Source organism: Grampus griseus, assembly GCF_964374135.1.
Source record: "Grampus griseus genome assembly, chromosome: 2".
NCBI classification, from domain to species: Eukaryota; Metazoa; Chordata; class Mammalia; order Artiodactyla; family Delphinidae; genus Grampus; species Grampus griseus.
In genome coordinates this window covers 162,544,263-162,688,441 of record NC_139018.1, presented here as the reverse complement: position 1 = coordinate 162,688,441, position 144,179 = coordinate 162,544,263, and the positions used below count along the sequence as shown (strand labels likewise).

General features: G+C 38.2%; 1 protein-coding gene across 1 annotated transcript; it reads left to right on the top strand.

Moving 5' to 3' along the window:
- Nucleotides 1-26,984: 26,984 nt before the first annotated feature.
- On the top strand, nucleotides 26,985-131,577 carry NEBL (nebulette; the record flags this gene model as incomplete). The annotated part of the gene is made up of 28 exons (XM_082647565.1): nucleotides 26,985-27,065; nucleotides 27,163-27,234; nucleotides 35,086-35,190; nucleotides 37,117-37,227; nucleotides 47,293-47,403; nucleotides 58,334-58,435; nucleotides 59,593-59,694; nucleotides 68,338-68,451; nucleotides 70,080-70,181; nucleotides 74,585-74,689; nucleotides 76,479-76,586; nucleotides 79,016-79,126; nucleotides 82,041-82,151; nucleotides 84,578-84,688; nucleotides 89,150-89,260; nucleotides 89,428-89,538; nucleotides 91,925-92,029; nucleotides 93,658-93,750; nucleotides 97,510-97,602; nucleotides 100,474-100,566; nucleotides 101,847-101,939; nucleotides 103,244-103,336; nucleotides 104,584-104,688; nucleotides 105,661-105,832; nucleotides 107,025-107,117; nucleotides 108,352-108,501; nucleotides 129,050-129,156; nucleotides 130,641-131,577. 28 exons carry the CDS (start codon nucleotides 26,985-26,987, stop codon nucleotides 130,815-130,817), a joined length of 3,042 nt encoding a protein of 1,013 aa, XP_082503691.1. The 3' UTR covers nucleotides 130,818-131,577.
- Nucleotides 131,578-144,179: the final 12,602 nt, after the last annotated feature.

Sequence of the window (144,179 nt, the reverse complement as noted above, 5' to 3'; positions counted from 1 at the left end):
CCTAGTTCAGACCTTCAAACATCCCTAACTTTTCTTTCTGCTCCCATTCACTTGTGATTGTTTACTTATTTATTTTCCCCACTCATCAGTTTCCTGAGAGGGGCCTTTGTCTCTATCATCTTTGGGTTTTTAGGTCTTAGCTGAGAGCTTGTGCTGTTGACAGGAATGTTCGTAGGTTATGTTTCTCTCTACATGTGCATTCTTCTCTCCCTCCCTCCTGAATACTGTTAGCATAGCTTACTCAGCAGAGCTCCCCAGCTGGATGCACAGTCAGCAGCAGTGCTGCAAGCCCTTGGTGAATGCAAGATCGCATGCTGTACCCATGTTCCCACTTGGTTCACGTGGATCCAGCGAAAATCTCTCCCTGGCTACTCCAGCTAATGGGGGACAGATTTCTTTCTTGGAGCCTAACTGATACGTCTCTGGGGAATAGAACTGGATAGAAATCCCTAGAATGTGATATCTAATACTCAATAACCTTGGGACAAACTGAGGATGATTTCCATATAGGTGTATAGGCAGAGCATTTGGTTCACTGTTTATGAGCCAAAGCTTGCAATAGAAAACTAAGGAAAAAAAAAAAAAAAAGAAAGAAAAAGTAAAAAAGGGACTGTAAAAGAAGCAGAATTCCATATAATCAAATCACAAGTGCGTTTTAAGTTCTCCGAAAAATTAGTCAGATTTCATAAGGATCGCAAAAGAATGCCATTAATATAAGTCATGTCTGGAGTTCCATGTTACCATATTACTTCAGCATCTACTTTGGGTCTCTCTCCAAAACGGATATAATTTCAGAAATGAGTCTGCATCCCTCCTGCCCCTGGTGAAAAGGGAACAGTTATTTCTGTCTATAATGTAGCAACAAGATGCCAGTAGCTACTCAAGCAGTTTTCCGTGCATCTGATGAAGAGATACTGGTACTTTTATATGGCCTGTGGGATTTCATAAGAAGTATAATGGAGAGTTTAGTTAAACAAAATGTTCTTCTCTGCTCTCTCTCAGTTTACTAGTGGTAGGTCTCAGAATGGTGGGTCCCTATGTTACAAATACTTGTTTATGAATGATCATACCTGCAGACAGCCTACTGAATAAGAGTATTGTAAAAAATCTTAGAACTTTGGAAGAATGATTGGATGTTTAGCCAGAGAACAAAGAAACTGTCCAAAATATCATCATTTAGAGGAAACTCTCTCTGCCTAGATTCTCTGACACGAGTCAGCAGTCATTATGGTAACCCCCAACTCAAAATTGTGTATTCTTGACAGCTTCTATTCTAGCTTTATTTTTTTTTAATTTTGTTTAATTTTGTTGTTCTCCGTGGAATTATAGTAATTGGGTTGGCCTTGTATAAATGTGAGGGTTAAGGACTTGTCAGTAATTCATATAATAATTAGTATGAATCAGATTGCTTTCTTCAGAATAAGGTTGGTGAGTGAGGTCAGCCACTCTGAAAGGAGATAAGTGTGTTGGATGGAGAGAAGCACGTGCTTTGGGAGTGTGGAGGCTTTGGGAAAGGGGATAGAGCGGAAGCAGTCAGCAGAGAGAAAGTGAAGGGTTGGGCAGCTCTTCACTAAGAACAGGGAAACCTTGGGGTTTGGGGTCCTGGGCCGTAAGAGGGGAAGGATAAACTTTTGCTTTTTCAAAATGTTCCCAGGAGCCAACCTAATGTTGATACAAACGACACATCTACATGATGGAATATTCTGCAGCCATTAAAGAAACAAGGTAGATTTGCAGTTAAAAAGAAAGTGCAAAACAGACTGTATGGTATGCTCCCATTTCTGTATATAGCTTTGCAAGGTTATATATGCTTGTATTTGTTTGTATGAGTATATGCAGAGAGTATTTCCGGAGGAAATATAGGAAACAGTAACTTGGCTGCCTCTGGGAAAGGAGCCTGGGGACCTGGGTCTGAGAGAGGATTTTTTGTTTTTTTTGCAAGTTTTTGGGTACAGTTTGAATTTTTATGCTCTTTACTTTTAAATTAAGAAAAGAGAACTAGTTAAATTTCTAGGATTACTCTCTTACCGTTAGGAGATTTGGTGGGGGTGGGAGTGGGGGAAGGGAGGAGGGAGAAAGAGGGAAGTGGGGAGGGGACAGATAATCTCTTTGTCCTTCTTTCTTCTGAGTCACAAAGCTCAGGGCTCTTATACCCCAGGACTCTTCTGGTTTTATTACCTCAGCTGGATTATGGTTAAATAAGCTTTTCTGGGCTGACCTGGAACTGAACTACTATTTATAATCACTTTCTATGGGGAAAACTCTACAGTGTTCCAGAGAACATGCTAAACTAAATTGTCTCTCCCACTTTCTCTCAATTTCATGTCTATTACCTTCCTTAAAAAAAAAAAAAAAAAAGAGGACTTTAGACTTATTCCAGGAAGCTCTATCTGACCACATTCTTGCTTATCTCATCAGAAATGACAAAAACACTGTATGCGGTTAAGTACTTGAATACCTGCTGGGTTTTTTGTTTGTTAGTTTGTTTCCAACAAAGTGCCGTATGTTTTGCACTTTCTTTTCCAGCTAGCTTGAAGAAGGGTAATGCCTTTTATTTGTTTGCATGCCTGGTAGAGAGCCATAGGCATTCAGCAAATATTTGTTGGGTCAGTAAGTTAAGCGGTGGATGCCTAAGCAGACTGGTCACTGTAAACTGTCATAGATAAAACTTTCATGGCCTCGGAGGCACTGTGGAAAGGACTCTAATCTAGCACGGGGCTTCTTGACATTGGCACTGTTGACATTCTGAGCCACATAATTCCTTTTTCCACCATCCTGTGCATCATAGGAGGTTTAGCAGCATCCCTGACCCCTACCCATTAAATGCCAATAGGAATCCCCCAATCAGAACAGTAAAAAATATAGACATTGCCAAATGTCCCCTGCGGGCAAAATTGCCCTCGCTGACAGTCACTGATTTGGAGTGATTTTGGATTTGCTCTTCAGTCTCCAAGGATTGTTCTTTACTGAAAGAGCAGTCTTCAAATCTTGGAGACCTACAGGTGGGGCAAAGCAAGGCTTTCTGAAAGTGTACAAAGTGCTTCTGTGCAGAATTAGGAGAGGTGCCCCTCTGGGCAGATGAATGAGAAGAGGACCAGGGAAGGAAGCGCAGTCGGGATTTGATCCTCCATCTGTCCCCCCTGTTATTCCTGTTGGGTTCTTGGCTACGAGGGCTTCTTGTGGCCTGGAGCTAAGTCTGGAAGTCTAGCTGAGTTGGTAAACAACAGATTCTGAGAGCCGGTGACCCTGCAGAAGGATGGACCAACAGAGTTAACTGACTCTTCGACGTTCAGTCAGCTGTGTTGTGGTCACTTCCAAACAGCATATCAAGAAGACACTTCCTCATTAATATGGATAAGAGGCAGATTATACTTCTCAGATGTATTCACCTAACAGATGTTTACTGAGCATCTACCATGTGCCAGGAGAGAAAACGCTGTCCTCCACTCCACCCTTATTTCTGTATGAAGTATTCTATTTCTGCGTGTTTGGTATGATCATTTTATTTTATGTTATTCAGAACCTTTCTTATTAACACAGTCTTCTCTTTTTTTCCCCTGCACTTGATTTACTTGCTTTCCGAAGGACCAATTATAATTAAAAGGAAGAGGAAGAGCAATCAAAGGGATGGCTACAATTTTCAGAAACCTCCTTAGCTGTGTGTGTGCTCAGTGAGTGCACACACGCTCTGGGCTGCATTCTGGAGACCCTTCTCGACTGTCCTTATATTTATAAGTTATCCTACAACGCGTTGGCACATCAGCCGTCAAGGCAGTTTGTAGAATCTCCTTCCCTGGAGGTCTTTAAAAATCAAACTAAATATCCATCTGTCCAGAATGGTTTTGACGCAGTCCTACTGATGAGAAGGAATAGGCTAGCTTTTCCCGTCAAGGTTCGTTTCTGTCTCGAGCGCTCTTAAATGAATCGCTTTGCCTTTTGGTGGGGGCAGGGAGGGAGGTAAAGTGACACTCTGAATTATTGATGTGTATCACTGTACATATACTGGTTAAATAGAATAAATTATATCCCTCTCATGTTTTTAATGTTTCTGAAGCACTCGGTGCAGTTGGAGCCTCAAAACAACCCTGTGAGGTGGGTGGGCCCTTCTTTGGGTCCCCGTGTCACAGAGGAGTCAGCAAGGCATGCAGATGTGGGGTTGTTGGTCCAGAGTCACAGCCTGGCTGATGCAGAGCGGAGATGCCGTTCCTGGCTGTCGGCTCTCCAGGTTCACTCTCTTTGCTCTTGACCCTCGTGCTTCTCTGTGTTTGTGGGGTTTGCTCTGTCATACAGTGTCCAGACATTTGATTTGGAGCCAAGAATTTAAAAAAAAAATGGGGGGAACCTACTTAGGACCAATACTTACTCTATTTTTCCTTCCAAAAAAGTGCATTTTCACATAAAATTGTGGTAAGGGTTATTGCCAACTTTACACACAGACACATATGTTCATATATATGTATGTATACATGTGGTTGTGTGTGTATATAGGAATATAGGAGAGTATGTGTATGTATGTTTAGATGTGGATATATAGGTATAGCTGTGTGTGTGTGTGAGAGAGAGAGAGAGAAAGAATTTGTTCTTATTTTTCTAATGTGAAATAAGAAAACCTGAAAAATTTGCCATGTACCAGCACTACTCTGGATTCTCTTAACAGTTTAGGTAAAATCTCAACGTTTGTTTCCTAATTAGAAAAAGGCATAAATTCACTCTCTTGGTGGCTATCTCAGACTGTTCGTGACACAGATTGAAAATAGTCTTTCTAATATTTTGACTACCCATTTTTACTGGGTTGTCATTACTTCTAAACAGTTTCAGTGGACAGGGCTAATAAACACGTATTTTTAAGAAAGGAAAATATAGTATTGACAAAATAACAACCTTAGTGGTACCAAATACACTGAATGCAGCATGTCAAAATACTAGGAAGAATTGTTTTCTGTGTGGTTATGCTAGTTAATTTGATATATACTTAGGTCCACTTATTTCAGTTTGATTTTAAATTTTGGAGGTTGCTTTATTTTTGTCTTTTTTTTGTTTATATTTTTCAGTTATATAGCATGTTTACATGATTTTCCAAAATCAAAACTATGAAATGAAGTATGTGGGGAGAGATCTCACTTTTATCTCCATTTCTTCCTTTTTGGCCTGTCCCTTTCTTGATAATAATTGTTTTGGTTTTTCTTCTGATTAATTTTGGTTCATCTTTCCCTTATTTCTTCTCAGATATGTAAGTAGCTGTGTTTATTATATAGCATATGTTCTTCCCTTTCTCACCCAAACTGTAACATTCAGTACACAGTCTTCTATACTTTGCGTTTTTCTTTATTCATGTATCCTGGAGAGCAGTCCATAGCAGTATATGGGGATCTGCCTTATGTATCTGACACTCCCTTGTGTGCTGTACTGTAGTTTATTTAACCAGTCCCTTGTTGATGGACATTTGGGTTATTTCCAGTCCTTTGCTATTATTGGTCTTGTAATGAATAGTCTTGTACTTACATTATCTCATATTTTTTACTAGTACTTCTGGGGGTTGATTTTTATAAGAGGAATTGATGGGTCAAAGAGTCATATGTATTTTTGTAGAAATTGCCAAATCCATCTCCATTGGGTTTGAAAGGTTTTGTGTTCCCAACAGTAATATACAAGAGAGCAAATTTTTCCCAGTCTCACCAACAGAGTATGTTGTAAGCTTTTGGAGTTTTGGCTAATTTGAAAGGTGAAAAATGGGATCTCATGTTGTTTTAATTTGTTATTTCTCATATCATTAGTGAAGTTAAGCATCTTTTCTTATGCTGAGGACTTTTGTAAATTTTTGGAGTTTTGGCTAATCGGAAAGGTGAAAAATGGGATCTCATGTTGTTCTAATTTGTATTTCTCATATCATTAGTGAAGTTAAGCATCTTTTCTTATGCTGAGGACCATTTGCATTTCTTTTTCTATGAACTATATATACATCTTTTGCCTACATTGGGCTGTTGATCTTTCCCTTCTCAGTTTTCAGAAGTTCCTTATAAACTAGGGCTATTATTCCTTCATGATATATTGCAGTTCTTTTCCTTAGTATCTTTATTTTGCTTACAGTGTTTTATTTTTACATGTAAATTTGAATTATTACTTATTTTTTTGTAGTTATATTTATCTTTATGTGGTCATTCATTTCCCCATTGGATATGGATTTTGAGATGGGCGTGGTTTCCCACTTCCAGGTTCTAAAGTAAGCCCCAGCGATTTTCTTCCATGGTTTCATTTTGTACAATTAGATTTCATTTGGAATTTTTCTTGGTGTGAGGTATGAGGAGTGGATCCAATTAAATATTTTCCCATGTTGTTCTAACATTATTTACTAAGGCATCTTCCTTTTTCCCGTTGGTTGGAATGCCCTTTATCATATGTACTTGGGTCTGTCTCTGCCTGATTTATCTCATTCTATGTATTAATGCTCCAGGAGCATACAGTTTTAATAACAGGAGCTTTATAATATGTGTGAAAAATAGTTTTTAAACAAAAGTAATGGTGACATGATTCCTGTGTTTATAAAAACGTGAAGTTTGAAACAGAAGCGTTTTTAGAGATACCACGCAAATGAGCTACTTTTACTATTCCATTTTGCAAAGACGGGAAGTAGGGCTTCCAGAGTTTGTACAAACTCATCCAGAATCACCAAGATGATTACCAGATAGTCAGCAGTGGGACTGGAACCCATGTTTTCAACTACTGCATTGCATGATTTTCTCATAAAGATATGATTTTCTCAGTAAATATGGGTGACTAGTCTCCTAGCAAGGACGTAGAACCAGTTCGGATGCCTTCTCTTATCACAAACTATTTTCTTAGCTTGGAATATTTAAAATAATACATGATTTAGTTTATTTTAATTATAGTATATTCATTTTAGAACATTTGGAAAAGAACCTTGCTACTGATTCCCAGAAATATATTAATATTTTGGTCAATTTCTGGAATTTTTTAAATGCCAAAATCTTTTGTTTATTATGATCATGTTAAGTGGAAATAATTTTGAGAGGATGACAGTAACATTAACCATTTATTAAGCACGTACCTAAGTGCACTGATTAAAGTACTCTAAGTACATTCTCTTACTTAATTATCACAAAACCTATCTAGGGATGCAGTCTTTATTATTTCAGTATTTCTTATGAGTAATGCTTGGCTCTGAGAGGTTAAATAACTTGCCCAATCTAATGGAGCTGGTAAATAATGGAGCTTGTATCCTAACTCATGTGTTTCCTCCAGCTCCTATGTTTTAACCGCTATGCCCACTGAATCCCATGTATACCATTTTGGACCCTGTTATTTTAGTAATTTTTTTTTTTTTAAAGCTGAACATTTGTGAGCTCCTGGAATAGGTCTGGTTTTCTTTCCTTTATAAATTTATTTATTTTTGGCTGTGTTGGGTCTTCGTTTCTGCGCGAGGGCTTTCTCTAGTTGTGGCAAGCCGGGGCCACTCTTCATCGTGGTGCACGGGCCTCTCACTGTTGCTGCCTTCTCTCGTTGCGGAGCACAGGCTCCAGATGCGCAGGCTCAGTAGTTGTGGCTCACGGGCTCAGTTGCTCCGCGGCATGTGGGATCTTCCCAGACCAGGGCTCGAACCCGTATCCCCTGCATTGGCAGGCAGACTCTCAACCACTACGCCACCAGGGAAGCCTTGTTTCCTCAATGGTCATATTAAATTTTGATTATAATATCACCTTTCTTCTAACACAATTAAATTGCTTATATCAGATTGTAAGAAGAGGGAGTTAAAAATATTTTTTCTTATTTTTTTTCCTTCGGATGTTATTCATAAGATCTTGGCAGGTACACAAAAATGTATCTTGAAAATTAAGTAGAATGATTTTGGTGAAGGCCAGTGTGAGACAGAAAAGCACATTGATTTTATAGACATGGTTGCTGCTCAACGACTTACATGATGTTCAGAGGGAGTTTACTTTCCTATGTTGACTGAACAGCCTCCCTGCAAGTTTGTTTATTTAAAATTTGCATAACTACCTTTATTTTTTTCCAGATCCAAATTGTCCCAAATTTCGAGTTAAAGATGAGGTACAGGGCTTCCCTGGTGGTGCAGTGGTTGAGAGTCCGCCTGCCGATGCAGGGGACAAGGGTTCGTGCCCCGGTCCGGGAAGATCCCAAGTGCCGCGGAGCAGCTGGGCCCGTGAGCCATGGCCGCTGGGCCTGCGCGTCCGGATCCTATTCTCCGCAACGGGAGAGGACAAAACAGTGAGAGGCCCGCGTACTGCAAAAAAAAAAAAAAAAAAAAAAAAAAAGATGAGGTACATAGTGATGCGTGGCTGAAGAGTAAATAGTGTGCAGTCAAAAGTAAATAAAATAGACATTTTCTAAACCTGCCTCAAATTGCATCCTAGCTCAGCAGTGTACATTCAGCTGTGACATCAATAGACACATCAGTAAGAAAGATGAAAAATGGCAAAGACATTTTGAAGAGAGAAATGAATTCAGTGTATCAGGCCAGTGTGAAAATACAGTATTAGTGACTATTACAGAAGACAGTGATTTGCTGGCAGCATTTTAAGTGCAGTTTTGTATGTCTGTGTGCTAGGAGAGAACAAAATGGTAGATTCTGGATTCACAGCCTGCTTTTTAACTTTGTAAAAAGTTAATACTCTCATAAACTCTGTTCTAGGTACACATGGACTATCAGGCTAACCCAGGGTAGTTTCTGTCATCAAGAGGTTTATGATTTAGTGCACTGAACTCTTCTTTTTTACCATGTAGTCCCTATCAGTAAATAAAAGTCTGAGCTCATTTCCTAGTATATTTTATATTTACTTAATAAATTACATACATATGCTACTATAGATCCATCAGTTATTAAAGTTTTCTATCTTAAATTTTCAGAGTAAAAAAAATTTGTGGATAGACATTCCAGTGATTTTCCCTGCATGTCAATGCAGTGCAGGATGTGTATATCCTGTTTCAAATATCACTGGTCTGTCACTCTAGTGGTAGAGTATAAAACAGTCTATTTGCCTTGAAGAGCTTCAGCTGGGGACACATTTTATCCCTAAATAAAGTTAGAGGCTTTTAATCAGGGGAGTATTTGAAAATTAAATTGTTTTCTTCAGAGTTGCCTAAGAAAGATTTCATAATAAGACCATAGATATTCCTACATTAAATATTTTTTGTATTTTAAATTTGATAATTTGCTACTATTTCCACCCTCCCTTCTTTTGTATTTGTTCCAAAAAAAGTTGGGAACTCCATAAAGAACAATTCTGGCCTGTAGTTCTCGAATTCTGACATTTAGCAATCTGTACTCATCAAACATCTAGTCAAACTAGATGACAGGTTAATCATCTTATGATTCATTGTGTTTCACTTCTTTCCTAGGAAGTAAAAAGCTAGTTATTTCTGAAATTAGGGATGACCTAGTTAATAAGGATTATAATTTAAAAATAATCTTTTATGTCTTATTATGCTGTATAACTAAGTGATAAGGTTACGATAACATTTGGAAATGAGTTTTAACAATTATGTTTTTAATAGAATGTTCATTTACTCTCTAGTTCTAAATATGTCCTGTTAGCTTGCAGGTCTAACTTAAAACATCAACCTTAAAATTTTCAAAGCCTAGTGTCTTATATAGCTAAATGTCTAAAAGGTGTTTGTTGGTGAAATATTATTATAATGATAGGTTTGTTTATTTTCATTCATATTTCGTTCATAGATCCCAGCTCTGTATTGTAAAGAACTTTTACTAATATGTAAAAAATAAATCTTGAGAGCTAGTATAGTATAGTCAATGTATATCTAATTGGTTATTAAAGTTGTCCTGATAATTTAAGATCATTTCCATTATTTTTACTCTCATACATTTCTTTTAAGTTTTGAACATCTGTTTAGATGTGTTGTTGCCTCTAGTTCAGAGTCTGATTAGCTTGTCAATAAATTAACTACTCATAATAGGCCATTATATTAATAAGTCTGGAAAATACAAATAAAATAGATTTTTAAAAGAATTATGTAGATTACTGAAATTGATGTTAGGGGAATTAGAATAGCTGAGCAAAGCAATAACTAAAGAAAACATTGAAAAATATTGTGAAATAATTATGAAAGGCTCCTGTCCCTGTTCTTGTCTTAGGGATGTTTAATTCTAAGAAATGGCTAAAGAAAAAAAGGATTTATAGGAAGAATCTAGTGTAATCTCATAGAAAGCAGTTCTAACAAGTAAGGCTGAATTTCATGGGAACTGTGAAGTTCTTAGAAAACAAACCTCTTTCATCATGTGTTTTAGCATACATACGGTTCTTTGTCTCTGTTTTTCTCTGAATACAGGATTTCTTAGCCTGCTTGGCATATGGTTGAAAAATAGCCACCCACCTGGCCTTATAGCTCTAGCACTCACCACTGTCTGATTATCTACAGCTAAATGTCTCTTGGTTCAAACACATAAACACTTTCTTATTGCTCAAGGAATGGCCAATGTACTTCTCCTCGAGTGAGGTGTTTGCTCTGGGTCTAATGAGCTATCGCTGAATAGTCAGGTCGTGTGAGTCATAGTCTCATAAGAGCCTGGGACCTGAGAATGGTTCACACAGGCAAATTTATTGATGTGTTTGCTACAGCTTATTGATGAGTCTGTCCTATTGTTTAGGAAACAACCATTTCAAAAGTACATAAATTGGCAGAGAGCACACAAAAAGGTGACAGCCTCAAAAGAAAACTCCAATTCATCAACATAAATGGCTCTAGTCATGAACATATTTGTGCATTTTCATCTACATACTATTATATAAACAAATGCTATAAAATTGTATTTATTCAAAGAATAATCTATAAAAAGTAGTATTTAATCTGAGAATGCAAGGATGGTTCAATATTAGGGCACCTATTAATATAATATAATAAAACCAATATGCTGTCCATACCGATCAAAATATCAAATAAGAAAAGTGATCTGATGCTGGAAAAGTATTTGATACAATTCAACAATTCCTGATACAATATTTCAAACACTTGGCTTTCATGCTTTTTGCTACTTCCGGTACACTATGAACATTTATCATTTTTATAATCAGACAAAAATATGTAAAAGGTTTTAAAAGCCCCTCAGGGCAGTTAATTTTTTTTTTTTTTTTTTGTATTCCAAGTTCCTTATTCATGTAATTGTGTCTCAATAAATATTTCAAACGAAGCATTCCATTAAAACAAAGTAGGTTTTGAGAACTGTTAAGAAAACAGAATAGAGAGAATTTTTCTTTTTCTCTTGGAACCCCTTGTTTCAGGAGTGTGCCTTTTCCTATGTACAACATGAACAATCATCAGTGTTCATGAGGGTGAATTGCTTTTCTTTTAGAAGATACCTTTGAAAATTGTTCTCTTTTTCTCCGCGATTTGCTTCTCTGAACTCTTACCTCTTTTCCTGAGCTGAATCAGTGCCCTAATCTGACAGCTATGCATATCTAACTGATAGCTGTTACTCCACCTGAGCAATTCCATCTTAGATTCAACATGCTTGTGCCTGAGCCTATTTCCCTCTCTATCCCGACAACTCAAAATACCCTAGAATGATCTCTCTCCTCTCATTTTTGCTTCTTGTCTGCTGCCCAGCCTACATTTTTAGTGTCTCCCAACACTTTACCTTTATCAGCTTTCATAATCCTGGGTATAGGTTTTTATTTCTTACCTGGACTATTTTGCAGAAGTCTTCTGATATCCTTCTTCCTTCTATTTCAGCATATTTCACCTGCACTGCAACTAGAGTAATCTTTCTATATTTGACTTATATGTCACTCCTCTGCTTAAAACTTTGTGAGGCAGCATTTCTGATTGAATTATATTTAAAATTGTTGGCTTGGCATTTGAAAGCTGTCTTCATTTTGCCCTTCATGTATTCCTTACTCCTAGACCTTCCCCATGCACACTGAACTCATTTCTCATGGGGGCCATAGTGTGGTCATTCTGTTATCTTTTCTCATGCTTTGTCTTCCAGCCTTCCTTTTCTCACTTATGAAAAACTGACTTACCTTCATAATGTGCAGATCCAAGGCAATGTTCGTGAAACTTTAGAGTCTCCCTGATATTTGTGATTTCCTTCATTCTCCGAGCTGTCACAGCACTCTGTAATTCCCTGATGACTTCAGTGTATTTTCTGATTGTTTCATCTCTACTCATGGATTAAAAGCTTCTTGAGTATAAAGGGCTAGATTTTATTGTTTTATATTTCTTATAATGCCTAACATAGTGATTTATACATAATAGTTCAAACATTGATATTTTGAATCAAATACTGAATTATTTGAAAGTAATGTATATATGAACAATATACATTTGTATTTCAAACATGTCAGTGCCATTGTCTCCAAAGTATTCCTTTGGGAGATGGTAATACAACTGAAAATATAAAACAGAACTAATATAAATGAAGTTGGTCCTCTATTTTGTGTTGGTCATCTAGTGTCATTTTTAAAAAGTTATTTTTATTTTTTTCACATTTACATTCATATTTGCAGGACAACTAAAATATTATTAGTGTGAAGAATAATAAAAGTTATTATTATAACCTTGAGAGAGTATGTTAATTAAATTGAGGGTTAAGGAAAGATAGTGCTTAAGATAACTTCTTTCCCCATTTGTGATGACATGAAAACTTTATTTTCTTATATTGAGTCAAACTGCCAAGAAATTCTTGCAACAGACTGAGTGCTATGATAAATATCTGCTTTTTAGAGCTTTGGACAGTGTCATTGCTTGAAAAGCAAGCTTGAACTCCTCAAGAGATCATTGGAGAGATAAATGCTTAAAAGCTTTTCAAAGCCGTACTCTTGGCTCAATCAGAATTTAATTTCCCACTGATTATGGTTATATCGATTTTGGAACACAGGGCCATGTATATACTCAGCGTAGCTACGTCACTGATGATTTCCCATGCCTTGGGACTACATCACTGTTTTATGTGCATATGGAATCCACTTATATTTTCTTATATGTAAGTACCTTGAATTAAATACTCTGTTTTTAGACTAGACTATGAAAATGTTCTTGTAGTTGTTTAAAGGCTAAGTCTTTTTAGTAGTTAAAAACATTTTGATGTGTATGGAAATGGGCTTTATAAACATCCTGTACTTTATCAACCACTCAGTCATACCTGGTTAGGTTCTGACCTGTAGTCAAAATACAAAGGGTATTTTTAAAAGTAGATTCCAGCTGTATGACATCACAGTGTTGAATGCACAGAGTGGTTATAAATGGTGAGGCAATACATAAAATATATAGAAGATCTTGGTTCTAGTCCTGTTGCTGTTAGTTTTAAGCAAGTGCTGTACCCTTTTGATCTTCAGTTTGGGGGTCCAGATAGTATTTACTTTCTAGAGAGTTGATGAGGATGCCAGGAGATAAGATATGTAAAGGACTTACCCCAGTGTCTACTATTGAACATAGTTGACTTCTATTACTCTTTGACCAAAAAAAAAAAAAGTGATTTGATCAAAGAATTTGTTGATGATAATGTTTTCATCTTTGAATGCTTTGTACCATGGTGATTAGTAGATAAGATAAATTTGGTAATCAGGTAATCATACAATCTAAGAACTGGAAAGGCTGGCCTAATTTTTTACATTCGAGAAAATAAAGGACCAAAGACCTCAGGTGACCCACCAGCCACCACACAGCAGGTCAGTAGCAGAGTGGGGTTTTGAACCCAGATCTTGGGACTCCTCCTCCTGAGGCACTTTCTCCTCTCTGCACACCAGAGTGGTGCTTCCAGAGCTCACCCTTTCCAAGTGATGGTTCTGTGACTACAGTTCATTCAGTGAGGAGCTAGTGGGCTTCGTATCTCTTCTGTCCGTAGTCACTCTTGCCTGGTCAGTCATAGTGTTTTTGCCAGGCTAAGAAGTAAAGTTCTGCTATCAGTTCGGTGTGGAATATGATCTCATGCATGTGTTCTGTTTTTTTAGTATAACATAAAGAACTTGAGCAGAAGCTCCATTATAACATATTTCATGAGTCAGTTATGATCTTCGTCAAATCATGGCCCAAATACAATGACTAGTCCTGTTTCTGAGATATAAACATTATAAAAGCCTGTAATATACTTTAAAAGATACATTCTTGATGATATTTTGAAAACTATTTAGTCCTTATAAACATTCGAACCTTTGAATATTTAAACAAAGATAGTGCTGTGTTTGGCAAAGTAAAAAAAAAAAATTAATAAAATACTGAACTTAAGATATAATAAAAAGAACAATAAAGAACTAGTTAAAGCACAGTCTTCTTTACAAGAAAGTCTTCTGTAACTCAATCCCAGAAGATTAGATTTTATAATAAAGATAATTTACCCCTTATAGAAATGTTTGTATTTTGAGTTGGCCACAGGTGGTCTCTAAAAGGAATCTTGTAAGGTTTATTTAGAAAATCTAAAGCTATTATGATAAGTTTTTAAAAACCCATACAGATGAATATTTTAAAATAGGATTATACAATTTAGGTATTTAATCTGATTAAATGCAAATCTGAGATTTCCTTACTCATGGCTGTTTGTACGAGAGAGTAATGTAAATACTACAAAGAACTGTCAAAGGAAATAACATATCTAATGATTTTAAATCCTAAAATAAGAAACCAAGTACAGCCTTGATCAAACGCACACATAGTGATATTTCTGTAAGAAAAAAATATTTCATAGGACTATGATGATAGTGGTGTAGTATCAAAGCTTAATTAAAAATCTTGAAAAAATCAGCAAACTTTATACCTAAGTAAAATTTTGACATAAAAAAGACCCTCAGAGTGGGGGAAAAAAGACCCCCAGAGTGGGAAACTTCACTTTTTTGGACAGTTTATAGAAAACCTTAAAAGTAGCTACTTGATGCTTTAAAAATGTAGATTTACAAGAAATGGCTAGAGAACATTCAGTTAAAAAATTATCCATTTTGTTAAATGAAATTCTCATTTTCATCTCAGGAACGCATATGAGGCCAGTATTTCTTTTATACAATTATAATTGCTTTTAAATTTGGCGGTGAATTTTTCCTAGTATTCTAGTCTAAATCTAGAGAATTCTTCAGGTTTTTTGGTAAGTTATCTTCATCAGTTTTGTGTCAATCAGAGAAACCTTACCATAAAAGTCATTGCTATCACACTGTTTTCAAAGAATGCTTAACAATATTCTGAACTGTTTCGTATTGAATCCCATTAAAAGAAAACACACCAGGGCTTCCCTGGTGGCGCAGTGGTTGAGAGTCCGCCTGCCGATGCAGGGAACACGGGTTCGTGCCCCGGTCCGGGAAGATCCCACATGCCGCGGAGCGGCTGGGCCTGTGAGCCATGGCCACTAAGCCTGAGGGTCCGGAGCCTGTGCTCCGCAACGGGAGAGGCCACAGCAGTGAGAGGTCGGCGTACCACACACACACAAAAAAAACAACAAAAGAAAACACACCAGATCTTTTTGGGTGTCAAGGCAGCTATGTAGAAAGAGCAGGCTCTATTTGGTTACAATGAAATCTGCCTCTTAAATTATTTTCCATTCCACTTCCTTCATTTGCGTGTGCAAAGTCTTATATGCATCTGAATTATCATTAAGAGGACCACAAACACAGACTTTATGACCTCAGTATATGATGATCAGAAGAGAAAAAGCACTGCTTAAATAAATTTGAAATCTTATTATTTAGAACGATTTCAACATGCAGGTAAGGAACAGAATAGCACTATGGCATAATGGTATATCTTGAAATGAGTATTTAAAATTTTGGGAGATTAGTTTCTTAGGTTGCCTGGTGACACTTGGTCCATTTACTAGGAGATATAGGCTTTTGTTGTTGTTACAGTGCTTCATGCGAGGTGCCGGCTCCTAACAGCTCATCCCAGCCAATTGTGCTCCACCCTCCCTCTCTCCCTCCCACCCTTCCTTCCTTTCTTTCCCTGGGAAAGATGATTGTTAAATATTTGCTGGCTCACTACTGCTTATAAATGTACCATCAATGAATGAACAGCAGGAAAGCTTCTCAGATTAGGTTGTGTCAGGTCAGGGATGCTCATCATGCTTTCACTGTCACCTGCTTTTGCCTTTGATTCTAACTCTGGGGGAGTCTTGCTTTTACCCATCCCAGGAACCAAATTGTGTCTATACCACAAGTACTCTTCCTTTCAAGAACCATCAGTAACGACAATTCCTTTGAAGTTGGAAATCAAAAAAGATAATAGAAAATAATAATATTGCTACCAGAAGTCAGTCAGTGAGTCAGCGTTCTGTTATTGCTCTATGGTCTAGTGGGTTTTACACGCACTGAAGTAACACGGACCTGGGTTTGAATCTCCTACTGTGAGAACTTGGGCGAGTTCACTCTGCGTCTCAGTGTCTCATCTGTGAAATGGGTGTTGGGAGGTTTAAGTAGGATTTTATATGTAAAGCCCAAGGCAAGTGCTTGGCATGTGGCAATTACCCTTTCATGCCCTCTCAGAGTACCTGGTAGGGGCCAGAAGAGGGGGCTTCTAAGAGTTCTTGACTGACGCCCTCCATTTTTTTGTGTGTGTGTGTGTTTGCGGTACGCGGGCCTCTCACTGTTGTGGCCTCTCCCATTGCGGAAAACAGGCTCCGGAGGTGCAGACTCAGCGGCCATGGCTCACGGGCCCAGCCGCTCCGCGGCATGTGGGATCTTCCCAGACCGGGGCACGAACCCGTGTCCCCTGCATCGGCAGGCAGACTCTCAACCACTGCGCCACCAGGGAAGCCCTGCCCTCCATTTTTATATGGAGTTATCTTTCTCCAAAATTTTCAGCAGAGTTTGTATGAGGGATAACACAAATGAAATTGAAGGCTTTGGATATCATTTTATGTAACAGTATTTTTGATTCAAACACTTCATGGCAATTGGATATTATTAAAGATCCAGGCAGTTTAAAAATAGCCATTTTGCTGGCTCCATCAAGGAAAGAAGCTGGGTCTTCTGTGGAACAGAAATAAGACGTGCTGCATTTCCCTTAATTCCTCAAGATCTTTTCTGTTGAGTATTTGAAGATTTCAAGTTTTTAATAGAAAAGTCTCATTTCAGTAAAACACTTAGGTTCTTTAAGTGGTCCATCAGTTTCTTTATTAAAATCTCATACTTCATTGTGACATTGCCTTTCAACATGGTTTAAAAAGGACTTAACCTGGCCATATTGGTGAAGAAATTGCTGGTGTGTTTTAAATTGCACAATGTGAGTCAAAAATGTGAGTTTCAGAAAAATGGGAGTATTGATGGAGGATATTTCACTATTTGGGCTTTTGTTATTTAGAGAGAAAAAGAGTGAATATTTATTATTCACTCATATAATTATCTATTTGTTAGATAGATAATTAATGAGTGAATATTTATCCTGAAAACTGCTGGGACTTTAAATATGTCATTCTCATTAATGAAACAAGATAGCATTTTGAAAATACACCTTTGGTGAAGTTAATTAAAACATAATTTAAAGAGTTAATTCATTATTTATAATAACAATTTAAACCCTTTAATAAAATACATTCCCATACAAAGGACTCTGATTTAGATAGTTTTGGAAACTAAAATAGATTTCAGTTTTTATTGCTTGATTATTAGGATTCTGAAATTCTCCTCTCAAGAAATTGAATTTTAAATGTATTTTTTCATATTTAAATTATATGTGATCAAAAATGAAAAAATAGCTAATGATTTCCAGTCTCACAGCATTACCATAGCGCTGCACTGTCCACTGTGGAGCCGCAATCCAATATGGCTCATCTGAATTGAGATGTGCTGTAAGTGTAAAATTAAAACACACGGGATTTCAAAGGCCTCGTATAAAAAAAAGATAAAATATCACATATGTTGAAAGATAATATTCTGGATATATTGAGTTATATAAAACATATCATTAAAATCAATTTAATCTGTTTCTTTTTTTAATGTGGCAACTAAAATATTTAAAATTACATATGTGGCTCACATTACAATTCTATTGGACAGAGCTGCTCCAGAGAATGATTTTGGAAATAGTTAAAACAACATAGATAGACTTTGCCTGGGAGATATCACTTTATGAGCAAATCAAAAATAGGCCAAGCATATTGGGGTTATGAAGAAAAATTTTGCACATACAACTTAAGAAAAAAAAGATGGATGGAGAAAACCACCTGTAGATATAACTAGTGTACAAAAGAACAGAAAATTGATATCTACAAAATTATTTGAACATTGATAAAAACTTTTAAAAACATGCTGCTACATTTTTGAAAATGCAGCTTTGGTTTTTTATTTATATTTAATTAAAAAAATTGAAGTATAGCTGATTTACAATGTTGTTAGAGAATGCAGGTTTTGTAAGTCCAACAAATTTATCATAGTATAAAAAATATGTATTTTTAACTATACTAGTGAACATTGACTATCACATGTATATTTAGTATCTGAAATATACCGGAGATGCAAAGCCTAGTACAATACATGATATAAAGTAGATGCTCAATAAATATTTAATGAATGAATATGTGATTGAAATAGGAGAGGGTAGAGATTTTTGTTGGTGTTGTTCATTGATTATCTGAAGAGATTAAAATTAAAATAGTGCCTAGCCCATAGAATGCACACAAGAAATATTTGTGAAATGAATGAAGTTAGACACACACACATTAAATCATGAAGAAGATAAAGTCCTCAGAGAGAAATTACCACCAATATATGTTAAACTAGTTCTCACTATTCAAAGGGTACCAGTTATTTTAAAACATCACTAAATTTATAGCTGTTTTAACGATACATTTACTTTAATAATGGTCTTATTTTGATAGTATCTTATATTTTGAGTTACACATGAAGAAACTCCATGGAAACAGTTGGAACAAAACTCAGGAATTAGTGCTTCAAAAGTTCCAAACTTGCGAAGGTCAGTTGTGTTGTTTTCCTTGGCTTAACTGATATTGAAATCATGACTTCAAGATAGAAATACTTAGCGAATTTAGTAATTGGATGCTTAAGGTTCAAGTAGAAATATCGATAATGCTTATTTAGTAAAAAGTATAAAAAAATAGGTGCGTTGTTTTTGTTTTTGTTTTGCGGTATGCGGGCCTCTCACTGTTGTGGCCTCTCCCGTTGCGGAGCACAGGCTCCGGACGCGCGGGCTCAGCGGCCATGGCTCACGGGCCCAGCTGCTCCGCGGCATGTGGGATCTTCCCGGCCTGGGGCACGAACCCGTGTCCCCTGCATCGGCAGGCGGACTCTCAACCACTGCACCACCAGGGAAGCCCAATAGGTGGCGTTTTAATAAGTAAACTGTAACTGTAACATCGTAGAAGTGTGAAGTTTATATCATAAACACATTTAACATAATTTCCATTTATTTGGGAGGATATATAATACAAATATATTTCCCTTGAATACTTTTCTTCATTAGACTGATAAAATTGGGAATAATTTCTTCACTGTGAGTTTTCGTAAAGTCCAGGTAAGAGGGGTATTTCAATTGGCTAATGATAAAATGAAGGGGTAAAAATTAAATTCAAGGCAAATGAAGGGAACAGAGTAGGTGTAAAGGAGATGTTTTTGCAGTTAATTGACCAGGAACTGTGTTATTCGTAAAGGTTCATGGCTCAAACCCGCTTAGGCTTATTGTGTTAGGAAAAGTGATTTCCATACATTTACTTCAGGGAGCTCTCCCTGCCGCCCTCATCTCTCCCCACTGTATGCTCCAGTGACACTGAACTCTTGGTTCCTCCAAATCTTGTCTCTGGGTCTTTGCAAATGTTCTTTGGATGTCTTCCCTACACCCTGTTTCTTTGCCTAATTCCAGCTTAAATATTCTCTCTAGAGGGAGATCTGCCCATTCCTTGGTTTCTGCTAAATCTTCTTGTTATGAGCTCATGTAACTCCCTACTTGCATTTTAGAGACATTGTTAAACTTTCTCCAAAAAGGGCTGAATTTGTTGAGTTTCACATATGTTTACATAAGTTATTGTTCTAATGGCTGTTTCCAATATGCTCTTCAACTCCAAAGCCTTTCCCTTTTTCCTTGACTATAAGAACTTCCTCATTATTTCCACATTTTAATATATGATTCTTCCCGTCTGGAAACATGAGAGAAACAGCTTTTCTCCATAAATGACTAGGAAATTATCTACTGCGTTTTCATAAAATTCATAAATCATGTAAGCAGGACATGTTATGAATTAATTGGTGGGACATCTATCTCGGAAGGGTTAAAGAATTGCCAACACTGATCAAGCCTGCTCTCTCTGGCTGTTGATATGGTGTTGACAGCCAAGCAAAGAGCTTCTTCAATAAATCCACTCTCATATTCAAGTTTTTCCAGATGTGAGAAGTAATTAAGTCTTTGCATTTATTGAAGCCTTGTACGCTTTTCAAGAGGGAACTGGCAGCTGTGATGAATTAACTCTGCCTGAGTGCATGTGTGTGTTGTGTGTGTGTTTTGCGTGTGAATGTACATATATACAAGCACACGTGGCATTTGCCAATAGTCAAATGAGATCAGACCTTTAAAAAAACAAAACAAAACAAAACAAAAAGCTAATTTTCATAAATACCAAAAATTTTTACAGCTATATCTCACAATTTAGAGACTAGGGCTTTATCCAGTAACACCTTCTCAATTTCTGCTTTTGCTGAATGTTAAAGAGAAGAAATGAAATCATTTGCATCTGTTAAAGGATTTTCTTAAGAAAAGGTGAAATCATGATACTAGTAAAGCATAAAAGGAGCACATTTCAAAGATTTTAACTCATGAATTAAAGAGGCCACCAATAAGATGTTACAGTTGGTTCAAAGGTGAATTTGAAGGACCAAACGTAAATGAGTAATAAGGAATTTGGAATTGAATTTACAGATAGATACAAAAGGGTCTATCAACAAGCCAATAATCAATTGCTTTTCCCCCAGAACACAATTAATTTGCATTTGTATGGCTAAAGCATCATTAGCATTGTTTTCAGTTTTCAACAATTTAAGGTGTGGTAAAGTAGTTCAAAGACAGTGAAAGGCCAAGTTAGCCAGAAGGTAACACTAGTTAAGACATGGTGTAATTTTCTGTGTTTGTCAGTTTCAAAGTCTTTCACAATTTTTCCTGACACATCTCACACAGAACTTCAGGAAAGGGATACTTTTTGGGATAGCCAAGCTGTTTTTTCATGCTTGACCCTTTGGTTCTGATTGCAAGCCATTCAGAGGCCATTCAAACCTTGGGCTTCTCTCAGTGGGAAGGATTGCGGAAGTGTTTATGGTTTTAGTTTTGTGGTTATTAAATTGGAACAAATATCTCAAGTAAGCAGCAAATTAAATCAAAGTCTTTCAGTTCACTTGGTGGTTATGTTAATGTAGACTCTGAATAAGAGGGCTTATTTTTTCCTGTCAATATGCTTAGAAGAATAGGTATTTTACATTTTGGAATCCCAACCTGAAAATTGTTGAGCCAATTTTTGGTTTCTTGTTCTTCTCCAACACCAGTCTAGATGTGTGGCTTTCATTTGTCAGTAGGATCTGTATTTGTGAAAATAGGAGTATGAATATAGAAAAACACTAATAAATCTTATTTTAATGGCAAAATTGATTATGGTGACAGTTATTCAGGTTGTTTTGTATTCTTTTGATTTCTAATTAACAAACAGTAATGGAATAGCCATTAGGAAGGAGAAGATAGGCTAAATGAATGTTAATTGTAAAAATAGATTGGGCTAATAATAAGCAGAACTCTTCTCTTTTATAAAGAAGACAAAATGCCCTAGAGAGCTTACATGTCTTGTTTTAAAAAAAATTTTCTCTCCCTCATCTATTAGTAAAGTTCTCTTTTGGATAGATGCCAAACGATGAAGAAATACATGAGGCAAAAGTAAAATAACCAGGGATTTAACTGAGAAGCAGGAACCTTTTGGGGATAGTCATAAAAGAAACCCAGGCAACTAAAAATGAGTACATGAAAAGACTGCCAAGGCAGGCGGACAAGTCAGATGAACTAATTTCTCTCTCATCTACCATTTAGGGGGAATATATATATATATATATTTTTATAAATGTATTTATTTATTTTTGGCTGTGTTGGGTCTTCCGTTTCTGTGCAAGGACTTTCTCCAGTTGAGGCCAGCGGGGGCCACTCTTCATCGAGGTGTGCGGGCCTCTCACTGTCACGGCCTCTCCCGTTGTGGGGCACAAGCTCCAGACGCGCAGGCTCAGTAGTTGTGGCTCACGGGCTTAGTTGCTCCGCGGCATGTGGGATCTTCCCAGACCAGGGCTCGAACTCGTGTCCCCTGCATTGGCAGGCAGATTCTTAACCACTGTGCCACCAGGGAAGCCCTAGGGGGAATATTTTTTAATAGGAAATGTTGAATTAATTTTCAAAGTGGAAATATTCAGTTTATCTCTGTAAATGTTCCTTCACACAGAGCTGTATCTCAATCTATTTCAGTTGTTTAATATGGATTTTCATTTGCAAGTCACTTCATCACCATGTTGGGGAAGAACACATTTTCTATCACTGTAGAGAAAAGAAAGGAGAAAGAAGTGAAATAAGTATGAAACATTTCTCAAAATCCAAGAGATTCTTGTTGTATGTGACCTTAAGAACGTGAAGACAGTCGAGCACTGCATGGCTTGTGATGGTGGTATAGACTTGTTTCTTTGGCCAGGGGCTGTGTCCCCAGAGACCTGAATGACCCCCCCCCCCCCGCCCCCCAGGACCTGGCAGTTGTTACAGAAATATATTTGGTTACACATAAACATCAAACTATAAAAAGGTGGAAGACTTCTCTATTACAAATACACAAGTTAGCTCTTATCTTTGGGCTTTTATGCTGCATGAGGCCCTCCTGGGCTTCATATATATATATATATATATATATATATATATATATATATATATATATATATATATATATATTTTTTTTTTTTTTTGCGGTACTCGGGCCTCTCACTGTTGTGGCCTCTCCCGTTGCGGAGCACAGGCTCCGGACGCGCAGGCTCAGCGGCCATGGCTCGGGGGCCCAGCCGCTCCACGGCATGTGGGATCTTCCCGGACCGGGGCATGAACCTGTAGTCCCCTGCATCAGCAGGCGGACTCTCAACCACTGCGCCACCAGGGAAGCCCTGATGTGGACCATTTTTAAAGCCTTTATTGAATTTGTTACAATATTGCTTTGTTTTATGTTTTGGTTTTTTGGCCCCGAGGCATGTGGGATCTTAGCTCCCCCACCAGGGATCAAACCCCCACCCCCTGCATTGGAAGGCGAAGTCTTAATCACTGGGCAGGCAGGGAAGTCCCCCTACTGGCCTTTAAAAACATATTGATGGTATAGAATTTACCCTTTCAAATGAGGAGATCCTTTCATACCAAGTACTTTCCCTGGAACTGTGTACCTTTATTTGATAGTTGAAAACTCTTTTGTTTGTAAGGGGCTTTCCTATTTTTTAGGTGCTTTCCTTGTATTAACTTCTGGCAATTCAGTTTTTCTGCTTAACGATGGAGAATTAGAGGCATAGAGGGATTAAATAATTTCCCCTAGAGAATGTGGGTGAGCCAGACCTGGAAGTAGGGAGTCTAGCTGTAGATAATGTGATTCCCACCTTGGTCTCATTCTCAACCAGGGCATGGGTAGAGTGCGAAAGTAAAAAATAGACAACATAAATGAAATGCTCAGTAAGTGAAAGGGATTAGCAACTACACAGATATTCCCTTTTGGGGTGCCCCAAGATGCAAATATGTATTAAAGTACAACATTTAACATGGTTTTAAAAAAAAAGAGGATAATGGGGGAATTTTGAAACATGATAGCTATCCATGAACACTTTCTTCATATTCCCCAAGTTACATTTTGGAGCTATTGACAAGAGAGCGTTGCTGTAATTAAGTTCAGGGCTTAAAATATTTTAGAGAAAACTTTACGTGAATTTTATATTATACCTACAGGTGAAAAGAAAAAAGATGTATTTAATCAAAAGTAATAATGTATCTAGCTTGCCAAACACTCCATTAAGGAGTTCCTCCAGCAAATCTTGAGTGATGGTTTTTTAAAACAATTCCTATCTCATTTTAGCACAAAGTATATTTTACTCACCATTGCATCTCTAATACCCAGCACAGTGCCTGGCATAACTACCCACGTTTCTTCGCATGAATGAACGTAGGGCTCTAGTTAAATTCTGGTCCTAGTGCTCCCCTGAGTAACTTTGTGAATAAGACAAATCATTAATTTCTCTTGACCTCAATTTTGTCCTCTGTGAAAGAGAGGGCTTTAGTAGGATTGATTCCTTAAGGACCCCTGTAGCTTTAAAATTCTGATTCTAAAATCTCAAATGGAAAATGCGTGTTCACATTGTATATGGTGTTTGTTTTTGCTTTCAAAACTTGTGTGCATAATCTCAACAGATCACTTTCTTCCAGCACAGTGGAGAGACAATAAGAATTTATTGTATGGTGGGAAATGAGAAAAGTAGCAGCCACTGAAGTCTGACGCAGGTAATTCACTGTGGGGAATAGATGTCACCATGGGCATCGCAGGTATTGTCACCTCAGACACTAGCCAGGCAGTGCATCTTAGGCAGCTCTGCCAAGATTTTCTCCCTGCGCTTTTAGAAGTTTGCGAGAAAAGCTTATAGAAAGTGCTCTTTTCCCCATTTCCCAATAAAGATAATGTAATAGAGCTTCTATGGAATATTAGAAGAGTCTTTTGGCAGAGAACTTGAGGGAAACAAGCAGAGTCTACACATTCTGCTCCTTTATGGAACGAATATCATGTACAGAGAATTTCCTTGTAGAATTCTCTACATAGGCATGACAGGACTATGATTTTAAAGTTAAGGTTTCCAATTTCAGCACCCTTGGGGCATTTCTTCTTGGCATTTTGCCGGTCAGCAGGATATGTGATGCCATTAAGTTAGCCTGTATTAAAAGTCATTTTGGGCTTCCCTGGTGGTGCAGTGGTTGAGAGTCCGCCTGCCGATGCAGGGGACGCGGGTTCATGCCCCGGTCCGGGAGGATCCCACATGCCGCGGAGCGGCTGGGCCCGTGAGCCATGGCCGCTGAGCCTGCGCGTCTGGAGCCTGTGCTCCGCAGCGGGAGAGGAGAGGCCGCAACAGTGAGAGGCCCGCGTACCGCAAAAAAAAAAAAAAAGTCATTTCATGAAACAGTCAACTACTCTTATAGAATACAACGTTGTTTCAGAATAAAACAATGTTTGCCCAAGTAATATTTCACAGAAGAATGTTAGTTTTCTAGAGTATCAGATGTCAATAAAAAAATAGGTAAGTAGGTAGGTAGGTAAGTAGGTAGGTAGATAGGTTAGATTAGATGAGATGAATAGGTTTCATATTTGGGAAATGCTGGGTTAAGCAAACTTAATAGTTTTCTTGGTTGTGGGTCTTCTTAGAGCTTCTAATGTGCCATTGTGCCATGTGGATCTCTAAGTGGCAGGGGGAGAGATTAGTATATGGGTTTCCCCAAACATATTCGTTGAAGAAACCCCCTTTTCCCCTCCAGGTATTCTGTGGAACTTTAGCTTCATAGAACACAATTTGAGAAATAATCTATACATGATGACTGTATAGAATTTTTTTCTTTTTGGAATTTTTAGGCAAGGCCAAGGTAATTTTAAAAATTTAAAACTAAATATGATATTAAGAGAAAACAGTATTACTTGTCTACCTAGAATGATGTTTTTTTTAAAAAAAAAACTTGCTTTTTAATTAATTAATTAATTACTTTTTGGCTGTGTTGGGTCTTCGTTTCTGTGCGAGGGCTTTCTCTAGTTGCGGCAAGCGGGGGCCACCCTTCATTGCGGTGCGTGGGCCTCTCACTATAGAATGATGTATTTTTTGATTAAAGTTATATTTTATATCATTAGTTTCATTATTTACCTTAGGGTATTTTTTTATTATGTCCCACATTGATATGCTATGGCTTTATAAATATTAATTTATCCTAGGATTTAAATAACCAAATTTGATAAATTGAGCTGTATAGTCTTAGAATTACCTCAATTGACATTAAAGGATTAGTTTTGAGAAATATATTTTAAATTATATAACATATACCACATTATAAATATTGTTATAGTTTATTTTTCCAAACATTTCCAAGCATGTATTACACATTGTGAAATATACAACTAGTGGATTTGTAAAAATTGACACAGTGGGCAGAATTGAAAAAGGGTAATTATTATTTTTTGAAACAATGTTTCTAGAATTCTTAAATGATATATCAGCTTATGTTAACTGCAGCTTCTCATGTTTAATGATGTTTACAATTAAAATAATACAATAGCAATATAAGATTAACAGTCATAATTAACTCAGAATAGATTCTTTGAAGTGGTTCAAAAGGTTTTTCATAATAAATTACTAGCCTTTAATCAGTTAATATAAAGTATTTTTTTTTAGACTGGAGAAGTACATGTATGTCTCATAAAAAATTTAATTTATGTTAATGAAATGAGTTTGAATGATCCAGATTCACCATACCAAATCTGGGATATGTCTGACATTCCAGTGAAAGCTTTATTTAGATGGAGTTGAGGAATCTTTGAGATAATAGGCTTTGCACTCTGCTATCTTGAATGTTACAGCTGAGTGGTTCACCCAGAATCTTTAAGTCTTTTTCAAACGATTTTATGAATGAATTGAATTCATGAAATATTAATAAGTTGTCTCTTTTGGATTTCTTAACCAGTTTAGAGAATGTTGACTTTAAACGTTCTCAAAATTGAATTTTGCCTGTTAAAATAGTATTTCCGCTTATGAGGCTCGCTCTGGCCGACCTCAGTGACGCTGCTCCATCCACTCACACCCGCTGTGATAAGGAGAATGAAGTGTGAGCTAAATAGGGAGGAGGCCTGGGCACGGTCATTTTTGCCAGAACACAGAAACGCCAAGACCTCAAGGTGCCGTAGTATAGAAAAAGGTGCTGCACTAGTGAATTAAAAAAAAAATATATATATATATATACACACACACACACACACACACACACACACACATATAGAAAGAGTAGAAATGAGGGTCCCTGTATTTGAGGATCTGAAAGATGAAACTGAAGAAGAAAAAACAGGGGAAGAAGAAAATGAAGAAGACAAGGTGGGTGAGAAGGCATTGCTGAAGAACGGTATTTGTTCCTCGAGGTCGATGATTAGAAAAATGTTCCCTTTTCTTTTCTTCTTTTTTTTCTGGACAGGTGTTCTTTAAGCCTGTTATTGAAGACCTGAGCATGGAATTGGCCAGAAAATGCACCGAACTCATTAGTGATGTAAGTGGCTTAAGTAATTTTTGCCTGATTTTGCATTGCACGTGTGGCACTATTATGTCATAGAATCAGAGAGCTGAGGGGAAAACCTTGAAATCATTTATTTAAAACATTGTGATTTTCCAGATCATGGATATTTTAGGTGATTTTCCCAAGGTCTCCCAGACAGAGAATTTCTGTGGGGACAGGTCTCCGTGTTGTTAAGCCAGAATCTTGTCCCTTCTTGAATTTCAGTGTCACTCTGTCATGAAATCATAAAGCATCGAATTTCAGAACATACTCCATTGAGAACCCAAAGCTTTTTTACAGTTTGTATAATGATGTAATTTGTTTTGAGAGGATCTCTATCTAAATGAATGATTTTTAGCATTTTGGGGAACTTTTTTGGAATCTGATGAATTCAGTAGTTTTCCAAACCAGAATCATGCATATACCTGCATGTAACACTTATTAACAATTTAGGATTCACGGATTACTGAACTGTGTGTTGAGAGCCTTGAACTATATGATGATGATGGATATTAGTGAAAGGAGCATTTTTGTTGTGACTTTTTTCGTTAACTGGGATCGGTTTATGTTATATTTCAAGGGAATCCTAGAATTATGGAATTAATTCATATGTATATATCTCTATATTTATCTGTCTACCTGTCTATCTATAGTAAATATGTAAACTAGAATTACAGAAGCACAGGGAAATGTGTTCTTCACTCGGGATGAGAGCTTAGATGATCCTCACTGGAACAGTTGTAGGAAAGTCGCTGGTACACAGGAAAGATGGCTCGTGAAGCGTGAACGGGTGCCTGTCTTATTTAGAGAGGGGAGCAGAGAACTGGTTGTTTCTGTTGTTGTTAAGCAAAGTGATCAGAATATTTTACAAACATTTGTTTGTGGAGGAAGTCAATCCTGGGCCTTACGGTCATGTGCCGGTCTGTTCTCCAAAGTCAACCTGCCTGAGTCAGTTTCACAGTAACTCTGGGCAGGCTGGCTGGGCTCAGTTCCTCAAGGGCAGCATTTCTAACAGTAAGATTAAGAAATCGTAACACATCTGACGTGTTTAGTAAATTGTCTGGAACGTTGTGAGTACTCAAGAGATGCTAGCTGTTATTAACTACTGCCTCTGTAAATTAATTTTGTATCTGTCCAATCACATTTTATATATGATTCTGTATTCCCTTCTGGTTAGTCAGAAAGAGCCAGAGGATGGTGGGAATCAGACCCCTTCCGGTATACTTGACATGCAATGTAACCAAATTTTAAATTGAGTATTGCTTTGTGCCATTGCTTAATAATAGTCACAAGCTAATGTATGTAAAAGTTCTTTGTAAACTCTAATAATAATGAAATGATGATGACAGCAACGATAATAATAGCAGCAACAGTTAAGATCTATTGAGTACTATGTGCCAGGCCTTGCAACTTGTGAGACAGATTCTCTTGTTTTCCCGTTTTAGAGGTGAAGAAGAGAAGGCTCAGAGAGGTTAAGTAACCTCCTTGGGTCACACAGTTAAGCAGTGGGGAGTAGGACCTGAACACAAAGTCCTCTCTTGTAGCCAGTTTGCCATGTTCTCTCTCACTGTAGCTTTCATGCAGTTTACCTTAGCTTTATCATTATGTATTACACAAATATTAGTGATAGTAATGTGACCATTTAAAACCTTAAGTTCCATAACTCTGGAGATAGTACCTCTTCTGGTGTTGTTATGTTTTGTTTGAAGTGTATTTGTGGCTGAGCTAAATTCTATAAACCATTAAACTAAAGTGGCAACTTTAGTTAGTAGGTGATTTTGTTGGAGTTGTTTTGGATGAGAGCATCTCTCAGTGACTTCAGTCTTGTGGGGAGGGGTGATGGCCTTTACCGTTTTGCCAAAGCGAAAGCCACGTTATTCCACTCTCATGCAGGTGACATCAAATGCGTGGGAGTAATTTCTGTTTAGTATAGGTTTATATTGCAAGGCAGAATGCCTGTACTACTTAAATATTTAGATCATATTGCTGTGGTCTCGTTTATATCTGTGTGCATGTTTACATTTTATTTCCAAAGAGAATTCCATACTTATGAAGATACTGGTTTAATTTTTGGAATTTTTATATCTCCCAACGAACAGTCTGAACAATGACTTTGTTTCTAAAAAAATGAAGAGTTTGTACAGTCATTTGAAAATTAGATTTTAATTTACCCTTTCTGGAAGGGCTTCAGGTATTGGACTAAATCAAATTTCTGGTTTTTTAGAAGTGTGGTTAAATAATATTATCAAGTAATAACTTGCTCATTCACTCTTGGTGTCATCAATGTTTTTATACGGAGCCGATGAACTTAGATTTGAAGTTCTTTTCTCTGTTGTGTTGTCTGCATGTCTAGATGGTTGTCTAAAATGTATATTTGAAATTGCATCAATACGGAGCTGAAAACGAATATAAAAAAGGACGAATTGAGTTAGATTGGAGTTCCAGTCAAGACTTTATTGCGTCTCTGATAGTGCCCATCTGTTCGTGCTCACATTTAATTTAGTCCACCCGTCTTTGCCCAGGTCTCAATCTTAAAGACAAAGCTTCGAGGACTTTAGTTTTGTTTTATAATCCTTTATATCCCAGGGGGGGAATCCATGTGTTTACCTGGGCCTGTTTGTTTGTTTGAAGGCAATCTGTTCCCAGCCTGTCACCGAGTGAATTTGGTGTTTTGTTGGCCTGCTTTGTAGAGTCCTACATCTTGAAGCTTTAAGAAGCAGACTCACATTTTCTTGATCAAATCACACAGCTAGTGAGCCACTGACCTGGAATTTGGAACAAGGTCTGTCTGATTCCCAAGCCTTGGCCACCACGATGTCCTTTCTCTGCTGCTGTGTGCCAGGCACTCCACGTGCAATATTGTATTTCAGGCCACAGCAAGCTAGTGCCCTAGGTCCTATGAGCCTCAGTTCAGAGGTGGTGAAACCCAACGTTGAGTAGCTTGTCTACGGCCACCTGGCTACTCAGGGGTGGGGACGAGATCCAGGTTTAGGTCTGGCCTGGCTGGTAGCCACCCGCTACTCTGCTCCATTTTTCAAACGAGGAGGGTAGTTTTACGGGTTTCTCTTCATGGAGCAGTCTCTCTACATCCCCTTCATTATCATTCTAATCATCCCTCTTTGGACCTCTTTTAGCTTTCGTGTGTCTTTATCGGGATATAATAACCAGAACTGTGCACAGAAGTCCAGATGTGGGTGGCTGTGATTATGAGTGGGGAAGGATGATGTTTCTGCGCCCTGTGTGATGATATTTAGTGTTTCTTGGACTTAGGGCTGCAGGAAGCTGTCAGATCAACCTCAGCCATTTTCAGTCCTAGTTTTTGACTTGCAGCTGATCACGTAGGGCCCATCCTCTTTTAATAGTCTGAATGATTTGTCCCTTGCTAGTGATGTAATCTGTAGTTTTCCGCCCTCTCGCAGGGCCCTTTGAGAGCTTCCGCAGTTCATCTCTTTCAGTTTACCATTTCCCTCTCCATGAGAGCGTGGGGTCATCCGCAGACCTGCAGACTCCGCTGTATCATGCCCCTGCCAGATAATTTATTAAAATGTTAAATAAGAATGGCCTGGCGGTAAGTCCTGGGAGGGCTGCACTGTTTAGAATTCTCCACAGAAAGAAATGTCTGTGTTTCAGATCAGGTGGCTTCATTTTGGGGATCAGTATGAGGAATTTTTCAAAACAAATTTTTTTGGGCCTCACCTAGTTTCCGCTTTGCACATGCTCTGCCCATGTTGTGGGGTTCCCTCTACATAACTCACTTCCCAGTCTTGAAAGACCCCTGGTCCTCCGAGGCAGCCTCTTTTATTTTTCTGTTAACCGTATAATGCTTTTTATTTCCCCAGATATCCTTTCTCTGTTATTTTGTCCTGTTACTCAGCTATCTAATCAGTTCTTTGAATACATCAAACCTACTGACTACATTAAACAGTCAGAATCACGGATCTGGGAGCCTTTTGTAGGGTGGTCATAAAAAACAGCGGGTTAAAAGGGACCCTTTATATGTTTCTTGTAAATTAGGATAAAGAGTCTCTGCAGAGAAAATCAGTCCACATCTGCATGAAGTCTCCGATTCAGTGTTTTGATTCAGACCTTTTTTAGGGTGTTCGTTTGCGTGGCAGCAGAAAGAACATTTTCCAGGCAAGTGAACATTGTTTGTTGTGGGTAAACCCTTCCAGTGCTGAAAACATGGAATGCCGTGATTACCCCTCCAGAGAAAGCTCCGACGGTGTTAGGAAACCTGAGAGAGCAGCCTTGCCTCCGAGCGCCCCAGTTAACACACAGGGCAGGAGCCACAGTTCTGTCTTCTGGGGTTCACTGCATTTAGCCAGCGTGGCTCCATTTGTGAAAAGCCTTCCTAGCTCCTTTTGGTTAAGAATGCTTCTAAAAGGAAATGTCCTCTAACATTTCTACATCTGTCATCTACTGTCAGCCATTGGCTGATCTCATAGTAAGTAAAAGAAACTAGGCTCGGAGGAGGAAGCTCACTCAACTAATTTAACTCTAACTGTAGTTGAGACATGGTGGGATTAATGGGTGAGGTTAAAGCAGAAAGTAAATATTTAGGGCATCTTATTGATCATTAAGTCATCAACTTTGGATTGTGTGTTGGTTGTGAGTGCAGATGGCTGCATGTAACAGGAAGATCCTAGCACAGAGGCTTAACAGATGTCTATTTTTTTCACATATGAATCCTGGAGGTAGGGGCTTCAGTCTTGGTGCAGTGGATGTTATCAGTCTCTCAGGTGCCTTTCCTTCTGCTCTGCCATCATTGGTATGATGGCTTATTGTCCTATGATGGCATCATTGCGGCTGTTTCCCTGTGGTTGGGGAAGACAAAAGGCGGAAGAGCCAGGGGTCAAAGGGCCATGTCAGCAAGTCTCTCCCTTTATACCAGCTACACCAGTAATGATGCTGGGAAGTCTTCCAAGAATGTCTCATGGCCAGAGCTAGGCACTTGTCCTCCCCGGCCAATCACTGGGCAAGGGGAATGAGAAAACCATACCTAGTTCAGAGCAGTTTGTCCTCTGGGGCTGGGGTAGGGGCATGTCTACTTTCATAAATACATTTGAGTTCTATTGTTAGCAAAGAAAGGGATTGGATATGCAATCTATCCAATAGGTGGGACCATGGTTGTATTAGGAATTGACTGTCTACTCAGTGATTTTTATTTTACCTAAGATTTAGTATCAGTCATCGATGCAGTACCCTTTCATCCATTTTTTCCTATTCTCCTGGTATAGGAAGGCTACTAATATGTAGTATTCTTTATATAAAAATTTAAGATCATTTGCTTGTTGTCACTCATATTGTAAATTTCATTAGAAATACGAGTGACAATAGGCATATAGTACGTGTGTGTGTGTGTGTGTATCTTTTAAATAAAAACCAGAGAAAGGAATGGAGAGCACACTTAAGACCGAACTATTTGCCTGCATAGTAAAGGAAGTAAATACTTCACCCTTATCCTGAGCGCCTGTCCTGAACATTCTGCTCAGGTCAGAGCTTATCAGGGGGCCTGTAGCCATAGCACATACCTCTGCGCTGCAGTGAAGCATGTGCATGGGAGAGGGAAGAGATGGTGGCGAAAGATAAAAATAATGAGCCAGACTTAAGCCTAATGATAGCTTATGTTCTCTCACACTTAATTATGTAACGGAGATACCTTTTTTTTTTCTCCTTATGATCAAAATAGCCTACTATTTATCATACTGCCATTAACGGTTTAATTACTAGTGACTGAGGAGGGTGATTTGCAGAGACCTAAAATTATGGCTAATCTCTGAGAAGAAAAAAAAAGCAATTTAGTGCTCAGATAAGATAAATATGTTCTAATGTTGATTTCATGAATAAAGCAAATGTTTAATGTGGTCAGCATCTAATATCTGAGTCATAGCCATGAGATACTGCATTTTAAAAGAATGTTACTTAGTATGTTCGTGTCTGGTTATACCTCAGGTCAAATAATGCCCCTCAAATCAGGTTTGAATATGGTAAAATCTCTATGTCATGTTAAAGTGTAACATCAGTATTAGTCATGATCTTTAAGAACCAGGTAGTGTATACAATTAAACTTCACTTTTAGGCTGTAATTAGGGAGACCATGTAATTTTTTTTTTAAATTTTTATATTTTTTAATTTAATTTTTATTTTATTTATTTTTATTTATTTATTTTTTTGGCTGCGCTGGGCCTTCACTGCAGCGCACGGACTCTTCGTTGCGGGCTCAGTAGTTGCAGCCTGTGGGCTTAGTTGTCCCGAGGCATGTGGGATCTTAGTTTCCCTACCAGTGATCGAACCCACGTCCCCTGCATTGGAAGGCAGGTTCTTAACCACTGGACCACCAGGGAGGTCCCGGGAGACCATGTAATTTGTCATCTGAACTAAGACATTTTTTTGGCCTAAGTATTTATAGTCTTGGGTAGATAAACATGACTTTATTACAGGGTGATACAACTTTTAGCAACTTACCTTCATCCTCTCAACTAGTCGTAAGTTTTGCCTGCTTGGTTTTTAGATTGGATGGCTGTTAGTGTGACAGGGGGATTATCTTAGGTCCCTCTTTTTGGTTCATGTGTCCGTGTGGGATCTTCCCCCAGATTAATTCTGGCCTCTCCCCGGGGGGAAAGGAGTGACTCCTTTCACTAGCGAGTTGGAGAGAAGAAATGAGCGTTGCCCAGCTCCTCTGCCTGCCACAGGGGGCATTCTGCAGTGATCTCCACCAGGTGGCAGGCTTTCTGGGTGGGTTCTATGCTTGGGGGTGGGGAGGAGGTTGGGGAGGCCTGTGGGTGCTCATAAATTGGGTAAGTTTGATTTGAGCATAAGTAATTAGTAACAGGAAGCCCATTGTGGCCACAATTTAGGCCTCTTCCTCTAAGCCAGCATGTCTAGCTAATGATGCTAGAAGTATTCTCCATTTGTTTAATTTCTGCCTCTTCTCAATTGGTTACATCTGTCCTGGTGACGCCTTGTTTTAAACCTAGAGGTAGGCAGCTATGTTTCTGTTTGACCGTAGGCTTACCTGTTAGGGTCTGTGGCTTAAAAGTAACAATAAACTAGGACAGTGTATGAGTGAAATGGAGAACGTTTAATAATCATGCTGAACAAGCTGGGCAAACAGGACCCACAGTTACTGTGGGTCCAATACACATGATCCTTGTTTTGGTTTGTTTGGTTGGTTGGTTGGTTTTTTTTGTTTGTTTTTTGCGGTACGCGCGGGCCTCTCACTGCTGTGGCCTCTCCCGTTGCAGAGCACAGGCTCTGGACGCGCAGGCTCAGCGGCCATGGCTCACGGGCCCAGCCGCTCCGTGGCATGTGGGATCTTCCCGGACCGGGGCACGAACCCGTGTGCCCTGCGTCGGCAGGCGGACTCCCAACCACTGCGCCACCGGGGAAGCCCCTGGTTGTTTTTTTTTAACTTTATTTTTTTATTAATTTTTATTGGAGTATAGCTGCTTTACAGTGTTTTGTTAGTTTCTGCTGTACAGCAAAGTGACTCAGTTGTACGTATACATATATCCCCTCTTTCTTGAATTTCCTTCCCATTTAGGTCACCACAGCATTGAGTAGAGTTCCCTGAGCTATACGGTAGGTTCTCATTAGCCATTGCACATGATCCTTGATGATAACTAGACCCTGGCTTATGTAAAGAGCAGCCTTTTCCCGCCTTTGCCTCATCACCTTTGCTGTTCTGGGCTGGATATCAGTTTATTTGATTTGGCCTGTTTTGAGCATCCTTCCACATTGGAGTATTTACTTCAGAAAACAGATTTTCTCAAGTTAATTCTTCTGTTCAAAAAAGGAGCATTAAAATTGTTTTTCTTTCTCTCCTTATATAAAATATTCTTTTAGATCCATTATAAAGAAGAGTATAAAAAGTCTAAAGACAAGTGTACATTTGTGACTGACACGCCTATGCTAAAACATGTAAAACGTATTGGCGCTTTTATTTCTGAGGTAAGGTATCAAAACGTGCAAAATGGCTTTCATTTTCTTTTTCTATTTATGTAAGTAAAAGTCTGTGCATGAAAGTTAGACAATAATATTTTCGATAACACCACTGAATGTTGGTAATATCTGTATATTACATAATTCTGTGCACTATGTCAATTAACTCATGTAAACTGATAAGTTTTATTATTTATGGTTGATGTATTTTATTATATGCCTATTTTGACTCTAACCCTTTCTTATTTATCTAAAATTACTCTTAAAAAAGGGATATTTTTATTCAATAGAAAGTATTGGCAAGTTCCATTATTTTATTTCTTAACAGACTTTATTAGATATAAATGATTCAATATAATTTTGAAAATAAGTGAAACCAACAGATTCCATAAAATGTGGTATCTTTGGTAAGTAACTTTAAATCAGTTTGAACTATTTTTGAGTAGGATCAGTTCAACAGAGATACCTGTTATGAAACCATAGAGTGAGAAATACACTACATTCATTTTCCAGCTGAAATATCATAGAGTCTTTTTCTGAGAGCATTTAGAACTGCAACTTATGTTGTCTTATAAAGCACAATGTTAACGGTAATTTCTGTGATGAGGCACTGCTGGTTTCTGTGAATATATCATTTCAAAGAGATAAACTTGAAAGGAAGATGATTAGATAGTGTTGTAAATGACTGACCTCTAGTGTTTCGTAAGTTATGTTGGAAAAAGATCAATATGATATTCTCGGGATTATTTCTGTCAACGTGAAAACATTTTGAAGAAAATTGGTAAATTTTAAGTACCCAAATCCAAAGAGTTATGGGAACGCAAGGCTTACGCAGGCTATATGCTCAATAAATCAGCACTCAAATCTAGCTCCAAGTGGGAGTAACAGCAGGGACCTGTGGACAGAGTGGGGAAAACCACGGTTTTGTTTATTAGTGTCAGCTATTAGTTCTCCTGCACAGAGAAAAGGAAAAGGGCAATCTGTTATGTTCCTTTGAACTTAATGTTCCCAAGAGTAAATAGTGAATGAGCGTCTCTCTTTATGAGTAACGATTGAGATCACTTAGAGACAGTGCAGATTGCACGTGGGAAGGTGCACAAACAGCAAAAAAGCACCCCCTGCACCCCGCCATTGTGGTGGAAGGAGTTAAGAGGACTTGAATAAAGGAATGTTGTCCTTTGCATTCAGGTTCTAGACTGTAAATTCTAATGACTTGTGTTTTCTGGAACAATTTAAATGTCTCATTGTTCTCATGTTTCTTTGCTGATCAAACATGAAATTGTCAATACACACAAATAGATTTACTTTGAGAAATGTGCATGGGTTTAAACAGAAAAATAGTCATTATTACTTTTTACCAAATTTATTTAAGGTTTTTAATTTGAGGTATAATTGACATTTAACATTTTATTAGTTTCAGGTGCACAGTGTACATGCTTCGATACTTGTATGCCTTGTGAAAGGATAACCACGATTGTCTGGTTACCACCTGTCACCACACAGCGTCACACATCTTATTTCTTTTTTTTCCCTTGTGATGAGAACTTTTAAGATCTACTCTCCTAGCAACTTTCAAATGTGCAGTACATTGTTATTAACTATAGTCACCATGCTGGACCTTATGTCCCCATGTATTTATTTTATGACTGGAACTTTGTACCTCTTAACTCCTTTCACCCATTTCCCCCATCGCTCAACCCCCCCTCTCCCAGTCGTTATTTTCTTGCATGTTTCATTTAAAGGTTTTACCATGATAAACTGGATTTCTTTTTCTTTCTTCAAATATGTTCATCAGGTTCAGTATCTACGATTAAAATGGACTTTATATTTTTTAACTGATTCTGTTTCTGAAGAAAGTACTTTTTTATTCTTTTTCAATATTCACAATAAAAAAAGCTAAGAAATATTTTTTCCCTTTTCTTTCTCCCCGCCCAGGCAAAATACAAAGGCACCATTAAGGCGGACCTTTCCAATTCTCTTTATAAGCAGATGCCAGCCACAATTGACAGTGTCTTTGCAAGAGAAGTTACACAGCTACAGAGTGAGGTGTGGTTCTCCTGAATTACTATATAATTGTGTAGACCAAACATATACCTAGTACAAATTGTTTAGCATTTTAAAAAGAGTTGTTTGTCTTAGATATTAAATACGGAGAGAAAAGTTGGAAGCGACTGATCCATGTGCTGTCAGCTGTCGCCGGTGGAATCAGAATGACAAGGACCTGCCAGTACGTCAGTTACATGACGCTGTTTTTCCTAGTTCCATTCACCACTACTAATAGAGCAAATTCGAATCTTATTTAGACAGTTTACTTAGATTACAATCTTATAGCAAATATTAAACTAGTCTTTAATTTAACTATGATCTTTAAGGGGAGAACATTCCAGTAGCTTATTAAAAGTTGCATAAAAATTAATGGTTAAATTCAGGATCCACAGATCTGTGCTCCATCAATTAGACAAGTGGTTCCTGAATTTCTTTTCCGTGGATGGTGTTTTTCACTTGGTAGCATATCTCAGGCTACCAACAAAGAGCCTCCACCAGGCGGAAATGGCCATTTTAGTGATTGCAAGTTGCAGATGAACTTAAGAACTGTCATCATGTAAACTCATTTTGAATCCACATAATTTTCTTTTTATAGTACATCAACACAGAAGGAAGCCTTAATGCATTTAATCTATTGTGTTTCTTAAAACAGAATTTCAAAGCAGAATATTTCGCCTCTTTCTCACTCCTATTATTGCTTTGTTTTCTTCATAGCACGAGCTGATTTTTTTTTTTTTTTTGGTTACTTTATTAATCCCTAAGAGAGCAGGGACCTTATCTGTCTTGTTCCCTGCTCCACCTCTGTGCTTAGAACAGTCCCTGGAACACAGGGAGGATTCAGTAAACACTTGTAAAATGGATTTTTGTTCAATTTATTGATTTCCTTTCTAAGGGGATGTTTCCTTTTACATAGTTTATGTTTTTCATGCTACATTTTTGGTTAGTAATAATAAATACAAAGAAATGCTTACTATGTGTCAGGTAGTGTTCTATGCATTTCACACATATTTATATCATTTAATCCTCACAACTGCATGAGATATCCTCATTTTGAAGATGTAGAAACTGAAGCACAGAGAGGTTAGGTAACTTGCCCAAGGTTGCACAGCTAATACATGGCAGAGCCAGCACATGAACATGGATAGATTGGCTCCAGAGTCTGGGTTCTTAACTATACCCCTTACCACCGCTTTTTACTATTTCTATCCCTCTTTTTCTTATTAAACAAGTTACTTCTTTTTTCAGAATCTTTTTACTTTTAAGTAGAGGATACCTAGATAATTTTAAAATAGTCTGAAAATAGATTACTCTTGAACAATACCAAGTATTGTTATCCTTTGCAGAATATCTTTAAGTACTTCATTATCACAAACTTAAATGTCCACTATGTACCCAGCTTGGCAGTAAGCTAATCTCAGCTCTGCACATGAAGCTAAAAATATATGCCAGGGTTCTTCATGGCTGACCATGACTAATATGCCCCCTTTTTTTCCTGCCAACACCTGGTAACCCAGCCACTTGCTGATCACACGGACTACTTTATAAAGCAAGAAATTACTACACTTGATATTTGACAACATTTATGCAATAATAATAATAATAAGCAACAATTATGCGATAAAGAAAAGAAACAATCTTTTCTTGTTTTTATACTTGGGAAGGTAAGATTTTCAGGTATTTACATGCTAATTGCTTTGGAAGGGCACGGCTTTTCTCAAATTTTTATGGCATAAACACATCTATAGTACACAAATATGTGCACATAGAACTTAACATACAAAATAATCCATACTGTACATTTTGGAATCTATCTCTTTTTTTCCAGAATAGGTTATCACTTACATTAGAATATGCACCCTTATGTGTGCTCTCAAGGAACATCACTGCCCAGTGTTATAGTCACTGAACTTGTTAGAAAGGAAAAACCTGGATTCCAAAGAAGGTATCTATTTCAAAGATTTATGTAATTGTAATAACATTTCTTTAGATTTACATAAATCTATTTTATTATTGTTAAAAGTTCAATTCTCAATTGCCTAATAAGACAGGCAAGAAAGTAGAACTATTTGATAGTGTCTGTGATAATTATAGAACTAACCTTTTACTGTGTCCAAATAGTATCAGATTTGTGCCAACCTGAATTAGAGTATTAGTATTAAGCAAATACTAAAATTTAACTGTGTTCCAACTTCTATTGAAAAGTATCCTAAACTTTTGACACTGGAACAAAATATCATCTTAAGATCAATTTGCAAACATTCTCAGATGCTTACATCCAAACTAGAGTGATGAGGTGAAGTTAGCTAGGTTAATACTCCTTGTAGAAAATGGCTGATAGGAAGAAATGCCTTACAAAAAAGAGAGAGAGACAGATGTAGAGATTTTAGGAAGCCATTTTGTTAGATAACTCTCATTAAAACTTTTATAGGCAAAGATCACAAAGAAATCTTCTGGAAATGGATGGGCTGTGCCATGAAGTGCTGTGACCCTTCTCACCAGAGCTGTCTCAAGCAGAGACTAAATAATCCCTTATCACGGAAGTGATATAGGCTACTCAGGCGTCCGACCTGAGGAGATTTATGAGAGCTTATGTTTTTATCTACAGTGGCCACAAGGTCCTGTTTCAGGAGCTTCAGGGCTGCCTGTGTTATGGGATTAAAAGTACATTTACCTATATAGTAGTTATGAAATATACTGTAAATCAGAAATATATGTATATATGAGATATAAACATATAAGATGGAATATATAACATAAATGTGTGTATTATTTGCGTAAACATATTTACGTATAATTTATATAAGACTACTGCAAGCATCTTCCACTAGTTAGGCATCTAGTGCCGTAGCAACCTTAATTCACAAGGTTGGAAGAAAACAGTATTAATCTAGGGAAGTGCCACACATTAATGACAGATCCTAAGAAATCAAATTTATCAGAAAATTTATTAGTGTGACATAATTTTCCATTAGCTATTTTAAGGGCGAAAATTAATATGATAAAGTTCAGCTGCCTCCAATTTGATGTAATCTTAATTCTAAAGTGGTGCTTAGCAGCAGCTATAAATGAAATGACTATTTTAATGCTGCAAGTAGAAAATTACATAGCCTTTTTAAGAAAGAATTCTTTTTAAAATTGTGCTTGATGACTCACCACTTCTATGATAACCCACAAAATGATCAGCTGCATTGGTTATAAGTTCACAAGTATCAGTCAAAAACGCCAAATCAACCAGGCATCCAGCAGAAAGGAGACAGGCATATGCTAGTTTTTTTTTCCTTATAACAGATCTCATAGAAGTTGTTTCTTGGCTTAAGAGACTTGGCCACTCACTAAACTCCTCCTTTCTTCCCACGAGTTATAATATATAATGTAATGAAACTGAGATAATGGACTTTCTCAGTCTGAATGGAGGTTCTTAATGGGTATCCTGTTTAACATAATTAATTGGTGAAAATGTAAACGATAAGCTCATCAGAATTAGATAACCTGATGGGTTAAATCAGCAGACAGACTCTAGCAAGATGAATTATCCCTGGAATAATGTGAGGTGCTGTATGCGAGGCCTAATAATCAACCAGATGTGGGAACAGGGCTGAGCAGGAGTGAACAAGACTTAGGGGCATTAGCTGACAGAAATCTCAACACAGTAATCAAAAGGAAAATGGTGTGATCCATGGATGTGTTAATAGCATATAGCACATTTGAGATGATAACCTAGATTAAACTGAGCAGTTCTAATTAGGATAGGTCAGGCCATATCTGGGATATTGTGGACACCTTAAGAAAGAGGTGGAAAAGTTGGAATTGTACTTCAGAGAGCGTTTAGAGTGTACAAGGGTTCAGTACCTTAATCTACACAGACAGGTCCGGGGAATGGAAGCCACTGACAGCTGTGTTCCCACGTTTGGAGTTCTGTCCTGTGAACCAGATTCTTCCCTTATGGCCAAATGGATGCAGCTCCTGGGAGATAGACTTGAGTTTCATTAAAGGAGGAACTTTGTATCAGCATCTTCAAAATTTAGAGACTGTGATACCCAGGTTGAGTTCTCTTTCACTGGAAGTTTTCAAGAAAAGCTTGGTGGGGGAAGCCAGAGAAGGGATTTGAACATTGATATTTGTGCTAGATGACGTTCCCTTTTTTTTGGTAGGATTGGATGCTTTTACTTAAAAAAACTATTTTTGTAATTATCACTTTAATCCTTTAGACAAGTATATTATCTAAGTTAAGTGGGTGGTTAATTCTACTTATTAAAGCCTACGAGGAGTTTAAGCTCATGAGAATGTTTAATAAACTCTTTTATTCATTCATTCACTAAACATTTATTGCATTTCTGTTCTGTGTCATTCAGTATGACTGGCACAGGATATTAAAAGATATGTAAGATACGGACACAGCTCTCAAGGAGCTCATGTTGGTAAAAAGTTTTCCCTTAAGTGTAACTGTATTCTTGCAATAAAAATTAGATCTTGTTTTGTTCTTGGTGACCACTGTTCTAGTTTTTCTTTTTTAAGTTACCTTTATTCTGTGCCAAGTAATTCCAATTCCATTTAATATCTTATTATTAAACTTTTAATATATATATTTTAAATTAATATTAAAATAATTCATTAATTTATTCTTGTTTTATTCTCATCCGTTTAGTTATTCTTGTTTTTTTATTTACTTTTTTATACAGTATGTTCTTATTAGTCATCGATTTTATACACATCAGTGTATACATGTCAATCCCAATCGCCCAATTCATCACACCACCATCCCCCCCCCCCACGGCTTTCCCCCCTTGGTGTCCATACGTTTCTTCTCTACATCTGTGTCTCAACTTCTACCCTGCAAAGAGGTTTATCTGTACTATTTTTCTAGGTTCCACATACATGCGTTAATATACGATATTTGTTTTTCTCTTTCTGACTTACTTCACTCTGTATGACAGTCTCTAGATCCATCCACGTCTCAACAAATGAGCCAATGTCGTTCCTTTTTATGGCTGAGTAATATTCCATTGTATATATGTACCACATCTTCTTCATGCATTCATCTGTCGATGGGCATTTAGTTGCTTCCATGACCTGACTATTGTAAATAGTGCTGCAATGAACATTGGGGTGCATGTGTCTTTTTGAATTATGGTTTTCTCTGGGTATATGCCCAGTAGTGGGACTGCTGGTAATTCTATTTTTAGTTTTTTAAGGAACCTCCATACTGTTCTCCATAGTGGCTGTATCAATTTACATTCCCACCAATAGTGCCAGAGGGTTCCCTTTTCTCCACACCCTCTCCAACATTTGATGTTTGTAGATTTTCTGATGATGCCCATTCTAACTGGTGTGAGGTGGTACCTCATTGAGGTTTTGATTTGCGTTTCTCTAATAATTAGTGATGTTGAGCAGCTTTTCACGTGCTTCTTGGCCATCTGTATGTCTTCTTTGGAAAAATGTCTATTTAGGTCTTCTGCCCATTTTTGGATTGGGTTGTTTGTTTCTTTAATATTGAGCTGCATGAGCTGTTTATATATTTTGGAGATTAATCCTTTGTCCATTGATTTGTTTGCAAATGTTTTCTCCCATTCTGAGGGTTGTCTTTTCATCTTGTCTGTGGTTTCCTTTGCTGTGCAAAAGCTTTGAAGTTTCATTAGGTCCCATTTGTTTATTTTTGTTTTTATTTCCATGACTCTAGGAGGTGGATCAAAAAAGATCTTGCTGTGATTTATGTCAAAGAGTGTTCTTCCTATGTTTTCCTCCAAGAGTTTTATAGTGTCCAGTCTTACATTTAGGTCTCTAATCCATTTCGAATTTATTTTTGTGTTTGGTGTTAGGGAGTGTTCTAATTTCATTCTTTTACGTGTAGCTGTCCGCTTTTCCCAGCACCACTTATTGAAGAGACTGTCTGTTCTCCATTGTATATCCTTGCCTCCTTTGTCATAGATTAGTTGACCATAGGTGCGTGGGTTTATCTCTGGGCTTTGTATCTTGTTCCATTGATCTTTGTTTCTGTTTTTGTGCCAGTACCATATTGTCTTGATTACTGTAGCTTTGTAGTGTAGTCTGAAGTCAGGGAGTCTGATTCCTCCAGCTCCGTTTTTTTTTCCCTGAAGACTGCTTTGGCTATTCGGGGTCTTTTGTGTCTCCATACAAATTTTAAGATGATTTGTTCTAGTTCTGTAAAAAATGCCATTGGTAATTTGATAGGGATTGCATTGAATCTGTAGATTGCTTTGGGTAGTATAGTCATTTTCACAGTATTGATTCTTCCAATCCAAGAACATGGTATATCTCTCCATCTGTTGGTATCATCTTTAATTTCTTTCATCAGTGTCTTATAGTTTTCTGCATACAGGTCTTTTTTCTCCCTAGGTAGGTTTATTCCTAGGTGTTTTATTCTTTTTGTTGCAATGGTAAATGGGAGTGTTTCTTTAATTTCTCTTTCAGATTTTTCATCATTAGTGTATAGGAATGAAGGAGATTTCTGTGAATTAATTTTGTATCCTGCAACTTTACCAAATTCATTGATTAGCTCTAGTAGTTTTCTGGTGGCATTTTTAGGATTCTCTATGTATAGTATCATGTCATCTGCAAACAGTGACAGTTTTACTTCTTCTTTTCCAGTTTGGATTCTTTTCATTTCTTTTTCTTCTCTGATTGCCCTGGCTAGGACTTCCAAAACTATGTTGAATAATAGTGGTGAGAGTGGGCATCCTTGTCTTGTTCCTGATCTTAGAGGAAATGCTTTCAGTTTTTCACCATTGAGAATGATGTTTACTGTGGGTTTGTCGTATATGGCCTTTATTATGTTGAGGTAGGTTCCCTCTATGCCCACTTTCTGGAGAGTTTTTATCATAAATGGGTGTTGAATTTTGTCAAAAGCTTTTTCTGCATCTATTGAGATGATCATATGGTTTTTATTCTTCAATTTGTCAATATGGTGTATGACATTGATTGATTTGCGTATATTGAAGAATCCTTGCATCCCTGGGGTAAGTCCCACGTTATCATGTGTATGATCCTTTTAGTGTGCTGTTGGATTCTGTTTCCTTCTATTTTGTTGAGGATTTTTGCATCTATATTCATCAGTGATATTAGTCTATAATTTTCTTTTTTTATAGTATCTTTGTCTGGTTTTGGTATCAGGGTGATGGTGGCCTCATAGAATGAGTTTGGGAGTATTCCTTCCTCTGCAATTTTTTGGAAGAGTTTGAGAAGGATGGGTGTTAGCTCTTCTCTAAATGTTTGATAGAATTCACCTGTAAAGCCATCTGGTCCTGGACTTTCATTTGTTGGAAGATTTTTCATCACAGTTTCAATTTCATTACTTATGATTGGTCTGTTCATATTTTCTGTTTCTTCCTGGTTCAGTCTTGGAAGGTTGTACCTTTCTAAGAATTTGTCCATTTCTTCCAGGTTGTCCATTTTATTGCCATAGAGTTGCTTGTAGTAGTCTCTTAGGATGCTTTGTATTTCTGCGGTGTCTGTTGTAACTTCTCCTTTTTCATTTCTAATTTTATTGATTTGAGTCCTCTCTCTCTTTTTCTTGATGAGTCTGGCTAATGGTTTATCAATTTTGTTTATCTTCTCAAAGAACCAGCTTTTAGTTTTATTGATCTTTGCTATTGTTTTCTTTATTTCTATTTCATTTATTTCTGCTCTGATCTTTATGATTTCTTTCCTTCTGCTAACTTTGGGTTTTGTTTGTTCTTCTTTCTCTCGTTCCTTTAGGTGTAAGGTTAGATTGTTTATTTGAGATTTTTCTTGTTTCTTGAGGTAGGCTTGTATAGCTATAAACTTCCCTCTTAGAACTGCTTTTACTGCATCCCATAGGTTTTGGATCATCGTGTTTTCGTTGTCATTTGTCTCTAGGTATTTTTTAATTTCCTCTTTGATTTCTTCCGTGATCTCTTGGTTATTTAGTAATGTATTGTTTAGCCTCCATGTGTTTGTGTTTTTTACGTTTTTTTCCCTGTAATTCATTTCTAATCGCATAGCATTGTGGTCAGAAAAGATGCTTGATATGATTTCAATTTTCTTAAATTTACTGAGGCTGGATTTGTGACCCAAGATGTGATCTATCCTGGAGAATGTTCCATGCGCACTTGAGAAGAAAGTGTAATCTGCAGTTTTTGGATGGAATGTCCTATAAATATCAATTAAATCTATCTGGTCTATTGTATCATTTAAAGCTTCTGTTTCCTTATTTATTTTCATTTTGGATGATCTGTCCATTGGTGTAAGTGAGGTGTTAAAGTCCCCCACTATTATTGTGTTACTGTCGATTTCCTCTTTTATAGCTGTTAGCAGTTGCCTTATGTATTGAGGTGATCCTATGTTTGGTGCATATATATTTATAATTGTTATATCTTATTCTTGGTTTGATCCCTTGATCATTATGTAGTGTCCTTCCTTGTCTCTTGTAACATTCTTTATTTTAAAGTCCATTTTATCTGATATGAGTATAGCTACTCCAGCTTTCTTTTGATTTCCATTTGCATGGAATATCTTTTTCCATCGCCTCACTTTCAGTCTGTATGTGTCCCTAGGTCTGAAGTGGGTCTCTTGTAGACAGCATATATATGGGTCTTGTTTTTGTATCCATTCAGCAAGCTTGTGTCTTTTGGTTGGAGCATTTAGTCCATTCACGTTTAAGGTAATTATGGATGTATATGTTCCTATGACCATTTTCTTAATTGTTTTGGGTTTGTTTTTGTAGGTCCTTTTCTTCCCTTGTGTTTCCCACTTAGAGAACTTTCTTTAGCCTTTGTTGTAGAGCTGGTTTGGTAGTGCTGAATTGTCTTAGCTTTTGCTTGTCTGTAAAGCTTTTGATTTCTCCATCGAATCTGAATGTGATCCTTGCCGGATAGAGTAATCTTGGTTGTAGTTTCTTCCCCTTCATCACTCTAAGTATATCACGCCACTCCCTTCTGGCTTGTAGGGTTTCTGCTGAGAAATCAGCTGTTAACCTGATGGGAGTTCCCTTGTATGTTATTTGTCATTTTTCCCTTTCAATAATTTTTCTTTGTCTTTAATTTTTGCCAATTTGATTACTGTGTGTCTCAGCGTGTTTCTCCTTGGGTTTATCCTGTATGGGACTTGCTGCGCTTCCTGGACTTGGGTGGCTATTTCCTTTCCCATGTTAGGGAAGTTTTCGACTATAATCTCTTCAGATATTTTCTGGGGTCCTATTTCTTCACTCACTGAGCAAATATTTATTGCAGTTTATGTCAGGCACTCTTCTGGGTTCTGAGCAGGTATTGAACTAGACAGTTATATTCTAGTACGAGAAGACAGAAAATAAGTAATTTTACAAAAATTAAACTGAGTAATTTAAACTTGTGAAGGGAATAAATAGGATAATATGGCATTAGACTGAGAGTAAGGGGATAATTTGCTGTCTTATGGATCTTCTTCAGTTTCTAACTCTGTTGAGGTTGGTTAGTTCTACTTCTGAAGTACTTCTGATTATTCTCATGTCTTCTCTCCAACCCTGTGTGGGACAGATTTAATATGGTGGTGATGGGTGGCATCGCTATGATGCCTATTTCCCTAACAGAGAACAAGGCTTGACATATGTGAAAATTTTGTTATATTTTCTCCCAAAGTTTAGGGCTTTTAATAAGGTTTATATTCTATTATAGCTGTGCCTCCATAAAAGCATAACGATCAATTAAAAAATGAACAATTCACTTTTAAATATCCAGTCACTTACCCAGTTTTGTCATTTGCTTTCCCAAGCTTCAAACCTTGAACATTTATGACCCTAAAACCTCTTGGATGTGGAAGATTTCCCAAAACCGTAGCTGAGATTGAAGCTACATGAATGCGAGTGGGGATTTCAGTGTGTGGACAAAGACGTTTGAAATAAATGACAAAGAGTTAGAATTAGGAGTCTAAACAGAAGCACAAAGATTAAAGTAAAGTATTATGTATATTATTTTGTTATAGAAGCTTAGGCAAATTTGACCGTTAATGGTGGTATTCAACTATATGAAATCCTAACGGAACACTGAAATTTAAAAGGTAAGAAATTTCATACACCTGTAAATGAAAGTAACAATTATTTGTGTTTTTCTTAAGATTGCTTACAAGCAGAAGCACGATGCTGCCAAAGGATTCTCAGATTATGCCCACATGAAGGAACCGCCTGAGATCAAACATGCCATGGAGGTGAATAAGCACCAGAGTCACGTAAGCAAGCCATTCCTCATGATTTTCTGGAAAATTGTAGTTAACTGACATCAGGGCTGATGGGTATGTTGTTGAAGTTTAAATGTTACAACATTCCTGTTCAAAAAGAACTTCAAAGTTTCTTTTATTTTTATGTCCCAGTGTTCAGTCAGAAGCACATCTGAATTATTCTGTCAATTGTTATTAGAACCTTGTAGAGTGCCTTCAAAATGTCAGGCACTTGCAGACCTGGGAAATTGGGTTTTTAACAGCAATCCCTAGAACTTCTGTAACTTGATGGCGTTACTCCCATGGTTTACAGTGCAGAATTGCAGAAGAACTGGGATGCTAGTGAGATTGTACCCCACTGGGGTTTCTTTTGGAATTCATGTGAGGGGCAGATTGTCACACTTAAGACCCAAGAGGAGTAGGAAAGCAATAGATGTGTAACGGCCGGCTTAGAAGCAGAAGCCGAGAGAGAGGAAACAAGCCCATAGAAAACACATTTATTCTTTGGCTATAAGGTAACAAGTACATCAAAACCTTCATGTGTTTGCTCAATTACCACTACTATCTTGGGGGCCTAGAAGAATATTTCTTCCTGAAATTTCAGTGGAAGCTTATTTGTCTCCTTATCATGAATTCTTTGCTTTCTAGAAGGAATGTAGGAACTGTTTGTCAGGTTCTTTTTGCGTTAGAATCAGTTAAGATAAAGTGTTTGCCTTCGTTGGGTTAAAAAGCTCCCTTTCTTTGAAAAGTACCTGAAACATCTCTGTCATCTCACACAGGCTCTGCCCCACCACTTAGTTCTCTTACTGAATGGTGCTTTGCTGCCTCAGGGCCTCCAGAGCCCCAGCTGTGCAGTGTCTCTTTGTAGGATGGCAACAGTTATCTGATATTAAATTGCAATAGGTCAATGTTTGAGTAAAAGCTGAGTGAGCTTTTTACATTTTAATCCAAATGTATAAACACATGCCGATACCAAAAGTGCTTTTCTAAAATGGGTTAAGATTGATAAGAGATGAAGAAGCTACATGGCTGTAATTATCAGCAAGGCCATTTCACCAGGAGGCTTTATGAGAACTTGACTATTATAATCATAATAACTACCACTTAGCGAGCACTGCCGCGCACAAGAGACGGTGCCGAGACTTTGATCATTTCCAGTTCTTGCAAAATCCGTGTACTGATTCCCATTTTGCAGATGAAGAAAATGAGACTAAAGAATCAAACTCCCTAGTCCACTCTTTCCGTTACACCCTGCTGCCTCCCTCTTGAAGGTCACTGGTTATTGGTCAAGATTTTAAATGAAAATTTTAAAATGTAGGGCAAAATAGAGTATCATTAGAATTCAGATCAATGGATCCAGTGCATCTGCAAGAAAGAAAAACTGGACCCTGAGCTTCCACTGTTTGGAGCGGAAGAAACTTTGAACTCCCACAGATGGCGTGGCTTCGAAGGTGGTCTGGTGGTCTGGGGAGATGGCTGGCATTACACAGCTCCTGGGGAGACCCTTTCTTACTCTAAAATTCAATGGAATTCAAATACGGAAGTTCCTTATCATAGACCTGAGGTTATTATTTTAACTCTGCCTTTTCGTTTAAAAAGTCTTTGATTGAGGGATTGAGGGAATAGGGTATAAAGCCCTTTTCTCCTCCATTCAATACTGTGTACTTATGGGAGAAGGATGTATTTACTTACAGTCCTGTGCCTGCTTGGCTCAACCTTTACATGCAAAGTTTGTACATATAATAGGATTTAGAAAGTGTTTAAGACTATTTACTCAGATTTAAGGGGAGAATGATATTTGTATTCTACCTGTGAAGTAGTTGATATTCCCCTAGAGTCAAGTCACTTAGAATAATACATCTGTTGTCCCAAAGATATGAAATTTAAACGTGGGTCTGGAAAACCACAGGAAAGCAAGTACGTCTCTTGGTTCCGTAGGTGAGGCTGCAGCATCTCCGTGAAAGACCGTGTCTCCCAGAAGACTTCAGTCAAATGAAATTCATTTGCAGAGAATTTAACTAATAGGGTTACCTTTTCATGATGCGGAATGTCACTTTGCACTGTGCCTATTAATGACTTAATTTAATTTAAAATAAAATACGTTGTCACATGTGCATCTGATTTACCTAGAAACAGTGCATGTCAGCATCTTTGCTTATCTTTTTATGTTTCCACCAAAATCGAGTCAGCTTTCTGATATCTGTTAGAGGACCAAGAAACTGTGATGATTACAGTTAATAGCTTTTAATTTCTACCTCCTTTTTGGTTAGACTTTTCAATGGGCCAAATGGAGTCAATCATCAATGGGCCAAATGGAATCATTTTTCTTTCAGAACCTTACTGTCCCTTATGCCTTTGGAGATGTGAATAAGCAGGGTGGGGGAGAGGATTCTTTCTGACTGGCCAACTGAATTTCCACCTCTGAATAACTGAGAGTTCCAAGGGGAAGAGTATTCTGGGGGCAGTAGTCTCTTCTTTCACCCCAAATTCAATGATCATGGAACAGGAAAAAATTATTTCTCATAATATCCTCCACTGTCACATATGATAGAAAAGGAGTTGGGAGTCGGGCCAGGGTTAAAATGCTTCCTTTGCCACATGTTGCCTGGATGACCTTGGACACGTTACAAATGTCTCCAAATCTGTTTTTGTTTTTTTTTTTCATCTGTAAAGTTGGGGCAATGATACCCATCTCACAGGGCTCTTGCAAGTGATAAATGAGATATGATATGTAAAGCGCTCTGTAGAAGAGCCAGTCCATAAAATATTAGTTCTGTTTGGTCCTCCTTCAGTTTTAAAGGGTGATTTAAGAGTTTAGGGTGATACATATAGATGATTCACTTTGTTGTACAGCAGAAACTAACACAACATTGTAAAGCAATTATACTCCAATAAAGATACTAAAAAAAAAAGTTTAGGGTGATATCATAGCTAATTCAAAACAATGAAACTAGATGAGATTTCTAAAAAGGCCAAATGAATATGAAATTTATATTAAGAAGCATTTAGGTTAGAAGGGCATATTCAGAAGGTTCCTGAACCCAGTTAACTACCTATCTTGTTGATACTGCAGTCAAAAAATGATTTAAAAGAGCCAATCTAAATTTTTTTGTATCTTCAGGGATGTACCCCTGCCAAATTTTTTCTAATGTAATTAGAGGAACTGGAGATATTCTATCCTGTTACTTTCCCCTAAAGATGGGCTTGAAATGAAAACCCCAGTAACATTAATAGTTTTCATGAATCTTATCAGAGACATGAAGTCCAGTACTCCTAAAGTAAGTCAAACAAATTTTAAACTGCCATTTTAAGTTTTATAAATAATGTGGTCTGTATAGACTTGTGATGAAATTAGAGTGGTAAACTTTCCCAAAATGCCATATTGGTAATCAGTTCAATGTGTATTAGAAAGAAGTATCCAGCAGGGGAAACCAGAGACATAATGTTCTTTTCAAGAATGATATATGTAATTTCTTGACATTAATAAAAAGTTTTCTCTTAGAGGAAAACATAGGCAGAACACTCTTTGACATAAATCACAGCAAGATCTTTTTTGACCCACCTCCTAGAGTAATGGAAATAAAATGAAAAATAAACAAATGGGACCTAATGAAACTTAAAAGCTTTTGCATAGCAAAGGAAACCATAAACGACGAAAAGACAACCTTCAAATGGGAGAAAATATTTGCAAACGAAGCAGCTGACGAAGGATTAATCTCCAAAATATACAAGCAGCTCATGCAGCTCAATATCAGAAAAAACAAACAGCCCAATCCAGAAATGGGCAGAAGACCTAAATAGACATTTCTCCAAAGAAGACATGCAGATTGCCAACAAATACATGAAAAGATACTCAACATCACTAATCATTAGAGAAATGCAAATCAAAACCACAAAGAGGTATCACCTCACCTCGGTCAGAATGACCATCATCAAAAAATCTAGAAACAATAAATGCTGGAGAGGGTGTGGAGAAAAGGGAACCCTCTTGCACTGTTGGTGGGAATGTAAATTGATACAGCCACTATGGAGAACAGTATGGAGTTCCTTAAAAAACGACAAATAGAACTACCATATGACCCAGCAATCCCACTACTGGGCATATACCCTGAGAAAACCATAATTCAAAAAGATACATGTACCACAAAGTTCACTGCAGCACTATTTACAATAGCCAGGACATGAAAGCAACCTAAATGTCCATCGACAGACAAGTGGGTAAAGAAGATGTGGCATATATATGCAATGGAATATTACTCAGCCATAAAAAGGAACGAAACTGAGTTATTTGTAATGAGGTGGATGGACCTAGAGTCTGTTATACAGAGTGAAGTAACTCGGAAAGAGAAAAACAAATACCGTATGCTAACACACATATATGGAATCTAGAAAAATGGTACTGATGAGCCTAGTGGCAGGGCAGGAATAAAGACGCAGATGTAGGGAATGGCCTTGAGGACACGGGGTGAAGGGTAAGCTGGGACAAAGTGAGAGAGTAGCATTGACATATATACACTACCAAACGTAAAATACATAGCTAGTGGGAAGCTGCTGCATAGCACAGGGAGCTCAGCTCAGTGCTTTGTGACCACCTAGAGGGGTGGGTTAGGGAGGGTGGGAGGGAGGCTCAAGAGGGAGGAGATATGGGGATATATATATACTTATAGCTGATTCACTTTGTTGTGCAACAGAAACTAACACAACATTGTAAAAAAATTATACTCCAGTAAATATAAAAAAAAAACCTAATAAGCAGACAATTTCTGTTCCATCAGACAGAGAGAAATCTTAAGGATAAATCAGTTAAATGATACTGGAAAAACATTTGTGACTGTGATTCCGTGATGTGACTTAAAATAACAGCGCTTTTAGAATTTACTATTAAAATAGGTATGTTAGTATTTTGTTCATCTCTAAAGCAGAATAGTTAGTAATACCTATCCTGCTTTCTTCACAAGATTGTGGTGGTGATAAAATTAAATCATGTATAAGAAAACTTTTGTCAACTCTAAAATGCTTTTACAAACAATGATAATACTGCTAATAATGATAAACTGTTAGATACAGCTCTATATTTTACTCCACTGTTCAGAAAATTGAAAAACAGTTTTGTTTTCTGATGAATATCAGATCCTGCATTTACTTTTATTTCAAAGGTTTATATTTTCCTTTAAAAATAATATTTATGATTTAATGATTTAGTTGTTTTTTACATGCAGCAAACCCAAACAGAAATAAGTCTTATTAAGATAGAATTTCCAGTCCATGTGACTACCTGATGACACTTGGAAGGCTTCTCTAATGTAAGAGTTTATGACAAAAGAATTTCTTGAGGCTGACTGAACTGATGTTTTGAGATTATGACTGAATACAGTTTACACTGCTTACTTCTGTCCTACATACCTATCCTGTCTAGTTTCTTCTCACCAAGAATCATTTTAACCTTCACCAGAGTAGCAAAGGGAATGAATGAGTTCGGGGCCAGTTGGATTTGATTTCTTTTAGTCTGTCTGCTCACGTTGCCCTTAGCCTCACAGGTGTGTCTGTCTGTGGCTTCCATCCTGCCTGCCATCCCTCAGCTCTCAATCTTTGCATCTCCAAGTGCTTGAATTTCACTGTATGGACCATCATGGTGGAGGTTTTGCTTTTCTCTAGTTTATTAACTCACCTATTGAAGAATCTCAAATCACTGTTGTCTAAACATGAAGAGCTTTGCTGCAGAGCCACTGGGAATCCTTTGCTCAATGTGTCTGGCTGTACGTGAAGAATAAATGCAGCCATTTCACTTCCATTTTCAATATCTAATTGAAAGTTCCTCTTATTGGCCAAGTCCAACCGAGAACGATACAAGGAAGGGGATTCTGGATAACTAGTTCTAGCCTTGGGAGGGAGTGTTGATGGAGCCCAGTTGAGTACAGACAATCGAGCACAGCAAGGGAGGGGTAAGGATTTAAGAAATTAATGTGTTTAAAGTGTTTAGAACAGTGCCTGGCACGTGGCACACTCGGCATGACTGTAGGATACATGCAAAAGATGTGGCCTTATGAAACAGGAGTAGAAAGATTATAAGGGGAGAATAAGCTGAGATTAAAAGACAATGAAATGAGGTGAAAATACAACCTGAGGGAGAAAGTGAACGTGGTGAGATAAGGAAGAAATTCAATGACAGATTTTGATAGAATTAAAATCTTTTTTTTTTTACATCTTTATTGGAGTATAATTGCTTTACAATGGTGTGTTAGTTTCTGCTTAATAACAAAGTGAATCAGTTATACATACACATATGTTCCCATAGCTCTTCCCTCTTGCGTGTCCCTCCGTCCCACGATAGAATTAAAATCTTTAAAAAAAAGTGTAACTATAGTTGATTTGCAATATTGTGTTAGTTTCAGGTGATAAAATTAAAATCTTTATTGGAGGCAAAAAAGAACAGATTTGACACTGCAGAAAAACATACAAAATGGAGGCTGCATTTGGAGTTTCTAGGTTCAGTAACAGAAATCCATCTCATGTTAGCTCAAGTGAAAAACGGGAATTTATTGGTTTGGGTAACTGGGAAATTCAAGCTACCTTCAGGCATAACTGGCTCCAAAGGCCCCACAGTGTCACGAGGACCCTCCTTCTCTTCCCATCTATTGGCTCTGCTTGCTTCTGTATGACTTCACTTGCAGACAGACTCTGTCTAGGTGGTCTCAAGGCTGGTGTTTCCAAAATTAAATCATCCTCACAGCAACCGATCCCAGAGGAAAGGACAGCAGTTCTTTTTTCCCCCAGCCTCAGATCCATCAGTGACCCTGGCCTTGCTTGGTTATGTGTCTGCCCTCGATTTAATCATGGTTTCCCAAGGGTTGGGGTATCTGATTGGACAACCTGTCACATGGCCACTCCTGTGACTAAGCAGGAAGGCTGCTTTTGATGGCCCCGCTAGATCCCGTGGAGTGAGGGAGAGGCAGCTTCCAAATAAATAATGCTGCTAGGCAGATTTTTAAAAAATTAACACATGTCCACTACAAAGGAATAGTTTAGGAAAATGATCCAGATATGTGGAAAAGGGCAAGGAAGTAAATTCAGTGGGGAAAAAAAAGGCGGAAGGAAGAGTTCAAGCATGTACAGTAATAATTCTAGGTGCTCCTGAGGAAGAAACCATAACTAGTCTTTGTGAAAATATTATATACTACTAAAAAGATAAAGCAGTTTATCTTGAGTGCAAGACAAATGTATGAAAATGATAATGATTGTATTTTCCTGTATAGGACCTATAGTAGATAAGGATGAAACTTCACTGAAAGCTAAAATAAAAGATTTAAAGAAATGTAGAAATATACCTTCTCCTGTGAACAGACTGAAATCTTGTTGAGATATCATTTTTCCCTACGTTGTTTGGTAGGTTTAGTGCAATGCCCATTAAAATTCCATTTGTTTCCTATGTGGAACTTACTAGGATTATTCTAATGTTCATTAGTGAGAATAACTAGTTTAAAATTAAGAAAAAGTTTGAAATAGAAGAGTCATAAAGGGAACTTGGTTTAATGGATATAAATCGTTATAGTCATACATTTAAGAAATGTGTGAGTGAGACAGTGAATGTTAAGTCCTTAATATGGTAGTTGGTACATAATAAATGGCCTAAAATGACAATTATTATTACTGTTATTACTATTACTTCTCCTCTTTCTTCCCTCCCCCTTTCACTTCTCCTCCCTCCGCCTTCTTTTTCATTCTCTTACTCTGAGGACACGATAGGGAAGAAAACATTAAATAAAACGAGGCAAAATCAGTCATTGACCCTCAGGCCTGCACCTTTCCTGGGTTGATTTTCAGGAATTTTCAGAGATTTTCAGGAATCTCTGTCTTTCTTCTTATTCAAAACAGTTTTTTATAGAACACCATCTCGTCTTGAGAAGACTGCCTGGAGAATGGGGTCCCATCTGTCGTCGTTGTCTCAACACAGCGAGCATTTAGGGTTTGGATTATTCAGAAAAAAAGACTGTATGTGTGTTTGCCCTTCCTCTGACAAACCTCTCTTCCACTGTAACATTTTTATTCTTCCTCAGTTGTGACGGCCTGAGGAAGGGAGCAAACACATGTTGCAGACATTTGAGAAATGTCAGATGAGCTTCCCTTGGCCCTAAGTAACAGGTTAGGTGGAGGAAGATGCCTAATCTGCTCGGGTAACCTTGTTTCCGATGTTCAGACATCCTTGCAGCTAGCGAAAATCAGGAGCTTGCCGCTCTCCATGTCCCTCAGCGTAAGCCCCCGTTCCTGTGGGATGACCTCAAGCCTTGATATTCTGGGAGATCGGTAGAGACAGGCTCCTGGGCTTTTCTCCTGTGTGGCTCTGTGGTGTCCGCTTGTTTGAATGTGCAGCTCATGTCAATCTTAATATTTGTTTTGAGTCACATATGCTGGCCTCTAATTTGCAATTTACATGGATGATGGGGCCCTATTCATTGTCCCGCTCCCGCCGCCTTTGTGCTGTTCACCTCTCTTCACGCAGCCATTAGGCTGAACAGCATATAATTAGGTAACCCATGTAAAGCATAGATTTCTGAAAGGTTGCAGCTCTTTTCAAAAAGTAAGGGTTTACATTTTTACCCTCATTCTTTTCTAAACAAAAAGACATCCCCCCCTACGGCTTTCATCTGAATGTAGTAACTTAGAAACAGTTAGTCTTGTAGGTGGGTAATAATTTTGGTTTGTTTTCACCTGAGAGTCCGTTTTTGTTGACACAGTTTGTGTTTAACTTGGTGCAGGCTGAGGTTGATTGGCCATCGTTGGTAGATGAGTGCGTTGCTTTTTGAAACCAGCCAAAAGTGGCTTATTTTAAATCCCTGAAGATTTTAAACTCACCCAACAAAATAACTCAGTTTTCAGATTATTTTTGTTTCTTTTGCTACTGGTGTGCACAAAACCTACTTAAAATTGCTTAACGTAAAGCCTGTGAAAATGCAAGTAGTGAAGGAAACAGATGTTCTTGCCAAAATTACGCTAATTATATTTAAGCTGTGTTCACTTGTCAGACAGGTTCATGATTATAAACATAGTTTAAAAAGTAGTGGGTGGGGCTTCCCTGGTGGCGCAGTGGTTGAGAGTCCGCCTGCCGATGCAGGGGACATGGGTTCGTGCCCCGGTCCGGGAAGATCCCACATGCTGTGGAGCGGCTGGGCCCGTGAGCCATGGCCGCTGAGCCTGCGCGTCCAGAGCCTGTGCTCCACAACGGGAGAGGCCACAACAGTGAGAGGCCCGTGTACCACAAAAAAAAAAAAAAAAAAGTAGTGGGTGGTGAGGCCAATGCAAGCTCTTTTTTTAAAAAAAAAATTAATTAATTTATTTGGCTGCGTCAGGTCTTAGTTGTGGCACACGGGATCTAGGTTCCCTAACCAGGGATTGAACCCGGGCCCTCTGCATTGGGAGCGCGGAGCCTTAGCCACTGGACCACCAGGGAAGTCCCAGTGCAAGCTCTTAAATAGAAGTATATACACATATACTTCATTGAAATAAAATCATACAATGCATTAGGGATCCTATGAGAGTTTTAATGCATTATCGTTTCTTACACCTGATATTATTTTTGAAAGAAATAAAAATGTACCAATTTTTTTTAACGCTGCAACGTTGAAAGGAAAATAACAAGATACATTGATATTATCCAGAGCACTGATTCATAGTGGTCAACTGGGGAATTCATTAAAATGCAGATTCTTGGGCCCCATTTACCAAAATTCTGTTACAGAGGTTTGAGGATGGATCTCAGGAATCTAAAAATTTTAATAAGTACCCCAGATGATGCTATTGCAGAAAGCTTGCAGGCAACGTTAGAAATACTTGTTTTGTACAAATGCAATAATTGTGCATTTTGTATAGATGTTCAGTTGTACATTTCTGTGTTCTACCTTTTACATCTTGAAAAAGTGAAGATGGGTTTTAAAGGTGACTGTTACTACACGCTTTGCATTATACATTTAATAGAATCTAATGTAATGGACAAGTTGACTAGCCATCCACTGGTGAATTTGCCACATAGAACTCCATCTGGCAAATAGATAAATATTTCTTCAGCTCATGACCGATCTCAGGAAATAGAGAAGCAGGTAGGCAGTGAGATGTTTGCCCATCAGGGATTATATGAGTTGGCTTCTGGTCTCTCCTCTCATTTGTCAGTCAAGTTAATGTAAATGACCACTGTCATCTAAAGTATGTTTGGCAAAACTTATATATATTTTTCTCTTTAAATCTCTATTTTCCACACGTTGGTTTGATTGTATCTAATGTGTATTCAGAGGATGAATATTCCTTAATGTGGATCCTTTTATTGTTGGAGGATCAAGTCATTGCAGTGATATTTACTAGAATAAAACTATCAGTACCCATCACTAGGCCTCCCACATAAGGGACATTTGAAGAGTCCAATCAGAAAAGGAAGATAAAGGTGTGGTTGGGAGGGTGAAAAAGCTGGAGAGTTGCAGAGTTTCACATACCCTCACCCCAGGAAATGATTTTCCATATTCGTGTGCTGGAGCTTATCCTGTATCCCCTAGGGGTCAAGACTGTGTGGTAGACAAGTTAACGCCCTTGGTGAGGATATTCTGTATGTGACTGTGCACACATATACTTACACAGAATGACATGCTTATAAGGATGGTATATGTAAAATCTTATAAGATTGACTCTGTGCCAAGGTCTTGGGATTATATTTTTTATGTTGTATAAATTCAGTTCATATGCAATAATGTTAGTGAGGCGTTGGCATAGTAAAAAGAGAATATAGTTATCCAAATAAATGTGGCACATAAAAATTAAAAAAAAAAACAACTTAGGGTCAGTGGCTTTCTTAGAAGATTATGGCAAGGATAAACTGTGTTATGGACCTTAAGGCTAGCAGCTATATGAAACTACTCATTTCTGTTTTCTCTTTTTCAATCAAAACTGTCTCTTTGATCAGATTTTTTATAGGAAAGATGTGCAGGACACCCACGTGTATAGTGCGGAGCTTGACAGACCAGACATCAAGATGGCGACACAGATCTCCAAGATCATAAGCAATGTAATCTCTCTTTCTTATCTTGAGCAGAATTGATTTCTCATTTTTGCAGGAGACAAAGTGGCTTTGGTTGTTGGATGGTTAATTTAGTTAGTGAAATTAATCAATCTGAATTAATGGCATCTCAATTTTTTCATCTGAATTATCCATTTCACTATGTACATTATTTGGATATGTGCAGAAACTGATCAGACTTGACTTGACCATGGCTCTGTTGTCATGCTTTAAAAAAAAATAAGTACTATTCAGACATAAGATAACATTCAAATGTCTGAGCCTGAGAATCAAATTTGTCATTCGTCTGGTCCCATAGTATCTCTCACCTTGTCCCAAAGAACTTCACTTGGCCTTGTTTCCATCTTGTTGCTGTTAATTGTGCAGGTTCTCTTTGGTCAGCATTTACCAATGCACATTTCCTATACATCATGGCTGTTTTTTTCCTTTTTCTTTTTTTTTGCTGTACGCGAGCCTCTCACTGCTGTGGCCTCTCCCATTGCGGAGCACAGGCTCCGGACGCACAGGCTCAGCGGCCATGGCTCACGGGCCCAGCCGCTCCGCGGCATGTGGGATCTTCCCGGACCGGGGCACGAACCCGTGTCCCCTGCATCGGCAGGCGGACTCTCAACCAGTGCGCCACCAGGGAAGCCCATCATGCTTGTTTTTATCTTCCCTAAGACATCCTTCTTGGTTAATACCGTTTTACTTAAACATACCTTACATACTGATTAAAAATGATTACTTAACTTGAACCAAATATTTGAGTAACATAGGCTATACTCACCTTAAAAAATCAATAATTATTTACTAAATTCAACTGCATGTTAACCAAACAGTGTTAGATCAGTTCCTAAGACTAAACAAAGCCGGAAGACATCTGTATGCAGAATGCAGGGTCTCAATTATCTAGAAATTTCTCCTGGATAAAATAAACACAATGATGGTGATGACTGGATTCATGGACTCAAACTTAGTAATTATTTTACTACAAAAAAGTTGTTCTTATAAAATCAGTTCCTTCTTAGCAGTCAGCATTTTAGTATTTGGTGAGTTGTAAGGATCATTTTTTATGGACTGAGGGTCAATTTTATTTTGGCTATTATCAATGTAATTTTTCATTGGAAAGTAGAAATATTCAACATTCTCTTATCTATTCATTTTAGGCTGAATACAAGAAAGGGCAAGGAGTAATGAATAAAGAGCCCGCTGTAATTGGAAGACCAGATTTTGAACATGCTGTGGAAGCTTCTAAACTTTCTAGTCAAGTAAGAGTCTAGTGATGATTCCACAATGATTTTATTCAGAGATTTTGTTTCTAGCAGCACTGGAAGATATTTTACTCTAGGTAATGTCTTTAATTGCAAGAATACGTAAAGATAATGTTTCTGTAACCATGTCAGATAGGATTACAATAATTGTAAATTTCAGTAAGGGATAAAATAAGTCCAATTTTAAGCATAAAACTAAGTTTTCTTTTCTCCTGGCTCAAATTCTAACCTTTTTGTATGAGTTCAGCCATGTTGTCACATTTCCTAGGATTTCTAGAATTTAGCAAGAGTCATATCAATTAGATTAGAAGAAGAATTAAATTTCTATCTCTACACGCATACACAGAACTTTTAACTTAGTAAGAAAAATAGCAATTTTCTCAATTTTTAAATGTTTTAATCACAAAGTAAAAAAGAGGTAATGTGAATGAAGAGAACATTGAAATCATAAAAAGGATCTGGAAAAGTGTAAAGACATGCCATATCTTTGACTGAACGTCTCAATAGATAAAAATTTCAGTTTTCCCAAAATTAATATATAAATGTCATGCAATTTCAATTAGAATCCAACAGTTTTTTTGAAGTATGGGTAAATGATCTTAGAGTTTGAATGGAAAGGAAATGCCTGAGAATAGCCTTTAAAAGTATGAAAGTGAAGACCAGTGAAGGAGAACTTAAGTTGTGAGTTACCATAACATAGTATAAAACCACTGAAATTAAATCAATATGGGATTGATATAGTAAGAGATAAAATAATCAGTAGGATAGACTAGGGAATCCTGAAATAGGTTCCAATGTGTATAAGAATTTAATATATGATAAAAGTGTTGGTTCAAGTCAGTGGGAAAAAGTTGTATTAGTTAATAAACGGTGCTGACATAACTGGCCATCCATCTGGGTAAAAGTAAAATTGGACCTGAATCTTAAACCATCTACAAAATGAATTCCAGATGGATTAAAGATGTGAATGTAAACCAAAAAAATATTTTAAACCTTAAAAGAAAATCCAAGAGACTATATATACCACATAGGGATAACAGAGTTCTTAAAACTGGAGAACCAGAAGCTATAAAATAATAGTTAGACATGCTTGACTATATAAAAATTAACAACTCTTGTAATGGAAAAAGGTAACATTTGCAAAGTCAATGATAACAAACAGTAATTTTTATGCATGTGTAGTGTTTTCAACTTTGAAAATGTCCATTGCTCAACTTGCAAAAGTCTTAATTCGATTATACTTCAAAATGGAGAGATGTAAAAGAGGAAAGCTGTAAAATCTAACTGAAGATCATAAAATACTATCTGAAAAAATGAGAAGACCTACTATGTTCTTAGCTTTGGAGGGCCTGAGAAGGGCCGTGACTCCAAGCTCTTCTCAGCCCAAATAACACTCAATTGAAGAGCAGGGAATATTGGCACAGACCTGGCAACTCTTGCGGTATCGCTTTAGATTTTCTGACTTCTTACAATTTCAGCCTTTTCTGGGGGCAAAGAGTTCCTATCGGTTGTGTAGGAGAAGCGGCAGGTTCTATAAAAGCAGTACAATTTGGCTGAGTAATTAAGAAAATGGGCTGTGGACCTGGACCCTGAGTTCCTGGTCCTGCCGCCGGCTCACTGAGTGACTTTGGACAGATGGCTTAATTTCTCCATCTGCAGTTTCCTGGCCCGTAAAATGGCATGGCAGCAATACTGCTTCTTAGGGTTGTTGTGAGGATTAAATGAATTACTGGGAGCAGCTTAAAACACTGCCTGGCCCATAGAAACACTGCATCATTTCCCAGGAATAATTTTACTGTAGCTATTCAGAATAGTTTTCTACTCTGCATTTTTTACATGAATTCATGCACAAAATGAAGCAGAAATAGTTGACTGGTCCTTAGATTCTGGTCTTAAATTCATTCCTTTACAATCTTATTTGAGAGTCCTTAGAAGAAAATTTTAGTATTTGAGTTTTTATTTTCACATTTCAAATGCAGTCACCAAAAATCCTACCATTTGATCCTACCTGGGTTCTTAGGCAGACTTAAAAAAAAAAAAAATCTCAAATCATTTAATAACTGAATTATCAGATGCCTAAGCAGATTGTAATTTGCAAGTTACATTATATCTGTCATCTTTGTTTTTTTATGACATTTTTGCTGATCTCACAGTGTACAAACCCATTAGAAAAGGGAAAAACTGGGCAGATGAATATATAGGACTTCTGGAATGAACTGGGTATGTTCATTTGTATTTTCAGGTGCATTGATTAGAAATAAAGGCAGAAAGTGTAGTTTCTTATTTTTATTGACAACTTTGGAGATCATGTATTCTCTTGCTCCTAAGCTAATGAGATTGTGAATATAGGAGCCCACGAAGGCAAGTAGATACGTAGAAGGGAAATAATTTAGGAATGCAGTAAGCTGGGAAGCTAGGGGCAGGATGCAAGATGCAGAACAGAAAGAGTAAGAGAGCACCCGGATTGTGAGAGGGAAGGCGATGACGGGGCAGTGCCCATGGTGTGGAGAGATAAGACACCCCAGATGAATAGACAGAAAGAGAAAGTGAGAGGCACAATTCCCCCATTTTACCTGGAAATTGAGCTCTGTGGGATTGAACCCGGAAAAAGTAATGGAAACAAAACTCTTCCTATGTTAACTTGTACAATAGCTTTGCTCCCATAGTTGTAAAGTCTAGGAGGCACATAAAATTATGGTCAAGTAATTAAAAGAAAATCAGTGAAAAGTGAAAGTGAAATCTCATGTGCTAAGATAAAGAGATGGGTGTATTTATAAGTATCTCAGATATCAGGGCAGTAATTATTGAAGTCATCATCTTAAAAAAGTTCTTCTAAGAGTTGGTTATTTTGTTTTCATATTCACAGGTCATCTTAATTTATGAATTCGAATTTGTCTATGTGATGAATGGAATTCCTTTAGTTTTATAATATCAAAGAAAATTTTGTATTTATAGTAATTAGTGTTTCTTCTAAAATTGCATTTGATGTATTGGTAAGAGAGGGTTTTAAACCTAAAATTACTAATCCGATTGATGTTAAAATTTAATAGTAAGTATTGTCCTTAACTTGTAAAGGGGTATTAACTGGTTTGGAGAATATCCCGTTCTCCCTTCTGGGCAAGCAATCTCCCTTCCAACCTCCTTCCACCCCACTTCTGGCTTAAATGTCACGTCTTTGACTTGCTGATTTAAATTATATTGCTCTGTTCCCCTTTATTCTGTTTTTCTTTATAGTTCTTAACACATGTATATTAGTCATATGAATGTATATGTGTGTGTTTTAAACATCTGTTCTCTACCACTCAGCAGGCTCTGTGGGGACAGGGTTTAACGGCGTTCATGGCACAGATTAGGCTTTCAAGCATTACATAGAGACTGATTAAACAAATTTCTCTAGATCATTCACATTTGGTTCAAAGTCAGTAAGGTATTATTTTATTATGAAAATGAGGACAGAGTATATTTGGGGTAAAATTCAGACTTAAACACATCGATTTTATGATGAATTCTACATAAAAATCCGCTCTTACTCTCTTCCTCAACAGCTTTTAGTTCAGTTTCATCCAAAATTGGAGGGCATTGATGCCCATGGATGTGTGGCATTGTGTTGTTGTTTACTTTTCACTTTCCCTGATAATCAAGTGCACTTATCCAGTTTTCCACTTCTTTCCTGGCATGTGTTTCTATGACTATGATGAAAGGTTTTCGTTCAGGGTCTGCTTTTTGCCTGCTTTTCTGGCACTTTGTGAAACCGAGCCACAGGTGATGTCACCAAGCCCAGCACTCCTTGTGCTGAAAGCTTGAACTACGGAGATCGGAAGCCAGGCTTTGACTCTTGAAACACAGCCCTGTTCAGATGCGGTTATGAGGAACTAGCTTAAGTTCTGTCATTGCGGTTGAACAGTTCTAGTGTTTTTCTGTAGTGTGTACCTCTGAAAGTTCTGCTAAGTCTGTTAAAATTCTTTATAAAAGCTTTTAGGAGTTTCAGCCCATATACCTAACCTATATTTTTTAAAAAGTTGGTAGTCATTAACTTTTAGATATGATATTCATAATGTGAGTAAAATCAGTCACAGGTATAACTTTTCATTTGTTTCCAGTGATTGATTTAGGTGTAAGGGGTAACACTGTGCCTTAAAACCATAGCAAAGTCACCCAACACCTATTTCCTCTTGTCTCAAATGGTCTTAAAACTGGAAGGAAGATGCTTTGTTCCATGCTTGAGTCACCCATTATAATGAAAGGAAAGCATTACCCTGATCCCTTAGCAGAAGCGAGTGTGCGTGAGCAGGTGGACACTCAGATGTGTGAACTGTGGGTTAAAAGTAGGATAGAATGTTCGGTGTGTATGTGAAGTTAGTGAGTGAACCAGTGAGTGAACCAAACTACTTGGCTATTTTCTTAGTTCATTTATGTGCAAACCTTACAGCAAGATAAGAAACAGTTGGTATCAGTGTCTGGTAAATATACTTTTTATGTAATTCAGTTATTTTACTTTCTGGTTAATTAATGAGGGAAATTCTTGCATTTTTGTTCTTTAGGTATCTTTTAAATCAGATCACACGGAGTTCTGAAGGTTAAAATAAGATAAATTTCACAACACTTCGCTTATTATTAAACTCATTAGAAGTACATGAATGACAGATATACTTTAAATAATTAATCTCATGCTACAGAAATAACCTGGAAAGGTTAGACAGCATTTTAAAATTCAAATTTTAGGGTGTGTAGCCCAATGCATAACGGTGGTAGAAATCTTTAAGAATAAAGTTCTCATAAAGATCTATTACACGGCTATTGCAAAATTTGGAGACACCATGAAAGTTACCTGGTCCTGCTTTTCAATGAAACAATCCCTTCTCAGTGTAATCCATCCACTTATTCATTCAAACAAAACAGTTACTGAACCAGATATTACATGCCAGACACTATGCTTGGGGGTTAGATTTTCAAGGGTGAACAGAACAGATATAGCCCATGCCTTCACCAAGCTCAGGGTCTAATGGGGAAGACCAACACCAGAGACAGTTTTGCAGGTAATTGCAGCAATGTGTGATGAGTGACCAGGTAGATTTGGGGTGCTTCAAAAATATATCAGCAGTAAATATTATAGTTTAGAGGGTCAGAGAGGGCTTTCAGAAAGAAGTTACATTTGGGCAGATGCAAGATGTGTAGAAATTTTTCAGGTGAACATTGGGAGGAGGTAGGAAGCAGTGATTTGAAGCAGGAAAGCAGAAGGGGAAAACAGAACTGGAAAGCTGTCCCACTGGTGGGCGGCTCAGCTGATAGAACATTTTCCTTATAACCAGCAGAAATCTCGTTGGCTACAACTCCTACCCATCAATACGAGCTTTACCTTTTGTACTAGAACAAATGCTATTTTTCTGTTTTTGCAAATGTTTGAAGACAGTTACCGCCTGATTCCCAAATCTCTTCAGTATAGAACTCTTCAGCATAATAAGTGATGTAGAGTATGCGTTAGATAAATAATTCTTGAATGAATGAGTAAAAGTCTGGCAGGAACTATAAAGTATGATACAGATGTAATATGTTATTTTTATATCTATTGTTTTTCATTTCCTTTTGCATTTTTTTCTTCCTAATAGGATGTTGTTCAAACCAATTTATCAATGACTGTGGAGGGTGTGTGTTGGGGGAACAGACTTGGGAAATTAGAGAAGTATTATATATAGTTCCAACACCTCCCTCAGGGTATGACTCATTCTGAGTCCTAATAGAGAGTTGATTGCTTATCATTTTCCCTTTAATTTATATGTTTCTTTAATAAACATATATTAAGTGCCAAATCCATTCAAAGCACTAGTGTGTCAGGCACTAGGGATACAAAAATGAATAAAAATCTACTTCTTGCTCACTGTCTAATGGGAGAGCAGACATACACAGATAATTCAAATATGTCCAAAACTTAGAAAATAGTCTAACCTTATATTTCCAGGGAAAACTCACCTTTAATAATAGGTTAGTATTACTAAAAGTGTGTCTTGTAAAACGTCAGGTGAAAAAATGCAGGGTTCTGTTTGTATTGAAGTATTTAAATCTAGTCAATTAATCCAGCTGAGCAGTGCTGGCTTCCATCAAGTTTTCTTTCAATTATTCATATTCTTCAACCTCGGACATCGTGAGTGTCTTAGTTATGTATCAGCTAAATGGCAAAAATAGGTCATATCATCCTTGAGCACGGAGAGCCCATCAGACTGCCTTTGTACCCCCTGTAGTTCTCAGCACAGTTACACTAGGAGCAGACACAACACGGAGGGGGGTGTTACTTGGAAATTAATCTGACGCAGAGGGGACAGCATACGGAAGGCCAGAGAGGGGCACATGCTGCATGTTCAAGGAACTTCAGAACACGAGGATGGCCAGAGGACAGAAATTAAAGGGGAGATTGGAGAGCTGGGAATGCCAGGTCCCACTGAACCTTGTAGCCATGTCTGGGATCCTGGTCTTCATGCTAAGCCCAATAAGAAGTGAGTTTAAGCATGTATGTGACTTGATCAGGTTTGCTTTTGGAAGACATTACTGACTCCAAGCCTGATGGAGTGTGTCAGGGTCATATCAGCATTCCCAACCTCAGGTAGGAACTCATCCTAACTCATAGTAGGAACCCAGTGCAGGCTCAACGTTTAATGAATAGAGGAAGGAAGGAATCATTACAGTGTAGACTGATTATTGTTTTTCAGAAATTATGCATTTACTTGGAAAGAGTAAATGCTGCCAGGTTATCTAACAGATGAGAATGTGTCAGGTTAATTTCCAAGTAACACTTCCTTCCATGTTGCCTCTGGGCTTAGTGTAATTGTGCTGGGAACCCCAGGGGTGGGTAAAAAGACAGTATGGTGGGCTTTCTGTGCTCAAGTTTTGCCTTTTAGCTAATACATAACTAAGATACTCATGGTGCCTGAGGTTGGGAACTGTGAATAACTGACAGGAAATGATGCAAGCCCGTGTTACATAGCAGAATCAGTTGATTAGATGGAAACAGCTACGGGCTGAGAGTGTTCACGGCCCTGTGGCATCAGGCAGCATGTTTTCCTCAGTAGGTGGAAAGTGTTGGTGAATCTGGCTGAATCAGGAGTGCCATTCTAGGGAAAGTCAGTTCAGAGAATCTACTATCATCATTAAGTGAATACCTTTCAGGCACTAAAACCTAGAAGAGACAAAAACACAGCTAAGAATACTGTGGAAAATGCCACAGCAGAGGAGTGCTGAGGAGTGGCATTGTGTGTTTAGGGGAGGACCAGGTAGGGAGACTCTTGGCTTTGGTGCCAGCTACTGTGGAAAGTAGTAAAGGAGGTCTAAATTTATTCCATTGGTGATGTTGGCCCTGATTTCAAGATAAAATAATTTTCAAAAATCAAAGTTTTTCTTGTTTTAGGGAGACCTTGCCTGTTAATTAGAATGAATGACATTTTGCTTGGATTTATAAGGTAAACTGAGTATCAGAAGTTATTATTAGCAAATGGAACTGCAACAGAAGATGTTCCCTGTGAACCATCTTGACATATTTTCCAAATGTGTTCCCACCAGGGTTTTCACAAGCTCCCACTCGTAGGTACGCGGCATGTGTCCCTGAGGGAGACCATCCCCCAATACACACTAGATTAAAAGAGGTAACATGAGCCATTCCCAAACTGCTTTTTTGTAAAGGTTTCTGCAAGGCAGAGCTTAGGATGTAGAATACAGGTGCAGTCTGAATGTTGTAAGAAAACAAAATAGTGTAAGAATCATTATATAATAAAGAATATTACAAGAAGACAAAAGAGCTTACTTTTGCTTTTAAGATTTGTGCATCCTTTCCTGCCTACAGGAATAAAAGCGGATGTGAAATGAGACTAGCTATTTTTGTTTTATTTTTGTAAAGAATTTGTATATATATTCTAATTAATTATCATAACATACATTCACATATTTCTCTATTCATGGAGAAAAATATAGTTCTACACGGTAAGTTGATAATCCTTCTTTTGGTTGCCTTAAGACTACTTAAAAAAAAAAAATCCACAGTGAAGATTGGAGATGGTTCTGCCACTGAATACAATTGTGGAGTTAAAGCAGAGAAATGAAAAATGACATTAAATAGACCCAGGATGTTTCAGAAAATGTAATCCCTAACAATGAGGTTTTGAACAAATGGGAAATGATGAGAAAAGCCATGGTATGAGCTATGTCCTGCATTTGGAATAATTCTCTTAGGAAAATTAATATTCAAATTCTGAGATTTAGGACCCATTTTCTAAATGTGGTAGATGTTAAGACATTTGTGGTCTTGATTTCTAACTGATCATAAATGTTAGGAATGCAGAAGTGGAAACTGACATTTAAAAATCCCCAGATTTTAGTATATAATTCTTGTTAATAGGATTTGAGTTCATGCCTAATTGCATTTATGATCCATGTTCAAGTAGAGGTGTTTTTTAATTTAAAAAAACCCTTTATGCCTAATTAAGCTTTATACGGGGGTGGGGGAGTGTGGGAGGAAATACCAGGAATTTAAACTTTTGCTATCATACATTTTTAAGGTAGCTTTTATCTGATCTAATTAAAAATCAAACATGTTACTTTGAAAGCTTAAAGGTAAATGTGCTATTTAATTTATCCTTTTTGTTTCTTTTATGGAAGGTTAAATACAAAGAAAAATTTGATAATGAAATGAAGGATAAGAAACATCATTACAATCCTCTTGAAAGTGCTTCTTTTAGGCAAAGTCAGCTGGCCACTGCCCTGGCGAGTAATGTAAGTTACTTTCTGCCTCCTGACTTGTAATTCACAGAAGATTATTTTCAGTATATTTTGATTCTTGTTTTGTCGGACTTGGCTGTGTGGTACTTGTGATACTTAATCAAGATCATGTCATTTCCAAATAATTTTAGAAAAAGCTGAAGCATATTTTCCTGAAGCTTTTCTGAGAAAAATTTCATATGGTAATTTACTATTAATGGTTACTGATTACTAACTAATTAATAAGTAGGAACAATATTGCTAATAAAACTAGTATAGCCGATCAAGAATAGAAATAGATTATATAGTTTTTCAGAAAAGTAGTGTGTCGTATCATAAATTAGTGATTATGACAATAGTTCACTCATGTAATTATGCATGAAATTGTGCATATTGTAAAGTATACCTGGTGCATAGTAGTTTATCATAAGGAAATTTCCAGAAATTGTACTTGAGATGGCTTACAATTTCTTTCTTATCCCTTATGTAAATTCTGTGAAATACCTCTTCGTAAGTTTTGTTTTCATTTCATGTCTTTAAAAATAAAGTTTCAATTTATAAGAAAAGATGTCTTAATTTTTTATGAGAATTAGGAAGAATATGAAAAAAGAAACATGGAAAGAAATCAATTACTTTGCTATAATTAAATGATGTATAGAGTACCTTTTTAAATGTTAAGTTTGACTATTGTTGAACTGTTGCTTTGTTAGAGCATTTAAACCTTTCAACTCCTGTCGTATCCTTGGGACTTGGTATATTTTATTTTCATTAATGGTTAGAAGGTATTGTAATTTGTGTTCATTACCCAGCTTTTGTTACCAGCAATTGAATTAGGTGTTTCTGTCTTTTAGGACCTTTGGGAATATCATAATGATTTATTTTTCTTATTTGATTATTTTTGTGTGTATACAAATGTAAAGCAAATAGAGTTGGGATATACTTAAAGGAACCTAGAGCACAGTACTGAAAGCTCAAGGTTTAGAATCAATTGCCTGGATTTGAATCTTGCTCCACCACTTAATATTATGCTTTCATCTTGGTGCCTCAGTTTCCTCATCTGTAAAATGGGGATATTTAAAGTATTTACCTACTAGGATTGTGGAGATTACTTAATACATATAAAGTGTTTAAACAGAAAAGTTTTTACTTGTTTACTTACACAGTAAGTGCTTGATGTTTTCTATTATTAACATTTTATTATTATTATTACTAATATTATTATGTTTCCAAAGCAACTGATTAAAGAGAAAAGAAACATTCTATATAGTAATAGGATGAAAACCACCAGAAGCTCTAAGATAGACACAAAATATAATAGAAAGATGGTGGTAATTTCTAAAGAGTAAAGTTTCTATTTTCTTCATTTTCTGCAAGCAGAATTTCTGTTAAAGTTACTTGATTCTGTTAACATCACCCTTTCTGACCAAGTAAACAAAAGGAGTTACCAAAATATTTTCAAGTCCCTGTAGTTTTCTTTTATCCATTCCGTAGTAAATGAGCACCATCTAGTGGCTCCTTGTAAATTCATTTGTCAATTTCCCGTTAAATAATACTTTGTTGTGTTTAAAATAATAATGGCCATAATGCAAAAGCGTAATATTTTCTTCTCCTAGATGGTATTTTGTTCCATGTTATTTTCATAGGTGAAGTACAAGAAAGACATTCAAAATATGCATGATCCAGTTTCAGATCTCCCAAACTTGTTTTTAAACCACGCTTTGAAAACCAGCAAAATGCTCAGCGGAGTAAGTGGTCGTTTGTTGACAACTGTAGGTGTGTGTCTCTGGAGCCGATGTGTCTGCAGTGCTCATGAGCGCACCTGCTTCCTTAGGCGACCCGGCCTTCACTCCTCCCTCAGTAACTCACTTAATGAAAACTAGTGTCTTGCTTAAATTCCCACCCAGGCTGTCGCTTTACAAAGCTAGCTCTTTAATATCTCTTGAATACAAACTTTCTTGTTGAACAGCTACCCTTCCAAGTGTTTGTACGAGCGTCCTTTCTGTCTTTCTCCTTCCCCTTTCTTTCTCTGTAGTAGATTGAAGCCACTTGGAAGTCAGGGATCTTTTATTTTGTACAGGCCAGAGCAGAGTGTCTGGTATTCAGTAAGTAGCATAAAAGTTATCTTAGTCTAAATTATATCTTCTCTAAAAATAAATATCAAGGGTGTTTGTGTTGATGCTATACTTTTACTCGTATGAAGGTTTCGATGTTTTCTTCAGCACAACTAGGAGGAGAGGGTGATTTCCTCATGTCCTGATGAAAATATCTGTGTCCACTGCCAAGTGGTCCATTCCCTCAGAGCTCAGCTCCTACATGCTGTTTCCAGCACGCAGTGCGTCTGAACCCTGACTTCACTGGCTCTCATTCCTGATGACCCTGGCTCACCTGTGCCTGTATTTCCTACATCTCAGAATAGCCCACGGTGATGATGAACTCTAATTTGACCTCAAGTTATTTCTATGCCTATTTTAATAATTACTCAAAAATTATCCAAATTTATCATATATCTGCTTTGGATCAGGCACAGATTTGATGGAAAAGTATTGATATGTTGGCAAAGAATGTGAAAAAGCGAAAACAGTCATCTTCAAGAGATGTACCCATGGTCATGCATGAGAAAAATCTGTAGTCAAAACCTGGTTCCCAAACCATTAAATAATGAGGTAACAGCTTCAGTTCAGGTTAAAAATGTCTACACTTGGCTTTGATATATTGAAACTTCTGTTCATTACTTTGTAATCCTCTTTTCTTCTTGAAATGTAATCTGCGTGTAAATAATTTGTATTCACGGAGATTAATTAATTAATTAATTATCACTGGTCTCTGGAGGAAAAGCAGTCCATTATTCTTTCCTGTCTGTTGAGCAGGGATGAAGGTTGGGAGACTGTCAGGCACAGAATTAGACTCAGTCCCTGGATGCTTAATTCATGCTGTCCTGCCATTTCAATGCTTATCCCCTGCTCCTCTGCACACATGCCTCTGTTCCTTGAGTGGCTCTGTTTCAGTTATACATTTTCTGCCACGACTCATAGGTATGCTTCTAAAAATCAATATGTTTCTGTGCTCTGAGCCTCTGCTTTCTTTATGTTTAGTCTTTGCTCATCCAGTTTGATCATTGCAGTAGCATTTGACCTGGGACTCTTTCTCATCCCTATTTCGGTTAACTTTCCTTAGGACACAAGGTTTCATGTGTAAATAAGCCAACAAAAATATCATGGTGGTAATTCAAAAATTTGGTAGCTAGAAAAAAGGCATGCCACTCATAGGCAATATTTCTTTTTAAAAATATTGACCTCGGGCTTCCATGGTGGTGCAGTGGTTGAGAGTCCGCCTGCCGATGCAGGGGACACGGGTTCGTGCCCCAGTCCAGGAAGATCCCACATGCCGCGGAGCGGCTGGGCCCGTGAGCCATGGCCGCTGAGCCTGCGCGTCCGGAGCCTGTGCTCCGCAGCGGGAGAGGCCACAACGGTGAGAGGCCCGTGTACCGCAAAAAAAAAAAAAAAATTGACCTTTATTTTATAATAGTGGTGAAAAGCAATAATAGTAATTGTTTCTATTTTCTCTTCAACAGAGAAAACCCACCAAATTTGTATATTCCACTTGTTTTATATACCACTTATAAAGTTTAAACCTTCATTCGGGTTGCTTTTGCCTGGATTATAGATTTTTTTCCTGTTCAGTCATAGAATTGTGACTGAACAGTTACTTCATGGAAGAGAAAGTTTGAGCCAAAAAAGGTGTTACTCTGAAGTTTCTACTTATTAAAGTTGCACGATGTTACACTGGCTCGAATTTATTGTACATCAGAATTGCCTTCTTTTAAATTTTAATGTAAAGAGAATTGGGATTTTGTTGATTTATAAAGGCAACTTAATTTTAATAAAAGATTGAGTAAGGGAATGCTTAAACAGACATTCTGCCAGAATTAGTTGTCAGTTTGTTATAAATGGCTGTTTTTTTTAAAGACCTCTGAATGTCTTTGATATAAATCATAATTTTAAAAATTGTAGTGTGTAGAGTAAAATTAGTGCCTTATGAGTTTTTACAGCCATACTGATTAAATTTTTGAGAGAACATTTTCCTTTGGAAAATAGAGCTCTATTAGCTTTCAGTTTCTTTTATAACTGCATAAATTAAAAAAATATATATTGTGTTACTCTGTATAATTCCCACTAGGAGGCAACAGAGACTATTATATAAGAAAAAACAAGTATTGGTAACCTTTTACAGATCTTAGTTCAAATAGGGTGGTTTTGTTTTGGTTTTAAAATAGGAGTTTCTGAAATTCTCTGTAACTACAATAGATCATTGAGTTAGGGACAGTAGTTTTCGACCTTTTCTCAGTATATACCCGTTATCCCAGACTTTATTAGTTCTGGATTTTAACTTAGTAATGGAATGTATCCTAGCTTGTTACATTCAGTTCATAACTATTTTATAAATATATATTATAAAATAACTTGTAATCAAATTATAACATCTCTAAGTATACTGTTATTCTTTGAAATTATCTTTTTTTAAAAAAATTAGTAGAGAAGCCAAAATTTATTTAGAGATTGTTCTCTTGCGTCAAGATGTACTATGTGAACATTTTCATGAGCTTCCTGGGGGTGCTATCCTCCCTAATGTATTCTGGTTAGAGTTTGGGGAGACACATGTCTTAGTTCCCTAATTGGCTGACCATTGCTGCGTCCCCAGGGAAAGCAGTTTTCATGTGTAGGCCACTTGGACCTTCCATCCTTCCCATCCCTGGCACTGGGCCTTCTTCCTGCTTCACTCTCAGATCACGGAGCATCTCCTAAGACCCAAATGTCCTAGCTCTTTCCTGCTCCCTTTCAGATGCTGCTTACCTCGCCCTCACTCTGCCACTTTCACCGAAATCTTCATTGTCTTAGGAGCAACAAACTTTAGCTGAAGTCTCTGTAGACGTGAGTCTTTGAGAGTTGCCATTTACCTCTAAAAGTCTTTGAGAGTTACTATTTACCTCTAAAAGTCTCTTCCAAATAGGCAAAATAACTAAGTGTCCAATCTCCAGTGATAAAAATCAGGAAGCAATTTTTGTCTTATTGCTGCCTGTTGTATTTAGAGTCCTACACTTGCCAAATGTGGCATCCTTATCCATTCTGGTCTCTTCCAAATTCACCTTTTTTTTAAAAAATAAATATATTTATTTTATTTATTTATTTTTGGCTGCGTTGGGTCTTCGTTGTTGTGCACAGGCTTTCTCTAGTTGCGGCGAGCGGGGGTCACTCTTCACTGCGATGCGCAGGCTTCTCATTGCGGTGGCTTCTCCCGTTGCAGAGCACGGGCTCTAGGTGCGCCGGTTTCGGTAGTCGTGGCTCATGGGCTCTAGAGTGCAGGCTCAGTAGTTGTGGTGCATGGGCTTAGTTGCTTCGCCACATGTGGGATCTTCCCAGACCAGGGCTCGAACCCGTGTTCCCTGCATTGGCAGGCAGATTCTTAACCACTGCGCCACCAGGGAAGCCCCAAATTTACCTTTTTGTCTGTATGTCTAAATAATGTCTTAATCCAGTTTCTTCACCTTAAAAATGCAACCAACCATACCCAGATTCCTCAGTTTCTCTTCCAGGCACTTCCTACCCTCTCCTTTTAGGAAAATTAGTTGAATTATTTCTCACCCTCTAATTTTCCTTATGAACCCCAATCTTTCTCAGGGCTGAACCATTGCATACAACTTATTTTTCTTTCCTGACTCCAGCTTTCCGTTCCTATGTTCTTTCTTCTTTTCTTTCCTTCTCTTCTTGTAGATGAAATTAAATACATTTCTGTTCTAGAATAAGGGCAGGACGAGTTGCCTTTATTTTGCCCACTTTGCCTGTTCACACAAGTCACGGGTTTTCTGTTGTCACTCCTCAGTGTCGCAAATCTCTTTTATATTGTGTTTACAGCCAGTTGTCCTCTGCTTCTCTTCAGTGTTTTAGATGCTGTTCACATTGACCACCTAGAGCTGGTCTATCTTGTGTTGTCAGTTTAGCGCAGGGTCAGAAATCTGTACAACCAGCCATGGGAGCCTGGTGGTAGCTTTGCAGTTCTTGTTGGCTTGCATTTTTCAGTTTGCATTCCTAAGTATTAGTTGCTCTCATCAGCCTCGTTTATTCTGACTTTATTTTCATGTTCTCTATTTTAGCGAGAGTATAGAAAGCTTTTTGAGGAAAACAAAGGCATGTATCATTTTGACACGGACGCTGTGGAACACCTGCACCATAAAGGCAATGCCATGCTCCAGAGTCAGGTATGAGACCTCCCCAACCCAGACCCTGTAACAGTCACTGCCGGGCACTGGATCAAGAATGTGCAGCTGCTGGAAGAAATGTGCGTCGTGAAAAAAATCTCAAACACTATATTTATTGGGCTGGGGAAGCTTGAACCATGTTTCATATGCAGGCATTTCATAATATTATAGTTACTATACACAAGTTAAAACTTATAATATATGAGTTAATTAATTAAATGATGATCATATCTCATAATTTCAATTTTATAGTGTACTGGTTTGTCATTTGGAGCTGCAGAAGTAATTTTCCAGGCACAAAGTTCATTATAATTTCTCAGTTCAATTATAAGTGTATTAAAAAGGAAAAACTATCTTACCAGTGTATTCTACATTAATGTTTCTTTCGACTATGAAATTCTATGTACTCTCTGAAAGAAATCTTTAAAAATATCTTTTTTCTTGAACACTTTAAAGTTGATAACTTTTCTTTGGTTCTGAATTTCAATGGTTGCAAAAGATGTTATTTCCAGCATCTATTAAGATAAAATTTTACATCACGCTTTTAAAAGTATCCCATGGAACATAAATTCCATAATGAGGTGATATCCACCTTCATTTATTTAAAAAATATACAAACCAGCTCTCCTTTAAGGTTTGGAAATGTATGTGTTTTTCTCTTGTGTTCTTACTTTTATTTCGTTTTCCCCACAAAATTTTATCCTAACATAACGTGTTATTGTACTTCACACACTCTCATCCATCATTCTATTATACTTCTCTAAAACAAAAGTATTCCTAAAAATAGGAATTTAAAAATTTGTTATATTTCCTGCCACCACAAAGTTCTAAGTTTTGAAAAGGTTCTGTTGGATTTAATTACCATTAAAATTATTATTATAATACAACTTAAGAACCAATTTCATAAGTAATTATTATACCTAAGGATTTTAATGAAAATACATTTCTGAATGAAATGAATCATGATCAAAACTTTTCTGTGAATTTAATTTAAAAAGGTATATTGCTAAAAAAGCCGGCCATTCTGACAGCTTACAGAATATAATTCTAGTTTTTGTTTTCAGGAGATAGAAAATATCGATCGTTTTATAAACCGAAATTTATTGGTTTGTAACTGAAATTGGTTGTAACTGAAATAAATAATTCATGTTATTATATTATTAAATAATGCTTAGTGAAACTGAAAGAAGTCACATAAAAGCTCTGTGTGTGTGTTTCACTCAGTGTCTACGGAAAAATTCAACAGTCCCAAAGGACACCGTCTTTCCTTTGTCAGAAAGAGAGAATCACAGCTATGTTTTTCTTCTTGTTCATGATTTACTGCTAGGCATTCAAAGTTATCACGGGGATCTCTCTCTCTCTCTCTCTCTCTCTCTCTCTCTCTCTCTTTTCTCTCTCCTTTTTTCTCTGTCTCAGCCTCTCTATCTCTTTGTCTTTCTCTCTATATATGTACCTATACCTGTGTGTATAACATGTGTGTATACATATGTAACCCCACGTATATGATACATATCTATATATCCCAGCTGTCTAAATACTTATACAAGTCCTAGAACTACATTGTTTAGTTCTGAATCATTTTTACCCCTTAAGGTTTTTAATATATTACCTGTTTACTTTCATTGTATATCATTAACCACAGAGAACCCAGTCATCAACCTAAGTGGCCAGAAGAGTGTGATTTTAGAAGATAGGGTGATTGGTTTTGCACATATATTTATTTGACTTTGCTCTACTTGTGTAAGGGCTTGTGAGCTTTATGTGCCTTTTATACTGTTTTTCAATGAAGGTTAAGTACAAAGAAGAGTATGAGAAAAATAAGGGGAAATCGATGCTTGAATTTGTTGAGACACCATCATATCAAGCTTCGAAGGAGGCTCAGAAGATGCAGAGTGAGGTGGGTCCCTTTGTTTTGTCATCAACTGTTTAATGCAAATTTGATGTTTTATCATTGAAAGGAACCAGGAGAGTGGTTCAGAATGTTTAGTGGGTCCGGAAGAAAGTACACTGCAGTGGTTGGCTGTTTCTGACATAAGGTGTAAATCAGCTTTAATGTTTAACTGTAGTTATACATTTATTATATGCTGTGGAATTAACTTACGTTGTGGACTGTGTGGGTCTTTCATTAATATTGGCTTTCAATTTTTGCTATTCTGATTTCTGGTATTGTCACTAGGGGAGAATTATCCTTTGCAGAGGCTGAGACATGTTTTCCCTTAAATTATAGCCATTGGCTATTAGAGTTTTAGGCTCAGCAGTTATGTTTCTGCTCATCAGGGCTTGAGGAGAAAGAAATCTTCCAATGGAAAATATCTTTGAACCACATTTATACTATAAAGATTTATACTCTATAATTTATTCTGTATAAATTGGCAGATACATTTTATACTAGAAAAATAATATATCTAAAAATCTTAGACAAAGTTGGATGTGAAAGATGTCTTTAAATGCAGGACCAGTGAAGTAGAGACAAGATGGTTCTTATTCCTAAGGGATAAGCTTGACCATCTTCTTTAAGAGCCTCCCACAGGTAAAGCTAAGTATGAACTCAGGAAAAGCCCCTAATGTTTTTGTTATAGCCCATAACTAAGCTTCTCTCACTTTCTTCTAATGCCAGATGTAGGTTTAGCCAGTGTGTTTTCTAGAAGAAATCTCTAAATCTGGCTTTGAAAAGTTCTTTGTCTTCTGTTCCACAAATAGAGCTCTCCTACAAAAAGCATACTTCAGTGTTTTTTTCTATTTTCTAGTCCTATACTGGCGAGTTCAAGTCATCGTCAATCTTCCTTAGTGAGTTACTTCTGTCAAATAATTTTTTTTTGAGAGAAGGGCCTTTTGAAGTGAAAAATAAGAAATAAATAAAGGTACATATATTTGTATTTCATTTTTTAGAGTCATTTCTGGCCTCAAAATGCCCTAGATTCCGCTTTATAATTATGATCTCAGTTAGTTCCACATAAAGAGGACCCCTTCTCATCATTGTTCTTTGGTGTGTCTGTAGTTCCTTTAATTCAGTGTGTTTTCTTCTTAATTAGCTCTGTTAGTTTTTATGGAACATCTATGTCTCATGGCTGTTCCTGGATTGTTTGTTAAATGGTAAATGGCCATGTGTAACTCAAATGTAGGGGAGGGGACAGTGTATTCTCTTATCCTCCCTCACAGTTTGGAGAATTTCTGTGCACAGTTACCTATCCCTGTAATATGTACATAATGATCCTGGGAATAGCTTTTCATTTTGTATCAATAGGAATAAATTCATGCAGGATTTATTTATTTGTATGATCTTTGTGTTGCAATTTGAATAAAATATTGAGCTGGTAAACTCTGGGCCCTTGTTTGTCTGATAAATATTTCACATGGACGCATATTTGTGTTATTCAGGGAGACTGTTTTTAGAGTCATGAATCCTGGGTTTCCACTGATGTTCAAACGCCTAGCTCAAATGTAGAATTTAGAGCCTAATAACCAAAGGGTGGCAATGTCAAACAGGCAGATGGGGATACGGATTGAGGCCCTCCGCAATCTCCTTTCATTTCTGGTCGTGAACCGTTACCCAAAGAACAGTTTATCAGGTTCCAGATAAGATTCTCCTCACGGTGTAACTTGATTCATGTCAACTCCGTAGATGGTAGAGAAATATTCTCAATGCCAAAATTATTAAAGGAAAATCTCCTCCAGCCTCCATTACATTTTAGAAATGGTCTTTTTTTTTTCCTTGGCTGCACGTGGCTTGCTTGCGGGGTCTTAGTTCCCGGATAAAGGATTGACCCCCCACCACCAACCGTCCCCCTCCCCCCCCAGCCCTCGGCAGTGAAAGTGCCAAGTGTTAACCATTGAACCACCACGGAATTTCCAGAAATGGTCTTCCTTGAATTCACATAAGACTAACATTTAAGAGGGACGATGAGGACATAAACGTTCATTCTCCTTTGGTTTGAGTGGATTTCCATGCCTCTAGATTTTCTTCCAGTGGGTGGATCCACTGTCTTTCGGGTGGACCAATCAGGGGATCCAGTCAAATAGCCAGTGGTATTGGTTCTCCTCCTGAAACGGGCTGATGTCAAACAGTAACAGAGTCTGAGATGTTAAGTAGCCCCTTTCAGAATGCTTTCCTAGAGGGAGCCGGTGTACTTGAAGAGCCTGCTTTTGTTTGGTAGAATTCTAAAATTGATGATAAAGTTGGAGTTATTTTCCTGTAAATAAAATATTCAGAGGTGGTAGAATTATATACGAAAAACATCAGTTTTGTTCCAGGAACCCTTGTTCTATTATCTTTTCAACAGTCACTAATATTTTCTAAATTTAAAATCATGTGGTCTTATCTAACAGAAAGTTTACAGAGAGGATTTTGAGAAGGAGATTAAAGGAAGGTCATCGATGGATTTAGACAAGACTCCAGAGTTTTTACATGTAAAGTACATCACCAGCCTTCTGAAGGAGGTATGATCCTACTATTGCTATACAATTCTACAAAAGACATTTAAAGAAATAACCCAGGAAATAGGTCCTAAACAATTCTCTACTAATTCTCTAATTCAGTGTTTGAGTTATTCATCCATTACTCTTTCCCTCACTTTGAGCTTTACTAATAGAGTTTTCCATTTTCATTAAAAACAGGTAAGTGTTAACATTTCCGTTTAAAGATGAGGGAAGAAATTACCCAGATTTCCTGGAAAAACTTGAAAAATAGTTTGATTTTGTGTTTGGGTTGTAGCTTAGAAGCTCTATAAGTAGTTTCACAGCTTTATAGCAGTTAGTTTTTCAAAAAAATATTTTCAATATGGATGAGGCTAGCTTGATTCTCTCAAATTTAGTTATTGTAAGAACATGTATTAGAACCATTGTTTCCTGTTCCTCCCCTGCACTGCAGCATTCTCATGACATTTGATATCAGAAATGAGGTGCTTATTGTGACAGTCTGGATAAATGGTACATTTATAAGTGGTTTTTGTTCTAAGTAGGGAAAAATAATGTTTAGCACATAGAACCTAGGAATTCTTGTCCATTTTTCATTTTATGCTCAGCAGGACGTCCTCCCAAACCCCAAACTTAGTGGTACATTTTGGCTCACAGTGTATTAAATTTGTTGAATATTAAGGCCCTCAAATATAACAATTAAAAATAGCATGTTCACAGTTTAAAAGTTTTGTTTTGTTTCTTTTTTTTAAAAAATGGTTGCTAAGTAACCTGGAGCTCTTTCAATTCCCTGTTTAAACAGATTCTCTTTACATTAAGAGAAAGCGTTAGAGAACTCCATTTCATCCGGAATTTTGAACTGAAGAAACTATTCCTGAAAGAAATGTCTTAAGCCAGTGAAATAAATTGGAGTATAATTACCTACACAGACATGAATCATCATGAACTTTTTTAATAAGCAAATGCCAACTGGCCTTTACCATTTAACTGCTTTTAGAAATTTAATGTGATTCACTGTTGTATATATGCCGGGCTGAAACAGGCATATAATTTATGGAAGAGAGTCCTTGCTACCCTACCTCTTCTCACTTCTAGATCCTGTAAAAGCTTTTGAAGTTGAAGGGTGATCATGTGGCAGCTCCCTGCTATTACTGTCTTCCATTTAAAAAATATGCACCATTTATATGAAGTTTTTAAAGGGGAATCTTTTTCTTATTTACATACAAATGACAATGTGAGATCTATTTTGAGAATCATAAATGACTTAAGAATTCCCTGGTGATCCAATGGTTAGAACTCCATGCTTCCATTGCAGGCGGCCTGGGTTCTATCCCTAGTCAGGGAGCTAAGATCCTGCATGGTGTGGCCAAAAAAAAAAGATGACTTTAATATACACGCCATCGCCAGTCTCTTTTATTTATCTTTTTGAGTGAATCTTATTTTAGACTTACTGATCTAGAATGTATGCATCAGTGTAGGAAAAAAGCCTAGAGACAATGATTAAAAATCTTTTGATTAAGTTCTAGTGATGTCTAATTTTAGAAAGAGACTCAGTAACTTAATGAAATTGTGACTTCCCTTTGAAAGTGTGAGCATTTGGCTTTAAATTGTCTTCTCATTCTTTACTTTATGGTCTTTGCATTTCTGTTGCCATTTAAAGTATTCAAAGTATCATTTTATACTTCATTTCATTTGATTTCCTCAATTGTCCTTGACACTGGTAGGACAAGTACTTTTATTTTCATTTTGTTCTGTGGAAATCAAGGCTCAGTTACTTAAAGTTCTCTTGAAGTTCACATGACCTAATAAGTGAAAGAACTCTGACTTTCATCCAGGTCATTTGACTCCAGAGCTCTTTCCAAAATTACATGCAGGTCATTACAATGTCTTGTAGGCTATTAGTTAAGCAGAGTACTGGCTAATTTGATTAAACTGGACAAAGAGAAAATAACATCAAATGAATCCTAGAATTAACTAGAACATGATTTCTTATCATTAAAGGAAGTCTCATCTTTCATCTGACAAGTTAGTCATAAAGGCAGCTTAGTTGAATTGGATTAAGATATATATTGTTTTCATAATTCAATTAGTAAGAAGACAAGAAATTCATGAGCACACACAAAAAAACCCATGTTATATGTAAGGATTAGTAAAGACATTTGGATCTACTTAACATATATTTAAATGGGCAAAATTCAGACTATATATTATCAATCTGTAGGAAATTATTTGGTTTTACAAATCTTTGAATAAAACGGAAACTTTAAAAAAATTTTGGCCATATCAGTCCTTTTGATTTTGTAGTTTTTCATTCTTTTCCAATTATGTTCTTCTGATGATTCATATTTTATAGACAGCTTTCAAAGAAATACTTCAAATAATTAGTAAGAAACATGCATTCCTAAGATCGTCCTCACCATTTAAAGGGAAGATGTCTTTTTAAAATACGGCACCAATATGGTACCAAAATATATGAGAGGAAAGGATGAAAGAAAAAAGACTGATAATATTGAAAGCCACTCAAGCATGATTAAAAAAGAAAATGAAGTATCTGTAGGAAATATAGAGCATGAATGCTCCGAAATCTGGTTCATTCCTTTCTAGAAATATTTTCTTTCTGTGGTCTCTGGAAAACATGTAAAACAATATATAGTAAGGCAGATAGCTAGTGGGAAGCAGCCGCATGGCACAGGGATATGGCTCGGTGCTTTGTGACCGCCTGGAGGGGTGGGATAGGGAGGGTGGGAGGGAGGGAGACGCAAGAGGGAAGAGATATGGGAACATATGTATATGTATAGCCGATTCACTTTGTTATACAGCAGAAACTAACACACCATTGTAAAGCAATTATACCCCAATAAAGATGTTAAAAAAAAAGAACAATATATTAATTAGAGTTTCCTAGTAAGTTTCACGCAATAATATTCTTGTCTCATAGAAGGAATATAAAAAAGATTTGGAAAATGAAATAAAAGGGAAAGGAATGGAACTTAATTCAGAAGTACTTGATATTCAGAGAGCAAAACGTGCATCTGAAATGGCTAGTGAGGTGAGTACATTTATGTAACAATTGAGAATGTATGCATTTTCAGCTGATCTCCTTGTCTGTAAACCTTTCTCAGAGATTTTACAGTTGACCCTTGAACAACGTGGGTTTGAGCGGTGCAGGTCCCCTTATAGTATTTTTCAGTTGTAAATTCTACGGCACTCCACGGTCCGTGCTTGTTTTTCAGTTGTAAATTCGACAGCGCTCCACGGTCCGCGGCTGGCTGCATCTGTGGATCTGTGGATGCTGAGGATGTGGAGAGCCGATGATGATCATAGGTGGATTAATCCTCTTGTTGTTTAAGGGTCAGCTGTGTACAGTATAAATGTTCCACAGCTTTTATGTGCAAGATGATTATAAGCAGCTATGACCTAAAAGAGTCTTTTCCCCATCGATGAATTAAAAAAAAATGATGCTCACCATTTCCTGTCTATGTGGTGTGAGACAAATGACCATTTCCTCATTTTAGAGAAAATTCTGTATAATTAACCAAAATAATTTAATAAGGTTTAACTTCATCTTTTAAACAAGTGAAAGGCATATTAGGAAGGTGTGTTATCATGGTCTGTCAATAACTGTAGTTTAAAAGTTCCCATGCTGGAGCTTCCCTGGTGGCGCAGTGGTTGAGAGTCCGCTTGCCGATGCGGGGGACACGGGTTCGTGCCCCGGTCCGGGAAGATCCCACGTGCCGCGGAGCGGCTGGGCCAGTGAGCCATGGCCGCTGAGCCTGCGCGTCCAGAGCCTGTGCTCCACCACGGGAGAGGCCCCAACAGCAAGAGGCCCGCATACCGCAAAAAAAATAAAAACTAAAAAATTTTAAAAAGTTCCCATGCTGTCATGCCCATAAACAAAATGACTGTCCTAGTCCTTGCCTAGCTACTGAGTCCACTTAAACCTCTGTATAAAATGATAGTGGCCATTACTTACTTTACATGAAATTTATAAGAATGAAGTGCCTCTGAAGTGCTTTAAATCCTTTAATCCTTGTGTTATGTCATTACTTTAATAGTAAATAATGGCACTGGGCTTTGAGGAGAATCTGGCTGACTTTAGCAGTGAAAAAATTTAAAGCTTTATCCCCGTATGTTAATAAACGGTGGCGATGTTGGTGGTGGTGATGATGGTGATGACCCTATTAGGTTGCAAATGATAGAAACCCAACTCAAACTGGGTTAAGCAACAAAGAAACTTTGTTTTGGTTGAAGAACAGAGAAGTCCGAAGATCAGGTTTCCTTCAGGTTGGAATTCGAATGATGTCTCTCTTCCTTCATCCCTCAGTTCTGTTATCTTCGCAGTTGCTTCATTTGTGAGAGGCTGCTTCTATGTGATGGCCCCTCTTCACGACAGGATAACTCATGTCTGTGGCCACTAATCCCAGTAGGAAGTGAGCATCTGCTTCTTTAAAATAGGATTAAGGTCTAAGGATTGAATCTCATTGGGTCACCTTCTGTCCTGTGCCCACACTCGACCCAGTCAAGACTGGAGTCAGGAGTCAGTTAACTTTCTAGGTAGTTTAATGATGTTTTAAATATAAAATAGTCTAAATTGATATGTGTTTCTAAAGATTTACGTTCGTCTTTGGCTAGTGTTCTTTCCTCAAGAGAAAATTGTAGAACTTTTTGCCAGAATAGGGAGGAATAGATGCTGTTCGGGCAGAAACAGCACCTGTCTGCCACGATGTCTGGCTAATATTGTCATTACACTTACCCGCGTTAGTAATTTTCTACAAATTCTTCTGTTGTGATGACATATCCAGTGACATTCAGAGTCAGATCCTGTAAATCACTTGTCAATAATACTTGGAAAAGTTGTTTTAAACTCTCAATGGCAGAGTTCAGCCAGTGAAAGGTGAATGGCAACACGGTAGCAGGAGCAGCAAAAACCCAGATCTTCGCATGTGGGTGTAGGAGTAAAAGACCAGAAGAAGCTGTCGGTTACTGAGCACCCGCTCTGTGCTGGGCGCTAGGCTATGTGCTGTCTCACTGACCCTCCCAGTGATCCTGCGTGGAGGAATTGTTATCCCCAATTGCAGATGAGTAAACCAGAAATGTGAAGAAAGATTTCCAACATCACACACACAGCCAAGAGTGCTCTGACCTCAAAATCAGTCTTCTTTCTAAAATATCAACTCATTTAAACTTGCCTCTGTCCTTCAGGCCTCAAGACAATTGTCAGTGAAGATTCTCACCTGGCAATAGCCTTTTTATAATAAAAATCTTCAGAGTGTATATATACTCTTCTTCAGTGAGAATAGTGAATATAGTTCTAAGCAGTTCAGAAAATTTAGTTCTAGGCGGTCATTCATAGTTCAAAGTAAACTATGTTTTCTTTTTTAAAAAAATACGTTTAGCCATTTTTGGTATCATTGAATACAGATGTATGTTTGTCCCCTGAGTGTCTGAGTGTTGTAAAATGTTGCTTTTTTACAGAAAGAATACAAGAAAGATCTGGAATCAAAAATTAAAGGGAAGGGAATGCAAGTTGGCACTGACACCCTTGGAATTCAGCATGCCAAAAGAGCTTCTGAGATAGCTAGTGAGGTTAGTAGAGTGAGTGATGCAGACCTTGAGACTCGTACAAATCATAGTAACAAACTGATTAGTACATGACATTTTCCAAAGCTTTCTGTGACTAGTTTAACAGTTTGGAATGGAAACCATCTGCAGTCATCATGCTTACTGGGAAAATTTACAGTTTCTGCTTTGCTCATTAACTTCAAGTATATCAAAGAAAACTTGGGGAAAGGCATTTTAATAGAACACACACACAGACACACAGAGACACACACACACACACACACCTGCTCACTTTATTCCGTAATACAAATCTCATGTTAATTTTAAACTATGATAAATATTTTCATACCATTTTTTCTTGAAGGATGGATCGTGTGCTACTTGGCATATCTGCGTTTCCAACTTGGTGAGCAGAACTTGAAAATCACACATCGAGACTGTAACATGGCAATCATGCCATTTCTGTGTGATTTGGTTGCATGTTCTCAAAATATCCTCTGTTGACCTCATCAACACGTCTGAAATTTCTGTAGGGTCAGGAATTTTGGGTTGAGGTTCATTCATCTAATGCTGTTTTCTTCTTCATGTAACACATGAACAACAGGATATTAATTTAGAAGTTTTGTCTTAGATGCTATGACATGATAGATACAAGACGACAAAGTTGTAGCAGTCAGAAGGAAATGTGTATTTTTCGAAGGAAATTCCCCAGAATCAGTTCCACATCTCTTGAATTCCCCCAGAAATTTTGAAAATGTAACAGGGCCACTGGAGCAGAGAGTATTTGGGAAGAGATGACTTAGAAGAAGAATACATAAAGAGAAAGTTGGGGTACAGGTTAAGGGGTGCAGCTCACTTACCTCAAGGCTGGCTAGGGTGAGGCTTCAGTTGGGTTACTGGGAGAGCTACGATGTGACAAGTGCAGTTAGGAAGAGCTGGCTTAGGACTGAGTCCCACCCAGGAAATCTGGAGGTTGAGAGGTAGCTGATTAACTGCCGGCGGAGTTACTGCTGTGTTGGGATCTGCTTCCATCCCCAGGGTTAGGTACTGGCCAGGGGAATGGAATAGCCATAACTGACTTAGTCAAAGAAACTAGGGATGCCGGAGAATTCTTGACCAGTAGGGATTCCATTTAGAAATGGTGGGGGTGGGTGGGAGGATGCATGCTGAACAGGCACTTGAAAACCTTCTTTGACTCTGCCCTTAATTCTGTCATCCCCCTGAGACCGTTGTTACGAATTTGCTGTAGAGCCTTCCAGGTCCACTTTTATTTGTATATAGGTAACTATACACTTGTGCACACAGAGACTTAAAAAAACCTTAAATAAATACCATGTACTTTGTGCTTGCTTTTCTCACTAAATATTACGGACCCTTTTCTATGTTGCTTCACATAGTTCTACTTCATTCTTATAGAAGAATTGTATTCTATAACGTGGATGTGAATATGCAACCATTTACATCTAATGTCCCATAGGCACGACCACATGTAAATGGCGTTTAAGTGCATTGTAACAGGGACTCAACATTACACGCCGACAACCCTTAATTTTTCCCAAGTCACTTTGATTTCTCTTGTCAGCAAGTTTCGTTGACTCCAGCCCCATAATGACTTCCTAGATCCATCTACTCTCCCCCACCCTCATCCAAGCTACCATCTCTATCACCTGGATCATTACCGTATCTTCCTAACCAGAACTTTGCTTCCATCACTGACCTCTCAGTACCCATTCTCTACCCAGCAGCCAGAATAATCCTGGAAGAATTAAGTTATGTGATTCCTCCCACTGAAAACTCTCCAGTGGCTTCCAGTCATGGGCAGCATGGGCGCCATACTCCTTCCCCTGGGTTTTGCGTGGTTGGTTCTTTCTCGTGCTCTCTCTTGTCATTCATGTCTTAGATTTATTAGTACTTTCTTATGGTGGCCTCCTTGAGCTTCTGAGTAGCTAACTACCCAGTAACTATCAAATCACTACTTAACAATTTTCTGCTATTTTTGTTATTATGAGGAGAGTGTGACATCCAGTATTAGTTAAGGTCCTGGACTGGAGTGTGGGAGTGGGGTGGGGAATTTGGAGCTGTAGAAGAGTTTTTCCAGATCACCCTCATGGGGCTGAGACTTGAAGCCAAAATAAAGCATACTTCCTCTGGAGAAAAGAATGTGGGAAGAATAGAGATTTTGCATTTCACACTTTTACCTAAGAACCTTCTGTGACGTCTTCCTTTTATGAGAAGTTGGAGTGCTGCATCTTTCCTTAGTATATGGTGATACGTTACCTTATTCAGCCATGTGCTGGTTTAGATTTCTCTGAGTATCTTGAGAGTGTACACAGTTGACACTTGAACCACATGGGGGTTAACCCACATATAATTTATGGTCTCCCCTATGTATCTGTGGTTCCTCTGCACCCGCTGATTGATCCAACCACAGGCCAGGTAGTACTGTGGTATTTACTATTGAAAACTATCCATGTATAAGTGAACCTGCACAGTTCAAGCCCATGTTGTTCATGGCTCAGACTTACTAGGAAAATGGTGCATTTTTGTTCTTGAGAGCCTATGGGAAAAACAGGCCTAGGGGAGTGAGCTGTACTGTGGTTACAGGTAGCTTAAACCAATTTTGGTGAGGCTATTATGTTTGTAATCCGGAGGTCTCATTTGCATGTAATTATAACCATGTCCCAGTTTGCCCAAATGACAGGCTCTCAGATCCTTTTCAACCAGACTTAGGGACTTTGCTATAGCTCAGTGTTTATTTTTTCAGGTAAAGTCAATGTGCTGTATTATTACACAAATGACGTCTAATATTCAAACCTTCCTGTACCTGTGGGCTTGACCATGTGACTTTCTTTAGCCACTGGGTCATTAACACATTTGACTCAGGCTCTAAAAGCATGTGTGCATTGGGACTTGCTTGGAACCTAGATGTCATCATGTTTTTCTTTTAAGTTTTCGGGTATTTTATTATGCATCAATATTAACTGATGTGATTAGCGTCCTATGTAGTCTATTTATATGCTTTTGAATGCTTTTAGATTTGAAAGTTCATATCGGAAAATTAGATGACATACGTCTACCATGAGACTTTGGTGGCAAAATCTATGATCAGTACCTCAGTTTCTACATATATTGCCCTTCAAATGAGGTGTTTTGCTTTCGGGCCTAAAGAGGCTGGCTAAAAACAGAGCTGTTTACAGACATAGTAATAATTGAATATTATTAGTTTGAAAGTTAGACATTAGTACTTGAACTTTCATTTGAAAAGTGAAACTGAGACTGTAAGTCAGTGAAAATAGGCAGATTTATGGGTAGTAGATGGGGAAAAATATAGTATTTCTCTGAGATTGAGATTTCTGTTTACGACGTCTCTAAATTTAGAACACCACAAATAAGCAAAGCGAAATTTACTTTAGAGCAGGGAATCACAGATCTACAGTATGTCAACATAATAGAAAATAACTGTTTTTGAAAGAATTTAATAGGAGGTAATCAATAGTTTTTTTCCTTTTAATATAATTTTCATTGACGAAAAACATACAGAAAAATGTACAATTATAAGAGTACAGCTTGCTGAATTTTATAATCAGTTTTAGAATGTGACAAGAGTCTCTTAAGACAGTTGTGTCTGTGTACTTATGACATTTTATTATAAGTAACAGGTAATGCAACTCAAGCTGGCTCAAAAAAGCAGATAACTTATTGTTCTTGTAACCAAACAGTAGAGGAATTCTTGGGTGTGGCTTGATCTAGGACTCAAACAGTGTGATTCCGTTTCGTTTTCTATCTTTCTGTTCTCAGGCAGGCTTTTTTCTCCTGTTTGCAGAGAGACATCTGGCAGATCCTAGGGCTACAGACTTCTCCATTCGTGTCCAGAAGGAAAGAGAAAGTCTCTTGATACCTTGTGTGGAAAAAGAAATGTACCTATCCTTGAACCGATCATGAAGGGCCAGGGGTGGGCTATAACGATTTACTTAAGCCCAATGGGGCCCTTGGATGGCGGCCAGTCTCAGCCAAGCTGGGGGCTGAGAACAGGAAGCAGTGAGTTGCCCAGTGGCAAATCAAGGAGCTAATGAAGGAAAAAGAGGAGTGGGATTCCAGGGAAGCAACCAGCAATTATTCACTACAGAACAAGACCTGACAATTTTATACTCACATTTTATTGATATTCATCAACTGAGTTATATATTAACCAATAATTTATCAATTTTACCATATTAAAATATAAAACATTTTCCTTCAACTCACTCTGTTTTCTTTTTTAAGTCAGGTTAGTAGAGAAAACCTCCTGATTCCTTGTGAATACATCACTCCGAGTTGTGTTCTTGCCACAAATTAAAAATCTTTGTTGTTTCCTAGAAATAAAAGACATAAAGGTCTGACTTATTTCTAAAAGCCATGATCTTGATGTCAAAAATGACATCGAGTTTTTCAACACAGATTTTCAAATTATTGTAAAGCCCTAATTGCAGGTTTTATTTTCTGCAGAAAGATTACAAAAGAGATCTGGAGACTGAAATTAGAGGGAAAGGCATGCAGGTGAGCACAGGTACCCTCGATATCCAGAGAGCTAAGAAAGCATCTGAAATGGCCAGCCAGGTAAGAAACTAATGGCACACACAGTTTAAAACAAACATACCGAATTGCATACAGGAAAAGTATAAGTGGTGTTTCCATACGTGTGGCATTGAGATTCAAACACATAAATATCTACATTGCTGTGGAAGGCCATGCAAAGCTCTGAAGATTGTTTTCTGTTCTTTTAGAAAGAATATAAGAAAGACTTAGAAAATGAAATTAAAGGGAAAGGAATGCAAGTGAGCATGGATATCCCGGATATGCTTCGAGCCAAGAGGGCATCTGAAATCTATAGCCAGGTTGGTAGAGAATGAAGATGCTTAGGATAATGTATTCTAATATCCAGTCACCTTGTGCTGTGTGTGTCTCTGTGATTGGTGTCTTTTTGAGGGCTTTCTATTCAAAGTCAATGCACTCTATTATAAAGGAACCATTGACCAAACCTGATTACCTCATTAATGAAAGGGACAACTGCTGTAGATTCAGTTCAACAGACATTATTGAGTGTCAGAGCGCCCATGTTGGGGCCCTCTGTTTCGGGTCCAAGGGCATTTTGACCTTTTTAATTTCCATTTTTTGACTCTATTGTGAACTTGGCTCTAATGCTTATACTACAGAAAAAAATTACAAACAATTTGTCTTTTATCCATTTCATCATGAATGTTTTAATTAAAATAATCAACTGAAACTGAAACTGAGTGAATAAAACTGTACTAGGTGAAATTGAATATTAACTAAAATTTAATGGAAGAACTAAGTTTTCTTGATAAAATTTAATTTGCCAGGTATACCCGTAACATATCCTCTAGAAAACTGGATGTGAGAGAAATAATGACCACAAAAGAAAGTTTATTGGAAGAAGAAAGTTAATCAGATAAAATCTAATTTGGGCAAAAATATTCATTAGTGAATAATTTCTTTGTTATAAAATTTGTTACAAAAAGAATGAATCCTAATGGAAAAATAGTAAAGGGAATGAAAAAAATAAAATGGTTAAAGAAAAATGATGAAGGAATTGAATTTGGTTAATGGGGTTTGTGTTGAAATAATTTTTAACCGAATTTGACCAAATTTGTCAAAATTCTGGTTGACATGAGCAAAGAGTCTAAACATTCACTGGTTCAACATGAGAGAGTTACAGGACTCAGCTTCGGTGGCTTGTCACTCAAGAATCCAATACTGGGCTTCCCTGGTGGCGCAGTGGTTGAGAGTCCGCCTGCCGATGCAGGGGACACGGGTTCGTGCCCCGGTCCGGGAAGATCACACATACCGCGGAGCGGCTGGGCCCGTGAGCCATGACCGCTGAGCCTGCGCGTCCGGAGCCTGTGCTCCGCAACGGGAGAGGCCACAACAGTGAGAGACCCGCGTACCACAAAAAAAAAAAAAAAAAAAAAAGAGTAAAAGCTTCCCATAGGAAGTGATGCCTGAGCTGTTGGAATTCCTGCTTTAACTTAACAGTGTTGATTTTTTGAGTATGATGAGGGTACATCTGATTTAAAGAATTTTAGTTATTTGGGATACAATGGAATACTTAAAACGGTGTAATGATGCTGTGGTGCATTTCAACATGAACAGGAATTACCTTTCCTAACAAGCATCCGTATGCCATGCAGTTACCTTCCCTGACTTTGGAGCCAGAGTGCCTGGGTTTAAATCCTGGTTCTGACACTTCTTAGCTAATCCCTACATTTCCCCATCTGTAAGAGTGGATAATAATAGTATCTGCTTGTGGGGTTAATTAAATGAGTTAATGTGTGTTAAGTATTTAGGACAATACCTAATACTATGTAAATGCTGGCACTAGTAGAAGGAATTGCCCAGGATGTATCAGAGCTCAGAGTACATTTTTTTTTTTTTAAGATGTTGGGGGTAGGAGTTTATTAATTAATTAATTTATTTTTGCTATGTTGGGTCTTCGTTTCTGTGCGAGGGCTTTCTCTAGTTGTGGCAAGCGGGGGCCACTCTTCATCGCGGTGCGCGGGCCTCTCACTATCGCGGCCTCTCTTGTTGCGGAGCACAGGCTCCAGACGCGCAGGCTCAGTAGTTGTGGCTCACGGGCCTAGCTGCTCCGCGGCATGTGGGATCCTCCCGGACCAGGGCATGAACCCGTGTCCCCCGCATTAGCAGGCAGATTCTCCACCACTGCGCCACCAGGGAAGCCCTCAAGAGTACATTTAGTAGAAAGAAAATTGAGATTTCAGTCTCCACTACAAAATACTAGTACCTTTCTCTTAATCAAATGTATCTTTATCTGAAGTAGGAAGCAAAGCATAAATCCAGAAGCATGAAAACAAGTAAGCAAAGAGAGTCAGGTTACTGGTAGGAGTTCTAAGGGCTACTTTGAACAGGAACTGGGACTGCTCCTGAGAGAGTAGGTTCTAGGCGTAGGAATGCTACCAAGGTCAAGCCCTCCCAGGGCGCTTGAATAGTCTGGGTTGGGAGGCATTCATTGCCTGAGTGGAGGTGAATGTGATTTCCTAGACTGTTTGCCTACTCTGTTTGCATATGCTTTTATGTTTACTATGGCATAAGCACATCAACAACTGCTTTGAATCCTAAGATATAATTTAGAGCCAGGTGGTATATAATAGAATTGGGAAAAGTAGTACCATTTTCTTTGTCTCTGTCTCTCTTGTACATGCGCACACAGAGTTTCAGATTCACATTCACTGTTTATAATTTTAGAAAAAGTATAAAGATGAGGCAGAGAAGATGCTTTCTAGCTATTCTACTGTGGCAGATACTCCTGAAATCCAGAGAATTAAGACAACTCAACAAAACATTAGTGCGGTGAGTAGTCGTTATTTCTTTTCAGTTGCCACCTTGAAATTATGTTTTGTAAGGAGGGCCTTTTTCCCTCATTGTCTGATTTTTGGCTGCATTGCTAGGATTTTCTGTCAAATGTATATCTTTCCTTCTTTAAAATAATAAGAATACCAAATGTTCTTACAACTTATAATTTATCGTGATTGTTGTAGCATTACAAATTCATATCTCCTTCTCTGGTACAAGCAACTGCTATTTTTAACTGAATTTTAAAATTTCACTCAAGAAAGAGATCTTAATCTTCCACACAGATTTTACTTTGAAGAATGAAAATAGTCATATGAAGTGATTTCCTTCCTGGTCATTGATTATTTACATTGATAATATACTTAGGGGTTTAGCAGTTTGTAACCAGTTCCTAAACTTTCATATTTTTGTTCTGAGGCATAGGAATTTTGTCAGCACCATTCATTAAGATATTGGGCTTCTATTTAAGGGATATATAAACTTGAATTCTAAAATAAAAATTGATGGTACAGCTAATATTTTAATGTAGAATGAACTCATTTAGTAGTTAGGCAAATGTGTTATTAAAAATATAAATTCTATTATTTCTGAAGATTTCTGGAATATTTTCTGCTTCTAGTAAATTGGCAAGCTCTTAACCCTCCAGGTGTGCTGCTCAGGTACCTTTAGGGTCTTCACAGGCAGGCGGTGCTGAGAAATGGAGAAATCTTGCTGGAGGAGTCGATGAGGGAGAAGGGCAGTGTGGCTCTTACCTCCTGTGATTCCACGGTCTCCCAAATTTCTAGCTTTTGCAGGGGAACATCTCTCATGTCCTGCTCTCCTGACCCCCACTGGTCCTGGTGGTTCCAGGGCCCCCCTCTCCCCACCCCGACTCACACACACTCACGGGACCCGCGGGTTAACAAATATCAAGAGAGGGAGTAGTTCTGTCCTCGTATGACTTCCTTATAATTATTCTATTCTTCTGTAGGACACTTTGTTTTTTCTTTTGCTTTGTGTTTGAAAGGGGTGGGTATTGGTAGGGATATTTCTGTAGGACACTTTGTTTTTTCTTTTGCTCTGTGTTTGAAAGGGGTGGGTATTGGTAAGGATGGGAAGGTCTAAGGAATAAGTGGAAAGATAAGGAAAATAGGCTGACTTAGTGTTGATGTTGAAGATAGAGCTAATGTTTTCTTTGAAGAGAACGAGAGCATCTTTGCTCTCATTTGGAGAATAGCAGTTGCTTAAAACTTCATGCTGGTTTTGAATTAAATGATAACTGCTTAGTGAGCTTTTTTAATATGTCCTTTGATTTTTCTCAAATACACATGTGATATGTATTTGTATTTGAGAAGGAAACTCTAGTTTGCTGATTTATATTCTCAGATCAAGCCTTGTAAGTTACCAAGCATACCCTAGAACAGGTAGTAGAGGTTTACTGTAATATTGTGGAATACAAAACCAAAGTTTTGCATTTATTCTCATAATGGATTATTTAATTGATTAACGTGACATTGGTTCTCATAAATAGAAGCTGTATTCACATTACTTTAAAATCTGAGAAATTTTCTTTTTCAAGAATCAGATCTCTAGGACTTGAATTCTAATAAGCTTATAGTTATTCTTTTCCTTCTCTTATCATAAAGGTACTTTATAAGAAAGAAGTAGGAGCTGGCACAGCAGTAAAAGATACTCCAGAGATTGAACGAGTGAAGAAAAATCAGCAGAATATTAGTTCAGTAAGTTCTCTATAGCATTTTTTTAAATATAAATTTATTTATTTATTTATTTTTGGCTGTATTGGGTCATTGTTGCTGTGCGCTGGCTTTCTCTACACTGCGGTGAGCAGGGGCTACTCTTCAATGCGGTGCACGGGCTTCTCATTGCGGTGGCTTCTCATTGCAGTGGCTTCCCTTGTTGCGGAGCATGGGTTCTAGGTGCGCAGGCTTCAGTAGTTGTGGCATGTGAGCTCAGTAGTTGTGCTTGCAGGCTCTTGAGTGCAGGCTTCAGTAGTTGTGGCGCACGGGCTTAGTTGCTCCGCGGCATGTGGGATCTTCCCGGACCAGGTCTCGAACCCGTGTCCCTTGCATTGGCAGGCAGATTCTTAACCACTGCGCCACCATGGAAGCCCCCAGTTCTCTATAGCATTAATCATCCTTTCCAAAAGCAAACATAAGCTAGATAAATGTTTTTGGTTCTTTACTAAACTGGCTGCCTTTTTTTCTTCACTTTGTTGAAGCACTATTTCATCAAATATCAAAGGTCTAACTTTCAGAAGGAAACTGTAGCCTTGTTCCCCTTGAACCTAAAGCAGTATTTCATCTTGATATATCATAGGGCATAAGAGATAGATCACTTTAATAGTACAGTAATGAAATCTAGGATTAGATTTCACCCTTTTGAACAGAATTTTAAGTGTATTAAATTTTTCAGAGAAAGGATACATTTCAATACCTTTCCACAACTTGGAGGAAAGAAATTTTACCCTGACAGAATGATTAAAGGCCCTAGAACATTCATTTGGTGGCTTAAGAGAAGGTTTCAAAGAGGCCCCGTTCGCCTTCTGCTTCTTCCAATTTCCAGCAAAGGAAAGCACACACCTTCACTATAATTTTGTAAAATAAATTACCTGCTTCCCCACCCCCAGTTCCCTTTTGAGCTTGGGGGAAGGGTAGAGGAGGTGTTTAATGTTATGGATTAAAAACTTCTTCATTCAGTGCTTGACATTTACAATGGATAATTGCTATCCTTACCAATAGGCATATTTGGTAATAGTTGTTATCCAGTCATTCCTTGGTATCCATGGGCGTTGGTTCCAGGAGCCCCACCAACCCACACTCACACACACTCATACACATTCATACCAAAATCTGCAGATGCTCAACTGCCTTACTGCTGGCCCTCCATATCCACGGTTTCACACTGCGGAAGTGAAGGGCCTACTGTATTTAGCTTCTTGCTGAGGAACTCAGTAGGGTTCTTTCCTCGCTTGCCCTTGCCTGACCTTTCTCTTCACCTTCACCCTTAGAGGCAGAGTTTTCTTGAAGTCATCCAAGTAGAACTGCCTTGATTAAACTCCTCTGTCAGGAACTCTGACGGTTACCTGGCATCTTAGAATGTGTGCACTGGCATTTGTGGAGACAGAGTAGGAGAGGCAAGGTCATGCTGTGGTAAACAGACTTCAAAATGAACTTACAAAAAATCTGCAGAATCCTAGTGCACGAAAATCCCTGTAGCATGAACGAGGCTGTGCACGAAAATCCCTGTAGCATGAATGAAGCCGCGCACGAAAATCCCTGTAGCATGAATGGAGCCGCGCACGAAAATCCCTGTAGCATGAACGAGGCTGCACACGAAAATCCCTGTAGCATGAACGAAGCCGCGCACAAAAATCCCTGTAGCATGAATGGAGCCGTGCACGAAAATCCCTGTAGCATGAATGGAGCCGCGCACGAAAATCCCTGTAGCATGAATGAAGCCGCGCACGAAAATCCCTGTAGCATGAATGGAGCCGCGCACGAAAATCCCTGTAGCATGAACGAGGCTGTGCACGAAAATCCCTGTAGCGTGAATGGAGCTGTCTCCTGAGGAAAGCATAAGGAGGAGGACCTGACGGTGAGGATTCCGATCCGCCACGGCGAGAGCCTGTGTCAGGCAACGCTAGAGTCTGGTGGAGAAATTCGTTCGGCTGAGAAATGTAAAACGGTTGTTTCCTTCACTTCCAAATGATAGTATTTGAAATGTACCCATCAGTGTACTGGTGTATATAATGTTATAAACGTTCTGTACTGTGCAGTTCTATTGCCTACAGTGAAATGACTGGTTGGAGTCGTATGAAAAACAGAAATGTTCATCTTTAATCATGTTTAGCTTCTCACCCGAGGAAAATCACAGAAAGTAGTACAGTCTATCATTTCGTCTCCCAGCATCCCACTGCCCCTTCTAGCAAACAATAGTAGTTCTGTATCTCTATGAGGTTGGGCCCTAAACTCCTGCTTAGTATTCAAATGGAAAGTTGCCCTTTCAAGATTAGCTAGATCTGTCGAACCAAGGTAGGACTCTTTCACATTTAAAGATCTCGACATTTTCCACCTCCAGAGTAAAAGTCTTTGGGCTATTAGCTTTGTCTGTTAAGAACTACTTTTGAATCTTAGTTAGAGCTAGTCTGTCTCAATGTACTCTCCATTTAACTGTTCTGGATCTGGCCTAATATTGACGTTGTTACTCATATCTCACATTAAATGTACAGATGCTAAGATATAGATGATCGCAAAGATATTTAGGTATCGTTTCTTTATGACTGTCAGTGTGGATTTCAGCTTTAATCATTTTAAACATTACCAAATGATTTCTAAAAGATGTTTTATGTAGATTTAAGTCTTGGCTAAATGTCAACATATGTCTCTTAAGTCTAGCCCATGTTTCCGTACATATATGTGTGTGTCCTTTTTCTCGAATCCAATCTTCCATGAATTTTACACATATTAAAATACCACCTGATATGATAGCATCACTAATCATTTCGTAAATTTAAAGAGCTTGTCCCAGGCATAACTGTGTGTTGGCATTATCATTTGTCTGGTTGATCTTCCTCTAAATAGACTTGAACGAGGAACTTTTGATTGAAGCAAATGCCGGGATATAGGCGGGCTTTATTACATAACATGATTGTGTGGGTAGAAGACACTTCCTGACTTTCTGCCACTGGCCCATCTATAGCGATCAGCACTCAGTGGCCTCTGTTTGTAGTGCATTTCCCTCCACCTTCCCCTTTCTCTTCTTTCATTTTTTTCTTATTCTGGATCATTTGGGTACTCTCGGTCAGATACACAGTGCTTCCAAGACTTTGTAGCTAACTCAGTTTGACTTTTGCCTTTAAATACATGGTGAATTTCAATCAACATGTTAATAAATAGAAACTGCTTTTCAAATAGAAAATAATAAGTTATTGTATTAAGATAATTTCCAAGGTTTTTGGTGCATCTGCCTGATGATAAAATTTATTTTCACAAGCAATATATGCTTATTTTAATTAAAAAACCTCTTCAGGGCTTCCCTGGTGGCGTAGTGGTTGAGAGTCCGCCTGCCGATGCAGGGGACACGGGTTCGTGCCCCGGTCTGGGAAGATCCCACATGCCGCGGAGCGGCTGGGCCCGTGAGCCATGGCCGCTGGGCCTGCACGTCCGGAGCCTGTGCCCCGCAACGGGAGAGTCCACAACAGTGAGAGGCCCGCGTACCGCAAAAAAACAAAACAAAAAAAACAAACAAAAAAAACCCTCTTCAGTGATGGATAGGTGAATGGATATGGGTTTCTTTGTACTTCAGGATAAAGGAATCCTGAAAGCACCAGATGAAATAAAAATTTGTGTTCCCACTGAAGGAAAATTAATATTGGAATTAAAAATTCAACTATGCAGTAGTTACAAATGAAGAATTCTTCACTATTTTTTAAGCCTTGTGTTGAATAAAACTTACATTTTAAAAAATAAATCATGCAGGTAAAATACAAGGAAGAGATGAACCATGGAACAGCCATTTCTGATCCACCAGAGCTCAAGAGAGTTAAAGAAAACCAGAAGAACATCAGCAATGTGTGATCATATTCCTTTAAGTATTGTTTTCTGTGCGCATGACACTTGTCCGGGTGAAGTACCACTACGATGAATACCATTGTAGGAGGGCCAGTTCCTGAAAGGTGGAGATAAGATTTCACACATATTTATGTTGGGGTAGCATTACACCAAGCATGTGTGTTTGCTTATTAAAGAACATGATATCGAATGCCTACTCTGTTCTTGTTCTTGGGGGCATTCAGAGATGAGGTTAAGGTCTTAGGGGCTGTGTGTATTCTCAGGGTCTCTAGGAGAAGCAGCTGTGGCAGTAAATAAAGATGGTGCATTAAGTGCTGTAACAATAATTAATATTTACTGAGTGTTTACTACGCTTTTTGAGTTCTTTACATGCAATATCTCATTTAATATTAAGTAATAATACTGTTTTCAAAGTGCTGCGGAAATGCAGAGAAGGAAGGTTATGTCAGTGAGAGAGGAAAACCCTTGGAGAAAGAGTAACATTTGAGTTAGAACTTGAGGAATTGATAAAAGTTTGGGGTGGATTTCGTGAGAAAGGGCCCTCCTGGCAGGGCAAGCTGAATGTGTTCAGGATCCAAGATCTGTTCAAAGAGGGGAAGGTTTAGTGTGATGGGTACTCGGGGTGGAAGATGGCAGGAGAAAGGTGGTGGAGAGAGAAATCATAATTCAGGCCATGAGGAGGCTGTTGGCAGTGCCAGTGCCCTGACATGGTGATTCAGATGCACACGGTGGCTGCTGCCGCTCTGGCCTTGACTTAGGGATTAAATTGTTTTAATGTGTCCTTTTTTAAAAAATTATTTTATATTGGAGTATAGTTGATTTACAATGTTGTGTTAGTTTCTGCTCTACAGCAAAGTGAATCAGTTATACATATGCATATATGCATATGTATATATGCATATCTATGTATAGATATGTATATACATATATGCATATCTATATATGCATGTATAGATATGCATGCATATGTATAGATATGCATATCTAAAAAGATTCTTTTTTAGATTCTGTTCCCATATAGGTCATTACAGAGTATTGAGTAGAGTTCCCTGTGCTATACAGTAGGTTCTTATTAGGTATCTATTCTATATACAGTAGTGTGTATATGTCAATCCCAATCTCCCGATTTATCCCTCCCCCCCATTTCCCCTTTGGTAACCGTAAGTTTGTTTTCTACATCTGTGACTCTATTTCTGTTTTGTAAATAGGTTCATTTGTACCATTTTTTTAGATTCCACATATAAGCGATATCATATGATATTTGTCTTTCTCTGTCTGACTTACTTTACTCAGTAAGGCCTAGAGATTGTCATAATGTGTCCTTTTTTCTAAAAGAAGGGTTACCAATTTTCAATTTATCATAGAAACATAATGCTCCCTTAAAATAACTATTTGAAAATAATAATGAGTTAATTTAATAAGAAAATACTATAAATCACAGCACAGGTGATATCTGGCATGTCTTATGGGAAGTGGTGTGTACATGGTGGAAGTTTGGATAACACTGGAGTAGTGGAGAAGAATGTGGGCCCTGGACTGTTGGTTTGATCCCAGCTTCAGGCCCTACCTGCTGTATAACCTTCATAAGCTACCAACCCCTCTCCAAGCCTCAGTTTCCGCATCTATAAAACAGAGACTAGAATATTAAGTGAGATATTGCCTGTAAAGACTCAGCATGTTTGTGCGTGGATGAATGCAATACATAAAGAGTCTGCATATCAAATTTATGTCCCCAAACTTATACCCACTAGAAATTGGCTACAACAGTTTCTCAACATCAGTAATGCTGTTCAACAATTTTTTCTCCTCTGAACTCAGCCCAGAGTAATCTTTCTTTGTATCCTGCCATCAATAGAGATTACACTGGACCTTTCCTCACTTCAGGCAGTTATCCGACACAGAATCTGCCTAAACTCTCAAACTGCATACCACGGCACAGAGAAAGAAATCACACTGGCAGGGACCTGACCCTTTCTCATTTATTTTCCAGGCTTATCAAATATCTGTTCACTTGCACATGCACTGCTGAGGGTGTACATCTCAAGTCCATTTTATCTGCAGGCCCTGTAGGCCTTGTGATGTCTTACAAAAAAAAAAAATTCTCTAACACTAAATTTAAACTCCAAAAAATCATTAAGACTGTCCCCGTGGAGTTCCTTATAATGGGATTTTTTAACCTCTAGTTTTCCTTTTACCTGTCAAAAATTCATTTGATGGACATGTCATTCTATCTGTCTGTGTTGGATCCTCATTTATTTCCTGGGGTGTTGTGGAATTGTCAAGAAAGCTGACCACAAACGTTGGGTCTGATCCCCCAGCTAAGAAAGCGCACCTCTATGCAGTCAGTCAGAAATATCTCCGTAATGCTAGCCAGAGCATGGGCTTCTAATGTTGGAACTTGGTAGAGGAAGAAACTTTGAGGTTCAGGGTTTCTTTACATAGTGACAGCCACTCAGTGAGGTGCAGGCATAGGACTGGCATAACCCTCGATTCTAATGATAAGAGTGCAGAATTTTAATTTTTAAATATAAAACGGTCATTTGGCAATGGTGCTTTAGTGCTGTAAGCTCACAGAAGGGATCATTTTTCATTGCCGATAAGATCAAACTCAGAGAGGCCACCACTAAATTATGCGGTTTGCAGAATAACAACCCAAGGTAGAATTCAAAACATTTGGGCAAGAAAAAGCTTAGATCTGGGATCACTGTGATGACGAAGTCTTTTAGCAAAGCATATTTCTCTCTAAAATCCTAATGAAGATTTTAGCTAATGAATGCTCTGTCACTGTGTAACGTTTCTTTTAGTCAGTTGCAGTGTGCTAGCTCACACTTGCTTCCCATAATCCCACACTGTTTTGCGCTTGTCTCTCAGCTCCGGTACAAAGAGCAATGTTACACAGCAACTCCAGTGAGCACGACGCCAGAGATAGAGAGAGTGAGGAAAAACCAGGAGCAGCTGAGCACGGCAAGTTGTTTCTGTTTCTTCTTATATTTTACCGAACAGTATATATTTGTATTCTTTACAACGCCTTCTGAAAAGCATTAGACCCTCTACATCTTGGCCGCTTCTTCTCCACAGTCACATATTGAGGGGCTGGGACAGTAGACCTCTCGTGTGAGTCCAGAAAATTGGGGACTGTCTTGCTGTCCTTCAGTCCTGCTTGTTTATTCAAGAAATCTTCATTAGGCAACGTGCCAGGCATTATCCTGGTCACTGGTACACAAAGATGGATAAGACCTCATAGTTGGTAAATCTCTAAAACTACACGCAGATTTAAAGAATAGTATCGTGGGTCTGTTGTCAATCTGAGAAAACAGATTGTCTATTGGCATAAGGCAAAAGAAGACCTGGCTTGACTGGGGTTCTAAGACATAATGTCAGGGCAGGGAACCTTATAAATAAAACAGAAAACATTATCCAGTCAGTCAGCAATCTATTGCTAATAAAGGAATGGTAGTTAGCAATCATGAGGTTCCTCTAATGTGGACCCTGTGCTAAATGCTTTATATAAATCCATGAGGTTGGCACGATTTGCTCTCCTGGTTTGTAGGTGTGCGAAACTAAGGCTTGAGGAGTTAGAGAACACGCTGGGAACCCACGGTTTGTGACAGCAGGGCTGGGATTTGAACCCAGGCCTCCCTGAATTCAGAAATCTCTTTCAGATGTGTCCCCCAATAGTTATTTTTCCCATTCTTTCACCCTTTTATGGAACTTTTACCATTATAAACAGTAACCTTCTCCTAAAACGGGTAATTTTGAGAGACTTTAAAATTTAAGAGTGAGTTCAGGCTGATGACTGCTTCATCCTTACAAGATCCCTGATGATGGTAGGAGTGAGGAATCTGCAGCTCCTTTTGAAGGTGGAGGCTCCAGGGTCAGAATGGGAGTAGAGCCAGCTTCCCAGGCTGCCGTGGCTACTTCACTATAGTTCTCTTGTGATGATTTCATTACAGTGTTTTCCCCTTATATTTCCATTACATTTAGTTGTGGCATTTGCAATTAGTTTTGGTATTGAACAGCAATATATTTATTTAAAAAAATCATTTTTAAGAAGCACAACAACACTTCGTGCTTGCTAAGTTAGAAGAATCAGAATCCAGGTGCATTTGAACTGAAAGGTTGACACGTGTCTACTGTGGAAAAACATGTTTAAAAATTAGGGTTAATCTTGAGGCTCATCCTCTGTTGCTATTTGGGTGGAGACCATGCTACTGTTTGTTAAAAGTCTTATTTCTCCTCCATAGGTAAAATACAGAGGAGAGATTAAACAGGCAACGGCAATTTCTGATCCACCAGAGCTGAAGAGGGTTAAAGAAAACCAGAAGAACCTCAGCAATGTGTGATCTTAGTAACTTTTTTCTCACAAGAGCAAACATATTGTCAACATGTCAGTGAAGGGGTCGTGTTTACAAAGTTTTCATGACCTGGAGTTGATACTCTGCTCTCAATTGACTGCCAATTTATTGGAAAGGTTTCAAGGTCTTAGGTATTGTGGGTCCAGCCAGGCATTCCCTGCTAGAGTTCCCAGGGACTACAGTGTGATTTTTGTTTGCAGGTTACTGTGCATCCCTCCTTTCTGGTCTTCCTTCATGCTTGTGGTTTCTGTGGTGCCCCAAAGGCTTACAGTGGCAGCTTCGGGCATCTTGGCCCTACAAATACGCTTTCCCAGTCCCTTTCCTACATATATATACATATTCTCGTTCTGTAGCCTTTCCGGCCCTGACTCCCACTCCCAGCTGTTGTCACTTTATTTTTGGATGATGCTGGGGGAAAATTATAAAGTGTGCCTGGCTGAATAGGTCACATGGGACAGGTCCATTCGGGGGGCACTTGTTGAGGGGCTGTCAGTGTTTACTCAGACACCAACTCCTGTCCTGCTCTGACTCCTTTCTGTTATGTAATCTGTGGATGCAGGTCACTGAGAGAATCCTTTTTTGCAGTCATTAATATATAAATTGGGTTCTTTGGAAGAGGAAATTTGGAGATCTATTAGATTCAAAGAAATATTTTATTCTTCAAGCCTTTAAAGTCCTTTTGACCAGATTACAAAGGAAAGGCAGTTTCCTGTTTGGCACTTTCCCTGACAACTATATTTTGGAGAAGTAGATGCTCACTTTTTCCCAATATATTCAGAGTCACAGTTGATGTAACTCTGTTACTCTCAAAAGAGAACATGATTCTGGAGAAGGAGGGATGGAGCAGTGGGAAGAATGCTGGCCTCATGGATGACTCTGGTTACTACTTAGGCATCCTGGCAGAAGTTCTGCCACAGTTAATTACTAAAGCCATAACAGTATAGCAGCATTCTATATAGGTAAGAGTACCTTAAAGTAATATCCACGAAGACATTTCATATCATACTCCTTTGTGTTAAAATGCTTATTACAGCTTTACCGAAGGTATGCCCATATAATGAGTACATTAATAGTGATTTCATTCACAATGATTCACTGCTATGGGATGAATTAAAATAGAATGATTTAAGATGCAAGCATTTTAAATATGACTAAACCTCTGATAGCATCCTTTTTTTTTTTCATAGCTTCCTTTCCTTGGCTAGCTCTTTAAAATAAGTACAATGAGACTCTTATTTAGGTGAATTGATTCACAGTGCTCTGCTTTTTGTTTTCTGAAATGACAGGTTTATTATAAAGGTCAGCCTGGAAGAGCTACGGCTTTAAGTATAACTCCTGAAATGGAAAGAGTAAAGAAGAATCAAGAAAATATTAGTTCGGCAAGTTGTTTTATTCACTTGGGGCTGTCGCAAAGGACATGTCCTTTATATTCTTTACTTGCAAACCTGTTTCCTCCTTGTGAAAATAAAATCGATTTCCAAGAAACCTTTGTAATATATGCAATAAGTCCATGTATTATTTCAGATGACTTCCAAAAGCTGCCACTGTCTAACTTTATATTATCCTGCAACTCTTTGTTGATATTTCCAGATGTGACCAACACTTACATTTAAAGTCTTGTTTTAAACTGTATTATGTTCATTTAAACAATGATTCATGTTATTTTAGCCAGTGTCTTTGAAAGTAGTAAAGTCTTTGGTGTGTAAGTTAAACAATTGTTATTTTACAGATGTATTCCATTGAATGTGGATTGTTAAATCCTCTCTGCAAAACAAAATAAGAAATGACTCATTACTCCAAAGTAAGGATTTAGAGGGGAAAAAAATCTTTAAATATATTTAACACAGAATTCAGTTACTCATTAAACACCCTTGGTGCACATCGGTGTCTTATTCGGGGAGTGTGCTTTCTCTTAGGAAATACCAGGGCTTCCGTTCTGAATGCACATATGCCCTCGGGTCTGCAATAATTGGTATCCTAATCTTATACATAATCAGCTTCGCAAATAGCAGCGTGCTGATGGTCAGATGTCAAAAAGAGCTTTATGCCTAGGAATCAGCATTTAGGCTTTACAGTGCACAGCTCTCTAGTGGTATTTCTGTCCAGAGATGCTGATTGTATTCAACATAAACTGCCTTGAAGTGGGGGCTGCTTAGAGGGAACCTAAATTTGTTACTTATTGATTCTTGTCGTCTGCAGTGGGCAAATAAAAGGAAATAGAGGGATGTTCCGTATGCATTCTTTCAGTGTTATGGTGGGAAATGGGGAAATAGAGAAATGGAAAAATAAATTTCGGTTCCATTTAGCTTTGGATTTTCCCTGTTTAAGTGTGATAACCACTTTTACTGACACATTGTTAGTGGATGTTGGGCACTCACACATTTGTTTTCAGTTGGTAGAGAGATTTAGGTCATCTTGGCTGCAGCCTTTAAAGGAGACCATCTCGAGAGTAAAATTTTAGATTGTTATTCTAGAACGAAATGTAATTCACCAAACAAGTTACCTGGGAAGTAATTCACGATACGTTGTATATGTTTCACTCACTTGGGAAGCTTAAAAAAGTTATGTAATTTTTTTCAATTATAAATGTCTGATTTTTAAGTATGTTCTACTATTTACTTTGCAGGTAAAATATACCCAGGACCAGAGACAGATGAAAGGTAGACCAAGTCTGATTTTAGATACACCTGGTCTCAGACATGTCAAAGAAGCTCAAAATCATATTTCAATGGTAGGGTCCAACCAGGTCCTCCATCTGTGACTAAAACATACTAAGGAATGGTGCCACCCAATGCACTGATGGCGTTGTTCACCATTAATCTGGATAACTAACAAAGCATGGAAAGGCCGATGGGCCCGTCCTCTGGGGGGGAGCTTTCTAATCACACTGAAATGTAATGAAAATATTTAGTCTAATAAAATAATTTTTCTCAGTGACTTTTTGGGTGTGTTTTTTATTTCTAACGTGACTACTGTAAATGTACTTTATGAAAGATATTTGGTTGGACTTCTCTTCAGTTCATTTTAAGGTTGAGTTTGGTGTGTTTAAATGTTTAAGGAATATAAAAATATGTATTTTTTAAGAACAGTTTCATGAGATGTATTTTATATACCATAAAGTTCACTCATTTAAAGTATACAATTCAGTGGTTTCTAGTATAATTTACAGAGTTGAACAACCATCACCTTAATCCAATTTCAGAACATGAAAAACATGTTTTGAAATATATATATGTTTTTGTAATTATATACAAAAATATATATATATAATAATTGGTAACTCTCAATCTAATTTTAAATAATATGGTTTTCTTGAATAATTGTGTAGAAATACCTTATCATTTTATTGCATACTAAAGTTTAAGAGATAGGATATTAATTTATACCTAAGTGAGTTCGTTTTAGGAAGTAACCAGGATTTTAAAAATATATCTTTTTAACACTTCTTACTGATATACAGGTTTGTATATTAAAAGAGCTGCTAACCGTAATGATGAAAAACATTGTGAAAATGTCAGCTTGATTTCTGATGCTAGGAAACTGAAGTTTCAGACATTATTTTTGGAATAATTGGAAAAGATACATCTATGTAGAAAATAGGTGCAGCTGGTACAGTGACAACCGTCGTTATATCAAAATTTTGTGAGTTGTGTAACAATCAGGAAATTTCAGTTTGAGTTAATATGGTTTTTCCCTTTTTCAGGTGAAATATCATGAAGATTTTGAGAAGACAAAGGGAAGGGGCTTTACTCCTGTTGTGGATGACCCCGTGACAGAGCGAGTGAGGAAGAACACCCAGGTCGTCAGCGATGCTGCCTATAAAGGTGTCCATCCTCACATCGTGGAGATGGACAGGAGACCTGGAATCATCGTTGGTAAGCTGACGGGCCTGCTTGGCAAGTCTGCACAGTCAAAAAGATCGTGCTTGCCCTGGCTTTAAAATTCGCTTCCTTATTCATCGGACTCCTCCTCAAATGCTTGAGGTGGTGCCCAGGTGAAAGTGGACCACAGGTAATATTGTTTGACACCATGTTGGATGGGATTCATGGCCTTTGCCAGGTATCATTGCAAATCCATTCTGTTGTTGGACGTCCTCTGTCTTTAATAACCTTCTGGTCTTAAGAGTGTTCCTACTTGTTATGCAAAGAAGCCCAGATATCAGACATGGGTGATAATGAAGGATGAGCAATTTTTTTGTTTCCCTTTAGCTTATGTACTGTATAATTGTACTGCAGACATTGTCTGCATGGGTGACATAACAGAAGTAATCCCATTTACGTCCTTTTACCGCAAATAGACATGCCAGAGAGATTCTGATGATTTCCGCAATATGAATAGCTTATATATTTTTTAATATTATCTCTGAACTGGGAGAATCGAGAGCTGTCTGAAAGTCTCACAAATCAGAGAGGAAGGAACCTCTCGTCCTGCTGTTCCTTCTTGTCAGCCTGGGAAAATCTTAGGAACATAGTGTTGAATGGTGACAGAGCAAGGCTTATACTAAAATCTAAGGCAGGGCTAGAAAGGAAATTTTTAGTAATTTCTGTGCTGAAGTTTGGGAATAGGTGACTAGAATTTCTAATACCTGAAATTTTTACTAATTTTTGAATTTGTTCAACATTTGTTTCTGTTGTAGGGGGAGAAGTTTTTGATTTTTATTTTGTTTTCTTAGACAAAAACCTTTTAGTTGCTTCTTATGAATTACTCACATGTCCTTAATCAGGAGTTTTAACCCAACGTTTTACCTGTTTCAGTGTGTGGAGAGCACGAGTGGTGAGGGTTCAGGGATGCAGGGAGTTGTCTGGCGTGCACGTGTGTTGGGTGATGATTCGCAGGCTCCCCATGGAACGTCAATGAACTAGGCAACTTAAATTTGATCACAAAGTTTTCTTAGCAAATCCAGTGAGTGTGAATATCCCTTTGTTCTCTGAAGTAGGCTGTACAGTGGGTTTGCCTATTACATGCTTGCTTTTTGCATACGCCCCTTTTCAGACTTTTGCTTGACTCTCTTGGGTGCTGACTTTTTTTATTCATTCTTGATTTGTTGATTTCTTCCTTTGGTAAAAGACCTCAAAGTTTGGCGCACAGATCCTGGCTCCATCTTCGACATTGATCCCCTGGAAGACAATATTCAGTCTAGAAGTCTACATATGCTCTCTGGTACTGCTTACATTTTGAGTTCCTCCCCATTTACGTGGTTTTGTCCTCAAAGTGAAGCTACTGTGAGCTGTGGAGGTTCATTGTGCCGTTTGTGTAGTGTAAATTTTTAAGTTTGGGATTTGAAAAACTGACAGAGTTGCTGTGCTATTTAATCATTTATGAAAACAAAACTTGCCAAAGGGCTTTTTAATATATCCTAGATTAGTTTGTTCTAGATTTATTTGAAAGGTGTCTAGAGCTTACTTACATCTACTTTTTATTAGTGAATATGATTTTAGAGGTTTTCTGGGCTTTCAAATGCAGCCATTTGGACTGCACTAAACTGCTAAGACATAAAGGAGATTTGTTTCATGAAAAACACAACATTTTAAAGGTATAGTTCTTTAATGTAAAGACTTCTTCAATTTAAATAATTCTATGTAAAACAGTGGGGAGATTTTCTATATAGTACCATAAATGTCTTAAAATAGATTTTCAAGTATCCTTAACATTTATCTCTGGGTTTTTAGAAAATGCAAAATCTGTCGTTTACCTAGGAAGTTTATTTGACTTTTAACTTAGACTGCATGTTTACAATTAAAAGCAAAACCCAAATGGTTCGGATGTTTGGGTATAGTGATAGCATGGGTTGACTTTTCAGACTTTCAGACCACATTTAGCAAACCGAAGATTTGACAGTTATGCAAGTATTTTAAAAATATAAATAGATATATCGTTTAGGGCTTGCTCTGCCCCCTGATTTCTAACTCCACGTTTGATTGCCGACATTAACAAAATTGAAAGCCCAAGGCAAAGTAGCGATTCTAATATTTGTATAGTTAATTTGATCCACATAATCAACCAACTTGTATTTAATTTTCTAAAAATAAAGGCAACAGATGCTGTATCCTTGGTGATATTTGAAAAGAATTATTTATAACCAAACCTTTTGTTTGATAGAAGTTTACTAGTTTGCCAGTGTTTTCTTAGTTCTTGTCAATTTCCCATCCCTCATCTCTCCTTTAAAATTGAGACAAAAAATGAGTATGAATGATCATTAAGTCATTTATATAGTTGATGCAATGTGTGCTGAAGTTTGGGAATAGGTGACTAGAATTTCTAATACCTGAGCTTTTGGATTGTAATTTAATAAGGGATTCTTTTTCTTCCTTGTTAAATTTTTAAGTAATTTTTTTGTTTCCTTTGTTCTTCAAGTCACTTCATCACAAGTATGAATATTTTCCCTCCAATATAGAAAAGGCGAATCATTATAGGAGACAACGGTCTCGATCTCATTCGAGCAGTACTTTTGGTACAGGTCTGGGAGATGACAAATCAGAAATATCCGAGATTTACCCTAGCTTTTCGTGCTGCAGTGAGGTAACAAGACCGTCTGATGAAGGAGGTATCAGACGTTAACCACTCTCAGAAATTTTTTTTAATGTGCCACAAGCGTGTCTTTAACAAATGTGTCACTTTTGCGCAAACGTTTGGCCTGGGTATATCTGAACATTTGAAATTATGTTTAGAAAGTTAAGTCTTTTTTTTTTTTTTAACTACTAATTTGCATCTTTGCCTGCTTGTTTTTCCTGTCTTACTTCACTGTTTTTGCTACAAATGGATCTTTAATGACAACAGCGTCTTGGGATCTGCTGCATGAGTTTGTTTCACAGGAGTTGTATGTGATGAATATACACAGCCAGAGTGGAAACTTGAGTTCTACGAAGTTCGTATCTGATTTCCATTAAGGAAAATCAATCTTACGGTTATATTTGAGTGGCTAAGAGGTTGCTATGAATTTGTGTGTTTAAATATTGATATATAGCTGCAGACAGAGTTAGATCTTGCCAAAAAGAAATGGGGTATGTACTTGGGATATGAGATTTTTTTCAATGGAAAATACTGTTGATTGTTAATAATCTTCTCTGTATTTTATATAACCATACTTTTCCTCTACCTTCTCCTGTTTTCTGCATCCAAGCTGGTGGGCTAGGTCTAGAAATTGGTAGTTGAAATTGTTTTGGATGTTAACTACTCCTTCTGATAAAGCTGTTGTTAAAGGTTGAGACTGAGGTGTAGCTACGGCTTAGTGACATGGGGACGAAGAGAGTAGCAAGCACAGAAGAACAAAAGGAAAACGGAATTTCCTTTTCAGCCAAAGTCCATAGGGCTGAAATCCCTGAGGCAGGAGATTTTGAAGTTGAGCAGTTTAACATCTTGGGGGAAAATGTAATGGGACTGAGGACCTGATGAAACTATGAAATCTCTTGTAGTTGAGTAACTGTTTTTTGCATTCATAGGAAAGCACCTATGAGAATAAAATCAGTTATAGTCAATACGTCTTAAATTATACATTCAGACTGGCCCTACCTTGGTAGAAAAGTTTTTCTTTTCTTAAATTTCAGATTTGTTGAGGTATAATTGACATATAAAATTGTAAGATATTTAAAGTGTACATCGTGGTGGTTTGATATATGTGTACGTTGTGAAAAGATGTCCCCCCACCTAGTTAGTTAACACATCCATTACCTCACGGATTTATCTTTTTTCTTCTTTTCTTTTCTTTTTTTTTTGGCAAGAACACGTAAGTTCTACTCTGTCAGCAAATTTCATCTATACAATACAGTGTTATCAGCTATAGTCACTGTGTTATTCTTTAGATCCTTGGACCTTATTCACTGTATAGCCGAAAATTTGTACCCTTTTACCAATCTCTCCCTACCTCCCGCGCCCCCCAACCTCTGGCAACTACTACAGACATGTGTCTGCTTATCTAACAAAGGATTCAGTAACTTTTTTTTTTTTGGACTTAGGGTTGTTGATTTCTCCCTTCAGTGGCTCTAGAGGTACAGAATAATGTTGATGCCTGATGAGATAAATAAAACCCAAAGCAAATACGAGAACAAATTTCGATCAACCTTATTTAACTTTACTCAGCTCAGCGTACTGGAGCTGATGTCTCTCGCAAAGGCGACGCACCTTAGTGTTTGCTTCGTCAGGGACCCTTTTACTTCACGTCTGTACACACAAACGAGGCATTCATTCATTTATTCACCAAATGTTTGAGTGCTCTTTGTACACCAGCCAAGAGCTCGGGTCTGGCAATACATACAGCATTGAGCAGCAGAGATATGCATCTGCTCTAAGGCGCTTGGAGTCTGGGGCGGGGGACCCTGACATTGAGCAGATACTTACCCAAGTAATATATAATTATGGACTGAGTAAGTGCTCTGAGGGGAGGCCATGGGGGCCACAAAGCGGGGGGGACTCCATCTGGCTTCAATGTCAAGGAAGCCTTCCCCAGGGAAGGAAGATTTGAGCTGAGATGTGAATGCTAAATGGAAGTTAACTAGGCCAAGGGGGCTTTGGGAAAATAATGTTTCTCCTTGAGAGAACAGAGCACAGAAGTGGTGCATCAAAGAGACATTCAAATGGAGGCATCGAGCAGGCAGTCAGAGTCCACAGGAGGAGGCTGCACTGCAGATAAATGCAGAAGTCATCACCTGTGTCCGTGATCGGGTCTTGGATGAATCTACGCAGAGAAGGAGAATTTGAGACCCCTCTGGCAGGTTCCCCGGCTCCTTCCACGCCAGGTTCGCGCGTCTCCAATTCCACTGGCTCCTCTAAGGCTGCATTCTAAAAACCTACTGCTGTTGGTTTATCTTCCCTTTCTCCTCTCAAGCCACCACTCCTTTTCTTCCTAAGTATTTCTAGCAAGAGGACCCTACGTTATGCCAAACTGCATAAGAAAAGTCTCCATTAAAAGAAAGTACACATAAATATTCTTGCACTTATACAAGAATTTGGGGAAGAGTAACGCATGGTTAAGAGGGAATGATTACATTTTTTGAAGTGGGGGAATTTCAGACTCCATGAAGGTGGTAGGGGGAGATTTTTTGACAGGAAGGAGTGTCTCAGTAGTTTAAGTAATGCCTTGTAAGAAAAGCTGACTCCTCGGAGGCATTTATAACCTGTCATTTCTCAGTTACCTGTTACAAGGCCTGTGTTCGGTGACATTTCCAATTTTGGAAACTAGATATTGAGGCATGAAGCAAAAGTAAAGATGCACCAGTAAGTTTTATAACCTTAACACGAGTGGTGGCATACCCACAGGGTATCTGAGTTAATTCAAAAAGATTTTAGAATATCTGGGAATATGCTCCGAATTCTGTTTATCTTAAGTGAAGCCCATCACATTCTACAGATCGGTACTTTATGTCTGTCTGCATTCAAACGATCAGTGACGCATCTAACCTAGTAAGTCCAAAACCACCTTCCCACCTTCCCCGCAACATCTGCTGCTTTTCCAGCCTTCCCAGCTTGCTAAGTAGCACCTGCGGCTTTCCAGATACGGACTTCAGACTCTTAGGAATCATCCTCCACACTTGTCTTTTACTCCCATCCACATCCAGACCATTAGCAAATCTTGTCAGCTCTCCCGGGAAAAATATATCCAGAATCTGACCCGTTGTGCCCACCTCTGCCCTCGCCGCTTGTTTTCAGCTACTGCCCTCTCTCCCTCGGGTCATCACAGAAGCTTCCAGACTAGTTTTCTGCTTCTGCTCTTTCCACCCTGAGCCACCAACCCTCTGCCCTGGTCTGTTCTCCACGTGGCAACCAGAGCATCTCTTTGAAACACAAGTTAGATCATGTCATTCTTTTGCTACCATTTCATTCGGGGTATATCCCAAATCCTTACCGTTGCCTTCCAGGGCCTGCACCTGATATGAGCCCTGACTGCCGCTCTGAACCATTTGCTTCCATTTTCGGTAGACTCATCCACTCCCGCCATCCCGGTCTCCCTGCTTTACTCACATCTTCCAAGAAAGCACCCACCCTGGGCCTTCACATCTGCTGTTCCCCCTGCTTGGAACACTCACCCTCCTGCCACACCCAAGGCATGTGCTTGCCTGGATCCGTTTTGCTTCATGTTTCTGCTCAGATGTCACTTTATCAGAGAGACCCTCTCTAACTACCAGAGATAAGACAGCACCCCTTCCCATTCTGTCTGTCCCTTTACTCTTTCTTCATAGCACTTGACACCTGAAATATGTATTTATTCGTTTATCTGCTTGTCTGCCTCTGCCTCACTGGGATAGACGCCCCACAATGGCTGGGATATTGACTATTTTGTATACTACTCTATCTCCAGCTCTTAGAATAAGCACTCAGCAAATATCTGGTGAATGAATGAAATGGTCAAAGTAATATTTTTTTCCACTCATGCCACTTCACTTTTTAAACAAATTGAAATATAATTGACATACAACATTGTATTATTGTAGTAATACATTGTAATAATTGTAGGTGTACAAAAATTAATATCTTAAAAATTAGAACTGAATATACAAATACATGTGAGTTTTTTTAAAAATTAAAATTCTATTGTGGAAGCCTTTCAAGAAAATTCTTCCATTTTTGTTTTGATGATGTTTTGATATGTTTCAGTGACATTAAAGCATAGCTGAACAAAAAACCCCTAAAGTGGAAACATTCCCAGGGTATTTTCTTTTCTGGTCGGGAGGCAAAGAAGTAGTATCCATGATGTCTTGGTTGCTTTGAAATTTGGGGTCCCCTTTGACATGTGTATTACACTGGGCCCTGGTAATGAGATGCTGAGTGACTCCATAGAAGGAGGAAACTTTTATGGTGATGACAGCTGTTTGATGAAAACCTTTACTGTCCTTAGTTAATCATATGCATTTATTTAAATACTATTCTAGAAATTGGAAAGAATTTTAGAACAATACTTGTTAGTGGTAAGATGAAGAAAAACAGGTAATGTTCGTATTGAGAGATGCCATCTTTTTTTCTTACAATTATTTTAAATCTCATTAATAGCTTTTTAATATGATTTTTAAAAATTTATTTACTTTACTTATTTATTTTTGGCTGCATTGGGTCTTCGTTGCTGTGCGCAGGCTTTCTCTAGTTGCGGCGAGCAGGGGCTACTCTTTGTTGCAGTGCGCGGGCTTCTCATTGCGGTGGCTTCTCTTGTTGCGGAGCACGGGCTCTAGATGCGTGGGTTCAGTAGTTGTGGCTCGCAGACTCTAGAGCACAGGCTCAGCAGTTGTGGTACACGGGCTTCATTGCTTCGCGGCATGTGGGATCTTCCTGGACCAGGGCTTGAACCCATGTCGCCTTCATTGGCAGGCGGATTCTTAACCACTGTGCCACCAGGGAAGCCCTTTTTTCCAGATTTTATTGATTTCTTTAAATTTAGATTGGAATTTTATATGATAAAATGTGTTATGTCCTAGAAAGGTGTCCTTTAATGTTGGGCCGTCTTCCCGCCTTTGAGGTGACGTGTGTGGCAGCGCGGTCCCGTGGTGGACAGAACACTGTGTGGGGGCAAGAGACCATCCTGCTCTCCCACTGCTTGGTCTGGGTTCTCAGGCGGTCACCTAACCTTATCAAGCTCGGATTCCACATCTGTGACAAGAAGGATGTAGAACAAGTAGCTTTTCTCTTCTAAGATACTTTACATTTCCTAAGCTAAGTGCCATGAATTAAATAAACTCCTTTTTCTTTCTCTTCTTTCTATGTATGAGAATGTGTTTATGTCCTGAAGGTGACCTGTTTTACTTTTTGAATTAAATGGCTGGGCAGTTATGAGAGTCATAGTTTCAGGGTCCTTTTTTCTGAGTTACAGGAAATTTAGCTTGTTAGGACGAAGGGTTAAACAATCAGCTCATTTCCTTGAGGCAGGAGTACAGAGTTTTCATCATTCACATTTGGTTTTCATGAGCATTAACATAAAAGCCTTCTCCTTTACATTTTTATCATTGTTTTAGTTATGCATTTCTCATGATGTTTTCCCATCTTGCTTTGATTGCTGAATATTTTCATTGTCTTATGTGATTATTTTGGACTTTCTTTAGTTTTGGGTCTACTATCTGAGGTATTACATTACCGAAGGGTTTGCATTTTCCCTATCTACTGTGTTACTTCGATTCAATAAAGGAGGGTTTTATTTCAATTTCATCTAATTTTGTTTCGATTCTTGCATAGTATTATTTGAAATTACCTTTATTGACTTTTGGTATTAGATTAGGTTAACTTATTTTCACTTGACACACAGTTCCTTGAGTGGAAACAATCCTGATGGTTTCTGCTTATTTCACTGTGAGGTTTTCTTTGATCTCTGTGTTTGTCTTTAGGGCACTTACCAGCAACATGTATTTGCCTTCTGGTACTGCTTTGTATTCCTTTGGTTTTCCTTAATTCACAGTGTTTTGTATCGCTGGTATTCTCATGTGTTTGCCATCTCACCCAATATTTACCCTTCTCAGTTTGAACTTGGGTTCAGTTTTTTGCTTCAGGTATTTTATGTGTTTCTGTTTTCCTCTGGAGCGTAAAGTGGATGGGGGTGTGATGGGGAGGAAAACCAGATGCACTTTTCAAAGCAGACATTGTCAGTGTTCCAACCTTGTGAACTTTTCCATTCTGCTGTGAAAGAATCTTATTGGTATGACCTAGTCCTGCCTTAACTGGTGGAAAACAAGTTTCTGAGTTCTAGGACAGCCCCAGCTGTGCTGTGCTTATAGCACCCCATCCCATGTAATATGTCCTCAAAAGAGGTTAGGTTGCAAGAGGTGCTTCAGTACATCCTGGAACTCTCAGTTGTTGTCCATAGGCGTGACAAGAGGGCAGTGCACCAATTAGGTAGCCAGTAGCCCTGGTAAACACCCATAACTCCATCTGTTTATTCACCAAACATTTATCCAGTATTTCCCATATGTGTGAGATGCTGGAAACAACAGCAACAAAAAATATACTTATTGTTTTCAGAGAACTTGCATTCTAGTGGGTGAACCAGATACATACATCCATTGTGCTCAGGAAGGCATTATGATAGAGTAATATAAAGAGTTAGAATTAGCCAGGCAGAGAAATGGGAAAGAAGTGTTTTAGGAAGAGAGGTAGCATATGAGAGAGAACACAGCACATTGGAAACCTGGTGTGTTTTGGCATATCTTGAGCCCCTGCACCACCAGGGAAGCCCGGGAAGTAAGTATTGAAAGAGGTGTTGGAAAGTACGTGAGGTACACGTTTGGTGAAAGAGAAAGAAAGTTGCCTCTTCAAGAATGGAAAGAAAATAGAAAATACCTAACAGTAAAAATAAGGAAAGAGCATGTTAACCCCCCAGCCCTTAGCAACTGCCATTCTATTCTTTGCTCTATGAGTTTGACTGTTTTAGTTACCTCATCTAAGTAGAATCATGCAGTATTTGCCCTTCTGTGTGCGTAGTATAATGTCCTGTAGGTTCATCCATGTTGTCGCAAATGGCATGATTTCCTTCTTTTTTAAGGCTGGATAATAGTCCATTGTGTGTGTATACCACAGTTTCTTTTTCCATTCACCTGCCAGTAGTCATTTGGGTTGCATGCACGTCTGGCTGCAGTGAACAAGGGACTACAGATGTCTCTTAGAGATCAGTGAAATGCAGATCTCTTCAAGATCAAATGAGATATCACCTCATCTGTTAGGATGGCTATTACCAAAACAAAACCAAAACCAAAAAAAGATAAGAGTTGGTGATGAAGTGGAGAAATTGGAACTCTCACACACTGTTGGTGGGGATGTAGAATGGTGCAGCCACTATGGAAAACAGTATGGAGGTTCTCCAAAATGTTCCAGATCTGGTCCAGCAATCCTACTTCTGAGTAGGATTCATAACTCTTTTTTACTACCTGACATTTCATTATGTATTAATTAGTTTGTGTAGTGTCTATGTTTCCCCCAGAATATCAACTCTGTTAGAACAGACTCTTTCCGCATGCTTGCTTCTCTATTCTATATCTAGCACCTAGAACAGTACTTGTATTAGACACTCAGTAAATATTGTTAAATATATAAATATATTCAAATTAAATCTGATCTGAAATATAAAGAAACAGCTTTGTTGCATGTGTTAACTCACTAAAACTTGGCATTAGTCTTTATTAGTGTCTAATTAAAGTTACTTTGACCTGAGAGTAACAGTGCAATAATAATCCTTATTATAACTTTTTAAAAAGCAGTCATGAAGGATTATCACCAGCATGTAACATTGTGACCTGTGTTTATTACAAAACCTGAGTCAGCTAATTACCTTTCAGAACCAAGAAATCAGTAAATTATTCCTACGTTAACACTTCCGTTCTCGTATAAATACTTCTCTCTCAGTGTTTTGTTTGTTTATTGAGGACGTCTGTCCTCAGTAGGGACTCAATAGCGTAGAAGTGCCCATCAGAATTCTGAAATTTATACCTTTCATGGCTTCCGTCTCAGTGTACTCTAGTTTATTGTTCAATCATGAGCTCCATGGAGATAGAGAATAGAATGTACCATGTGGCTTTCCTTCCAGAGCCTGGCACAGGACCGTGGGTGCTCAGCGAAGAGCAAAAGCAAGCCATCGCTTTCCTAGGCTCAGCGAAGACCGCTAGGATCTGCCTTAAGCTCCTAAGGGCAGTAGCTGTCATTAAAAGCTGAATTTGCAATGAAACTGGGAACAGAAATGTTAAACGCAGGCACAATAATAAACTACTAATATATTTTGAAAGGGATGGATTGTGTCCAACCAGCACTGTTTCCAAATCTCTTTTAATATGACAAGTGTCCATAAAGTCATAATCCTTTGCCCAGTATTCACATTAATTTTTCTGTTGATTCTCTTTTGCCATTGAAAATCTATGTCTTATGATTTATAGACGCCATTCTGTCCCAAGTTCATGTTATTGGCTTTTGGTGATTTTCAATTTTAAAATTAGATAACCAGAACAACCTACAAGAAAATACACTCCAAATTTTAAACTCTTTGCCATCATTTGAAATAAACTATCCAGTAATTCTATATTCGCCACTAATTCCATTTTCTGATTACTGATTGACAACCCCCAATCCCTTGAAAAAAATCCAACTCCTTCCCAGCCTGACTTCTGTAAATAAAATACATTCAGTACGAGAATCCCAGTTGTATTATTTCCCTTCTATATTTGACTGTTATTTCCGATCGAAATTTGAGAATTTTGCTAGCATCTGTCAAAAAAGTGATGGTTTAGTATCTTCATTTAAGTTTAGGAAGATTTAAGGAGTTGATGATTGAAATACAAAATTTCTGTGATTAAAACTAATCTATAGGAAAACAAATGATTCCTTTATAATATGAAATCCAATTAGTAGAATATGACAATTATATTTAGCCATCTAGGCAGTACATCTAGCCTAGAAAAGAAGCACACAATGTAAATTGTTAGAAACTTTTAGTTAGTTCTGTTACTCCCCCAAGAAAAAGGTTCAGGACTGACTGAACTTGAAGTCCTTAGAGAAGCTCATATTCCTAGTATCAATAGACTTGGAATGAAAGAAACGTCATAAGTTTCCTTTTCTGAGTGTGAAGTTGGGGAAAGGATCAAATACTAATGAATAGCACTTGTTCCAAGATGCACATGTGTCTTTCATTGATTTGCCAAAATTAAATCAAAGGGTTCCATATGTGTCTGAAGGAGAACCATCTGACACTTAAAGTAGCAAACAATAAAACTTTAAAAATATATTTCCTGTGAAGCTGAGCTGATTGGGAAAAAGAGAAGGGAAGGATATAAATGTGGCTATAGCATATGTGTCAAATGAGTAAACTTTGGAAGAGCTTTATAAATCGTAAGTGGCATACATGTAAAGGAGCGAATAGGTATTCTTGGATTTTTATTTCTTATTTTGTTTATTATTTATTATTAGGTACTGTTAAACATTGGCAGTGGAAATGGTAGTTTTTGTTTTTTATGGATCAAAATTGATGTCCAGGTTGGATACTAGACTGAGTGTACGTATATTTACATTTCTGTCTTACACATCAAACAGTCAAGTCTTAATGTTATCTTTGTAGTCACGAATTTCCCTGTTCTCCCCCAACTTCCTATTTCATCTAGGTGCCCACATCCTCCCGCCCCAAGCCCCAGGCTAGTAGGTCATGAGGGTTGGATCCTGACTTTACAGGAACTACTTAAGATGTCCACGGGCTGATACAGCTGGGCGATGTATCGAGTTTCTGCCTTTCTTTGCTCATTAGCTCCTGTTGCCTGGCCTCGTTGTCACGTGCTGTTTCTCTTGTGACCAGACTTCCTATTCCTTATTGTCTGATCTCCCTCCCCCCAAATCTTCCTGATCTGTCCATGCTGCGTTTCTCATACATTCTGGTTCTTGATCTTTATCTTATGCCATCTACCTGGCCCACGTGTACCGAACTTATTGTTTACTAGTCTCGCTGTCAAGCTCTTTCCTAGACCCTGTTTCAAGGTCCTTACCCTTGTGTGCCTTTGATCACAATGACCCGTTGCTCACCTCCCTACCTGCCTGTGACTCTTCATACCTGCCTATTTCACCAGTCCCTGCCACTCACCTTGAACTTAGAGCTTGGGCTCTGGGAAAGCCAGACAATCCTTTAACACTCATTTCCCCACATGTCCCTGTCTTCAAATCATGTCAGGAACACATTGAGTCAGTTTCATAAATGTTCATTGGCTGAAGAAAATATACCTGCTCATTCACAAACGTAATCAATACTGAGACATGTCTAGATGTGATATTTAGTGTGGGTTATTGCTAGGGGAGTCTCATGTAAAACTATTCAAGAACTCCTCGTGGATTGATGGTATTCCTTAAGGGTCAGTATCTGAATTGATTAGTGCGAGAATAAACTAAATGCATAGTCCAGTTTTAAGTCTTTGAGAATATATTATGTATATCGATCCAGCAAGTATTTACAGAATTACCTCTTCAATAGTGTCATGAGATTTTCTTTCACTGTACTTGAATGATGATGAATCTTGCTGTATAAGACTGATTTACACAATACCAGCAGTCGTGGTCACTGAGGAAAATTGGGATTTGCTATGAGCTGACTTTTCAGTCATGGCATAATTTGTGTGTAAAAGCTAGTCTCGGTGGTATGGCTTACCTAAATGGAAACAGCGTCCCCATCTACCTGCTATCCTATTGCTTTCATCTTATCAAAGAACTGCCCCAAATTATATAGTCCTTGTCAGGAAACCACATACATATCTATATCTACACTGTACATTACTTTATTTTCTTTTTTGAGTTGTTTTTTTTGTTTTGTTTTGTTTTTGCGGTACGCGGGCCTCTCACTTTTGCGGCCTCTCCCGTTGCAGAGCACAGGCTCCGGACGCGCAGGCTCAGCGGCCACGGCTCACGGGCCCAGCCGCTCCGCGGCATGTGGGATCTTCCCGGACCGGGGCACGAACCCGCGTCCCCCGCATCGGCAGGGGGACTCTCAACCACTGCGCCACCAGGGAAGCCCTTCTGACTTGTTTTGAGGGATCGTGTACATATGCCTGTAGACACAGATACATGCCATATGGATTTTGTGCCATGAGAATATTAAAGACTCTCTAATCTGGGGCAGAAATTATTTCCTTTTCCATCAGTGACAGACCTGCTCGTATTTACGGTTGGGTTACGGTTACAAGTTGGGGAGTTTATTCTGGCTTTGATAGCTAAAAATTAGAAATAAATCTGAGAAAAAAACTACGCAAGTTGAAATTCAAATCTAAATGTAGGAGTAAATTGGCTAGATTATTCTGAAGCAAAATAGCCGGCATTCTTCAATCCAAAGTGCTCTATTTCTATTCAAACCACATTACGTCTTAGCTCGGTTCTGTCAGAGAACATCCACAGACTTAACGTTTTCTAGAGAAAAAACAGCTTTGAAATCAAAACGTACTGCTTTTCTGGGCTTTCGAGAGTAATTAAGTGTAACTGGCAGATAATTTAAAATATAACTAACTTTGTGTCTTTTTCAACATTTAGGAATTGCAGAGTCCCAAAACAATATTTTAGAAGTTCTTGCTTGAGACAACTAAGCCAAATATATAAATGAAATGGTGAGATGTAATGTATGTATGCATGGTTCTAAAAAGTACATAACCTATATATGTTTCCTTTTGCAGTTAACAGGTAATTAGGAATCTTTAAATAGCCAACTTATATTTGATTGAAGCAACATTATAAGTCTATCATTTAAGTTTAGGGAAGAAAATAGTTAAATAGTCTCCTGGACTTCATTGTATTTTCAGCTAGATTCTTGGAATGTCTGTGGGAGTAGAGCTTGTCACTATGCTGACAATGACTCAAGAGAGTGACATTTTTCAGGCAGTTTCTACAGAATGACCTTGAAAATTGTTCGGTGGCGTCATGATGGGGGTCTTTGCTGCTCAGTGGGAAAGTGGTTGATTCCTACTAGGAGACGTGATTTGAACATAGACCTGAAATCATTCATACAGGATGAGGTGACTGAATGACGAGCGCCCTAGGTAACGTAGGATAGTATTGGCAATGGGAAGAAGCAGCAAAGGTTAAACATGTGTGCACACACACACTCCAGAGAATTATCAGATGCCAGAATGACCCTTAGAAGAAACCTAAAAGCCATTGCTTCAGAAGTGATGCTACTGTCTGTGATTTGAGCTTGCTTTTCCAAAAGTGAATGAATTGTTCTCACTATGATTCCTTCCAGGGATGTCCTGACACACCTCATCAACCACAGACACAGAAACTTTTTGGGGGGTTTGTACCCCAGAGTTTACCACAGAAAAGTCAGTGACAACTAGAGTTGCCCCTGTGAGCATAAGAAGCCTGCTTTGCATATCTCTCCATTAAACCTCTTTCTTTCTTCTTTCCCTCCCTCTAACTCCTTTCTGCCCCACTGGCAGGAGTGCATGGTTGATGCTGACTCTTCCGACTTCAGGTCGGGTCCTCCCCGCTCCTAGAAGCTCCTCTCCAGACCATAGCGCTCTTCCACATTTCTGAATTCACAATGCTTATTTGTAAATTAACCTCATGCTATCTTGTCATTTCTTCCATGATCATTTTGGTGTGGTACAGCCCAGAGTTTGGTTTCTGGAGTCAGACTGTTGGCATTTAAATACTAGCTCCTCATAGCTCTGATATTTTTGACCAAGTTATGAATCTTGCTAACCTTCAGACTCTCTGTCTGTGAAATGGGCATTTACCATCTGTCAAAGGGTGACGATTCCACCAGCTCACACATGTGACACTCTAGGCACAGGGCCCCCGCATGGCATAAGGAGAGGGACCGACCGTGCCAATTTGCCCAAGACTAAGGAGGTTCCTGGGAAGCAGAACCTTCAGTGTGAAACCCGAGAAAGTTCCAAGCAAACTGAGTTAGTCCTCCTAGTTGTAAGCATTTCATTTATATTATTCAAATTTTATCATATTCATATTTTGTATTCCTTGGGAATCCTATGTTACATCTTTCCCTCATTAAGGTTCACAGAAGCGCATACCTAGGTGCTTAAACATCTTCACGTGTACTGCGTTTTCTTAAAGGAGGTTTGCGGTACTTTATAGTAATAAAATTCATAAAAGACTGGAAAATTAAAACAAAGATGACGTGGGAGTCTAGAAGGAGAAATTGTTAGGAATATAGCATTGGCTTGAGAGATAATTTTTGATTTTGCAAAGATATTTTTAAAAATGTATCCCAAATGCCTAGAACCCTGCAAATAATAAAAGAGGTTAACGATTACCTCCAGGAAAACATCACACACAAAAGAAAATATAATCACAGATTGCTACTGTTAAATCAAGCGATCAAGCAATCCCTAAGTGCGGTGTAGCTGCAGGGCTGTCTCACCACACTTCATAAGCCCAGCTGGTAAGAAAACAAAGAAACCTTTATACCCACGACACAGCAGGCAGCATGGGCTTCATGTGGCCACAGTTCCCCTTGCCCCTCCACCCCCTGAGTTCCAAGGAAGACCGTGGCCGGTGGGTCATGGGAGCAAGTGCAGGTAGATGCTGAGCACACAGTGGATCTTTGTCACAGCTGAGAAGTGCTAAGCTCAGGAAACTCGCAATCGTGTAAGGGGACCACTAGCAAACCTGCCCAACAGGGAGACATTGTCTGTATCAACCTGGTTAGGAAGCAAGTCTTCTCTGGGGAGGAAAGGGAGGCTTTATTATTGCAAAGATGGTTCTTGGCTGCCCAGTCTCCCTTTCCTCTCAGATGGTGACCTGGAAGTGGGGACTTTATTAGTCCCCCCCGCCATTGCTGGTGCCACGTAGCTCTTGCCTCACCAGGAGTGTCAAATGGTAGCCCCCCCCCCCCACCCTGCCCAGTTATCCTGTGGTGAGCTTCCTCGTGGCTCAGCTTTCTTCCCACAATCCCCGGTTGCTTCTTGAGCCCTGGGTTAAACATTTTCCTCCACAAGTAGAAAAAAGTCATGGTGTGTGTGTGTGCTTTAGCTTCTTCAGCTGCTATAACAGAACACCATAGACTGGGTGGATTAGAAACAACACATATTTATTTCTCACAGTCCTGGAGGCTGGAAGGCAGAGATGAGGGTGCTAGCATGGCCAGGTCTGCGGAGGGCCCTCTTCTTGGCTGCAGACTGCTATCTTCTCCTTGTGTCCTCACGTGATAGAAGGAAAGCTAGCTAACTCTCTGGCCTCTTCTCATAAGGACACTTATCCCATTCATGAGGGCTCCACCCTCATGACCTAATCACCCAAAGGCCCCACCTCCAAAGACCATCACATTGTAGGGGGGGCGGTTAGGATTTCAACATATGAATTTGTGAGGATACAGACATTTAGTCCATTGCAGGGAGAGAGAGGGAATTTGGGAGTAGCATAAATAGGATCACATGTGCCTCTAAATTTGTGTCAGGTGGAGAAGAAGGACACCAGCAGTAGCTTAGTTGTTCTTCATCGTGGCTGCCCATTTGAATCACTTGGAAGATTTAAAAAATAAAACACCAGTGTCCACTCCCTCCCAGTCCCACCTCAGAGACTCTGATTTAATCTGGGGGACCTGGACATAGCATGGTTTTAAAACATCCCAGGTGAATTTAATATGCAGCCAGGGTTGAAACTCACTGCAAGTACCTGAATCCTCCTCTCTCCTCCTTTCCTTCCCACAGTTCATGGCCCACACTGGAGCTGAAAATGTAAAATATGATATAGTAATGATTGCTTTTATTTTTACATATGGCTTCCAAAGTTTGAGCAATGTTTCATATCACAGTGATGACTATGCCTGTCTCTAAAACTTGGTGGTTTTAACTCAGTGGTAGATGGTTGGTTTCACTTTTATGTTAAAGTCTGTTTATTCATAGTTTCTTATGTAGCAAGGCTGTTTCTCAGGCAGTTGTCTATTCACAGCTTATCATTAAAAACCAACAACTAAAACCTAGAGGCAGTCTGGCTTGTTTCTGTTTACTGCAGGGACGGAAAAGCATTTTCTATAGTGCTAGGAATTCTCTCAGATTAAAAAATAGCATCCTGTTGCTGGATTAGGCATAATTGTTGTGGATTTAGTCCCCACTGTAGCTTGTGGAGAGAATCAGAGGCCACGAGGACTTGCGGCCCTGGCATGGAACTCTTGATGGCATGTGCAAAAGCCATTTGAGCAAGAAGGTTCACATCAGGGGCCTATGTTATTACCAGTTAGCTCAACCACCTGGTTCATGGCCTTCATGAGATCTAGTTAGGATCTAGCTCATTATTTAATATTTACTTCAAAACTAACAGCATCTTCATACTTTCTTTTTTACGTTTATGTCTTCGTTCAGTAGCAATTTTCCTGTGATTGTCTAAATAGAGATTTTTCTGTCCTAGGGAAAAAAAAAAAACCTCATTAAGTTCTTTGACATGCATTAGCTGATAAAACCATCTATTTCTAAATATTTTAGAATTTCTAAATATCTAAAATATTTCTAAATATCTAAAATATTTCTGATTTCATTGCATCTTGTATTCTTCATTGGAAAATTCCCGAGGGCTGATTTTCTCCTTATTCTAGATTTTTAAAAAAGTAAGCCTATGAGAAAAACCCCAAAATTATTTTCTCTGTTCATTCTGTGTCTATAGTTAGCTAATTGCTATCGACTTAATGCTTGTGTCCCCCCGCCCAAATTCATATGTTGAAATCCTAACCCCCAATACGATAGTACTAGGAGGTGTAGCATTTGGCAGGCGATTAGGTCATGAGGGTGGAGTCCTCGTGAATGGGGTTTAGTGCCATTATGAAAGAGACCCCACAGAGCTCCCTCACCTTCTGCCGTGTAAGGACGCAGCAGAAAGATGGCCTTCTGTGAATCAGGAAGCAGATTCTCACCAGACACCAAACCTGCTGAACCTTTACTCTTGGACTGCCCAGTCTCCAGAACCGCGAGAAATAAATGTCAGTTGTTTCAGCCCCGCAGTCTGTGGTATTTTTTTATACGCACCCCAGATGACCTAAGACATCAGTAAAGCACCATTTTTATTTTTATGTTCTGCATTTGGAGTTTGGCCATATACTATTACCCTATGGTCATTGTGAGGCTGTCAAAACTTCCACTCCTTCTGTAATGACCTGAGACTTTTATTGTGGTGTCACTGCGCAGAGATGATTGTTCTGATGCCTTCCTGCTTAATCTCCCAGCCTCTGTATTTGTATTCTATAAAGTGGGAATGACACTTGTATTAGAGAGTTATTCTGTTAATTAAGGGGCGATACATAAAGCACAGGCATACGGAGGACACTTCCATAATTCTCTTTCTCTTCTCCCATCTGCTCTGGGTACCTTCCCCAGAGTGGACATTTTTGGGGTGCTTTTTCTGCTTTTAATTTGGGTGAATTTCTGTGGTTCATTTACTCCAATCTTTGTATGTTTACATGTATTTCCTTATTTTTCCAGTTTCAGATTTCTGAAGGCTCCTAAAAATTTTCCTTCCTCCATTTTTACCTTCTGTTTTATGATCTTCCTGTCTACTTACTTCTTTCTTTGTCTTGACTTTACCTCCTTCAATCATAAGAATAAGCCTTAATTAGAAAATATTAGCGTTGGCTGTTTATGTAAGAATTTTTTGTGCACTAGAAGAGAGATTTCAGTTTTATAAACACTATAGGACATTTCAAATAGAGCCTGAAACCCTCAGAGCTTTAGTCATCTTCCAGACCTCTGGTCCATAAATCTTACCAATGTGAAATGAAAGTTGTCACACTTTTGTGTTTTGTTGTTGCCTTAGTATAATGAAAGCCACTGTTTTGTGGCTTTTATGCTATTGAAATAGAAACTGCTCAACCTCAAGACTCTTGGGCTGGAAGACCATCATACCTTTACCACCATCTGTACTAATGCCCATGGGTTAAGACTCCGTGCTTCCACAGCAAGGGATGCGGGTTCCATTCCCTGGTCAGGTCAGGGGGAACTAAGATACCGTATGCCGCTCTGTGCGGCCAAAAGAAAAAAAAAATGCTCATGCTGTCTGACCACTAGTTTAATAAGGAGGGCACTGTGTGTTTTTCTCTTTCATAAGAAGTACTTGTTTGTTGCAAAATTAGCCTAACATCTTGCTTTTGCAAAAACCCATTGAATTCCATATTTTTGTGGACAATGTCTCATACTCACGTGGAATAGCTATCTTTTAGCCAAATCCATAATAAACCCAATTTCCAAAGCCATTACCTGAAATTTCCTTTTGCTTGTTTCACCTATGTTTCATAAAAAACATTCATGTAGCACAACAGTAAAAAAGCAATGTCTGTGCCTCTTTTTAAATAGGGATTTGCTTTTAGTAAGTTGATTCCTCTGAGCTCTCAGTTATATTTTTCATAGTCCTAATAGGAGCTTCCTAAAATATCTTCTATTGTACCAGGTATAAGGTAGATAACAAGTTTGATAACCCCAAAGAGACTTGCGTTAAATAATGTAAACAGAGAGGGAGATGGAAATAATCAATCAAGGCATGAGGAGAGACTGTAAGGACAAGGTTTCTCATTCTAAACTCTCCTGCTCTCTCCAGCCCACACGTGTTTAGGATAAATACCTTCTTCTCCTTCTGTATTTGACAGTAGCTACAGATTCCTTTTGAAGGTCGGATTTGAACAATTGAGTAGGCATGAATTTTCATTTTTAAAAGCCAAAGTTAGAGAACACTTTTCTTCTTTTTGAAAAAATTTTTATTGGAGTATGGTTGATTTACAATGTTGTGTTAGTTTCAGGTACACAACAAAGTGAATCAGTTATACATATACATATATCCATTCTTTTTTAGATTCTTTTCCCATATAGGTTATTACAGAATATTGACTAGAGTTCCCTCTGCTATACAGTAGGTCCTTATTAGTTATCTATTTATATATAGTAGTGTGTATATGTCAATCCCAATCTCCCAATTTATCGCCCCCCCCATTTCCCCTTTGGTACCTTAAGTTTGTTTTCTACATCTGTGATCCTATTTCTGTTTTGTAAATAAGTTCATTTATACCATTTTTTTAGATTCCACATATAAGTGATATCATATGATATTTGTCTTTCTCTGTCTGACTTACTTGACTTCCACCCATGTTGTTGCAAATGGCATTATTTCTTTTTTTATGGCTGAGTAGTAGTATTCCATTGTATATATGTACCACATCTTCTTTATCCATTCATTGGTTGATGAGCATTTAGGTTGCTTCCATGTCTTGGCTATTGTAAATAGTGCTGCAATGAACATTGGGGTGCATGTGTCTTTTTGAATTATGGTTCTGTATCTAGAGAACACTGTTAAACGACATTCTTGAGTTGTCAGTACTGATGGGTGCTAAACTGGGATTATCATGCACAACCTGTGTAAACATAAACGCATTACAGCTGATGAGATAACATATTTAAGAGTTTTTTCATCATTATCCTTTCCTGATCATTTTTTCCCCAAAATATTTTAAGATGGTTGTGCGTGATTCTATACATCAAAATTTAAAGGTCATAGTTAAGTAGTGTAACAAAGGATTAAGTGTTTAATTCTTTATTTTCATTACTTGTCAAGGGTTACTTATTTAATCTTAAGTATTTACAGATAGATCAAAATAATAATGAAGCAATGTCTTCTTTAAATGGATTAAAAACCAGTTCAAGACTGCTGGCCTGGGGATGCAGTTGGAGTCATTGACTAATAATGTATTTAAGGAAATGCCCTAAGTATCCTGAGCCATTTCCTTCATTGGGCAAAGGACAGATGTCCAAGGCCATCACTGCTCTAGGAGGGCAGTTAGTTTTGTCACTCCTCTTATACCTGCATGCTTTGAGCATAGTGGGCAGTGATTATTGTTAACATCCATGCCAGCTTACTAAGTGACAGGAAAGGTAGTAAGCTCTGTGCATGCATGAAGTCTCTTAAATGCTTGCTGATAGTCAAGGGAGTAAATAAATGAATGGTCATTGTTTCCAGCTTCCAACACAAGAAAAAGCTCTTTTACTCAGCTAGTTAAGTAGGTCTAGATATTTATGGGAATTCCAGTATTTTTTCTTCATGAGGGAATTATGACAACATCCTTGACATCTATTGATGTTAATATTCAAATTGAGTTGATAATGTTAAAAAGTGCTGTTTTCTGACATATTTGATGTTTAATCACTTTATAATATACTACAATCGGAGTAAAGATCTTTCTCGAAAAAGACATTAAATAAACACAGTTGTAACAACATTGTAATATGAATTAATTCAAGAACTACTTAAAAAATCCCCATTTAACCTAATATCATTATTATCTGGAGAACAGATTAATGATTTGTAATTTTCTGATGATTAAATTCTTTCAAGTTTGATGTTCTCATATATCATTAGAATGAGTGTGCCACTTATAAAATATTAATTATTCATGATACCCAAGAATTATATCTGCTTTATTCTTTTATTATAACTGTCCTGAATAAATCAACCCATGATAATTACTTTATATACTCAACCTGATTGAACAAAGATGGCAACCTATTGTGGGTTTTCATAGCACGTATATCATAAAAGTTTTACTAGTGCATCATATAATTATTCAGACCACAACGAAGGGCATGCCTACTAAAATACCTTCATTTATAGCCCATGATTCTGGTTGCAAATACTTAAACACACACTACTGATTTCGTAGGGTTTTATGTAGCTTCTGTATTGGTTTATCTAGAATTCAGTTTTCTTCAAAACAGGAACTATGTCTTTTGAATGTCATTAATTAGTGGTGAGAACAGCACAAACTAAGTGAATACTATCTTTTTTTATGTATTATAGAAGGATAATGTTTACGAAATTCTTTAAGTGGTTTCGTTCCTCAGGCTTTCCTAACACTATCCAGCTAACTTATAGCCAAAAATAAAATGGATAATTTGTAATATTCTAAGTAAAATGTTCTTTTAAGGCTTAACAAACATTTGTTGCTAAACCTATGCTATGTTTACCGTCTTTGTAAAGGTAATATTCTCAAAAGTAATATTTTACCTTTGTAAAGGTAATATTCTCAAAAGTATGTCTCAAAATATTGAAAGCACCCATTATTAAATATCCTGTGAAAACACTTATACCCTGTCATTGACAATCCAATTAAATTCCTTTAAATTTCTTTTTTTTTAATTGAAGTATAGTTGATTTACAATGCTGTGTTAGTTTCAGGTGTACAGCACAGTGATTCAGTTATGCATATATATGTAAATCTGTTCTTTTTCAGATTAGTTTCCCTTATAGGTTATTATAAAATATTGAGAATAATTCCCTGTGCTATACAATAGGTCCTTGTTGTAAATTCCTTTAAATTTCTTATTTTTATTTTGGAAAATACCTACAAGGATCCCATGCCAAATGAAAACAGGATCTTGTTAAGGGATTGCGGGAAATTTCTGTTTTGTATTTGTGTTGTTTTAACATAGCATCTGCAATAGTGTAATACAAATATTTCTAACATATTTAACTGCATGTTAAACTGATTACCTGTATATGTCCTTAATTACTGACATTTATACTGCTCTAGAGATCACTTACAATATCACTCTTCAAATTTCACATGACACTGAAAATGGCATTTGGTTTCAGAAATGTCTAGCAGAGCATGGGGTCACCTGAGGGCTTGGGAGGGGTACTTCGAGACTCGGTTTAAGGATTCTTTGTGTGTGTGTCTGTTTAATGCCCAGCACCTGTTCTTCCTGGAGCCTACCAGCAAAGCCATTCTCAAGGGTATGGGTACATGCATCAGACCAGCTTGTCATCCATGAGGTCAATGCAGCATTCACCAAATCTAGTAAGTGCCCATTTGAAGCGTTCCTCCTTCCCTGGTCTTCATATTTTATCTCCAGAATGTAAATGCACGTAGAATACAGTTGAATTGAATAGGGTACATTTTTTATATAAAGGGTAAATGATGATGTGTTGCATTTTTACAGGCTTCCCTAAGGAAGTGGAAGACATATAGGGGTAGACCGTTGAGAAGGGGAGGCACGATGAGAAAACATGCAAACAGTAAAACATACAAAGACTCTACCAGTACCATAACCTCATTGTTATCTCATGATTGGAAGTTGTCAACTACGGTCTTCATTCAGTAAAAAAAGCACAAATATCTGGTCACGTTAACTAGTGAATCAGAATGGCCACTGAGAGCTAAATGACACAGCCAGCATATGTCTTTGAGTCCTCCTCTGGAAATCTTGGAGTGCTGATTCATTCACTGAATGTAAGGCTTGGAAGCAGTGTTCCGGGTCATTTAGTCAAATGTGGCATCTTAGGCTGAAATTGCTTCTCCAGGCTTCCGACACAGTCCCTTGGCCTTCGCCTGTGCACTTAGAAAGAGGTGGCCCTTCTAAGCTTGTAAAATACCTTTTTTAAAATGTATTTTTGTTGAAGTGTAGTTGACTTACAATATTATATTAGTTTCAGGTGTACAACATAGTGATTTGGTGTTTTTATGGATTATGCACCATTAAAGTTATTATAATATTATTGACTGTTTTTCTGGGCTATACGTCACACGTCTGTGACCTACTTATTTTTTATAACTGGTAGTAAGGTATCTTTATTCACTCTAAAGTTCTTTGCATCTCAGCCAGTTTCCTCAGTCTATGATTGATTTTGAGATTGTCTGATATCATTAGCTAAACTCTTGACCTCAAATGAAAACAAATATAGTAAAACTCATTTAAAGAATTTCCTCATTATAACAAGGACTTAATTATATGTACTTAAATATTCAGGACATTTATATGCTAGATTTCTATCACTGTGATACAAAAACCTATTGAGTATATTATGGATTTTTTCTTTTATTTGTTTTAAATATTTTTAAGAGGAAACAAAAATTTTTAGTCAAGTTCATTACCTCTGCCAGGAGACCGACGGTAGTGATTTGGCAGTGACTTGGACCTGTCTGCCACTATGGTGGGTTTTGTTCTCTGAAGAATGTGGAGAATCTACATAATCTAAGGTGTCTGGGTTTATCTGAAGCTGGGGGAGTGGCTTTACTGCTTCAGAGCTTACTTTTTGACGGGCTAGCTATTGTATTTAGCGGCTTGCTCTGGCCCCCAGTATTACGTCTTTTGCCAGACTAGTAACCTTGAGATGAACACAGTCAGGACAGACAGTACGCTCTGGTTTGCAGGACTCCAGAAATAGATGTGCTTGGGAAGATTCCTGATAGTTACTTTATGCGTGGGTTGGTTTGTTGCGACCCGCATTTGCGGCTGTGACTATCTTGCTGTCCATCGTGTGACCCCGTCTTTCCCTCCTCAGAGGACCTACCGAGCCATGTACGATTACAGTGCCCAGGATGAAGATGAAGTCTCCTTCAGGGATGGCGACTACATCGTCAACGTGCAGCCCATCGACGACGGCTGGATGTACGGCACGGTGCAGAGAACTGGGAAAACCGGGATGCTTCCGGCGAATTACATTGAGTTTGTTAATTAATCATTTTTCCTTGCCCTTTGAGCTTTGTTCTAATGTACACTAAACGTAATCTTTTTAAAAGGTAGAAGATACTTTTAAGACAACTTGGCAGTTATTTTACAGTAATCTATCCTTCCTTTGACAATTAGACACGCAGGTACCAGGAAGAAGGAATGACTTCTGGGCTGAAAACAGCAGCATTTTCGGTAATTCATATAAACAAAATAATTAGGTCTGGAGACCTGGTGCTGCTAATTGTGTTAATGTTTTCCTTTGATTGGCTATCGTGAACCCTTCTGGGGAAATGTATTTTTGTAGACTTTAATAGAGACGTTGATTGTCCCTTAAATGTCACAAGTATATGAAATTTCTTAGCTGTCCCTTTGGAATCACCAGAAGCCAGTCCTCGTAATTCAGCAACACAGCCGATAATTTAAAAACCATTTAGCTTTTGAGTCACGACGCAATTTCCAATTCAAGTGAAAATTGCCTAAATATATTAAATGTAAGCAGTGGCAGAATGACAGTTTGGTTAAAATTATATTGACTGGTGGCCTTAGGGATCTAGAAACTTCTACTGAACAAAGAAATTTCCTTGTTCCCTGGGCCAACTTGGGTCTGTTTATTTCTCATTTGTACCGAGGTGTATCCTACTCTCCATTTACATTCTATGGACCTAAGTATATGCTTGGCTGCCTAGAATGTCAGGACCAAATTACTTCACAGCTACTCTACAAAGGGCAAATTTTAAGGTCATCTATATTATTTCCCTGATACTAATAGCCTTTACCCTGTTGCATGTCATGTAGGTTCAAGCTTCTGTAACATAGGCAGCTGCACTGCCTGTTCCTGTTATTAAAACAAAAAGTGTGGCCGATATCTAAAAGCCCTTTCCTCTAGTTGCCAGCTCATCAGAAAAACATAACTTGAAAAGTTGCTTGAGATTCTCTTGCCGCATTGCACTCTAGTTTTGAAGGATTTACACCTTAGGAAATAGATGTATACTTTAGCAAATAAGCGATTTAGGTGTTTATTGAACAGCTTTCATTAACTTAATGCCGCTATTGATTTAAAAGCAAAGAAAACTTCATAAAAGCCAGTTACAAAGTCGGAATACGAAGTGTGCTGGGGGAAGCCAGCGAACAAAAGATTACCAGCTCCGCACACAGAGACAGGTGATCTGGTTTCTTATTTGGGAAAATGGTATTCAGATTCTGGAATGGGAATCTAGCCACTAAAACCGCTTAATGAAAAGACTTCCTTTCCACTTTCTGGTTTTTATTTTGTAAATCACATCCAGGGGTGAGATTGGGATGTCACCAGAGATTTGAGGTACAGGCCCAACAGGTTGTTCATTTAAAAAGAGATCGTTGTCACATTTTCATTTCCAAATGAGTGACATTGCAGGCTCTGGCTGGATTCACAGCCGTGACCGTCATGTCGTGAAGTTTAACCTGGAGTCCACAGTCAAGATCACTGGAGAGACTAAGGTCCATCAGCAACTCTGTGTTTTTCTGACCATGCCCTTAGTGAGACTTGCAACAGGGTAGCAGTCATGTAGGGCCTGACTCTATAGCTGTAATGAAACTGAAAAAGTAAAGTTACAAAAATGTAATCAAATATATGGGCCTTGGGGCTTTCTGCGTTAATAATGTATTCAAAGAAATTAACAAAATATGCTGTAAAACATCTTTTACTGAAATGTTTATTGGTCCAAAGGCAAATGTTAATTCATTTACACCTTTGAAAAGGAAGCACATCGTTTTGAAAATCTGTAGTCTTATTTTCATCGGACTAAAAGAGTAATTAAATAAGGTTTATTACATTCAAGCTGCATCTACATGACACTGATGTAAAATTGAAAAGGGAAAAATTCAGGCAAATAACTAGAGACTTTTTGAGGGGGTTTTACATATTACCACATAGCCAGCTTAGCTGATTTTCTGTCATTGAAATGACCAGTTGTGATTCATTTGATTAAACCCCATATCGATCTTGGTGTCTTATACAAAAACCTGCAAAGACAAGCGGAACTTGCAATATTCTTGCAAAAATTTCTGTGCATTGAAACTGAGGGCAATAAGCTTGCTTATTAATTTTATTATACCATTAAGTAAATATTTAAGATTCACCCAGACAGACTACTTTTTTGTGATTATAAAAGAGTAGTTGTTGATTAAATTTGCAGAGGAAATGTAAGACGGGTACAATTTTTGATAAATAGCACATTTATAGGAAACTCAAAGGAGACCGATTTGAAATGATGATTATAATCGGGGAAGTAACCGTAAAGTAACAGCTTGATGTTTCATTGTTTTTCTCATCCACTGATTTCAAAATCAGATTCGCTGAATGTAAACGTCAATACTTATTTGGGGAATAATTCTCCTAAAATTTTAAGCCTCATAATGTTTGCATAGTAAAATGTTTCTCCTTTCCAGCCTTCAGGAATTAAGATCGGATCAGAATTTAACTAGAGAGCAGTTATTTTACAATAAAGACTGAGGGAGAACCAGTTGCACATGTTCCCGATGCTATGATTTGATAGTGTTGTCACCATTACTAAAGCCTGTCAGGATATTAAGCATCTCAGCAGAAACATAGGAGACAATAGATGTATAAAACCAAAGCGCTATTTTTACAGCATCATTTTCAAAACTGTGTTCTCGGACAACTTCTCCCCTCTCCACACTCCCCCTCTCGCCGTCGATTTGGCAGCGGGCAGATGCTACATATAACGCTGACAGCTCAAGGATGGTTTCAAAAACAGTCCTTTTAAAAATCAAGTTAAAGAAGACTGTGTATGTGCCCGGCCACAGAGAGCAGGCACCTGATTTTCTAAATATGTTCTCAATCCTGATAAAAGCACACGGGAATTTGATACGCTTTTCAAAGTTCCGAAAACACAACTGTACGTGGATCATCTCTCTCTTGAGAAGAGCATGGCAACAGAATATATTGCTTTTGGTGTAAGTTTTTGTAGTAGGCGTTTTTACTAATTCTCGTTCTCTGGGAGAGCTTTCTATTTCTAACCTGTGGCAAGACAGAGTCTTCATGTCTTCTTGTTATTGTTTACACATCCGCAGTGTAGCCCACTTTGAAATATTTATCTGGTTGTCAGATCTCCGCACTGTCCCCGCATCTTCTCAGGCCTCCCCCACCTCAGACACCACACAGGAATTTGCAAGCACAGTTCCCAGGAGCACCTTGTATGAACATGGATGCGATTAGACCAGCCCCTCTCTTGCCACCAGGTTCATTGCATGAGGATGACGAAGATGCCTTTTCGCCAGTCTCGCCACAGTCTTTCTTTCCTTATCCTCCGTGTTGAGCTAGACAACACTCTGGGATTTGGGAAGCAGACTTTTCTAAACACACAGTGGAAGCTCAAGGTGCATCTCTTTTTCAGGTTTGTCCATCTCCAGTAGAATGTTTTTAATGAAAAGATAAAGAACATGTGTGTGATCCTTTAATAACACCTCCCTATATAAAGTGGATATATTAATAGTTTATACCAAAATTATAATACAGAGATATAAAAAATATATAGGTGCCTTTATGATTACCCTTGTTTATTCACTATGGTCTTGAAAAGAAAACCAAGCAAGCAAGCTTCTGCCTATTCTATAGTAATATTTTATTATATGATTGGTATTTTTTATGGTGGGGAAGTGAGATGCTCCTGACAGATACGAAAGGTGATAGATGATTGTATTTTACCTCTAGAGGTCTAGAAAATACTGACTTCTTCCGTCTATTTCTGAAAGGTTCTTTGTGGATTTATATATAGTTGAGATGCATAAACATTAACTTTAGGTTTGAGATTTACAATACCTATTGTAAGATAGAAGAGTTATGTTATGAGGCTGAATTCATTACATAAGATGAAATTCACTTCATAAATTCATTATACCTTAGCTATTTGCTTCTGATAATCTGGAAGTGGCTAGAGTACGGTTGTTTGGGGTAACTCGACATGGAGATGAGAAAGCTTTGGTTAATGAGAAGCTGTGTAAACCAAGTTAAGAATGCTAAAATGAAGGTCTCTTTCTGAAGTATTCCGTGCCCATTAGGGTTCTTTCCAGGCACTGCCAACCAGTGCTGATCCAAAAAAGGCAAGACGCTGTACGATGCTTCTGTGGCCATCATTCCCTGATCCGCAAGCCTGGAAGGATCCCTAAGGCACACCTCCTCCCCAGTTGTCCCTGTTACTTCAGTATCTTCGTGGGAATTCCATAGGCTTTTTGTGTTTGATATGTGCTATTCAATTTGCATAGTATATACTTCTTTGTAATCCAGTTGCTGTTAAGAATGATTTATTTTAAAGGAAAAGAGAAAACTGCATCATAGTTCCCTTCCTCGGTGTTCGTACAACGAACTGCTGAGCATTTAGACGCAGCACCGAGTGTGTTACAGGAGGGGTGTGGAACCGTTGGTCTTTGACCTGTGATTAAAACCCCAAATTGAATCATTGTGCAGATTGGCTTCTCTTTGCCTCAAAATATGTAGAATTGTGGTTGATGATTAATTTGCAAGATTGTTCTAACTTTGAGAGCATACAGTTTTACAGGAAACGCTTCATGTTTTTAAAATGAAGGGGCTTACAGAACAATACAATGTTATTAATATAATCTGGCTTTTGTTATGCAAATTGTTAACACCAGCTATTAAAATATATTTTAGTAGAAATGCTTTAATTCATGTTTTTTTCCTCTACACTGTGAATCTTTAAGCCTTGGTGGACTAGAGCAACATCGTGCTGCCCAAAGGACTAACCTATGCAAACTAGTTCACATTTTAGTGGATGTCACAGGAATTGTGTAACAAGACGTTATTTCCCCCTGCATAATGTACAGCGGCATTGAAATAACACATTAAGCCTAGCATCATGTATGTATAGATAGTTACTCACAAACCCCTCACGGCTACCATAATCATTAGTATTACCATTCGTTTAAGAGCAGATCGCTGATTTATCTGTTAAAACGACGTCAACGATGTCAGAACAAGAATGACAGATGGATGCATCGGCCTTGGCTTCCAAGTGGTCCCTGCAAGTGTTCTCCTGTGATAGAACCGCGTTCTCAGATGCGCTCTCTCCAGGGTATTATTATTCTGTGTCTTCTTTCTGTATTTGTAAAACATGATAACGCTTTAATTTCCTATCTCTACACATTCGGTTTGCTTAAATAAATGCAGGATATAACAAAATGGTTCCACTTGTTGGTTCTCACCTTGGTTTCTTGGAGCAGGGGTCATTGATAACACCCTGGGTATGGGTTTATCGAGACAACTCACGTCAAATGGCCTCGAAGGTCTGTGGTGGCCTCAGTGCACTAACCTTGGTGAGTCATTCAGAATGTGTCTTCTTCCCCCAAATAAACGTAGCTTTAAATGATAACAATATTATGCTTTTGCAAGCTCAGTCTCCTTCTGATTTTATATCAGAGTGCTATAGTAATACATCATCGTAGTTCACCTCTTTCAAGATTAAATTCCTCATATGTCCTCAATAGTACAGTTTTAATTTTCTTGTATTTGTAAGATGAAAGAAACAGCTTGCAGCAAAGAATAGGAAGTGCACAAACGGAGTGCATGAAACAGGGAGATGCTCTGATTTCCCAGCTCAGAATGGCTCATTTATCATAGAGGAGAATTGCTTTCTTCCTGTTTCCCATAGTTGGAAAAAGTGAGTTACTTCCTTTTTTGCCCTCATATAAATCTGCTGAGACTAGGATCTTAGCTTTATTGTGTTATCTTGTAGAAGTTCCTCTTTGATGGTGCCTAAACCCTCCTAATTGTAAACTGATAAACTCTGCTGATGACACATTCAGTACTCTTGCTTATAGAGTAAACACGCTTCATAATCTTGAATTTTGTGTTTCTCATATTCCAAAAGTATGAAATGAATATTTGTATGATATTAATCAGCAAACATACTGATAATATTTCAAATGACAAAACAGCTTGCTCATTTATTTATTTGAAGAATTTACTTTTTTTTCTCTCTCTCGAAGTTTTTTTTCCCCACCATGCTCACAGATTTTACTCTTTGGAACCCAACCCACAGAGACATGAGTAACTTAGTAAGATTTTTTTTTTCTGAATTAAAATAATTTAGGTTTAGGATAAACTATGCTTGTATTTTTATTAACTTAAAAATTTGTGAAGTTAGTTGTACAGGTAATTGAGACATACGTGACCACTAGAAGTCTACCAAAGTAACTTTTTACAAAAATACTTATACATAATAAATTGAAAAGTAGATAAAAGGAAAGTTTTGTTCCTTTCTTTATGTAATTTGCTTCTCCTAAGCAGGGGGATTGAATAGAGTTTTGTGATGGCAGAAAACTGGATATGGTCCAAGTGTGAACTTCAACCCCTTTCTGAAGTTCTAAGCAAAATTCTCAGGCCTTTGTCCATTTATATTTGTACTTGGGAGCAGCAGAGTTCTGATGAAAAATAGAATGAGAAAATGGGTTTAAAGGGTGAAAAGTCAGTATTAGAACAAAGGACCCGGTTACTGATTTTGTATTTATACTGTGGCATTTTGATCTTTGCTTTCACTTTTTAAAAAAAGTAGCAAACATGAAAGAGAATAATAGACTAAAATAGAGAAATTAGCAAAATCTGAACGGCTGTTATTTCACTTGAGAAAATAAGGAACTTTTCTGCATTCCAAATTTAGTTACTCAATTGCTTTTAAAATGGACTCGTTTCTGGTTCTTGAGCCAGCCCACTTTTTCCAGAGGGTTTCTACCCAAGGCCACGTGGCCCTTATTAACTTCTGTTATCTCGCCACTCATGACAGGCAGCTGGATGGAGGTGACCCATCTATAGCATGCCCAGGAGCCCTTGATAGGAGCCTCACAAGAACTTTGCCCAACAGGAATGATGGTCACTGAACCTGTCCACGTCTCCCTGAGGAGCCCAAGTTCACAGTATAGAGCAGGTTGGTTAACTGGTCTGATTATTAAAAGCTAAAAGACATAGAGAAAGGAGGAGGAAGTCAAGAGTAAGCAGAGCTGTGAGTAAGCAGAAAGCATGAGATGGGGAAAGATCATGAGATGGGGAAAAGATATTTAGGACAGATGGAGCCAAAAATAAAGTGGATGGTTGGTGGTGGCACGAGCCCTGGAGATGGGAAGACACTGATTCTTGCTAACGGCGGCCCCTGAGAGTAGGGAGCCCCAGCCCCTGCTGCAGAGGAAGCAGCCACACTCCATGTCAGATGCTCAAGGTTCTATCCTGGTCCTGCTGCCAATGTGAGGCCACCTCCCCCTGTCTCGATAAGGAACAAATTTCATGAATGTTGGAAACACTTGCAGGGTGTCCCCCAAACGAAAGACCAAGTGGCCAACGTGATTGAAATGCCAATTACATTTTTGCAGTTGAAATGTTCCAAGGTTGTCTTAAATAATTTTCTCTTGTTTTCTTTTATGATGCGACATATTACACCGTATACGTGCTACTGAAAACCACTTTAGTTAGAAGTTGTTTCCCTAGGCTCTATGAAGGGTATCAATAATTAATAACAGATGAATTTAACTTCAACCAGTGGGTTTGTACAAAGAAAGGATAGGGAGAGGAATGTTCTCATCAACTTCGAAGTGTTTGGAAAAGAACATGGGAACGACTGGGCCACCTTAGAGAGTGACTCAGGCACTGGTGTCCCAGTGACAAAAGCTGAATTGTTTTTGCAGAGCTTTCAGAAATACCTAATTCTTCCAGGTTTCCTCAGTGATAGTTCTTGATTAAGGTGGATGAAGCAGTAACTGTAACTTACTCACTCAGCATGGATTTATTCAATGCTTACGTGATTCAAGGAACAGAACACAGGAACTTTCGTATTATATTGGTAGAGGGGAGACTTACATTAAACAACCAATGATATGCATTTATCCACTTGTATACAGTTGTGTATACTTAATACAGTTAATTGTTTCATTGCAGTTTGAGAGATGTTGTGAAAGGAGAGCCTAGTGCTCCCTGAGTTCTTAGAGCTGGGCCGGGGTGACCTGTGGACTCGGCGCAGGGGAAGGTGTGGAAGACTTCTCTGAGGATCTGCTATTTGAACTGAGCTGAAAGCCGCACTGAGAGCTCAGTCCATCTAAGCCTTAGATGCATGGGAAAGTTTAGTCACTGGCCGCTAATGATAGAAATACTCTAGTCTTCTGCCAGGTTTTAATTTAAATAGCAATGGCAGGCTTTCGTAATTTTCATTCAATTAAATTTTCATGAACAAAAGTTGGGGTATGCACGTGCACGAAGGGTAGGTGCATGTGTGCATGCCCTACCCTTTGGTTATTCTAATTATGACTTATTCCACTTCGAAAGTCAGCAGGTTGCAAAGAGTTAATTATACACACAAAGTTGGACAGATGTGGAATACTTCACTTCCTTTTTTGGATAATTGGTTATTATGTAGACTTTCCTGTGTCCTTACTTCCTCCTTGAGTATTTTTGGAAAGCATGTGCTTACTGGAGTTTACGGTCCTACAGTCTGCAGAACCATTGATTAAAAATGCTGTTCTCTCCTGTTTTAGATTCCACAGGTTTGGGAATTGTCCTTCCATCTAATATGTGATATGAGTTAGATTTTCAACATTAACTGGACAACACAGGGAAAAATCACTCACAAAGCAAGATAGTTGTTGGTAATTATTTACAATAAGTCCTTGCTTGGAGGTAAATCATAGCTTTGTTTATAGAATTCTGGCAAGATTGTTGAACATCCGTCTCCTTTAAAAATCTGACAGTATGTTTGCACATTTTATCTGCGGTACCCTTGCCCCAGTTAAATTCATGATCGATAATACTTTGGATGTATTTGGCTCTCATAATGCTTGTGTGGGAACACTTTTTGATATTTATAAATACTTGCTGGCTGCATGTACATCTTTCTTTTAGAAAGGAGTGTTTTGACTTTCAAAATGGTGCCGCATAAAGCGATTTCTGAACTTCTACATCTTTTTGTTATGTTGCTTTTCTTCCAAAAAGCGTAGCTCTGATGATCCAACTACAGCCATCATATCTGTATTGTAACACAGTTTCTTTTGTTTACAACCGTATGCCCACTGTTTTACATTCATTTTAGTGGGGTCGGGAGAAGAGGTGCCTGAAAACCCGGGGGACAAACTTGTTTTGTGTGACCCACCCAATGGTCCAGGTGAGTGTGGAAAGCATCTGACTGCAGCCATCCTCCACCCAGAAAAACAAGGGACGGGCACGGGGAGATTTTTCTATCTTCCATGATTTAAGTCCTAGAAAGGTGTGAGAGTGGGGGAGAGGATGGCTCCTATGCTGATTTATTTTTCGAAGCAGGCAAATAAAAATGTTTATGGTATGAGAACATTATTATAGTATGTCAGCTCTTAGTATTATCGAAAGATTTCATGCCTGAAGGGTATTGAAACATTTTCAGAACTTCAAATGATATGCTACTTGATCATGACGGAGACCCTAAAATGGTAGTTTCATAATGTAGAATCCTTAAGAATTTGACAGAGTTAATTTAGTTATATTTCAGCACAGATCCAAGATCTACATTACGATTGATTGGGGTGGAGGGGAGTTATCGGCCAAAAGAAGTCCTGTACCAAAGATGACCGTGTCAGGTGACTGAGTGAATACCTGTGGAACGGTAGCATCGCAGGAAAGAGAAGGAAGGACGTAGCTGGGGCAAGGGCAGATCTGAAGAGCCCAAGGCCTCACTTGGATGAAAGGTCAAAGTTTTTGCTTCAACTGGAATTGGGTCTTTCAAAATGATTCCAGTCTCAGGAGGTAGAGTTTCTCTGTGTTGGCCTTGGTTATCTTCCCATGTCTTTGCAGTTTTGTCATGTCCACAAAATAATGCCGCACTCAGTTGTGTTGCTGAGCTTTTCTGGGGGAACGATGGATTTAGAAAGCATCTGGAAAATGCTGAAAGTTCACTTTGTGTGAGTACAAGTTGGGATGTAGTCTTTGAATTTAGTATTGTGTGATGCCCCAGCCTTTATATGGACTTTTTTTCCTTTAAAGTCTGAGAAAGCCATGTTAATCGGAGCGGAGCTGAGTAGGTCCCGCGTTAGGTAGAATTTGGGTGTCTCACATCTCTGAGAGGGACAAGTTTCAACCAGCAACATGCGTGCCCTTCCACACTTGTTGCCTTTGGACTCACAGATTTTCAGGGGAGCAGAGACCTTCAGTCAAACCCCTACCGTCAGGAAGACATGGCATGATTGTCTCGTTGTATTGATTGGAAGACCAGGGCCTGAGAAAGTTGGTGACTCTATCATAATCTAATGGCTGGACTTTGAAGGTGGATAAAAACCTAGCTCCTCTGTCTTCGATCATGGTGCCTCTCCCCTCACACAGTGTTGCTCTTGACGTCCGCTCTATCTGGTTCAGATGGCGAGGAGAAGAGTGAGCGCTTATCTGGAGCTGCCCTTCTTGTTCCTTTAATGTCCCAATACTGGCTCTGCTGCACAGCTGTGAGCGCTGAGGAAAGTGATCCCAGGCGGTGCCCCGCTTTGATCACCCAAACCATGGCAAGGACAATTTGGAGTAGCAGAAGAAGTGATGGTGTCCAGACTCTCATATCACAGGTCGGGAAGGCAGTATCTCATTTCCTTTAAGACTCTGCAACTGCAAATTAAGATAAAAGGAGAACAGGGTCTTTAGAGCACTGATTTGAAGTCAGAAAGCGTTCTGTTCCATGTCCAGCCCTTTCTTCTCCCGAGGGGACTTTAATAGGATGAGTGAAGCTACCATCTGGTCCAAACTCAAACCTCTTGTCGTTCGGGTAGTTAGAATGCCTCAGGACTTCTAACCAGCTTGGTTTTTAAATGTCATTTCCACAAGCGCTTTTTAAACACTTAAACATTTGTCCCACTTGTGATGCCAGCAGGGTTTGGATTTGGACGCCTAAGATAGATTTGGGGCTCGTGACAAGTCACCCCCTCCCAGTTGTGTGCCATCCTGTTTTCCCCTTCCTTTTCTTTCCTTTTATTCCATCCCTTCTGTTTCCTGTTTTTAAAAGAATGTACTGGTTCTCTACTTAAAAAAGTAATCCATCCTCACTGTAAAACATTCAAAAGAGTAAAGAGAAGGAAAAAATGACTTCCAAGCCCACTATCAGAAACTGTGGTGTTGCTGTGTATTCTTGCAGAGTATTTATTGATACATGTGTGTAAATTTTTAACAACAATTGTCTTATAGACAATTTGATGGGCCTTTCTCCCATTTGACGTTGCATAATGAAAATTCCTTTTATCATTAAGTAATTTTTGGAAAATATTCCATCATATGTATGAATTATTTAACCTTACCGGACACTTAGATTGTTTTCCTTTTAAAATAATGCAGTGACTATTTTCATATTATTATTTCCATTATTATTTCCTTAAGGTAAATTCCATCAAAAGGGAATTGCTGGGATAAAAGGATCATATAATTTCAAGGCTTTTAATAAATACTGTTATTAACTTGTCACTCAGCAAAATTTACGATTTAGATACCTATTATCAGTAGATTGTTCCTCTTTTACATCGTTTATTTCTGTGATTGCTAGTGAGGTTGAACGTTTTTTTCACATGCTATTGGCTGTTTGCAGTCCGTTCTCCCTGCCCCCAGCTTCCTGGTCTTCCATTCTGTTGCTTGGGATATGCAGCACTGCTGTCTGAATGTTTGTTTGTTTGTTTTCAATTTGGTATGTATGGCCAAATTACCCTCCAGAAAGTTTCCTCTAATTTATACTGCCATCAACCGTTTGTTCCGTCAAGCCCTTTCTGACACTGCATGCTACTGTTTGTTTTAATTTTTGTGAGTACCCCTTTTAGTTACAGAAACTGTTAATGCCATCATTTTTACATACGCAATTGCTGTGTGTTAAAACCTCAGAGACAGTACAGAGAGAGAGACAGACAGACGGACAGAATTTTGCAGGAGAGGAAGTATAAATAGACAATGCAGAGAAGGAGTCAGGTGTGAAGGAGAAGGGCTGACTAGGAAAAAGAGTATGGAGTCGAATTAGTCTGCTAGGACTGCCATAACAAAGTACTGCAGACTGGGTCGCTTAAACAGGAGTTTATTGATATTTTCTCACTGTTCTGGAGACTGGAAGTCCAAGGTCCAGACCTGAGCGGAATTGGTCTCTTCGGAGGCTTCTCTCCTTGGCCTGCACATGGCCGTCTTCCCCCTGTGTCTTCAGGTGCTCCCCTCTGTACCTGTCTCTGTCCAAATTTCCTCTTATAAGGACACCAGTCAATACTGGATCAGAGCCCATCCTCATTACCTCATTTTAACTTAATTACCTCTTTAAAGACCTTCTATCTAAATATAGTCACATTTTGAGGTACTGGGTGTTAGGGCTTCAACATATAAATTTGGGGGGAACAAAGTTCAGCCCATAAGAGGAATGAAAAAAATCAGTACTTCTGGGCAGCCAGGCACAAACAGGTGTAGCTTGGAAGGGATTGAATTTAGAGAATTTTAGAGGGACAGTCTGAGTGCCCGGGGAAGGCATTTGAAAGATGAAGGAACTAGGAGCCAGAAAGGTGAGCCAGGTGGCCCAAAGTCACAGCAAGTTAGTTATAGAGCTAGGACAGGAGCCCAGGACTCAGCGTTTCAACTCTCCTGGTTTTCCTGTTGCATTGCACTGCCTCAGGAAGCTCAGCTCTTCAGTGAGGCTGTGCCCTGTGTCTCTCCTGCTCTGACTCCAACCCCTGGCAGTGATCTTGAGCTAAGCAAGTCACTGCTACAGGCCCCAAATCACTGTTGCTACATGATGCTCTGTGGAAGGATGATTTCCCGCCTCTCCTCTCTCCCTCAGGTTGGAGTCAGTGTAGCGGGATCAATTGCACTTGATGCCCTGTCTGGAGGGAGCCCGCCTCGGGCTCTGCTGGAGGAGCTGGTTTCTATATTGATACAACATGGGGGGCAGTCTCCTCCTTGCCCTGTATCCCACATCCCTCCCCCTTTCTCCACCTCCCAGGCCTCCCCAGAACCTACCCTTTCCACCTCCTTGCATACCTGGTCACAGAATGTTGGACCTCAGTTTATACTTTCTTCACTACATCTTATTTCTGTCTCTTTGTTGTAAGTTCTTATAGAAGCTCCATCTCCCAGGAGGTGAGGGACTGAGACTGCACAGCTGGTTTGTCCTCTTGTACCACTGCTGGATCCTCTGTCTACCTGGTTATTGTAGGTAGCCACCAAATAAGTGTTGACCTGTGCAAAAGCACAGTTCCTAATTTCCCTGAAACAATAGGGCTTGTTTTCAGTTTTTATATCCACTCTTTCCTAATGTGGAAAACATTATACAGAGCTAGAAACATATAGTACTTAGTAAGGAAACACAACAACTTAATAAACAGAACATCCATTTGTGTCAACACTGATGAT